Source organism: Gorilla gorilla, chromosome 14 (assembly GCF_029281585.2).
Source record: "Gorilla gorilla gorilla isolate KB3781 chromosome 14, NHGRI_mGorGor1-v2.1_pri, whole genome shotgun sequence".
Lineage (NCBI taxonomy): Eukaryota > Metazoa > Chordata > Mammalia > Primates > Hominidae > Gorilla > Gorilla gorilla.
The window spans coordinates 30,234,467-30,378,645 of NC_073238.2; the positions used below are offsets into that span (position 1 = coordinate 30,234,467).

General features: G+C 35.9%; 1 protein-coding gene, 1 non-coding gene and 2 pseudogenes across 6 annotated transcripts; 3 read left to right on the plus strand and 1 right to left on the minus strand.

The window, feature by feature from the left end:
• Positions 1–19,310: 19,310 nt before the first annotated feature.
• Positions 19,311–30,290, plus strand: LOC129527205 (general transcription factor II-I-like; annotated as a pseudogene).
• A 3,041-nt stretch (positions 30,291–33,331) lies between these two features.
• Positions 33,332–34,460, minus strand: LOC129526484 (NADH-ubiquinone oxidoreductase chain 1-like; annotated as a pseudogene).
• A 12,144-nt stretch (positions 34,461–46,604) lies between these two features.
• On the plus strand, positions 46,605–109,527 carry LOC115933107 (ankyrin repeat domain-containing protein 30B-like). 5 transcript variants are annotated; one of them, XR_008671107.2, is made up of 17 exons: positions 46,931–47,229; positions 51,156–51,270; positions 51,429–51,602; positions 53,489–53,595; positions 56,409–56,546; positions 59,149–59,213; positions 62,283–63,083; positions 68,324–68,354; positions 71,136–71,208; positions 76,969–77,059; positions 78,944–79,005; positions 81,507–81,594; positions 83,322–83,350; positions 83,449–83,521; positions 85,719–85,780; positions 92,946–93,077; positions 99,446–99,531. XR_008671107.2 is itself a non-coding variant. In XM_055360599.2 (16 exons), the coding sequence occupies exons 1-16, from the start codon at positions 47,009–47,011 to the stop codon at positions 99,545–99,547; spliced, it is 2,232 nt and encodes a 743-aa protein (XP_055216574.2). In that variant the 5' UTR covers positions 46,605–47,008; the 3' UTR covers positions 99,548–100,613. The 5 variants fall into 5 exon arrangements, 4 of the variants coding, with proteins under 4 accessions (XP_055216574.2, XP_055216576.2, XP_063553214.1 ...); XM_055360599.2 differs by lacking the exon at positions 92,946–93,077 and having other exon boundaries at positions 46,605–47,229; positions 99,446–100,613; XM_055360601.2 differs by lacking the exon at positions 99,446–99,531 and having other exon boundaries at positions 46,605–47,229; positions 92,946–93,260.
• Positions 57,782–57,888, plus strand: LOC129527295 (U6 spliceosomal RNA). Its single transcript, XR_008672268.1, has one exon. It is a non-coding gene; the product is annotated as a U6 spliceosomal RNA (small nuclear RNA).
• Positions 109,528–144,179: the final 34,652 nt, after the last annotated feature.

Below are 144,179 nucleotides of genomic sequence, written 5' to 3' on the forward strand. Positions count from 1 at the left end.
TTTCTGCTGAAGAATTAGTATTAATTATTTATTGAATATTGGTAGAATGTTTTATATAGGTTATTTTGCCCTGGACTTTTCTTTGTGAAAATATTTTAAATGAATGCTTTTGCTTTACTCGAATAACAATCCATAATATATAAATACTTATTTTATATTATACTTTTCAGTTTACTTTTATAATTTGTACATCCAAGGTGTTAATTTCTAATTTATAACATTCCATGTGTAGTAGATTTTCTAGGCTGTTAACATGAAAAAATCAGAAATAATAGAGAGTGAGTGAGACTTCAGCCCAATCAATGAATGACCCAAAGTCTGTCTATTATAGGATGAATCATTTAAATATGATGTTATCCTTAATGTTTAAATTTTTGTGTGAGGAAAATAAGGTACTGAATCTAAAGGAAATTAGTAAAACTACCATTTAACTTTGGATTTTCTCAAGAGCGCAGAACAAGTAGACCTTCTAATTTTTGTTGCTACTTAACATAAGACAGAAACATAGTTTTTAATTAGAACAAACAATATGCCATTCGAAGAATGGTATGAGATGATAATTTGATGAATAATTTTACTAGTACTTGCTTAGTGCATACGTTAGGCAAGATTCTAAGCCATTACACACACACACACACACACACACACATATATATAGACCTTATGTATAATTGTTTAAGGAACCCACAGATTCATGAGCAGTGAAAAATTGACATATTCTCAATCTTAGTAACTTTAAAACTATCATAAAAATTTACTGTTTTGATTTACAATAACTAAATGTACATAAAACTATTAACTTCATTAGAAAGTTTGACTCGGCATGGAGATAAATGTGTTGCACAGTTGAAAAGTAACCATACATACATTATTATCAAATACCAAACAAAAGCATTTAAAAAAAGATTAGGACTAAAAGATGCCATAGAATTTGTCACAGCAAAAATACAACAGAGCACACTTTTAGGCACTGTGATATGTTAATAAAAATGATCAATTAATGTGTAAACACAGGCCAGTGTGCTCATCATTACATGAAAAAATTTTAGAACTGGTAAACAAAGTTAGTAGGTTTGCAGGATACTATATCAATGTACAAAAAATCAATTGCATTTTTATACCCCAACAACAAATATCTGGGAAAAATCAAGAAGACAGTTACATACACTGTAACATCTAAAATAATAAAATATTAGGTTGGTAATGGCAAAAATCACAATTACATTTGCACCAATCTGATACTTAGAAATAAATATAATAAAGAAGGAGAAAGATTTGTACAACAAAAACTGTAAAATATTAGTGGAGGCAATTATAGAAAAGACAAATTTAAAAATACTTAGTATTCATGGATTAGAAAAATTAGTATTAAAACATTCATGCTGGCCCAGCATGGTGGCTCATGCCTGTAATCCCAGCACTTTGGGAGGCCGAGGCAGGTGGATCATGAGGTCAGGAGATCGAGACCATCCTGGCCAAAATGGTGAAACCCTGTCTCTGCTAAAAGTACAAGAATTAGCTGGGTGTGGTGGCACATGCCTGTAATACCAGCTACTCGGGAGGCTGAGGCATGAGAATCGCTTGAGCCCAGGAGGTGGAGTTTGCAGTGAGCCGAGATTGCGCCACTGCACTCCAGCCTGGTGGTAAAGTTAGACTCCATTTCAAAAAAACAAAACCAGAAAAAAAACATTCATACTACTGAAATTGGTGTATATATTTAAAGCAATTTCTATCAGAATTTCAATAGCATTTTCAACAAAAATTTAAAAAAATCCACAGTTTGTATGGAATTACAAAAGATCACAAATAAAGCAATTTTGAGCAAGAGGGACAAAGCTAGAAGCAGTATGCTGCCTAATTTCAAGCTATATAGCAAAGCTGTGGTCATCAAAACTGCAAAATATTGGCATAAACACAAACACATAAGCCAATGGAACAGAATAGAGAGCTCAGATATGTATAAAATATATCCATCTGTGTATGGTCAACAAATTTTCAACAAAGGCATATAAACACATAATGGTGAAAGAATAAACTCTTCAATAAATGGTGATGGGAAAATGAGATATCCATATGCAAAAACAAATTGCACCCAACCTTTACAACATACATAAAATTAATTTAAAATATATTAAAGACTTAAACATTGGAATTGAAACCATAAATCTTCTAGAAGACAACACTGAGCAAAATTATTTGGCATTGATCCTAGCGATAGTTTTTTTTTGTATTTGACACCAAAAGCACAGGAAAAAAAAGTAGGACTAAATCAAACTAAAAAGTTGCTACTGCATAGCAAAAGACCATCAGAGACATTAAAACGCTATCTACAGAATTGGAGAAAAATACCTGTATGCCAAATATCAGATAAAGGATTAATGTTCAAAATCTGCAAGAAACTCATAAAACTTAAGCCCCCAAAATAAAAATAACAACAAAACGTAACACATTCTTTTAAAAAGTAGCCAAAAAACTAGTTTTTTTTAAAGAAGCCATTAGAAATTCTGAGAAAAATGCAAATCAAAACCACAATGAGTTAGCATTCAAACACATATTAAGGTGATATTTATCAAAAATTCAAAAGAAAGCAAGTGTTATCAAGAATATAGAGAAAAGGGACCTTTGTACACTATCACCGGGAATGTAAATTGGTAAGCCGTTATGGAAGATGGCATGGAGGTTCATCAAATAATTAAAAATAAAACTATCATGTGATTCAGCAATCTCACATCTAAGTAAATATCCAAAGAATATAAATTCACTATCTTGAAGAGACATTTTCACTCCTATGTTGATTGAAGCATTATTAACTATAGATAAGGGGCCGGGTGCAGTGGCTCACGCCTGTAATCCCAGCACTTTGGGAGGCCAAGGTGTGTGTGGATCACGAGGTCAGGAGTTTGAGACCAGCCTGGCCAATATGGTGAAACCCCATCTCTACTCAAAATACAAAAATTAGCTGGGTGACAGCAGGCACCTGTAGTCCCAGCTACTCGGGAGGCTGAGGCAGGAGAATTCCCTGAACCTGGGAGGTGGAGGTTGCAGTGAGCCTCCAACTTGCCACTGCACTCCAGCCTGGGCAACAGAGTGAAACTCCATAGGCTGGGTAACATAGTAAGACCATGTCCCTACAAATTAGCTAGGCATGGTGGTGTATTGCTGTGGTCCTTGCTACTTTGGAGGCTGAGGTGAGAGAATAATTTATACCCAAAATTTAGAGGTTACAGTGAGCTATAATCATGCCACTGCACTCCAGCCTGTTGTTATATCTAACAACAACAAGAAAAATGAAATGTTACATATACGTATTGTATGTATGTGCGTGCGTGTGTGAGAGACACAATTCAGGCCTTGAAAAAAATCTTGACATTTGCAACCACATGGATCATCTTGAGGGCGTTATGCTAAGTGAAATAAGCCAGACACAGAAAGATGAACACTGCATTATCTCAATTGTATGTGGAATCTAAAAAAGGGCTTGAATTATAGTTACAGAGAGTAGAATGGTAGTGACCAAGGACTGTGGCTTGGGGGAATGAGATATTGGTCAAATGGTACAAACCTGTTTTATAAGATGAATAAGTACTGGAGACCTAATGTACAGCATGGAGGCTACAGTTAATGTATAGGTAAATTTTATTAATAAAGAAGACCTCAAATATTCTTATTACACCAACAGTAACTATGGGAAGTGATGAGTATATTATTTAGCTTGATTGTAGTAATTTTATTATATATATTTACATATACATAAACCACATTGTATACCTTAAATATATGCAATTTTTGTCAATTATAGCACATGTGGGAAAATGTTGTGTAACCATATAGTATCTAATTACATGTAAATTTCATTTAAAACCCTTTAAAATAAATTCTAAATTAAATGTAAAATCCAAATTGACATATTTCCAGTCAGGGAGGTTCTAACGAACAAGCATAGTATAAAAGCTAAAATTGGATATTTAGCTAAAGTACCTTTCATAAATAAGAGTAAATTAAAATATTTTCAAAAGTAAAAACATTGAGAAATTTGATTACTAAGAGGAGATTGTTAAGAGTATACTTCAAGGCAGGGTGCGGTGGCTTACGTCTGTAATCCCAGCACTTTGGGAGGCTGAGGTGGGCGGATCAAGAGGTCAGGAGTTCGAGACCAGCCTGACCAACATGGTGAAATCCCATCTCTACTAAAAATACAAAACTTTGCTGGACGTGGGGGTGCGTGCCTGTAATCCCAGCTGCTCAGGAAGCTGAGGATGAGAATTGCTTGAACCCAGGAGGTGGAGGTTGCAGTAGCTGAGATTTCACCACTGCCCTCCAGCCTCAGCTACAGAGCGAGAAAAAAAAAAAAAAAGGAAGAGTATACTTTGAGAGAAACATTTTCTGCTACCAAGATAAAATGAAAATAAAAATGTAAGAAACTTGATACAGAAATGTCAACCCATGGTAGACACTGGAATTAAAGAAATTACATGGTCCTTAGATGCATCAGTTTTGAAAGCATATAAATATAATAAAAGTATGATTCCATGCATTTTATTAAATAAGATAAAAAGAACTCCAGGGCTACTTGAACAATTTAACTATAGGAGAAGACTATTTTTTAGAAATGTTTTCCATCGCCAACTTGTTAAAGCTTTATAGCACTTTGCATATTTTGGAGAATGTCAACTATATTTTTATCAGAGCTGATTTGTTCCAGTGGAACAACAGTGGCATAGACATTGCCCACAAGGTTCTGCACACTCAGGAAAACTGGTTTACACGTCCACAGCAGGGTTGAAGAAGATGAGATGATGAGGTCCACCCAGCACATGACCAGACAGTAGCTCACTAACAGCAGGATGGTCTGAGCAGCCCTTTTCTCTGGGAAGGCTTGAGGAGAGATGCTGATGCTGTGAAGGTGCTGAGATTGCCTCTCATGCCTGGACACAAGGATCACCATGTGTGCAATTGAATGCAGTGTAATTCCTATAATCAAGACATCCCTGGATAATGTCAGAGTAAAAAATACTTTTCTCATGAAGCACTTCATGGGAGAAAGTGAACAGTATTTGCTGCCCTTAGGTAGACTGGTCTGTGTCACATTAGAAGAAGCCACAGTAAAGAATACTATGTTATAACTGAAAGACAAATTGATGGACCAAAAAAAAAAAAAAAGAAAAAAAAGATGACATGATAATGTTATTTGTGAATTTCTGTTTAGGCCTTGCCAAACAGAAGTTGTTGGGGCTGATGGTGCTGGCCTGGTGTATACTCAGGAGACAGGTGTTACAGATACATAGGCCCATCCTCACTCTGTTTATGTAGGACAAGGACTTAAATTTGAACTCATTCCCTAAGTGCAGTGATTCAAGCATATCTGGAGACCAAGCATCCACCACAGTGAGGAACATCACTACATGAATGAAGGCCGAATTACAGCTGATGAGGTCATGGGGCTTCGATTTCTGATCCTGAAGGAATATGAAGACGTTGAAGAAAAGGAAAAAGGTGTTGGCTAAAAGTCCAATGGTAGCTTGGGAAAAAAGGTTTTTTGTTTTTTGTTTTTGAGACAGAGTCTCGCTCTGTTGCCCAGGCTGGAGCTCAGTGGCATGATCTCACCTCACTGCAAGCTCTGCCTCCTGGGGTCATGCCATTCTCCTGCCTCAGCCTCCCAAGTAGCTGGGATTACAGGCACCTGCCACCATGCCTGGCTAAGTTTTTGTGTTTTTAGTAGAGACGAGGTTTCACCGTGTTAGCCAGGATGGTCTCGATCTCCTGACCTTGTAATCCGTCCGCCTCGGCCTCCCAAAGTGCTGGGATTACAGGCGTGAGCCACTGCACCTGGCTGAAAAAAGGTATTTTTAAGCATAACAGAAGCATTATGCTTAAAGTATGTTCATCTTAATAACAAAGAAATGTATTTCATGTATCTGGGAAAAAACAGATCTCGCATTATCAATATTTGTTCTTTAGTGCTCCAAATAATTACCACGATCATTTTAATTTTACCTTCTCCTTGGTTATCTCTGATTATCTCAGGTACATTCTGGATAATCTAGCCTCTTCACTCATTTCCACATCAAATAATATAAAACATCAACACAGCCACAGAGTGTACAATTTCTAAACTTTTATTGTACCATCTGGGTTCCAAACTTTTTAATGTGAAAGCTCATTTTTCTATGTAGCTTCTGCCTAATGGATTGTATGTTCTCAGAACTTGTCAACAAAATATACCTCCCAATAATCCAGCCTTCAAAATGTGCACAACACAATATCACATTTCCTAATGTGTTTCTATGGGTTCCCTACAGGTGATTTGTAGTGTTCTTCAAATATGTTCCTTAGTGGATTTTATTTTTCTGAATTGAACTAAAGCAAAAGTATTTTGGAAGTCAGAAAAATGTTACTTCTTTCAGTTACATAGGAGAAGTGCTCTGTCCTCCAGAGGACACATCTGTGACAGAGAGCATGAGATACAGAGAGGAAAACCTAGGCTGCTTATTATTTCCGCTCCCATCAGTTTGTCCTGATGCATTTATTGAGAACAGAAGGATATCTCCATTCCAGGCCCTGAGTTTTGTGTCTTGTAGTGAGTCTGTGCCTCTGTCTTGTCATCTTAAAAAATGCTTCACATTTCTTTTCCCACCCCCTTAGGTTTAACAGGAAGGCTAGAGGGAATGGGAGTTGCATATGTTTCTTCTCTCACATGAAGGGCTCAAGTGGTCTGAAATTGAAGATTTCTCTTCTTCCCCACTGAAGACTACAGCAGTCTGGTGATGGGTATTTCCGTTAACTTAGGTCATATAAACTCTGACAAAACCCCAGTAGGTTAGGCTTTGCTCAAATAGTTTTCTTACGGCAGAGCTTGGTAAGAAGAATAGAATGTTCTAGGTGGCTTTTAGAATGGGTACATTTCCTTTCCCTATGCCAGAAACACGAGATTTTTGTACCTCTAGTGTAAGAATCTGGTAGGGCTTCTGACGATAAAACTCAAAAGTGAGAAGGAGGGAGTAAGACTGGCCTCCCTGGAGATTTTAACTCTCACGCTTGTCCACTCTCAGGCTTCAGCAATTCCTCAATTACAGTGTAGGTTTCCTACCATAGCACTAATTGCTACTGAAGTTTTTTCTTACACGTTTCTCTTCTGGTAAGTGGTGATGATCTTTATTCATATACCTTTCCATACAGTTTGGGGGCAGATGTTTAGCTCATGACCTCATTTTTCCTTTTTTAATTCTTTTTTTTTGAGACAGAGTCTCACTCTGTTGCCCAGATTGGGGTGCTGTGGCATGATCACAGCTCACTGCAACCTCCGCCTCCTGGATTCAAGCAATTTTTTTTTTAATTATACTTTAAGTTTTAGGGTACATGTGCACAATGTACAGGTTAGTTACATATGTATACATGTGCCATGCTGGTGTGCTGCACCCATTAACTCATCATTTAGCATTAGGTATATCTCCTAAAGCTATCCCTCCCCCCTCCCCCACCCCACAACAGTCCCCAGAGTGTGATGTTCCCCTTCCTGTGTCCATGTGTTCAATTGTTCAGTTCCCACCTATGAGTGAGAATATGCAGTGTTTGGTTTTTTGTTGTTGCGATAGTTTACTGAGAACGATGATTTCCAATTTCATCCGTGTCCCTACAAAGGACATGAACTCATCATTTTTTATGGCTGCATAGTATTCCATGGTATATATGTGCCACATTTTCTTAATCCAGTCTATCATTGTTGGACATTTGTGCTGCTTCCAGGTCTTTGCTATTGTGAATAGTGCTGCAATAAACATATGTGTGCATGTGTCTTTATAGCAGCATGATTTATAGTCCTTTGGGTATATACCCAGTAATGGGATGGCTGGGTCAAATGTTATTTCTAGTTCTAGATCCCTGAGGAATTGCCACACTGACTTCCACAATGGTTGAACTAGTTTACAGTCCCACCAACAGTGTAAAAGTGTTCCTATCTCTGCACATCCTCTCCAGCACCTGTTGTTTCCTGACTTGTTAATGATTGCCATTCTAACTGGTGTGAGATGGTGTCTCATTGTGGTTTTGATTTGCATTTCTCTGATAGCCAGTGATGGTGAGCATTTTTTCATGTGTTTTTTGGCTGCATAAATGTCTTCTTTTGAGAAGCGGCTGTTCATGGCCTTCGCCCACTTTTTGATGGGGTTGTTTGTTTTTTTCTTGTAAATTTGTTTGAGTTCATTGTAGATTCTGGATATATTATCCCTTTGTCAGATGAGTAGGTTGCCAAAATTTTCTCCCATTCTGTAGGTTGCCTGTTCACTCTGATGGTAGTTTCTTTTGCTTTGCAGAAGCTATTTAGTTTAATTAGATCCCATTTGTCAATTATGGCTTTGGTTGCTATTGCTTTTGGTGTTTTAGACATGAAGTCCTTGCCCACGCCTAGGTTTGGGCATGGTAATGCTTGAATGGTATTGCCTAGGTTTTCTTCTAGGGTTTTTATGGTTTTAGGTCTAAGGTTTAAGTCTTTAATCCATCTTGAATTAATTTTTGTATAAGGTGTAAGGAAGGGATCCAGTTTCAGCTTTCTACATAGGGCTAGCCAGTTTTCCCAGCACCATTTATTAAATAGGGAATCCTTTCCCCATTGCTTGTTTTTCTCAGGTTTATCAAAGATCAGATAGTTGTAGATATGTGGCATTATTTCTGAGGGCTCTGTTCTGTTCCATTGATCCATGTCTCTGTTTTGGTACCAGTACCATGCTGTTTTGGTTACTGTAGCCTTGTAGTATAGTTTGAAGTCAGGTACTGTGATGCCTCCAGCTTTGTTCTTTTGGCTTAGGATTGACTTGGCAATGCGGGCTCTTGTTTGGTGCCATATGAACTTTAAAGTAGTTTTTTCCAATTCTGTGAAGAAAGTCATTGGTAGCTTGATGGGGATGGCATTGAATCTATAAATTACCTTGAGCAGTATGGCCATTTTCACGATATTGATTCTTCCTACCCATGAGCATGGAATGTTTTTCCATTTGTTTGTATCCTCTTTTATTTCATTGAGAAGGATTCAAGCAATTCTGATGCCTCAGCCTCCTTGGTAACTGGGATTGCAGGCACCCGCCACCATGCTCAGCTAATTTTTGTATTTTTAGTAGAGACAGGGTTTCACCATGTTGGCAAGGCTGTTCTCGAACTCCTGACCTCAGGTGATCAGCCCACCGCAGCCTCCCAAAGTGCTGGGATTTGTACAGGCATGAGCCACCACACCTCGCCTTTAATTTTGTTTTTAATTGACACAATACTTTTACATATAGATGGGGTACAATGTGAGCTTTAGATATGTGTTTATGTATGTAATAATCAAATTAGGGGATTTAGCATATCCAACATGTGATTTATTATTTCTTTGTGGTGAGAACATTCAAAACTCTCTTTTCTAGCCATTTGAAATATTCAATACAAAATTGTTCACCATAGTCACCGTACTGTGCACTAGAATATATTCCTCCTGTTAACTGTAACTTATTGCCCATTGACCATTTTCTCCTCATTTTGCACTCTGTTGCACACCCTAGCTTCTAGTAACCACCATTCTACTCTCTACTCCTATGAGATCAACTTTATTAGATTCTATATATTAGTGAGAATATGCAGTATTTTTTTTTATGCCTTGCTTATTTTACTTAACACGGTGTCCTCCAGGTTCATCCCTGTTGCTGCAAATAACGGAATTTTATCTTTTTATGGCTGAATACTATTTCATTGTGTGTGTGTGTGTGTGTATATATATATATATAATGATATATATATACAATGAAATATGATTGTGTATTTACATTATTGTGTAATATATACCTATATTACATTGTGTAATATATTACATTGTGTACACAAACACACACACATTTGTAAAATCCATTTATTTATTAAAGGACATCAGATGATTCCATGTCTTTGCTATTGTAAATAGTACTGTGTACTAGTACAATAGTACTAGTACTTAGTATGATTGTAAATAGTATTGTAATAGTACTGTGATGAACATAAGCATGCATGTGTCTTTACAGTTGAATGATTTCTGTTTTGGGGTATATACCAAATAATGGAATTGGTGGGTCAAATGGTAGTTTGGTTTTAAATTCTTCGAGAAGTCTCCAGAGTACTTTCTAAGTGGTTGGAAAAATTTACATTCCATCTAGCAGTGTATAAGCTTTCTCTTCACTACCCACCAGCATCTATTATTCTTTGCCTCTTTAATATGGCTACTGTGACTGATGTGAGATGGAATCCGGTGGTTTTGATTTGCATTTTTCTAATGATTAGTGACATTGAGTATTTTAATATGCTTGTTGGATGCATGTCTGTCTTCTTTTGAGAAGTGTATGTTCATGTTCTTTTTTCATTTTTAATAAGGTTTGTTTTTTGCTTGGTGAATTACAATTTTTTAAGTAGATTCTACATATTAAACCTTTGATGAAAAACATAGTTTGCAAGTTTTTTTTTTTCTCATTCTGTTGGTTGTGTGTTTACTCTGTTGATAGTTTCTCTTGCTGTGCTGAAGCTCTTTAGCTTAATCCGGTATCATTTGTCAACTTCTTGTGTTTCAGTTGCTTTTAGAGTCTTGAAGTCTTTGCCAAGGCCAATGTACAGCATGGTATTTCCTAGGTTTTCTTCCAGGGTTCTTACACTTTTAGGTTTTATATTAAGTCTTTAATCCATCTTGAGTTAATTTATGTATATGGTATAAATGAAGTGGTCCAGCTTCAATCTTCTGCATATGACTAGCCACTTATCCCAGGACTATTTATTGAATAGGGAGTCTTTTCCTTCCTTCCTTTTTTTTTTTTTTTTTTTTTTTGAGATGGATTCGAGTTATTGCCCAGGCTGGAGTGCAGTGCCATGATCTCAGCTCACTGCAACCTCCGTCTCCCAAGTTCAAGTGATTCTCCTGCCTCAGCCTCCAGAGTAGCTGACATTACAGGCACCCTCCACCATGCCCAGCTAATTTCTGTAATTTTAGTATAGATGGGGTTTTACCATATTGGCCAGGCTGGTCTCAAACTCCTGACCTCAGGTGATCCACCTGTCTTGGCCTCCGAAAGTGGTGGGATTACAGGCATGAGCCACCGTGCCTGAGGGGGAGTCCTTTCCTTATTGTATGTTATTCTTGGCTTTGTGAAAAAATCAGATGGTTTTAGATGTGTGGCTTTATTTTTATTTTTTTATTTATTTACTTATTTACTTATTATTATACTTTAAGTTTTAGGGTACATGTGCACAATGTGCAGGTTAGTTACATATGTATACATGTGCCATGCTGGTGCGCTGCACCCACCAACTCGTCATCTAGCATTAGGTATATCTTCCAAAGCTGTCCCTCCCCCCTCCCTCCACCCCACAACAGACCCCAGAGTGTGATGTTCCCCTTCCTGTGTCCATGTGTTCCCATTGTTCAATTCCCACCTATGAGTGAGAATATGCAGTGTTTGGTTTTTTGTCCTTGCGATAGTTTACTGAGAATGATGATTTCCAATTTCATCCCTGTCCCTACAAAGGACATGAACTCATCATTTTTTATGGCAGCATAGTATCCCAAGGTGTATATGTGCCACATTTTCTTAATCCAGTCTATCATTGTTGGACATGTGGGTTGGTTTCAAGTCTTTGCTATTGTGAATAGTGCCACAATAAACATATGTGTGCATGTGTCTTTATAGCAGCATGATTTATAGTCCTTTGGGTATATACGCAGTAATGGGATGGCTGGGTCAAATGCTATTTCTAGTTCTAGATCCCTGAGGAATCGCCACACTGACTTTTCCACAATGGTTGAACTAGTTTACAGTCCCACCAACAGTGTAAAAGTGTTCCTATTTCTCCATATCCTCTCCAGCACCTGTTGTTTCCTGACTTTTTAATGATCGCCATTCTAACTGGTGTGAGATGGTATCTCATTGTTGTTTTGATTTGCATTTCTCTGATAGCCAGTGATGGTGAGCATTTTTTCATGTGTTTTTTGGCTGCATAAATGTCTTCTTTTGAGAAGTGTCTGTTCATGTCCTTTGCCCACTTTCTGATGGGGTTGTTTGTGTTTTTCTTGTAAATTTGTTTCAGTTCATTGTAGATTCTGGATACTAGCCCTTTGTCGGATGAGTAGGTTGCGAACATTTTCTCCCATTTTATAGGTTGCCTGTTCACTCTGATGGTAGTTTCCTTTGCTGTGCAGAAGCTCTTTAGTTTAATTAGATCCCATTTGTCAATTTTGTCTTTTGTTGCCATTGCTTTTGGTGTTTTAGACATGAAGTCCTTGCCCATGCCTGTGTCCTGAATGGTAATTATTTCTGGGCTCTCTAGCCTGTTCCTTTGGTCTCTGTGTCTATTTTTGTACCTGTATCCATGCTCTTTTAGGTATTGTAGTCTTGTAGTGTAGTTTGAAGTTGGGTAGTATGATGAGTCTAGCTTTGTTCCTTTGCATAGAATAGCTTTGAGTATTCAGGCTCTTTGTTTCAAATAAGTTTTTTCATTTTTAAAAAATTCTGCAAAAAATGTTGTTGGTAGTTTAATAGGAATAACATTGAATTCAAAAGTAAATTTCTTTCAGTAGCAGGGCCATTTTAGCAATATTGATTCTTCCTATCCATGAGCGAGGAATGTTTTTCTGTTTGTTTTTGTCATCTCTAATTTTTTTTTAACAATGGTTCGGAATTCTCATTGTAGAGAACATTTGCCTTCCTGGTTAGCTGTGTTTCCAGGTATTTTATTCTTTTGGTGGCTATTGTGAATATAATTGTATTTTCAATTGGATGTTATTGGTGTATAGAAATGTTACTGATTTCCATACATTTATTTTGTATGCTGAAACTTTACTGAAGTTTTTTTTTTTTTTTTTTCAGATCTAGGAGCCTTTGGGCAGAGACTGTGGGCTTTTCTAAGTATAGAATTATATCATTTGTGAAATGAAATCATTTGACTTCCACTCTTCCTATTTGGATGCCTTTTATTTATTTCCACTGCCTGATTGCTTCGGCTGGGACTTCCAGTATTTTATTTAATAGGGATAGTGAGCATGGGTATCCTTGTTTTGTTCTGGTTCTCAAAAGGAATGTTTCAAGCTTTTGCCCTTTCAGTATGATCTTGACTGTGGGTTTGTTATAGATGGCTGTTATTATCTTGAGGTACGTACCTTTGATGCCTAGTTTTTGAGGGTGTTTAACCATGCATCCCAGGAATAAAGCCTACCTGATCATGTTGGATTAGCTTTTCTGATGTGATGCTGGATTCAGTTTGGTAAATATATTTATATTTATATGTAAATATTTATATTTATATTTATATGTAAATATTTATATTTACATAAATGCATAAATATATTTATATAAACATGTTTACATAAATATATATTTATATAAATATGTTTACATAAATATATATTTATATAAATAAAAATAATATATATTTATATAAATTATATATAATATATATAATATATGTTATATATAATATATAAATTATATATATAATATATAAATTATATGTATAATATATAAATTATATGTATAATATATAAATTATATGTATAATATATAAATATATATATATATATTTTGAGATGGAGTTTCACTCTTGTTGCCCAGGCTGGAGTGCAGTGGCATGATCTCGGCTCACTGTAACCTTCACCTCCCATGTTCAAGGGATTCTCCTGTCTCAGCCTCCCAAGTAGCTGGGACTACAGCCCTGTACCACCATGCCCAGCTAATTTTTTCTATTTTTAGTAGAAATGGAGTTTCACCATGTTAGCTGGACTGGTCTCAAACTCCTGACCTCAGGTGATCTGCTTGCCTCTGCCTCCCAAACTGCTGGGATTATAAGCGTGAGCCACCATGCCCAGCCCAATTTGCTTTTTTTTTTTTTTTTCCCCATATCTGCTAGGTTTTGGTTTCAGAATGATGCTGGCCTCATAGAATGAGTTAGGAAGAAGTCTTTCTTCCTGCTTTTTTTGAAATAGTTTCAGTAAAACTGGTACCAGCTCTTCTTTATATGTGTGGTAGAATTTGGCTGTGAATCCATCTGGTCCAGAGTTTTCTGGTAAGCTTTTTATTATTGATTCAGTTTCAGAAGTCAGTATTGGTCTGTTCAGGATTTTAATTTCTTCCTGATTCAGTCTTGGGAGTTTATATGTTTCCAGGTATTTATCCATTTCTTCTGTGTTTTCTAGTTTGTGTGCATAAAGGTGTTCATAACAGTCTCTAATGGTTTCATGTATTTCTGTGGCATCAGTGATAATATTTCCTTTGTCACTTTTTATCATGCTTAGGTAGATCATCTTTTTTTCTTTAGCTAGCAGTCTATCAATCTTATTTATTCTTTCAGAAATAAGTTTCACTGGATTTTTGTACAGTGTTTTTTTTTTTTTGATCTCTGTTTCATTCAGTTCAGCTTTGATATTTCTTGTCTTCTAGCTTTGGGGTTGATTTGCTGTTACATTTCTGTTTCCTCCAGATATCACCTGGCATAGTGGCTCATGCCTGTAATCCCAGCACTTTGAGAGGCCGAGGTGGGTGGATCACCTGAGGTCAGGAGTTTGAGACCAGCCTGACCAATATGGTGAAACCCCGTCTCTACTAAAAAGAAAATAATTAGCTGGGCATGGTGGCACACACTTGTAGTCTCAGCTAGGCTGAGACAGGAGAGTTGCTTGAACCCGGGAGATGGAGGTTGCAGTGAGCTGAGATTGCTCCACTGCACTCCAGCCTGTGTGACAGGGCAAGACTCTGTCTCAAAAATAAATAAATAAAATAAAAAGATACAATGTTAGGTTCTCAATTTGATGTCTTTCTAACTTTTTAATGTGGGTGTTTAGTGCTACAAACTTTCCCTTTAACACTTTTTTTAAACAGTTTCTCAGTGATATAGGTATGTTGCATCTTTGTTTCTGTTAGTTTCACATAATTTATTGATTCCAGCCTTAATTTTATTCATTACCCAAAAGTCACCAGCAGCTGCTTATTTAATTTTTTATTAAATTGTATGGTTTTGAGAGATCTTCTTGGTATTGATACCTATTTTTATTGCACTGTGGTCCAATAGATAGTGTGGTTGGTATGATTTTGATTCTTTAGAATATGTTGTGAGTTGCCTTATGGCCAAGTGTGTGGTGGTCAGTTGTAGAGTATGTGTCATGTGCAGGTGAGAAGAATGTACATTCTGGTTTTGCTGGCTTGAGTGTTCTGTAGATGACTGTTAGGTCCATTTGGTTAAGTGTCAAGTTTAGGTCCTAAATATATTCTGCCTTGGTGATCTGTCCAGTGCTTTCAGTGGGGTTTTAAAGTCTCCCAGTATTATTGTGTGGTTATCTAAGTCTCTTCATAAGTCTCTAGGAACTTGATTCATGAATCTGGGTGCTCCAATGTTGGGTGCATATAATTAACATTTAGGATAGTTAAGTCTTTTTACTGAATTGAACCCATTATCATGAAATGCCTTTCTTTGTCTTTTTTGATCATTGTTAATTTAAAGTCTGTTTTGTCTGAAAAAAGAATAGTAACTTCTGCTCTTTTTTGTTTTCTGTTTGCTTGGTAGGTCTTTCTCCATCTGTTTTCTTTGAGCCTGTGGATGTCCTTGCATGTGAGATCAGTCTCTTGAAGACAGCATACAGTTGGGTCTTGCTTCTTTATTTAACTTGTCACTCTGCGCCTTTTCAGTGGGGTATTCAGCACATTCTTTTTCAAGGTTAATATTGATATGTGCAGACTTGACCCTGACATTGTGTTGTTAGCTGTTTGTTATGTAAACTTGATTGTGTATTTACATTATAGTATAAATAGTCCATGTACTTCAGTGTGTTTTTTGTGGTGGCCAGTAATAGTCTTTCTTTTCCATGTTTAACATACCCTTAAGAATCTCTTTTAAGGCGGGTTTGGTGGTAATGAATTCCCTTAGCATTTGCTTGTCTGAAAGGATATCTTTTATCTTTTGTTTATGAAGTTTTAGTCTGGTGTGATTAGATTCTTGGTTGGAGTTTGTTTTCTTTGAGAATGCTGAATATAGGCCCCCCAATTGCTTTTGTCTTGTATGGTTTCTGCTGGAAGGTCTGCAGATAGCCTAATGGAGTTCCCTTTATAAGTGACCTGCACCTTGTCTCCAGCTGCCTTTAATATTTTTTGTTTCACACAGACCTTGGAGAATCTGATGACTACATGTCTTGGGGATGGTTATCTTGTGTACTATCTCCCAGGGGTCCCCTGAATTTTCTGAATTTGAATTTCAACCTCTCTAGGAAAGTTAAGAAAATTCTTATGGACAGTATCCTAAAAAATGTTTTCCAAGTTACTTGTTCTGTCTTCCTTTCTCTCAGAGATGCCAATGAGTTGTAGATTTGGTGTCTTCATATAATCCCATATTTCTCAAAGGTTTTGTTCATGAAAAACAATCTTTTTCAGTTATTTTTGTCTGACTGAATTAATTCAAAGAACCGGTCTTTGAGCTCTGAGATTCTTCCCTCAGCTTGGTCTCATCTGGTGTTAATATTTCTGATTGTATTACAAAATTCTTTTTGTGAGTTTTTCAGCTTTATCAGATCAGTTTTGTTCCTTCTTAAGAAGGCTATTTCATTTCTCATCTCTTGAATAGTTTTGCTGAATTTTTTAGATTCCTTGAAATGGGTTTCAACTTTCTCCTGAATCTTGAAGCTCTTCATTGGCATCCAGGTTCTGAATTCTCCGTCATTTCAGTGATTTTATGCTGGTCCTCCACTTGAGTACTAGCCATAGGTCTTGGCTTGGCACTCCCATCCCATAGCCCTGTGCACCATAGCTCTGGGGTGAACTCAGGCTTTTCATTTTCTCCCCAGCTTGGGAGCAGCAGGGTTGGGGACCTTGGCAATGGCAATGGCAGAAAGCCTTTCACTTGTCTCTTGGGGTACCACCTCAGAGACGTGCAGAGCTCTGCCAATCAGAATGATCAGTCAGAAATGGAGCAGCTGCATTGTGGGCCCAAGCTGGGACCCCTGCCTAGTGAAGAGCAGGGGATTTGGGGCCAACAGGGAAGAGAGACTGGGCTTCCCTCCATATGGTGCCTGTGGCCTGCTGGAGATGTGAGCAAAGCACTCAGGCACTTTGTTTCTTCCCCAGCCTGAGGGCAGCAAGGGCAGTATCACTGCAGCAGTAATGGCAAAAGGGATCTCAGTTGCCTCTGGGAACTCCACCCCAGAGAGACGCAGAGCCACTGCCAATGAGAATGTTTAGCCAAGGGTGAGGTGGCTGAACTGTAGGCTTAAACCTGGGCCTCCTTCTGGTGAAGATCAGGTTGCAGGAAGCTCACAGAGAAGAGAAACTGGGCTTCTCTCCATCTGGTGGCTGTGGCACGCTGGAGGTGCTGGCAAAGCAATCAGGGTCTTTATTCTTTCCCCAGGCCAAGGGCAGCAGTGGTGGTACTGCTACAGTGGCAATGGCAGACAGCCCATGAGTTACCCCTGAAAGCTCCATCTCAGAGAGATGCAGAGATGCCACTGAATGAAGCAATCCTTCAGGGTGGGGGTGCAGGATGGCTGTGCTGGCGGCCCAGGTCAGGAGACCCTACCCAGTGAGGCATAGCAGGGAGGGGGACCCACGTGGATACAGTTTGCCCACTTTCTGTAAGGCAGCTGTGGTGTGCTAAGAAGCCTATGATAGTTCTTGGGCTCTTCAGTCCCTCCCTAGCCTAGGAGAGGTAGAGGCAGGGACCATGGCAGTTGCAAAAACAGTAGGCCTGATAGTTACCTCTGGGAGGTCAGTCTGCAGAGCTGCAATTAGCCTGAGTGCTCAGGCAGAGGGTAAGTGGCTGCACTGGGACCCAGGCCAGTGGGCACTACCAGGCAAGGTGTAGTGGAGGTGAGGCCGCTACAGGAGGTAGAGTAGAGACAGGAGGTGAGTCTATCTGCTCCTCAGCACTGTAGATATGGTCTCTATCCTGGGGGCATGTGAGAGAGTCTGGCCTCTTCTGGTGGCAGAGCTATAGCAGCTGACACTGTGGTGCTCAGGGGTCCAAGGCCCTTAGGGTTCCATGTGGGCCTGACTGGAGGCTCTGCCCAGACTCCATGCAGCTCTGTCAGTTGGGGAGCCCTGAGGGGAGGGTGTCGGGGGATTTTCTGTGCCCAGGATTTCAAAAGTCGATGGCAGAAGAGTGAGTCACCAGTGGCTCTTGCTCACTATTTTCCTGCCATGGGGATCCCCCCTGGGATCCACACCAATTCTAGGTGGGTGGCTTTTCTGTCTCATTCCTCTCTGTTCTCTGTTGTTCACATTTCTTCCTTGATGAATTCCCCATTTTAAAACAACTTTACATACATTTGTGGAGTGTAAGTGCAATTTCGTTACATGCATAGATTGCATAGTGCTATCAAGGTTCATCTATAGCATTATCAGAATTTTTTTAAAAAAAACTTACAGAGATGAGGTCTTGCTATTTTGCCCTGGCTGATCTGGAATTCCTGGGCTCAAGTGATCTGCCTGCCTTGGCCTCCCAAAGTGCTGAGATTACAGGGGTAAGTCACTGAACCTGGCCAGAATTGTCTTTTCTTTATACAGCTGAATAATATTTCATGTATGTGTGTATATCACATTTTGCTTATCTATTTACCTGTTGATGGGCATTAGGGTTGGTTATACCTTTTGGCCATTGTGAATAATGTTGCTATGAACATGAGTGTACAAATACCTGTTTGAGTCCTTGCTCTTGGTTCTTTTGGGTATATACCCTGAAAGGGAGTTGTTGGATTATGTGATAATTCTGTGCTTAATATTTTAAGGGGCTGCCAAACCATTTTCCACAGGGGCTGCACCAGTTACATTACAAAAAGCAGTGCATAAAAGGTCCAGTTTTTCAATATCCTTGCTGACATTTAATATTTTCTGTTTATGTGTTGAATATTTAAAGTGTTTGAAATTCATTTGAGGGTCTTTGTTATTACCAAAATATTATAAAAAGTTTTTCAAATAGAGCAATATGCTGTAATATAAATCATCCTACTTGTTTCTTGATGCCCATGATCTATTTTCACAGTAAGAAGAGAAACTTCTCGCCACCCATCCTCAGTCCACTGCACCCACCCTTTGCTGTGTCAGGATGTGCAGGGGAGAGAGGGAGCTTGGCAGCTCTGTCCTGCATTGGTCTGTGGTAGTCCATCACTGGGTTGTAAAGCACCTCTCCTCCTCCTCCTCCTTGGGAGAAATTTCACTGATTCTGAGTGCCATCTGCATTTATTTTGGGTGTGATATTAACCCAATTTTATTGAAATAACACTAGATAGGAAGTTAGGGGATAGATTCTCTATCTGATGAGTTTTGGGCAAATCACATACTTAATTTTTCAGTCTTGTTTTTTCTCTTAGGCAAGAAAATAGTAAATTAGGCAGCCAGTGGGAGATCCTCAGAGCTCTGAATGTGGGTTTGGAACACCAGATTTCTACCGCTTATTTTGTTATTACTTGTCTTGCACAAAGATCATGGCCCAAGTAACAGTGTCCACCCTGGCTGTTGAAGATGAGGAGTCCTCAGAGAGAGGGATGGTGGTGACATTCCTCATGTCAGCTCTTGAGTCCATGGTGAGAATTTCTATTCTGACATTCCATAGTTGGGTAGGACTCGGCTGTAGATAAGGTTGATTTGTTTTTGTAGAAGATATAATTTTATGTTTCTTTAGTTTTAAGGAGTAGTTTTTTTCTTGCGTAGCAGTTATGCCTTTCAAATGACATTTTATTACCATGCTTCAGAATGTTTCATTTTTACTTTGAATCTCAAATAATTTTCTACCATTATTTTAGGCAATCTTTTGTTTTGCAAGTGTGAATTTTGAAATTATGTATAATATTTGTGGTTACTCAGAATGAGTTTGTATACTAGAGTATGGGGCTGGAGTTTTATTGTATCGATATGTAGAAGATTCCCAGAATTTCGGGTCATGAGGGCATCTTTACTATTGTGTATCTATATTTCTTCCGCTTACACATTCACCATTGCATTAACCACCTCTTTCTAAATTGTTTAGTGTTAGCTGTTTATGTTTTTTTTGTTTTTTTTTTTTTTCGGAATCTCACTCTGTCACCCAAGGTGGAGTGCAGTGGTGCGATCTTAGCTCACTGCAACCTCCGCCTCCCAGGCTCAAGTGATTGTCCTGACAGCCTTTCCAGTAGCTGGGACTGCAGATGTGCACCATCACACTCAGCTAATTTTTGTATTTTTGCTAAAGATGGGGTTTCACAATGTTGGTAAGGCTTGTCTTAAACTCCCGAGCTCAAGTGATCTGTCTGCCTTGGCCTCCCAAATTGCTGGGATTACAGGTGAGAGCCACCGCACCTGGCCAGCTCTTTACTTAAAAAAAATAAAAACCTATCATATGCATAATTACAGTGAAATATTGAGTACTGATTATGTAGTTTTGTATTTTTATATTACTATCATGGTAGTTACACAATTAATTTATATTTTTATGGGTATGTAGTTGGAAATAGTATTTATTATAAAAAGTATCAGGTGGCTGGGCACAGTGGCTCACGCCAGTAATCACAACACTTTGGGAGGCCAAGGCGGGTGGATCACGAGGTCAGGAGATTGAGACCATCCTGGCTAACACGGTGAAACCCCATCTCTACTAAAAATACAAAAAAAAATTAGCTGGGTGTGGTGGCGGATGCCTGTAGTCCCAGCTACTCGGGAGGCTGAGGCAGGAGAATGGCATGAACCTGGGAGGTGGAGCTTGCAGTGAGCCAAGATTTTGCCACTGCACTCCAGTCTGGGTGACAGAGTGAGACTCTGTCTCAAAAAAAGAAGAAAAAGTATCAGACTTAGGTATTTTCTTTTTTTTTTTTAACCTTTTTTTTTTTTTTTGAGAAAGGCTCTTACTCTGTTGTCCAGACTGGAATGCAGTGGTGTAATCATGGCTCACTGCAGTCTGGACATCCTGGGTTCAAGTGGTCTTCCTACCTCAGCCTCAGAGTAGCTGGGATTGTAGGCATGTGCTACCACATCTGGCTACTTTGTTTTGCTTTTTAGTGGAGATGAGGTCTTAATATATTGCCCAGGCTGGTCTGTAACTCTGGAGCTCAATCAATTCCACCTCTGCCTTTCAAAGTCCTGAGATTACAGGCATGAGCCACTGTTCCTGGCCTAGCTAATTTTTAAGCTTTTTTGTAGACACAGGGTTTCTTTATGTTGCCCAGGTTTGTCTTAAACTCCTGGGTTCAAGCAATTGTCCTGTCTTGGCTTCCCAAAGTGTTGGGATTACAGGTATGAGCCACCATGCACGGCCTTAGGTATTTTCTGACATATTAAATGTAAATGTTTTAAGCAGGAGTATGCATTTTCCTCCTCTTAATAAGAGGTTGAAAAGTATTTAGGTGGTGCTTAACCTCACAGAACTCTGTGTGACAAAGTTTGTGGATGCTCTTTTTTCATTTTTTTGGGACAGGATCTGACTCTTTTAGGATGGAGGGCAGTGGCATGATCATAGCTCGGTGCAGCCTTGACCTCTTGGGTTCAAGTGACTTTCCTGCCTCAGCCTCCCATAGTGCTCAGATTATAGGCTTGAGCAACTGTGCTTGGCCATGTGTTTTGTTTTCTTATTAGGGCATTAAAAAATGTTTTAAGAACTTTATAAAATTATCTCCTTAAAGAAATTTTAGAATGGTTGGTGGTTATATATTGTTATTTTATGAATGACTTGTTTCTGCCTTGTGATCATAAAACCAGGCAAAATTTGTGACTTTAATGTTAAATAAAAATTTAGAGATGAAATGCTGTTCTGTTGATAATAAATTTTTTTTTTAAATATTGATCTCTGCAAAGGATACCATAAGGCCACGTAAGACCCATTCACTTCCTTAGAGTTTCTTAACAGTTCCCTCATCTTTGGCATAGTCATTTCACTATTCTCAGCCTTTATGTCTTCCTCCCCAGCATTATTAGTAAGACCATTTCTCCTCCTATTCCTAGTTGTATATGACACAGTATAATTACAGTTGTAGAAACTGCTGAGTTTTTCACTGGCTTGTCAGAGTGCTGAGCAGGTCCAGGCTGACTTTATCTCTTCCTTGGCTGGTAGACTTGTTTTATCTAATCTATGGATAGTACATCAATCTTGCTTACTCTTTCATAAACATTGCCTTTGTTGACAGGCTTGTTTTAGAGTGTGGATACTGAAGCAAGAATGTACCCTCATTTACCACAAGGTAAGTAAATAATAGTTCCTTACAGGAGAGTAGCCACAGCACATGTCATGTAAGTGCAACGGAAGGAAATTACCGAGGCTCATCATTCTTCACATCAACTGCTGGGGCAGTTGTTGGCCCACCTCCAAGTCAGAAGTTCTCTACCATGGCTTTATTATAGCTCAAAAGATTTCTGATCACCTCACTAGCTGCTAAATTAGTTACTGAAGATAACATTTTAAAGCAATATTATGCAGAAATAATCTCCAGTTAAGAAATTAGAGGGCATTTATTGTACAAATCAAAAACAAATACTGGAAAGCTTACAGTTTTCAACAAATGATACTGAGAAAATAGGCTATTTGGTAAAAAGTAAAAATTGTGGTAAAAACAAGCTTCAACGTATAGTCTTCATCATGTGATGAGTTAAATTCTAGATGAGCAAAAATAGTTATACTGAGACAAATTTTAAAACCAAAACAAAATATATGTAATTATTATATAATTATTTAATTCCATAAGTGGCTTTTCTATGCCTAAAATAAGTGATGTACCTCTATGGGTCAGTCAGAGATACACTAACACATTTGATAAATAGACAAAAGAAATGGTAATTTGCAGAAAATTATGCTACGATACTCTTTAATTTTAACACCAATCAGTGGAGTATGTTTATGACACTAAGATACCCTTTTTCAAGGTTTCTGGAGAAGTCACATGGTAACATTTGCTAGGATATTATGAACCTTATTAGAAAGCAAATTTTAGTAGATTTTGAGTATTTGGAGTATTGACTCTTAATGGTTGTTTTTCTTGACTCTCATGTCTTTTTTGAGAAAGTCATTGAAGATGTACATAAATATTTTCTTCCCAGGTTATTACAGTAGTGTTATTTTTAGGAGGGAAAATTGGAATCACTGACCTTTGAAATGATGTTAGCACTAAATGAATTATGGTGTATCCATAAAATGGAATACTATGTACTCTATAAAGCTTTTAAATAATTTGACTCTCATAGAAATATACTTAGTGAAAGTCAGTAAGTAATCACCTAAATGTGATTCTGGCTATGTGTAGATGGGGTAATACTTCTGGAGGAGGGGATTATGTACTGAATACTGTAGTGTGGGTTTCAGTCCCTTCTTTCAATTCTGATGGCACTAATTTCCCCAGCTGCTGCGAGTGTTCAAGTCACCTTGTCCACCTTTTACCTGGGGAGGGCCACACTGGCTTCTGAGCTCTTGGTGCAGCTGCATCCCTGTTCAGCACTTTGCCTGTTCAGCCATGCCTGCCTCCCACCTCCTGGGTGCTGTTATTGACAGTGCTCCCCAGCAAGCCTGTGTGAAATCTCAGTCTCTTTCTTGGAGAATCTGACCTGTAATAGATTACAAGGGATTTCTGCATTTTTTTCTTATAAATCTTGTGGTGTCTTTTGCTTAAAATCAGGCAAAAATCTATTTAGAAAGAGCAGTAACTTTAAAAAATGGTGTTAGATTTTTTTATTTTTAAACAGAGTCTTGCACTGTTGCTCAGTCTGGAGTGCATTGGCACGATCTCGACTCACTGCAACCTCTGCCTCCCAGGTTCAAGTGATTCTCCTGCCTCAGCCTCCCAAGTAGCTAGGATTACAGGCATGAGCCACCACACCCGGCCTTTTATTTATTTATTTGTTATCATTATTATTATTATTATGTGCATTTTCAGTACAGACGGGGTTTCACTGTGTTGGCCAGCCTTTTCTCAAACTCCTGACCTCGTCATCCACCCTCCTTGGCCTCCCAAAGTGCTGGAACTACAGGCATGAGGTGCTGTGCCCAGGCTTGTGTTAGATTTTTTAATTCATCTAGCAGAAATGGTGCTTTTAAATGTCTGCCTTTAACATAATATTTGCTGTTATTATTATAGTTTAAAGAACTGGCCAAGTTTAAGGCCAAAGTGGCCTGCATCACAGAGTATAAAGCAGATCTCTTTGCCTTCAGAACTGAAGGACAGAGGACACAATTTTTTCAATACCAGAAAGGATTTTCAAGCGGATTGTGTGAAATATTGTAAGCATTGTATTGTTATCATTTTTATTTCATTGTTTTTAAACCTAAATATTTATAGATAACACTAGTCATATTTTCTTCTAAAGCAGAATGAGGTTTACACTATAAAAAAAAAATTTTTTTTTGAGATGGAGTCTCATTCTGTTGTCCAGGCAGAGTGCAGTGGTGAGGTCTCAGCTCACTGCAACCTCTGCTTCCTGAGTTCAAGCAAATCCCCTGCCTCAGCCTCCTGAGTAGCTGGGATTACAGGCACGTGGCACCACACCCAGCTAATTTTTTTTTTCTATTTTTAGTGTAGATGGGGTTTCACCATGTAGGTCAAGCTGGTACTGAACTCCTGACTTCAAATGATCCACTCACCTCGGCCTCTCAAAGTGCTCAGATTACAGGTGTGGGCCACTGTGCACGGTCTAAACTATGAATGATTTTCTGAAATGTTTATGAAGAGATTTCAAAATGCTTAAAAGGAATCACCGAAGTGGTGATATGTCAGGGTAGATACTGAAGAGTTAAGAACAATGGCAAGTGTTGATTGTACGGGGCTTTTTGCTTGGCTTCACTCTGGATTAATGAGATGCATTAGAGAGAAGGTAATGAAGGTAGATAAATTTTGAATAGATTAAAAGTTCTTACTCAGATAACGGAGTTCTAGATAAAGGTGGTGAACTGAAAACAAGAAATTCACTGTGCAAAGGAGTTTGTTTAAGTATGATGCAGAATTAAACAGTTCTCAACTCGCTGAGTGGAATCACCTTATCTGAATCTTCAGTGGGTTTTGTAATCCTTGTTTAGAGCAGTGAGCTTATTTGACATTGGAACACAGTATTAAAATTTACTATAGGGTGTTAATACTTATGGCCTTTCACAGTATGACAGTTTTCATATCTGTGTGTAACCTAACACTATTGATAGGTTTCATGTTAACTGAGTGAAACACTGAAAGGGAACTAAAAAAGGCAGGGCAATAGGCACAGAATACATACAGGCATAACTCATTTTTTTGAGCCCTGCAGATACTGCAGTTTTTACAAATTGAAGATTTGTGGGAATCTTTTGTCAAGCAAGTCTTTTGTGCCATTTTTCCAACAGCATGTGCTCTCTTTGGTTCTCTGTGTCACATTTGGTTATTCTTAGAATGTTTCAAACTTTTTCATGATTATTATATGTGCTGTGGTGACCTGCGATCAGTGAGCTTTGATGTTACTGTTGTAATTGTTTTGGACTCCATGAACGCACCTGTATAAGATGGCAAACCTCACTGGAAAATGTTGTGTGCTCTGACTGATCCGCCAATCAGGTGGTTTCCCATCGCTTCCTCTCCTGACGCCTCCCTAGTCCCTGAGACACAATATTGAAATGAGGCCAGTTAACAGCCCTCCAGTGGCCTCTAAGTGTTCATGTAAAAGAAAGAGTTGCAGTCTGCTCACTTTAAATCAAGTTAAAAATGATGAAGCTTAGTGAGGAAGACATGTTGGCAGCTGAAAGCTAAGCCAAACAGTTTGCCAGGTGGTGAATGCACAGGAAAAGTTATCAAAGGAAATGAGAAGTGCTGCTCCAGTGAACCCACAAATGATAAGAAAGCAAAACAGCCTTATTGCTGATATGGAGAAACTTTGAGTGGTCTGGATAGAAGGTCAGACTAGCCACAACATTCCTGTAAGTCAAAGCTTAATCCAGAACAAAGCCCTAACTCTCTTCAATTCTGTCGTGGCTGAGAGGAGGTGAGTAAGCTGCAAAAGAAAAGCTGAAAGCTAGCAGAGGTTGGCTCATGAGGTTTAAAGAAAGACACAGTCTGTATAATACAAAAGTGCAAAGTGAAGCAGCAAGTGCTTGATGTAGGAACTGCAAGTTCTTCAGAAGATCTCGCTGAGATAATTCATGAAGACGGCTACACTCAAAAAACAGATTTTTAATGTAGACAAAACAGCTTTATATTGGAAGATGCCATCTAGGACTTTGCTAGCTAGAGAGAATTCCGTTACTGGCTTCAAAGCTTCAAAGGAAGCCAGTGCTCATTTACCATTCCAAAAATTCTAGGGCCCTTAAGAGCTATGCTAAATCTGCTCTGCATGTGCTCTATCAGTGGAACAGTAAAGCCTGGATGACAGCATATCTCTTTATAGCATTATTCACTGATTATTTTAAGCCTACTTTTGAGACTGACTGCCCAGAAAAAAAAGTTCCTTTCAAAATATTACTGCTCATTAACACTGCACCCAGTCCCTCTGAGAGCCCTGATGGAGGTTGTACAAAGACATGAATGTCATTTTCATGCCTGCTAATGCAACATCCATTCTGCAGCCCATGGATTTAGGAGTAATTTCAAGTCTTATGATTATTATTACTTTCTTTTTTGAGAAGGTCATCTCACTGTTGTTCAGGCTTCAGTGTAATGGCACAATCACAGCTCACTGCAGCCTCAGTCTTCTCAGGCTCAGGTGATCCTCCCACTTCAGTCTGCTGAATAGCTGGGACCACAGGTGGTGCACCAGCATGCCTGGCTAATTTTTGTGGGGTTTTTTTGTAGAGATGTTTTGTTTCCATGTGGTCTAGGCTGGTTTCAAACTTGTGGGTTCAAGCAATCTGCCCACCTTGGCCTTCTTTAGAGCTTGGGATTACAGGTGTGAGCCACTGTACTCAGCCTTCAAGTTTTATTCTTTAAGAAATATATTTTGTAGGCCAGGCGTGGTATCTCATGCCTGTAATCCCAGTGATTTGGGAGGCCAAGGCAGGCAGATCACAAGGTCAGGAGATCGAGACCAGCCTGATCAACATGGTGAAACCCCATCTCTACTAAAAACACAAAAATTAGCTGGGCATGGTGGTGTGTGCCTGTAATCCCAGCTACTCAGGTGTCTGAGGCAGGAGAATCACTTGAACCAGGAAGTCAGAGGTTCCAGTGAGCCGAGATCACACCACTGCACTCCAGCCTGGCAACAGAGCAAGACTCCATCTCAAAAAAAGAAAGAATTACATTTTGTAAGGCCATAGCTGCCAGAGATAGTGATTCCTCTGATGGATCTGGGCAAAGTAAATTAAAAACCTTCTGGGAAAGATTTACTGTTCTAGGTGCCATTAAGAACATTTGTGATTCATGGGAAGAGAACAAAATTAACATTAACAAGACTGGTGGAAGAAGTTGATTCCATCTCTCATAGGTGACTTTAAGGGGTTCGGGATTTTAGAGGACGAAGGAACTGCAGATGTGGTGGAAATAGCATGTGAACTAGAATTAGAAGTGGAGCCTGCTGGCTGGGCACACAGTGGCTCATGCCTATAATCCCAGCACTTTGGGAAGCCAAGGCAGGCAGATCACAAGGTCAGGAGATCGAGAGCAGCCTGATCAACATGGTGAAACCCCATCTCTACTAAAAATACAAAATTAGCCGGGCATGGTGGTGCACGCCTGTAATCCCAGCTACTTGTGAGGCTGGGTCAGGAGAATTACTTGAACCCAGGGGGCAGAGGTTGCAGTGAGTGGAGATCCTGTCATTGCACCCCAGCCTGGGCAACAAGAGTGAAACTCTGTCTCAAAAAAAAAAAAAAAAAAAGAAGTGGAGCCTGCAGATGGGACTGAACTGCTGCAATTTCATGATCAAACATGAAGAGATAAGCAGTTGCTTCTTACAATGAGCAAAGAAAGTCGTCTCTGAAATGGAATCTACTCCTGGTGTAGATGTCGTGAATATTGTTGAAATGACAAAAAATTTAGAATATTCCATAAATTTACTTCATAAAGCAATGGCAGGCTTTTGGAGGATTGATTCCGATTTGGAAAGAAGTTCCACTGTGTGTAAAATGCTATCCAATAGCATCAAACCTCCCAGAGATCTTTTGTGAAAGAAAGATTCAACATAACTTTTAAATGCATTGGGAAACAAAGACATTTGTGTAACTTCACTTTATACTTCCATGATTGTGGTGGTCTGGAATTGAACCTACAGTATCTCCCACAGATGTCTGTATGCCATTAAGCTTTAAACTTAAATTTGCGTTGTTAGATTAGATTCAATTCATGATAAATTGAGATTACTAGTGAATTAAAAATTTTGGTAATTCACTAATTCCTATTCCCAGTAGTAGCTTTAGTTTCTTAAAAAAACTATCCTTGCCACTGTATCCCTCCCCTCACCACCGTATCCCTCCCCTCACCACCTGTGTTATAATCTTCCAAGCTTTATGGTAGTAACCTATTTTTTAAATTTTGCCAATATTATAATTTTGAGAAATGTTAAGTCCTTGATTGTGTGTTTCTTTATACTAATAATGCTGTTTTGATTGTGTGTGTATCACCTGCCCTCTGACCCAGAAACACCACAATCTCGCGGGCAGCTGTGTTTATTCTCCCCTCCCTGTGCTCCATGGTTTACATGGTTCTCCACTGATTCGAACTAAGCCTTAGGGGAGTTGTCCTCGTTGGGAGTTGTACTCCCCACCTATTGGTATTTATAGTTTGTTTACATTGCTACTAATTTGATACCGTGGAGAATGGTTTTTGTACCTAATTCTCAAGTACCTTTTATTTGTTTGCAATAGTGTTCTTCTGAAACATAATAGTTTCATGAGGAAGTTGTAGAAATTCTTCAGGAGAATTCTGAGCCCTTTTCTGGGATTTAGTGAAGTGCTATTAAATAGAACTAAATATAATGCGAGTCATTCACATGATTTAAAACTTTCTAGTTATAACATTAAAAAATACAGGGAAACAAGTGAAAATCATTTAGTGGTAATACTTTAAAATATTTCAATGTGTGATCAATATAGAAATTATTAATGGGATATTTGGAATACTTTTTGTGCTGAGTTTTCAAAAGTCAATGTGTATTGTTCATCTACAGCACATCTGAATTTGGACTGGCCACATTTCAAGTGTCACATGTGTCTAGTGGTTATTGTGCTGGACTTTGTAAGCCTAGAATTTGTTTCCTGATGATAATCTTCCCATATTTAAATTTATAGCCAATAAATTACTCTTATTTTAGGTTTGTATTTTAAAAGCTCCCTTTAAGATCTTCCCCCTGCCTTTTTTTTTAAACACAGGGTCTCTTTTTGTGACCCAGACTGGAGTGTAGTGGTAAAATTATAGCTCATAGTAATCTTAAATTCCTGGACTCAAGCAATCTTCTTGCTTCAGCCTCCAGAGTAGCTAGGACTACAGATACGCACCACCACACTTAATTTTATTCATCTTTTTTTATAGGGATAGGTTGTTTCTGTGTTGCTCAAGCTGGTCTTGAAATCCTGGGCTCAAGCAATTCTGCCTCAGCCTCCCAAGGTGGAGGGATTATAAGTGTGAGCCACTTCACTTGACCTATTTTTTGTTTGTATAACAGATCACAGATATTGGAATACAGGAAAAACTATTTTCACTAAAAGCCAAATAAATATTAAGAAAATAGATATGCACCTTAATATTTTTTACAGGTGTTGAAGAAGAAGAAAAGGTTGCAGAGATGTGTAAAATAAAGTCTACAACCCAGGTGAATCAGATGAGTGTAGATGTTGTAGAAATGGCAACACTCGGAAAAAAACAGTTGAGGACTATTTCTGCTTTTGCTGTCTTAAAAGCAACACACTTAAATTTTATAAAAGATACCTGATATAATAGAGTTTTTAAAGGGTAGACAATGTTATGTCATTGACTTAACAGTCATACAACAACATTTTCACAAGCTGAATGGATGAGGAATAACCTTACTTTCCACTTCCTTTTAGGAGGAACCCAAGAAATACGCCAGGGTAGGACCATCTTAAAGACAATAATGCAAGAAATCAGACATTTCTCTCTCCTTTTGTGTAGTTTTTAAAGTCAGATATTTAATATACTTTACATTTTGGCCCTTTGGATCGGTGTCAGGTTTAGAACTTCTTACATGTGAATCGGGTGCTGTAGTGTTAAGTAATTTTAAAACCACATATTACAAAAGATCACGTATGCCTTTATTAAGCCACAATAAGGTGGTGATGATTTTGTTCTTTAGTCTTACAATTTAATGACATTTATCTGCTTTTTGCCTCTCCCAGGGAAAGCTTTACAAAAACCCACAGAGGTACCTGTACCATATGAGAAGATGCTACAAGTTTCGATTCCTTCCTTTTTTGTTTAGACTTTATGTATACGGGCTCTTCAAATGTATGATAGGGTGGGGGGCATCCATATAGTCATTCCAGATTTGTGGAGGGTTCTTCGATTATTAGGACTTTTCGTGTTGAAGCGAAGGCTTCTCAGATTATAAAAATTATTAGTATTACTGCTGTTAGGGAAATGAATGAGCCCACGGATGATAGGATATTTCATGTGGTATATGCATCGGGGTAGTCCGAGTAACGTCGGGGTATTCCAGATAGGCCAAGAAAGTGTTGTGGGAAGAAGGTCAGATTAACGCCAATGAATATGATGGCAAAGTGGATTTTGGCATAGGTTTGATCTAGAGTGTAGCCTGAGAATAGGGGAAATCAGTGAATAAAGCCCCCTATGATGGCAAATACAGCTCCTATAGATAGGACATAATGGAAGTGAGCTACGACGTAATATGTGTTGTGCAGCACGATATCTAATGACGAGTTTGCTAGTACGATGCCGGTTAGGCCGCCTACAGTGAAGAGAAAAATGAACCCTAGGGCTCAGAGTACTGCGGCAGATCATTTGGTATTACTTCCATGGAGTGTAGCGAGTCAGCTGAATACTTTGACGCCGGTGGGGATAGCGATGATTATGGTAGCGGAGGTGAAGTAGGCTCGTGTATCTACGTCTATCCCTACTGTAAATATATGGTGGGCCCACACAATAAATCCCAGGAAACCAATTGATATCATAGCTCAGACCATACCTATATATCCGAATGGCTCTTTTTTTCCGGAGTAGTAAGTTACAATGTGGGAGATTATTCCGAAGCCTGGCAGGATAAGAATGTAAACTTCGGGGTGGCCAAAAAATCAGAATAAATGTTGGTATAGGATAGGGTCTCCCCCTCCGGCTGGGTCGAAGAAGGTGGTGTTGAGGTTACGGTCTGTTAGTAGTATGGTAATACCAGCAGCCAGGACTGGGAGAGATAGAAGAAGCAAGACTGCTGTGATTAGGACGGATCAGACGAAAAGGGGTGTTTGGTATTGGGTTATGGCAGGGGGTTTTATATTGATGATTGTTGTAATGAAGTTGATGGCTCCTAGGATAGAGGAGATGCCTGCTAGGTGTAGGGAAAAAATGGTTAAATCTACAGAAGCTCCGGGGTGGGAATAATTTCCTGCTAAGGGAGGGTAGACTGTTCAACCAGTTCCTGCGCCGGCTTCTACCATAGCGGATGCGAGCAGAAGTAGGAAAGAAGGGGGAAGGAGTCAGAAGCTTATGTTGTTTATGCGGGGGAATGCCATGTCGGCGGCACCAATTATCAAGGGAACTAGTCAGTTGCCAAAGCCTCCGATTATGATAGGCATTACTATGAAAAAAATTATTACGAACGCATGGGCTGTGACGATAACATTGTAGATGTGATCGTTACCTAGAAGGTTGCCTGGTTGGCCAAGTTCCACCCGAATAAGGAGACTTAGGGCTGTGCCTAGGATTCCAGCTCATGCGCCGAATAGTAGATATAATGTTCCAATATCTTTGTGGTTTGTAGAGAACAATCAGCGGTCGGCGAACATCAGTGGGGGGAAGAAAGGAGGTAAAATGGCTGAGTAAGGCATTGGACTGTAAATCTAAAGACAGAGGCTAGGCCTCTTTTTACCAGCTCCGAGGTGAATTTCATATTGAATTGCAAATTCGAAGAAGCAGCTTCAAACCTGCCGGGGCTTCTCCCGCCTTTTTTTCCTGCGGCGGGAGAAGTAGATTGAAGCCAGTTGATTAGGGTGTTTAGCTGTTAACTAAATGTTTGTGGGTTTGAGTCCCATTGATCTAGTAAGGGCTTAGCTTAATTAAAGTGGCTGATTTGCGTTCAGTTGATGCAGAGTAGGGTTTTGCAGTCCTTAGTTGTTGCAGAAATTAAGTATTGTAACTTAGGGCTTTGAAGGCTCTTGGTCTGTGTTTAACCTAAATTTCTATAAAATTATTAGTATGAAGAGGGAGATGGGTAGAAGTAGGGTGGTGAGTGTGATAAGTGTGGGGAGGAAGGGAGTGGGTTTAGTATATTCGAGTTGTCATTTTATCTTTACGTTGTTGGATATGGGTAGCAGTGTGACAGAGGTGGAGTAAATTAGGCGTAGGTAGAAATAGAGGTTGAGGAGAGTGATGATGGCCATGATGGTGGGGGTAATGAGGTCATTATTTTTTGTGAATTCTTCGATGATAAGTCATTTGGGTAGGAAGCCGGTTAGTGGAGGTAAACCTCCTAGGGAGAGGAGGGTGGAGGGAATTAGAGGTGTTAATCATGTCAGCTTGTTTCAAGTACGAGATAGTAGTAAGGTTGTGGTGCTGGAGTTTAAGTTAAGTAATAGGAATGTGGTAGTAGTTAAGATAATGTAGATAGTCAGATTAAGAATAGTTATATTAGGGTTATATGGTAGAACTGCTATTATTCATCCTACATGGGTAATTGAGGAGTATGCGAGGATCTTGCGTAGCTGAGTTTGGTTTAGCCCACCTCAGCTGCCTGCTAGGATGGACAGGATCGAAAGAGTGAGGAGAAGGTTTACATTTACCGACGGGGAAATTTGGTATATGATTGATATAGGGGCTAGTTTTTGTCATGTGAGGAGGAGCAGGCCGGATATTAGGGGGGTGCCTTGGGTGACTTCTGGAACTCAGAAGTGAAAGGGGGCTATTCCTAGTTTTATAGCTATGGCCACTACGATCATTAACGATGAGTATTGATTAGTGGCATTGGTTGTGGTCCATTGTCCGGAGAGTATGTTGTTGGAGAGAATGGCTATTAGGAGGATTATGGATGCAGTTGCTTGCGTGAGGAAATATTTGATGGCGGCTTCTGCGGAGCGGGGATTTATTTTTTTGGTTAGGACTGGGATAAAAGCTAGCATGTTTATTTCTAGGCCCACTCAGGCAAAGAATCAGTGGGAGCTTAGCGCTGTAATAAGAGTGCCTGCGAAGATGGTAGAGTAGATGATGGGTTGGGCCAGGGGGTTAATTAGTACGGGAAGGATGTGACCAACATTTTCGGGGTATGGGCCCGATAGCTTATTTAGCTGACCTTACTTTAGGATGGGGTGTGACAGGTGGCACGGAGAATTTTGGATTCTCAGGGATGGGTTCAATTCTCATAGTCCTAGAAATAAGGGGGTTTAAACCTCTATTATTTACTCTATCAAAGTAACTCTTTTATCAGACATATTTCTTAGGTTTGAGGGGGAATGCTGGAGATTGTGGTAGGCATGGAGACGTGTCATATGAGTAGTGCCAGGGTGAGTGGTAAGAAGTTTTTTCGTAGGAGGTGCATGAGTTGGTTGTAGCGAAATCGAGGGTATGCAGTTCGAATTCATAGAAATAGAGAGGTTAGAAGCAGGGTTTTGGTGATGAAGCATACTGTGTAGAGTTCAGGGGAGTGAGCATTGTATGTTGTTCCTAGGAAAATTATAGTGGTGAGGGTATTTATTATGATGATATTTATGTACTCGGCTATGAAGAATAGGGCGAAGGGGCCTGCAGCATATTCGATGTTAAAGCCTGAGACTAGTTCAGATTCTCCTTCAGCAAGGTCGAAGGGGGTTCGGTTGGTTTCTGCTAATGTGGAGATAAATCATATTATGGCTAAGGGTCATGTTGGCAGGAGCAATCAGAGGTGTTCTTGTGTTATGGTAAGGGTGGAGAGGTTAAAGGAGCCGTTCATTAGTAGGGTTGATAATAGGATGATGGCCAGGGTAACTTCATATGAGATTGTCTGGGCTACTGCTCGTAATGCGCCGATCAGAGCGTAGTTTGAGTTTGATGCCCACCCTGATCAGAGGATGGAGTAAACGGCTAGGCTAGAGGTGGCTAGGATGAATAGGAGGCCTAGGTTAAGGTTGACCAGGGGGTTAGGTATGGGGAGGGGGGTTCATAATAGTAGGGCAATGGTGAGAGCTAAGGTTGGGGCGGCGATGTAGAGGGTGATGGCTGACGTTGAGGGTTTTAGGGGCTCTTTGGTGAAGAGTTTTATGGCGTCAGCGAAGGGTTGCAGTAGTCCGTAGGGGCCTACAACGTTGGGGCCTTTACGTAGTTGTATATAGCCTAAAATTTTTCGTTCGGTTAGCATTAGGAATGCTATGGCAATTAGGATAGGTACAATGAGGAGTAGGAGGTTAGTCATGGGTATGTTGTTAAGAAGAGGAATTGAACCTCTGACTATAAAGTTTTAAGTTTTATGCGATTACCGGGCTCTGCCATCTTAACAAACCCTATTCTTGAGTAGATGTGGGTGCGATATTAAATTGAGATGATATCATTTACGGGGGAAGGTGCTTTGTGAAGTAGGCCTCGTTTCTCTTGTCCTTTCGTACAGGGAGAAACACGGAATAGATATGAGAGATTCTCATACTCTGATCACCCCCTTCAGATGTGCTTTTATTCAAGGGTTCCATATTTTATAAAAATGAACATATAAAAATATTTGCAAATAGCCTCTATCCTATTAGCATAGTCAAAAATATTTGAATTTTCATCAACTCCTCTATTTATCTTACACCATGTATTGAATCTAACAGGAAATTCAATTAGCACTATATGTAGCCACAATAACTGGTTCTTGCCACCACCACCATTTCTCTACTATATATTTTTCACAGTGACCTTTAGATTTTCTTGCTTCTGATTTGACAGCTCTAAGCTCTAATCCAGGAGCCATTGTCAGTTTTTCAAAAGGAGGTGAGAATGTATGACTCTTCTATTCTCTGGTTTCTCATCTCACTCAGAAAACACATGCACCATTCTTTGTGCATCAAATAGCACAATCTTTAAAAGTAAAGGTTTATATTTTGCTTTATATATATTTTATCATCAATTTCCTTGAAATATATATTTCTAGTCAGTACAAACTACAGATTACTAGAGACTCTTCAGCAGAATAAGAAATAAGCTAAATATTATGATAAATAAATAACATTCCAAAATAAGGAAAGGCTTCTGATGAATCTTGCCATTTTCAGGAAATCCACCTGGAATCCCATTCTCACAGTATTGGAACTCCCTAATTCTCCCTTTAGCTGCTCATTGTTCACCTAGTCTTTTCACTCTCTCCATCAAAAAAAAAATTTCCTCAGGAAAGGCTCTGATAGAGGAATCATAGTTAGATGAACTAAAACTTCAAATTCTACATATATATATATATACACATATATATACGTATATATGTATATACGTATATACATATATATACGTATATATGTATATACGTGTATACATATATACACATATACATATATACACATATATACATATATACACATATATATACATATATACATATATATATATATATATATAACTTTAGCAGTAAAAACAAGTAGACTTTAATACTGTTACTTTATAATTCATTTAGGAAAAGAAGGAACACCTTTGCAACTACTCCCACTAAGTTACCAAGATTTTTTTCAATACTAATCTTCACAATTCATATTCAAATACTAAGAATCCCTAATGCCTTTAAAAAATACATGTGTATTTCTAATAATTTGATATAGGCTCTCAAAAAGTCATTACATTTTGAGGGTAAAATTGAAACAACCTAAACATTAATGCCAAGTAATGAATATAATAGTTCACACATATTAAACAGTTAATCCATATGTGTAATACATTGTTATATATATACTTATACACAAAAACAAACATGTATGTGTGTGTATAAAATCTCAAATCTCCATAAGAATTATCAGAACTAGTAATTAGACACAGTTGTTCTACTTCTGTAACCCATGATCTTAAACCATTATAGAATAAACCTTAAGAGCAATCATTATTTTCAAAGACAATTTTGAAACTTGCCTTGTGCAAGTTAGTAAATAACTGTGCTCCTTGGTTTCCTCATCTGTTACATGGGTAAAACCTACACTGTTACATGAAGATTAGAGCAGTTAATAGAATATTTTAGTATTTATAGATCTAGAATATAAAAAGGAATTAATAAGTTTTAAGGAGAAAAAAATAAGGGAAAAATAGTCTCATTTTCAACCCTACTAAACATAAAATGTTTTTTACATTTAATTTATACATGCAGGGTAGGTCAGTATACTAAAAATAAAGCACATTTAATTTGAAATTTTAGAAGGGTAGATTGTTCCTATTTAGAAAATTGCAGTACATTTTAATTTGTGAGCAGGAGGTCATGGTGTTATTTAGAAACAGTGACAAGAAACTTTTTTTGGCTATTGTAAATGGAAATGGAAAAAAAGAAAGAAAAGCCAAGAGTAGTCATTTGACTCCAACAAGCAGTTTTTAAAAACTATTTCATGTGATTATCAGCTTCAATTTGAAAGGTTATATATCTGATAAACAAAACACAAAGGAAAAGCTTGATAATTAACAAAAAACTCTATAGTATTTCCTTTTTTTCATCTTTTTCCAGGTCAGATTCTTGCAAGCAATGGGAAATTAGTGTTTATTTAAGATTTAATGACAATGTTAATGCCACTGTCAATCTGGATTCTTTATCTAGAAAGGCAAATCTGATTTACATTAACCTGAACACCTTAATATCTAATTAAAATCTCAGCCTTATGGCTAAGTTCTTAGACATTTATTCTGTTTAACTCAGCAACAAAATATTATTAGTCACTTTCTTTTGAGAAAGGTGAGTCTAGTTTATCGGTACTATTAGGGCATTTTATAATCTGCAACCTAATTAGCCTTAACAAAATATTTTGTACTCAGCATGACTCAAATATTTTACCCAATAACTTACTGAAAAATAATTCTGCCATTGCATTTCCACTCTAATATACTGCAGTGATTTTGTTTGCACATATTTGTCCATGTCATATGTTTGCTTGAAAGAATGTAAAACAAAGAATGCATATAGATTATTAAAGAAATCCTCCCAAATTTGTTCACATATATTAGATCCTAAAACTAAATAGGTTAGTTTTTTTCTGAATTGAAATAGATTAACAGAACATATTAACTGAAATAACTGTTATATTATTTATAATTCTTATCAGACACATGCAATTGAGCCTATGACCGAGCATGAAGACTCTATAAAGGACATCGCTCAAGTATACAGTATGATTTTCTTTAATTTTGATCTGAAAGACTGTTAATAGAAAGACTGAAATTCTGTCAAACAAATTGATTACATTTCTACTGGATTTGGGAAATATGTAGCATCTGTGATAAAGTACTTAATCATCACTTATTGTCTTTAGTGTACAATTTATTATATCCATATTTTTATACCCCTCAAAGTATTTGCAAAATTAATAGAACTTTCTTAAGAATACAGTGACTGTCCTCAAAATCCACTAATAAATTGGTAGCCTCAAATTTATATTTCATCTACTCTTCCAAAATAATTATTGTATTGTTGGTTTTAAATCTAACATCTCACTATTTCTTTTCTATTTTATCATATGCTTTTCTGGTGCATATTTTTTTCTGCTTTATGTTGATTTTTATGATCCTGTTTTTTTCTTTATTAAGTTTTAGGTGTAACTTTTTATTTTGGTAGTTACTTCATAGTTCATAATATGCAGCTTTAACTTATCACAGTCTACCTTCAAATGATATTACATCACTCAGACTGATTTGTGAGTACAGAGAGACTGGGCAGGGACGTAGATGATGAATCAGAAGCACCTGACTCATTTAAAAGGCTCACTAATCTTAGTAAAATAAACCCATACAGAAAATTCTTTTATTTTAAGGTGAGTAAACATGCACACACATGGCCCTGCAAGGTCATTCTGTCAATCAGCCTTAATCCAACCCATGAGATATCAGTTTGCCAGTTTACGATCATTGCCATAGAAGAGTTTTTTTATTTTAGATTCTAAGTTTAAACTGAAGATTCAATGGATGTGGAACTAGTTTTATTTTTGAGCGAGAAAATAACTCAATTAAATGTACTGTGTCTCAAAATATGCAGTATACACATCACCATGAAAACGAGACAACAGTAAATAAATTATGACATCTAGAAAATTAGGTAAGACAGTGTTCAATAATGAGGCAAAATAGGATGTGAATGTCACCTATGCTATCAAATAGAGAGAAATGTGGGGTTTCATCCACTAAATGTGAGGTTGAATATATAGAACGTTATTTCAAATATGTCTTGATTTGTATCTAAATTTATATCCTATAAAATCATGCAGAATATGAGGAGTCGTTATCTAATTTTCAGTAGGAAAAATGTGAATCAGTACTAATACTAAAAACTAATAATTTACTCAATGCCAGGCAATGTTTCTAGTGTTTTATGTTTTTAGAAAACAATTATGAGATAATTGTGAAGAAAACAATTCTTCACTTTTCAAGAAAGAAAACCAAAGTAATGAGAAACTAAGTAAGTGGCCCACTCAAGGTCGTATAGTTAAGAAATGACTAAGTTGTAGACCTTGTAGACCTTAACATGGTTTGTTTGTTTGTTTGTTTTGAGATGGCATCTCACTCTGTTACCCAGGCTGGAGTGCAGTGGCAGGATCTCCGCTCACTGCAAGCTCTGCCTCCTGGGTTCACACCATTCTCCTGCCTCAGCCTCCCAGGTAGCTGGGACTACAGGTGTCCACCACCACTCTCAGCTAATTTTTTTGTGTTTTTAGTAGAGACAGGGTTTCACCATATTATCCAGGATGGTCTCGATCTCCTGACCTCGTGATCCGCCTGCCTCGGCCTCCCAAAGTGCTGGGATTACAGACGTGAGCCACCACTCCCGGCTGACCTTAGCATGTTTTTAAGTAAAATGTATTATTTTTCATGTGTAATATTTGCTCTGTCTCTCATATATACATATAAATATAATCATGAAGAGAATTATAATAGCCAACTTTCTCTATATTTCAGAGATATTGGTTTGGCATTGCTTTCGGCAGATATTTCAACATTAGCCTCTGGAGTGGAGTTGGGGACAGGTTGATTTCAGTGTTTCAAAAATATATGAGAACTGTGAACCTATGTTAGTGGATTGCCTATTGGCGACTTCTAGTTGAACACTATCAAAATTGACAACTAAAAAAATAATGAAATGAGAGAAAATGTTTATAGCGCTTGAGGATAAATTAGTTTCTTTATGTCTAGATTTTATATTAAATAAAGAGCTTTCAGGAAAAGTAAATGACAGTTAATGATTTTGATTTAATCAGTCAGATTTTTTCCATATTTGAGCAAAAATTGTAATTGACTTATCCACTGCTTTCAGTGTAGATTAGCTGAATCATCTAACTTATGTCATCTCTTATAAATATTGATTGAGATGAAAAATGAATAAATGATTTATTTATCTTATAACAGTTCTATGTTGATAACATAAAAAATACTGACAGGTTCATCTAAAATATGTTTGGATAAGCTACATCATATATGATTCATATCTTATGTATAATTTATGATATTTGATGTGGTTCATACACAAAGGAACAAATGTTTCTATATAAGAAAGTTATTTTGCTTATTATAGAATTTAAAACTAAAATGATTCTTCCACGATGGCCATTTAACAATTTAAATTTAGGAAACTTCTGGCATGTTCAATTGAGTATTTACTTTGCATAATTGTGTTCCATATCTTAATGCATTCCCTTTAGCAGTTTCTTTCAGCAAGCAACACATGTAAACTTGTTTCTCACTAAATATTTTTTATTTTAGCAAAGTTTTAGACCTAGAGATTTAAAGAAAAATTGCCAAGATGTTACAAAGATGAACTCTTGAACCGAATCTTTTATTTTTAAGCATGCAAAATGGTGTGGTTTTTTAAAACCCTGAAGACATAAATGTACCACTGAGAACCCAAAGAAAATTGGACTGTTTTGTTTTGTGATTTGATGTCTGAAAAATAAAATCCTTTAGTTTCCTTTCATTTTTCCTCAGAGAATATAGACTGTGTTGTGATGTCAAACTCATTCTGAGTTTAGATGCCCCATGGGCAAATCGTTTGGTCTAATTAAAACAAAATGAAGACAAATCTCTTACACGTAAATCTTTGATGGTGGGAAATGTAGCTTCATGTTTTAAAAGCCTTCACAGAAGACAAAGTACCTCTCAATCTTGTTACTCTACTTTTTATCGCTACCCAAAATAATTATTAAGGCATATTTGATATATTGTAATCAATTTATATTTGTGTTTTGTTTAATAATTGGGCTCCTTTGGACCATTTGCTGCAAATATCCTATATTAAAAAAAAAACTTTGTCTAAATATATCATGCAGAAAAATGTTTATACCTAAAAATATAAACTCCATTAACAAAAATTGTTCAGCAAAACTCTATTAATTCAATACATTGTATGGTTAATTTTTGTAGCCAATTTTTCCTTTTCTTCTCTCTAATGATGTGATGTTCTTCAGTGTCTTCTGAAAACTTGAGCATAGGAAGTTGGAAGTGTATAAAGCAAAACAAATAGTAAGGAGAGAATTTAGAATGCTAATTTTTGAAGGGGAAATATAAATTTTACAACTCTTAGTCTGCATTTTAAATTTATATTATTATCTGTATTTAAGTATTTAAGTTGATTTTCACCAGCGTGTTAGTGTGTTTGTGTTGTTGTAAAACAAATACCTAAGACTGGGTCATTTATAAAGAAAATAGATTTATTTGGCCCTTGGTTCTGCAGATTGTACACAATGCATAGTGTCAGCATCTGCTTGTGGTGAGGGCCTCAGGAAGATTACAATCATGGCAGAATTTGAAGGGGAGCCAGCATGTCATAGGGCACGAGAGGGAGCAAGAGAGAGAGGGAAGGTGCCACACTCTTTTAAACAACTAGATCTCCTGTAAACTCTTTACCACTCATTACCCAGGGGAGGGAACCAAACCATTCATGAGGGATTTGCCCCCATGACCTAATAACCTCCCACTAGGCCCCATATCCGACAATACAGGTCACATTTTAATATGAGACTTGGAGGGGATAAAACATCCAAACCATATCAACTGTTCACTGCTAACTACTAAATCAAAGAATTAATTTTTTACAGGCAATGTATTATTCTTCATTCAAAAGAAAAATACTTGACTGGACCTTATGAGGAGAAAATGTTAATCTCTTGCAGTTTTTAATTAAATAAAATAGTTTGAGGCTATTTGTGCAAATTAAGGCCATTGAGAAGGACTGTAGACTATAAAAAGATTCCAGACATTTTCTATAAACATATTTCATTATATATATATATATATATATGTATATATATAGTTGTTATCATGGTAGATTTATACCACTGCCATCTGGAAGTAATTCCCTTATTCAATACAGAAGGATTTCTCATCCTTCTCCTAAATATTTTCTTCTAGCTCAGAGTGCCTGTGGCCAAAACAAGAGATTTTAAAACAAAAACAAAAAATTCTGCTATCCCCATGTGGGTTATCTTTCTTTTGTAGTCTTTTTACTTGAGTTAAAATATTTCCTTTGAATTTTGACTGACAAAGATATTGAAGGACATTGAATGTGGTTTAGGGCACTGTTCCTGCGCCTGTGTTCACTAGATCAATAGTGGAGGTGACTGGAGATATTGGAAGAAAGAAAGAAACTAGGGTAGCTCATATCACCCATTCCACGTTTTTTCTCTTTAGGATGTCCCAGCCTGCAGTGAAAATGAATTCTGTTCTGCCTCTGCTGTGCGGTAAATTTAGCGATAAAGTTTCTGCTCTGTGCTCTGTACTGGAGTGTAGTGTAGGAAAATCCCTGTTGCTAAGCACCACGCCAACAACACCATGAGCTACAGAGATCACATGTTTATTTCATTATGCTTTACTTCTGTTATTTTTTTTTTTTTTGAGACGGAGGAGTCTGGCTCTGTAGCCCAGGCTGGAGTGCTGTGGCGCGATCTCGGCTCACCGCAAGCTCTGCCTTAGGGGTTCACGCCATTCTCAAGCCTCAGCCTCCCGAGTAGCTGGGACAACAGGCGCCCACCACCACGCCCAGCTAATTTTTTATATTTTTAGTAGAGACAGGGTTTCACCGTGTTAGCCAGAATGGTCTTGATCTCCTGAGCTCATGATCTGCCCACCTCAGCCTCCCAAAGTTCATTATGCTTTACTTCCATGTCTATCTATGTATATGAATTGTTCCATATTCAGAGAAAACAGGAAGGTAAGTTATTAACATTCTTCATTGCAACCAATTTTTTAGAACTAATTCTACATTGAGTAATGTCTTACATTTTAACCAAAACCTTTCGATAAATTACAGAGTTGCTGAATATATCTAGATCTAAATCTTAAACTATATCTATAGCTATTATATAGATGTATATGATTTATCAAGAGCTATTATCTGGAATATATACTGGATTCCTTTTACAATTTTCATAATGTAACCAGAAAATGACCCTTGAGATCCTTGAGAGTGATTATGTAAACATATCCTTGATTTGGTGTCTCCAGCCTAATTATCACAGTTAAAATTTTGGTATTAAAAATGGAGCAAAGATAATAAGACTTGTAAAGCAGCAGACCTTACAAAATGTTAAAAACAATTTTATTTACGTAGTGCCTCCACACAGACCTAATTATATGTATTAAACCTAATGTTTAACATTGTTAGCGAGTCAGAGAATTTAGAAAAAATCAGACATAATTTTGGATAAAATAAATATTAATACTAGTCATTAATATTAATCCCTGTTTGATAAAATGACTATATGAAAATAACTGCCCTCAAATTACTTTCATCTCACATATTTTTAATGAAAGGAAATGGTGGCTGGGGGCAGTGGCTCACACCTGTAATAACAACACTTTGGGAGGCCAAGGCCACAGATCACTTGAGATCAGGAGTTCAAGACCAACCTGGCCAACCTGGTGAAACTCCATCTTTACTAAAAATACAAAAGTTAGCTGGTTGTGGTGGTGGGTGTAATCCTAGCTACTCGGGAGGCTAAGGCAGGAGAATCACTTGAACACAGGAGGTGGAGGTTGCAGTGAGCCAAGATCATGCTACTGCACTTCAACCTTTGCAAGAGATCAAAACTCTGTCTCAATAAATAAATAAATAAATAAATAAATAAATAAATAAGGAGATGGTATGGAATCATTATTAATGTTGGGCCCCTCATGTTAGCTAATATGTTTAAACCTAGGTCAAGATAGAAACTGACCCAGATTATTAGCATGTTTCAGTGCATAATATTTTAAAATAATTCAATGCTGACACATAATACTATGCTATTCCACTTAGATATAAAAAAATGGCAAGAGAAGTCTCATGTTCTTGTCCCGGTGTGGTGACTTAGACCTGTAATCCTAGCACTTTGGGAAGCCAAGTGGGGAGGATCCCTTGAGGCCAGAAGTTTGAAACCAGACTGGGCAACATAGTGAGACCTATCTCTACAGAAAATTTAAAAACTAGATGGGCATTGTGGCAAGCACCTGTAGTCCCAGCTACTGGGGAGGCTGAGGTGGGAGAATTGCTTTTCCCAGGAGTTCCAGGCTACAGGGAGCTATGATCACATCACTGCACCCCAGCCTGCGTCATACAGTGAGACCCTGTCTCTTAAACAAAAACAAAAAATAATCCCAGAACTCTAATGTTCTTATATGATATAGGACTTTTAAAAATTAACCAGGCATGGTGGCGCATGCCTGTAGTCCCGGCTACTTGGAAGGCTGAGGCACGAGAATCACTTGAGCCTGGGAGGCGGAGGTGGCAGTGAGTCGAGATCACGCCACTATACTCCAGCCTGGATGGTAGAGTGAAACTCTGTCTCAAAATAAATAAATAAATGAATGAAAGTACACCGAAAGTTTTAACTTAACAAATTTTATTTACGCCTCACATTGGTGGAGTGATAAGAACAAATAAGTAATACTAATGAAGGTATAGGATATTTTACAATTTTAAAAAAATTAGACCCTTATATACACAAAGTAATTGAATTTTTTTTTTTTTTTTTTTTTTTGAGACGGTGTCTCGCTCTGTCACCAGGCTGGAGTGCAGTGGTGCGATCTCGGCTTGCTGCAACCTTCGCCTCCTGGGTTCAAGCAATTCTCCTGCCTCAGCCTCTCGAGTAGCTGGGACTACAGGCACGTGCCACCACGCCCAGCTAATTTTTTGTATATTTAGTAGAGACGGGGTTTCACCATGTTGGCCACGATGGTTTCCATCTCTTGACCTCGTGATCCACCCGCCTCGGCCTCCCAATGTGCTGGGATTACAGGTGTGAACCACCACACTCAGCTGCAAAGTGATTTAAATTTATCAACAATTTTAATGCAAAATTTTTGTCATTTGTGATATTTTCCAATAGCTTATCCGAATTCCTTAGAATCAGATTTCAAAATAAGATTCCCAAGTCAGATTTCTTTGAAATTACAATCCGAAAATATTTAGATTTTAGAAAGGTAATGTGGTAAATATTCTGCCTATTATGGAATAACTCTAATGGCAAATCATAGGAATAATCACATGAACTGGGATCAATAAGACTATAAATACCCGTGGTCGGGTGCGGTGGCTCACACCTGTAATCCTAGCACTTGGTGAGGTTGAGGCGGGTGGATCACAAGGTCAGGAAATCGAGACCATCCTGGCTAACAAGGTGAAACTCCGTCTCTACTAAAAATACAAAAAATTAGCTGGGCGTGGTGGCAGGCACATGTAGTCCCAGCTACTCGGGAGGCTGAGGCAGGAGAATGAATGGCGTGAACCCAGGAAGTGCAGCTTGCAGTGAGCCAAGATCAAGCCACTGCACTCCAGCCTGGGCGACAGAGCGAGACTCCGTCAATTCACTAGGGATAAAAGAAGAACAGAAATTGTGAGTTCCTTTGTGAAGATCCAAGGACCTTAAAGGACCTCTGAATAGCCAAGAATAATCATTCCTGTTTTTCATCTTCAATGGAAAAAAGAGCCCATTATACCTTTCTAGCCTATTCTGGAATAAATAACAATGAAATTTTATTTAGTGTAAACTAACAAAGAAAACAGAGTAAGTTAATGAAATGTAGTCTCTACAACTTGTTAGACTGTTTATTTTTTATTTATTTTTTATTTTTAGTTGGACTTTGTTTTTGAGACGGAATCTCGCTCTGTCACCCAGTCTGGAGGGCAAGGGCTTGATCTCGGCTCACTGCAACCTCTGCCTCTCAGGTTCTAGTGATGCTCCCTGCTTCAATCTCCCTAGTAGCTGGGATTACAGGCGCACACCACCACGCCCAGCTATTTTTAGTAAAGACAGGGTTTCGCCATGTTGGCCAGGCTGGTCTCCAACTCCTGACCTCAGGTGATCTGCCCGCTTCAACCTCCCAAAGTGCTGGGTTTACAGGCTTGAGCCACGGCACCAGGCAACATGCTAATTTTTGTATGTGTGGTAGAGACGAGGTTTCACTCCATGTTGGCCAGGCAGGTCTCCACCTCGATCTCAGGTGATCCACGGGACTCGGCCTCCCAAAATGCTGGGATTACAGGCCAGAGTCACCGCGACCGGCCTGCGTCCATGTTACTTAAAGTACAAAGTAACCTACAAAGTAACCGGCCAGGCGCGGTGGCTCACGCCTGAAATCCCAGCATTTTCAGAGGCCGAGGCAGGCGAATCACCTGAGGTCGGGAGTTGCCAAGACCAGCCTGACCAACATGGAGAAACCCCGTCTCTACTAAAAAAAAAAAAAAAAAAAAAAAAAATTAGCCAGCATGGTGGCACATACCTGTAATCCCGGCTACTCAAGAGGCTGAGGCAGGAGAATCGCTTGAACCTGGGAGGCGGAGGTTGTTGCAGTGAGCCCAGATCGCACCATTGCACTGTAGCCTGGGCGTCAAGAGCCAAACTCCGTCTCAAGAAAAAAAGATTACATCCTGGCACGGTGGTTCATGCCTGTAGTGGCAGCAACGGTGGCAACCCCAGAACCTGTCCGTGCCACCAGCAGCGGCGAACCCCAGGGTCGGACGCCGCCACTGCGCCTAAATCAGGCGGTGGGACATCAGCTGTGTGAGGGCGGGAACCTGCCGCAAAGCCTCATCCTGGCAGCTATACAGGGCCCAGAGGTCGCGAGCCTGCGCTGCCAGCGCGGGCCAAGGAAGAGCAGAGCCCAGGGTGGAAGGGCGGTGCACTCGGCGACCCTCAGCGGTCTGGGCCCAGCCCTGCAGCCTCCACCGTGGACTCAGGTGCAGCTCCCACCTGAATATGGCACGCGGCAGCGGGGGCTCCAACTCGGACCCTGTCAGTGCCAGCAGCAGGGCGGATACTTGGGCCAGAAGCTTCCAGGGTGCCTAAGTGAGGGGGTCGGTCCCCAGCTGCAGGAGGGCGGGAATCGACGCTCAGCGCCGCCCTGGAGGCTGCACGGTGCCCAGTACCAGGGTCCAGCTCCTGGATCGCGGGTCGGGGAGGGGCCAGGGGCGGCTATGTCAAGCAGGCCGTGTTGCAGGGCGCCCCACACGTTCCGCTCCAGGGAGGCCCGCCAGCCCGGCAGCGCCTCAGCGGCCGGTGCCACCTGCACGCGGTGCCCGGTGGAGCGCGGCCAGGGCGCGTGTCTCCTCAGCCTGCTGAGCTGCGCGTGAGCTGCTGCTGTAACGCTCTAACGTTAGAGCAGCTAACGGCTCTGCTCAGAATTTCTCCCGACAGAGGCCGGAGTGTTCAAGAGCTTGGCGATACAGAAATTTCTGCTGGTGTTGGGGCGGGTGCGGGAACTGAAGACGGGCGAGTGCGAGCCGGGGGCGGGTGCTGGGGAAGGGTAAGCGGGAAGCGAGGGCGAGGGGTAGGGGCTGGGGAAGGGCGAGCGGGAGGCGCGGGCTCTCTCTAGCAGGGGGCTGCAGCCATGAAGAGGCTCTTAGCTGCCGCTGGCAAGGGCGTGCGGGGCCCGGAGCCCCCGAACCCCTTCAGCGAACGGGTCTACACTGAGAAGGACTATGGGACCATCTACTTCGGGGATCTAGGGAAGATCCATACAGCTGCCTCCCGGGGCCAAGTCCGGAAGCTGGAGAAGATGACAGTAGGGAAGAAGCCCGTCAACCTGAACAAAAGAGATATGAAGAAGAGGTACCAGGCCCTGACTGAGCCGGGGCTGCAGGAGGAGGAGGCGGCTGTGGGAGGATCGCCCGTTCAGAGTGGTGGCTGGGGGTCCTGGGGACGAGGGGAGCAGGTGCAGGAGTGGCGGGCGATGGGGTGGCCGTCCTGGGCCCCGAGGTCTTGGCCTTCTTCCCGGTCAGGCCCCCCAGGCCTGGGATGGGGACGCCCTGCAGGGCGGAGGGCCCAGGCCACCTTAAAATCAACCCCAAGCTTTAGCTGCTTTCTCCTTCACTTCCACTTCCCCTCACAAAGCACTGTGTAGAAAATTTTAAAGTGATTAAACTCACAAAATTAAGTACATACAGGGTTTTACTTTTAATGTACAGGTTTTAAAAGATAATGTTAGATACACTATGAAATGGTGCATAATGAAATAATTCTCATAATATATGACCTTCTTGGCTAAAAATTCTTTGGATAAAGTCCAATGTCCATTTTGATATCAATGAATGTCCATGTAAATATGTTCTTTGCTGAGGGACCTTAGAAGGAAACTTCGAGGTGGGAAGATGGTTTATGTTCTTGAATTTAAGAAGACTCATTTTTCTCAAGATGCGACTTACCAGTTTTACATAAACCAAATAAAGCTATTAACGTTTTAACATTTTTTAAATTACACAGGCTTTTACTGTTGTGATGACATTTTAAATATTTTGTAATGGAGTAGAAAAGTCTTGCCCTTCTAGATATCAAAATGCGCTATTAATTTGCACAAAATGGGCCAGGAGCGGTGGCTCACGCCTGTAATCCCAGCACTTTGGGCGGCCGAGGAGGGTGGATCATCTGAGGTCAGGAGTTCAAGACCAGCCTGGCCAATATGGTGAAACACCGTCTCTACAAAAATACAAAAATTAGCTGGGCCTGATGTCGGGTGCCTGTAATCCCAGCTACTTGGGAGGCTGAGGTGGGAGAATTGCTTCAACCTGGTAGGTGGAGGTTGCAGTGAGCCGAGATCCCACCATTGCAATCCAGCCTAGGTGACAGAGTGAGACTCTGTCTCAAAAAAAAAAAAAAAAAAAAAAAAAAAAATCACAGATTGTTTGCGAACAGCTGAAAAGACAGGTAAATGAATACAACAAAATAGAAAATCCAGAAACACCCAAACATATGTAAGAATTTAGAACTTGATAATGATCACAAGGATCATTATCCTTGTGGAAAAGAATTAGTTTCATAATTCTTTTAGGAATATGAATTATTAGGAAAAGAATTAGTTTCATAAGTGAAATGCCTGCTTTTTGGAGAAAACTAGATTTTTATGGCACAAAATAAGTTCCTGATGGAATATAGATTAAAAATTTTTAATATACAAAAAGATAAAAATACCAGAAAAAACATAAATGCCTATTTACACAGATACATTTTTATGTTGACAAAACCTTTCTAAGAAGCTCAGAAGCAAGCATTCTGAAGAGTAATTTAGTAGAACAAAAATTAAATAGCCCTGCATATGAGAAAAAATAAAAGGCAGCATACTTGTAAAATATTTACTACTCATGTATGTGTGTGTGTGTGTATACATATTAGAATTAAAAATATTCCTTTTATAGAGAATTCACTCAAATCAACAGAAAACCCTCTAATTTAAAATTGGGCAATTTAAGTTAGAGATCTAAATTGCAGATCTAAAAAAGTACTTGGCCTCTAATTTAAAACTGGGCAAAGTCCTTTTTTAAGATCTGCAAGTAACGTATGCACACAGGAAACAATATTAGTGTTCCTGGTTAGAGAAGGCATTTAAGTTAAAAGAGGAATCAAATACTGTTTTCTATCCACAAAGTTTGTGAGGATAAAAAGCAGTGATATTTATAGTACTCCTTAAAGTGTAAGTTGCAGATGAGTTTTCAAATAAACAATTTGATGGTAAGTACCATATTTAAAAAATTGTATATGCCCATTAGTGATCCATTCTATTATACTAAAATATTTTTAGAAAATAATGCAACATACACACAATTTCTTTTCTGAGCACTGCTTAAAATATCAATGTATTAAAAAGAATCCATTTAATGGCTTTTATAAATACATTTCAGTGAGTTTACAGCATGGGATAATATGTGACCACTCAAGGTAGAAACATATACAGAAGTATGTTGACATTTGAAAATGTATTTTGGTGTACCAAGTGAGGGTAAAATTCAGTTTGATTATACATACAGACTATGGTCTTGTGTTATCTGAAATTATGTCCAAAATATGATAAAATTTGCTATTTGAGGATACTTGTTTTAATATAAAATGTTTTTCCTTTTTATTATCTTTGATTTCTGCATTGAGCATGTACAATGCTATTAGTAAAAGTTTATTATTAATGAAATAATTTTTGGGAAGAGCAGCAATATGTATTTTGCACAGATGAAAATAATTTCTCACTTTCTATATTTTATTTTTTTGTGCATTTGTATATTCTGTGAACTTTTAGCATCTTCAGAAGAGAATCTTTTTATCTCTGCTTATTGATTTACATAGACATTTTATTAAACACATCTTTATTATATATAGGCTTATTACATATATGTCAGTAACTATAGATTAATCATTTTAGTGTAGTTTTATTATTAGAAAAATAAAACGACAAATATAAGTGCTTTATTTATAGCAGTTTTTTAAGATATTGTACTTCCCAACTGTATTTATCCATTCTTTTAATCCATTTATCACATGTAAGCTGGATGCCTATTATGTAGAAGATACATTCTATTAACTCTCAAGACCTTTTCATCCTTAAAAATTTCATGTTTACCTGCTCAGCCTGAGCAAAGTGAGAGATTTAAAATTGGAGTATTAGGACTGAATCTCAATTAAGCTTTTCCTCTCATCTTTCAAACAAAAACACTTCTGAAGTGAGAAATGAGTAAAAGATAACTACCAACCAGGATTTTGGAAACTTATAACAGCTCTAAATAGTAATATTAATCATCAAAAATACCTAATTTACATGCATTCTATAAATCTAAATATGAATTTCCATACATTCTGTAAATCTAAATATGGAATAAAATGAGCCATACCTATTTATTTGAATCCAAAGTTTTCTTTGGCTTGAAGTTTTTAAAATCTTGAAGAAGTAGTTTGTTTTAACAATTTGTTGTTTTTATTTCAACTCTCCTATTGTGTAGTACTCTAAAAAGCTAAAATTTCTTTCAGTGTTAATCCTGTGACTAGGACTGCCATCATCCTGTTGTATATACCATATTCCACTTCTTGGAAGACACTGTGAATTGTGTGATGCCTCTTTATTTTATGCACCAATTAAAGATTGTTTAAATTTCTGCCAAATATAGTTGTAATAAATAATGAATTATAAATGGCATTTCAATGTCAGAGATGTTAAAATATGAGCAATTGAGCATCTTAGAATCATTAAAATACTGTGTTATCTCTAACCTTTAAAACACAGCACGAAGTAGGCATAATTGCACCATTTTACTTAAAAAGTTTTCTTTATTAAGTAGTAGTAATAATTATAATATCTAACAATTACTTAGCTGTTACATGTACTAGGAACTCTCCAAAATACTTTGCATAGATTCTCAATGAGGCATCACAGTGATGTCCTGTGAGATAACTGCTGTATTCATCTCCATTTTATTGATGAGAAAATTGAGGTGCAGAAAGTTTAAGTGACAGCTAGAAAGTGAAAGACCTTAAAGTAATATTCAAGCTCAAGTTGAACTGAATCCAAAGGCCAAGCTCTTTGTATTCAAACAGGCCACTCTTTCATTAATGTGGTGAGTAATAAGAGAACGAATGTTGTACTTTCTTCAGGAGAATATTAAATATTTGTTTTGAAGGCAGAGAAAGAGCATGGTATTTAATGTTTACAATTACCTAAATCGTTGTATGTTTTGAGACAGTGGGCTATACTTTGCCTAAAAGTCCTCTCACTCTCGTAGGACTGCTCTACACTGGGCCTGTGTCAATGGCCATGCAGAAGTAGTAACATTTCTGGTAGACAGAAAGTGCCAGCTTAATGTCCTTGATGGCGAAGGGAGGACACCTCTGATGAAGGTAAATAGTAGCCAGTTTTTTCAGCGGGAGATGGATTTGGTTTAAATACATAGAATAAAAATGAATTTAGTTGAAATACAACTAGTTTGTGAAACCTGTGGAATACTTATTTTGATTTCCTATAATTTATAATGTACTTCTTGCTTTAATACTGACAGGCTCTACAATGCCAGAGGGAGGCTTGTGCAAATATTCTCATAGATGCTGGTGCTGATCTAAATTATGTAGATGTGTATGGCAACACGGCTCTCCATTATGCCGTTTATAGTGAGAATTTGTTAATGGTGGCAACACTGCTGTCCTATGGTGCAGTCATCGAGGTGCAAAACAAGGTAGACATTAACCAATGTTATTTTCAAAATATTTGAAATCCATTTGTTTTAATGTTAACATATGTAAGGCTTTTATATTTGGAAACACAAACATTCCTTGAGTGAAAATAATTTTAAAGAACTTAATTATCTAAGATTTAACCTTAAATATTAATTTTTTAAAAGAACTATTAGAGAGTATGGCTTTTCTGTGCATTTATGATAAATATTTGAATTTGTTAAAGGTAAAACTTTTTCAAATATTCTTTCCTACCCAAGTTTTTTTTTCTTTCCAATTAGTGTAAAACTACAGGAAAGCAAAATTTGCCTGTGTAAATTGAGTCAACATGTAAAATTTAGGAGACGTGCAGAAATCTGGATTTCCTCTTAAAGGACTGAATCTGGTGTCTCTTGAGCACATATGACTGTTTGGTATGCTAAGACGACGTTCTAGCTTTACACAAAGCATGTTTCCAGTTTGCCACTGTGCCCACCTAGTTACATCACTTACTGAACTTACCTCTTTTGCCTCTGTAAATATTTCAGTTATCAATTCCTCTCTCATAGTATATTTTGGTAAAGGTTTCAAGGTATTCAAGACAGTTGATAGCTGTTTATAATATATAGTTTATATTTTACATTAATTCATTAATACTGGGGTTGACTTCTAGAATTTAGAAGACTTTTTAAACAATGATTTTTCTGTATATAAACCATAAATAATAATCTTTTATTAGAATGCCTTTAAGCCTTTTTAGATTAATCATGGTTGTATTTGAATAGGTTATGCATATTGCAGAAAATATTATATCCTTCTTCTTAGAATTGTCCCTTAAAATTCAAGTGATTTAGGGGCTTCTGTTATGCTAATCCACATAGATGAGTTAGAACTTTCATTAATAAGCCATTTTATTCATATTTTTGATATTTTTCCAAAAATTAAGTAGCAATTACAATAGCAACCAGAATAAAAATGGATTATTGCATTTAAAGAAGTAGATATGCATTAGGATCCTAGGATTATCATTATAATTGAGAATAAACTTTTATACTGAATTTCTAATAGCCGAGAAAAAATTGTATTGTCTTGTAATAGGAGAAACCTCATGGACCATTTAATAATAAGCACTCAAAGTTCATTTGAAGCCAGTCTCTTTCGATTTAGAGCCACTTCCTTAGTGACCCATTTAGAGCAGGAGTGCCTGACATTGGCATCTGGGGTCTTGGGATTATTGATAGAATAGAATCAAGAGAGTTTGTATCATCTACAGGAAACCTCCATTTTTCTTGGGAAGCTTTCAAAACTGTATCCCTGAAATTCTAATTTGTCAAATGTTAATCTCTGCCACAAAAATATATTGTCAAATAAGTATTAGGCAAAGTTCAAGTCATTTATTGAATAATGGACATTTAGTTCACAGTTTTATAATATTTCTTGAACATAGATAATGGTGAAATCTGTTGGGGTACAGTGCTTCTGGTAAGGTAATTATTCTTTGGAATATAGTTTAAGAAACACTGCTCTAGAGGTAATATTATAGATTACTCATTTAGTCAAAAACAAAGTATTTACTACTATGTCTTAGGGTTTAAGGATATAGAGATAAAAGATACAGCCCTTGCCCTCATGAAGCTCTTGGTTTAGATGGGAAACCATAAAATCATTACAATATAATGATTTTTGGAGATAACCAGAATTAATGTGGTGATGCAGAGGCTGAATATTTACAAGGGAAGGTGCAGTGCATGGGAAAGCACAGAAAAAGGAGAAAGAAGGTCCTGCTATTGATTTACTTGATTTACTTTCTACTTTATGTTTTTAAGTTAATAGGATATTATATAAGGTATTCAGTTCAGCTGAGAAATATGTAATTTCATGAATTATAAATTGTTCTGCTATTTTACAGGCTAGCCTCACACCCCTTTTACTGGCCATACAGAAAAGAAGCAAGCAAACTGTGGAATTTTTACTAACAAAAAATGCAAATGCAAACGCATTTAATGAGTCTAAATGGTATGGTAGTTCTTTTTTTTTTTTTACTAAAAAACACTTGACTAGTGTTCTAGAGTAATAATGCTCAAGTCAGAAATATTAAATTAACAACATTTAGTTAAAATTATTAGATTATAGTGAAACATATCAACACAAATTATCAGAAGAAAAGCAATTATTTGGACTGGTCAACATAAAAAACAGTATATAGTAGGACTTATCTTCTCTTATTATATTGACTGATTCTTATTTGTAATCTGATTATTTTGGTTGCATTATCTTCTATTAGCTAAAGTGGTTCTGCATCAGTTTTAAGAAGTATGAACTTTTTTAGTTTGCTTTATAATTCAATATTGAATTATTAACAGTTTTATAGTATTTTTCTAACTTCTCTTTTTTATACACTTTTTTAATTTCTTTTTTTATTATTATTATACTTTTAAGTTTTAGGGTACATGTGCACAATGTGCAGGTTTGTTACATATGTATATGTGTGCCATGTTGGTGTGCTGCACCCATTAACTCGTCATTTAGCATTAGGTATATCTCCTAATGCTATCCCTCCCCCTTCCTTCCCCACACCCCTCAACAGTCCCTGGTGTGTGATGTTCCCCTTCCCATGTCCATGTGTTCTCACTGTTCACTTCCCACCTATGAGTGAGAACATGTGGTGTTTGGTTTTTTGTCCTTGCGATAGTTTGCTGAGAATGATAGTTTCCAGCTTCATCCATGTTCCTACAAAGGACATGAACTCATCATTTTTTATGGCTGCATAGTATTCCATGGTGTATATGTGCCACATTTTCTTAATCCAGTCTATCATTGTTGGACATTTGGGTTGGTTCCAAGTCTTTGCTATTGTGAATAGTGCTGCAATAAACATACGTGTGCATGTGTCTTTATAGCAGCATGATTTAGAGTCCTTTGGGTATATACCCAGTAATGGGATGGCTGGGTCAAATGTTATTTCTAGTTCTAGATCCCTGAGGAATCACCACACCGACTTCCACAATGGTTGAACTAGTTTACATTCCCACCAACAGCGTAAAAGTGTTCCTATTTCTCCACATCCTCTCCAGCACCTGTTGTTTCCTGACTTTTTAATGATCGCCATTCTAACTGGTGTGAGATGGTATCTCATTGTGGTTTTGATTTGCATTTCTCTGATGGCCAGTGATGGTGCGCATTTTTTCATGTGTCTGTTGGCTGCATAAATGTCTTCTTTTGAGAAGTGTCTGTTCATACCCTTTGCCCACTTTTTGATGGGGTTGTTTGTTTTTTTCTTGTAAATTTTTTTGAGCTCATTGTAGATTCTGGATATTAGCCCTTTGTTAGATGAGTAGGTTGCAAAAATTTTCTCCCATTCTGTAGGTTGCCTGTTCACTCTGATGGCAGTTTCTTTTGCTGTGCAGAAGCTCTTGAGTTTAATTAGATCCCATTTGTCAATTTTGGCTTTTGTTGCCATTGCTTTTGGTGTTTTAGATGTGAAGTCCTTGCCAATGCCTATGTCCTGAATCGTATTGCCTAGGTTTTCTTCTAGGGTTTTTATGGTTTTAGGTCTAACATGTAAGTCTTTAATCCATCCTGAATTAATTTTTACACCTTATACACTTTTTAAAAAATGCAATATTTGCTGGGCATGGTAGTTGTTGCCTGTTATCCCAGCAGTTTGGGAGGCCAAGGTGGTTGGATCACTTGAGGCCAGGAGTTTGAGACCAGCCTAGCCAATATGGTAAAACCACATCTCTACTAAAAATACAAAAATTACTGCCGTGGTGGTGCATGCCTGTAGTCCCAGCTACTCAGGGGACTGAGGCACGAGAATCGCTTGAACCCAGAAGGCAGAGGTTGCAGTGAGCTGAGATCATGCTACCACACACCAGCCTGGGTAATAGAGCGAGATTCTGTGTCAAAGGAAAAAAAAAGCAATATTAAATAGAAACAGGAGTTTAAAACCATTTTGTCTTTAGGACGACTATTTGCTTTAATAAAGTTGTTTTCTTTGAAGCATATTAATTTTAGGTTATCCCTATGTGACTGACTATTAATTGCTATCACCAGATACTGTGAATTTATTATTTTTTTTGTTTTTTTCATAGTGTATTTTTATTTTTAATTTGTATGGGTAGAGGGAAGAAAGACATCTTTAATTTGATTAATATTTTAGTTAATTAAGATAAGCCATAGGTGAGTGATAAAGAGAAAAGAGATAGGCTTTTGATTCACACAAGACTGAGTTTAATTTCTAGCTTCCTCACTTGATAGGTGTGACCTTGCAAATATTACATAATACCAAGTATGACTTTCTATGTGGAAAGGAGAATAATAATATGTGCTTTAAGGACGATTGTGTTGAAGTAACATTATAAGTATCAACAGCATTTAATTCAGTGTCTCATACATTCTTATCAACATCATTAACTAAACTTACTATGACTACTACTAATATCATTATTCCTAATATTGTTTTAAGCCTTCAGATTGCTCTCTCTTGTCTGACTTCTAGCTGATTTTGAAGTACAAACTATTATATCAGACTAAGGAAGAAATAGATAATTCTTCCCTTAAGTCTTTGCCTCTTTTAGGTTAGTGAACAAATCATAATTCCTTGCCCCTCAAGGGACTTTATGTTAGCCAATTCTAGTATGCCATACCCCAGTGGGACATGAGTCTTTTTGCCCCTTCCTTTTAGATTTGGTGGTGATTTGCAAGGATAAACACTTGAGCACTCAAGATACTTATGTTTGTTAGTACATGTAAATGGTTAATTCTACACTGATAGGCACATATTAAATTGATTCTGCTCATAATAAGTTATCTCTTTGTTATTTTAGCACAGCCCTCATGCTTGCCATATGTGAAGGCTCATCAGAGATAGTCGGCATGCTTCTTCAGCAAAATGTTGACGTCTTTGCTGAAGATTTACATGGAATAACTGCAGAACGTTATGCTGCTGCTTGTGGAGTTAATTAGTAAGTGTTTACATTTAAAGGCTAGGTGAGATTTTATAGTTTGTTTCAGGTAGTTTTTGAAAGACAATGACTTAGTTCACTTCATCAGCCAGAAACTAGGCAAAAAGCCAGACTAGTTAGAAGGAGTACTGGGTCCAGGATTCTTTATTTTAGGACTTTCAACAGCTTTATCCCTAGGGATCCTAATGTTGACTGCTTGATTTGAAGTATAACCCCTAGGCTCGGGATAAACACAGTGTCACAATTTTGATTTTTCTAATTAGTTATTTGGGTCTGGAAATGTCCACTTCGGCAGAAAACCTGATAGTGTCCGCTGGGGGCTGTCTTCCATACCTTAATACTTGAATTTTTAAAAGGAATCTAAGGGGTTCCTTAAGTCCAAGGAAGACATTCATTTTGCATAAGTCAGAAGGATTGGGGGGGGCACGGCCATTCTCTTCATTTTGTTGTTTCCATTGATTCTGTTGCTGCGCCGTTGCCATTGAAACTGCTTCTGCAGTCTGGTAATGATTGATCTTTGTGACCAGGATGCCCTTACTAACACAGATCCCTCAGTTTTCATGGTGATCCATATGTAGACTTCAAAGTTATTACAGTTTTTTAAAGTTCACATACATATTCTCAGCCATTGTTTCCAAAGTACCAGCACCCTGCTCTGGCAGCTAGGACTTTTATCTTTTGCCACACACATAGTGAGCAAATTGACCATTCTCCTCCCACTCAAAACCTGATGTGAAACCCACATCTTAGCCCAGACTTGGCCTAGACCTTCATGATAAGTTATCATTTGAGTGACTTTTTCTATTTTCCCTAGCAAATATTAGTTGTGAAAGTTTAAGACTGTACGACAGGTTGAAATACTGTTACAGGAAGAAATTAGAGATCCATTTTTATTTTGTTACCAGATCTATATTCCTGGCACTTTATATCCCGTGTAGCACCATTTTATAGGTATTGGAAGGTCTCATCTTATTCTGTAAAATCCCATGTCATCTTTCCAAAGTTGTAGTGGGTTCCAACTTGTGGTTGTTCCCTCAAGTGATTCCCTTTTCCTGAAAGTAAAAATCTTCCATGTTACTTGCATCTTTACCTCAAGTTTTTAAAATCTTTTCAAATTCTGCATTACCATGAAGCCATTCAATAGACTTCACTCTATCTCAAGTAAGTTGCTTAGATTTAACAGAGCTAAGCCTCATCCATCACTGATCAGTCTTCACATATAAAAGTAGGGATTTGTGCTGGTGTCAGGGGTACATATACTAAAATTGAAACAATGTCAAGAAGGTTAGCATGGTCCCTGCACAAGGATGACACACAAATCTGTGAAGTGTTGCATATTTCTTGCAGTCCCCAAAAGGACATTTGACTAACTAGCTCCAAGGAAATGGTGTGAATCAAAGCAAAATGGGTGACACCCAGGATTGCACTTGTGATTCTCATACAAAAAATATTTATGTAAGGTGATCTATGAAATGAGATGTGGTAACACATAGGATCTTGTGTGCAATATGTTGTTAGTAGGCCTCTCAGAAATGAGAAAATACCAACTTGCATCTTGTTTGTGGAACTTACAAAAAATAAAGGTAGGGTTTTGTGTTCCACAGCAGCTGGAAATGAACATCGTGACTTAAGCATCATTCTAACAAAGATTTGTTGATTCACGTTTAAGGAGGTAGATAAATAGTAGTAGTAGTCCAAGCCAGGTGCTGAGATCTGTTAGTTTTATGCCCTTGGTGTGATTGATGAGGTCGGTAATAGAGGATAATCAGGTTATCCAATGTAATGAATTAATATATTTACAAATAAATTTCATTACAAATTATAAAATAGCTTAGATGCCTTGAATTACAAGCCACAAAGAATAGAACATCTAATAACCAAAAGTAGGAATTAATAACGGAAAACTGCAATATTTCAACATTACAACCTATGAAGAAACACTTTTTTTAAAAAAATTAAATTTATTTTTTGTAGAGACAGGGTCTCCCTGTGTTGCCCAAGCTGGTCTTGAACTTCTGGGCTCAAGCAATCCCCCTGTCTCAGCATCCTAAAGTGCTTGCATCACAGGCATGAGCCACTGCACCAGGCCAACACATTGGGTTTTATTGGGAATTTTAAAATAGTTTCAGCAATAAGATTCAGAATAAATTATTTCATTGCTTCACTATTTCTTTGAGCATTTTAAAAATGTTATCTTGTTAAATCTTTGTAATAACCTAGTGAAATAAGTCTCTAAAATCCTCATTTTTAGAAGACATTGAGCCTAAGAGAAGCAACTTGTTCAAGAGAAAATACCTGTTGGTAACTGCGCTAGGACTTTTTCTGAGTTAGGGACATTTTCCATTAAGCCAAGCTAACTCTCGTTAATTTACTGAGTTATACTGCCCTCAATTCATGAGTATTTCATCTTACTTTATTTATTATTTAATTAGAAGCTTAATAAGTTCATAGAGCTTACAAACTTAAAGTCTGGCTGAAATAAGTAACGTTCTGATGTTAGCTCTGATATTGTCTGAAATACTCTAAGAACTTAATAAATTTGGTAAACGTTTTTTATATCTTGTTAAAATAGTAATTTTATTTATTACATTTCTATACATAGCATTCATCAACAACTTTTGGAACATATACGAAAATTACCTAAAAATCCTCAAAACACCAATCCAGGTAAGACTTCGGATAGCAAACTACTCTTGATGGTGCTACCATAAGATTATGGAAGTGCTGATCACAAAAAAGCAATTCAAAAAGCAATGTGCAAATAGCATGTGTTTACATATATACATATATGTGGGTGTGTGTGTATATATATATATGTATACATAGCTTTGATTTATTTTTTTAATTTATTATTCAGAATTAGTTAAGAATTTAGGTGTATGTAGTTTATAATCTCAAAAAATATTATCTGAAAAAATATTTAATTATGATCCCTAAAATCCTATATAATATTTTGTGTATATAGGTAACACAATTCTTAAGTTTGTATATTGTATGATTCCTCAATTGTCATAACAACTTAGACTTGTTATACAATTTATAACCCTTGGTGTGATTGACGAGCTCAGTAATAGGGGATGATCAGGTCATCCACTTTAATGAATTAATATATTTATAAATAAATGTTATTACAAATTATAATTAGTTTACATGCCCTGAATTACAAGCCACAAAGAATTGAACATCTAATAATGGAGAGTAGGAATTAATAACAGAAAACTGTAACATTTGAATATTATAACCTGCGGGGGTCTATCCTGCAGACCCCAGCTGCATGACGGATGAGACACATACCCAGACACCCATATTCAGTGAAAGAGCCGCAAGGGTTCCAAGCCCATTACAGACACCAAGGAAGGTGGCTGTAAGGAGTCAGCAGCCACAACCCTGGCAAGCTGGCCCTGTGGGCATTTATTAGCAAAGTTTTAATGACAAAGGCTTTGAGTCAACATACCTGTGGGTAATTAATCTGGTCACCCCACCCCAGGAGAGCCATCCTGCCCATGGGTGATCAAAGGGGAGTCTTAAGACTGCATGAGTAAACAAGCTATTTAGATAAACTACTCTACTTTCCTTTGTACCCACTTTAGGTTATTTACTCAAGGTAAGGATTAGACTGCTTTCAGCCATAACCCTATCTTGAGACTTTTAAAAACTTTCTGGCCTTCCAAGGAGATTTGTGTCTATGTCCTATAATGTCATCTTAAAATGTTTCCCACGAGCCTGATGAACTCACACAATAAGCTATGAAGAAACATGGTTTTATTTATTTATTTATTTATTGTAGAGACAGGGTCTTCTTATGTTGCCCAGGCTGGTATTGAACTTCTGGGCTCTATTTAATTTTTACAATAAATGGTTTGCATTTAGTAAATGAGAGTTAATTACAGTTGAATCTTGAGCAATATGAGAGTTAGGGTGCTGATCCTCCATGCAGCTGAAAATCTGCTTCATATGAAAATCTGTTTCTTTTGACTCCTCCAAAACTTTGCTAATATTCCACTGTTGACCTGGAGCCTTATTGAAAGCATAAACAGTCAATTAAACACATAGTTTCTATTTTATATGTACTATATACGGTATTCTTACAATAAAGTGAGCTGGAGGAAAGAAACTGTTATAAGGAGGAAAAAATATATTCACTATTTATTAAGTGGAAGTCAATTATTATACATAAAGGTCTTCATTCTTACTGCCTTCATGTTGAGTAGTCTGATAAGGAGAAGGCAGAGGAGAGATTTGTCTTGCCATCTTGCAGTGGGAAAGGAAAAGAAAAATCTATTAGTGGGCTCCTAGAGTGAAAACCCTTATTCAAGGATCAACTGTGTGACAAAGTGACTTGTGTCACTAAAAAAGTAACTATCTTTAGAATTTGGAATTTAATAATACTTTTCTGGCACCATAAACAAATGTCAGCAAGAATTACAAAACTTAGCCAGGGTGCATCAGTACCAATAGGAGATTATCTTTCAAAGATACCTACTGAGTGCAGAAGTCGGAAAAGCAATTCTTTGTTGAGAAGCGCAGGTTATGTTACATAGTCTTGTACCAACAAGGTCTCACTATTATCAACTTCATTCCGTCTAAGTTGAAACCAAATAAGATATATTTACTTCATTAGAGCAAGGTATGTTGTTCTATCTACTGGATAATTAGTGTGTTAATAGTAATTTTGTTACAGCAAGATACTCTAATAGCCAAAATATTATCATTATAAATATTCAAATAGCTTAACTCTAAACACAAAAAATTATAAAAAAATTACAAAAACTTTTCACAATAATGAAAATGCTACTGTGATACCTAAATGTGACACAATGCATTGTACAATATGAACTGTATGAGCACATCTTTATTATATATTTATCAAAGGACCTCTATAAGTTAGGTTTGGCAAGTTGCAGGAGACAAAGATGGAATACACATAGTTTGGGTCTTTAAGGTGCTCATAATACAGAAGAGCTGTGCCTATTGAATTTCTGCATTTTTCCAACAGAATTTCCTTAAAAATGTTTTTTATTCATTTATCTGCTTGTCCACTTAACAAATAACTGTCAGGTATCTTTAAGGTACTAAGTATCTTCCTTGTTGTTATCATTGTCATTTTTTATTTGCTTCTTTATTAAGATACTAAGCATTTTTCTTATTATTATTATCTTTTTTATTATTTATTACTTTATTTAGTGTTTACTCTGTGCCAGAACCCCTTTTGGAGCTTATAATTATTACTTACTATGTCATGCCATTACCATATTCAGCATGTGTCAGAAATTTTATATCCAAGGTGAAGAATTAAAGCTTTAAAATGTTTGGTAGTGTCCAGGCACAGTGGCTCACTCCTGTAATCCTAGCACTTTGGGAGGCCAAGGCAGATGGATTGCTTGAGCTCAGGAGTTTGAGACTAGCCTGACTAACATGGTGAAACTCGTCTCTACTAAATATAAAAAATTAGCCAGGTGATTTGGCCTGTGCCTGTAATCCCAGCTACTTGGGAGGCTGAGGTAGGAGAGTCGCTTGAGGTAGGAGAATCGCTTGAATTGCATTGAGCTGAGATCATGCCACTGCACTCTAGCCTGGGTAACAGAGCAAGACTCCATCAAAAAAAAGAGAAGAGAGAAAAGAAAAGTTTGGTAATATTTAAGGAAAGCGTACAGAATAAGTAGAAGTTTGCCAGGTGAAGTCAGGAGGATGATATTTAAGCAGAAAGAAAATTTAACCAGATTGTGTGTTTGGCAGAAGGAACATCTACAGGAACACCTGATGAGGCTGCACCCTTGGCGGGAAGAACACCTGACACGGCTGAAAGCTTGGTGGTGAAAACACCTGATGAGGCTGCACCCTTGGTGGAAAGAACATCTGACACGGCTGAAAGCTTGGTGGAAAAAACACCTGACGAGGCTGCACCCTTGGCGGAAAGAACACCCGACACGCCTGAAAGCTTGGTGGAAAAAACACCTGACGAGGCTGCACGCTTGGCAGAAAGAACACCTGACACGGATGAAAGCTTGGTGGAAAAAACACCTGACGAGGCTGCACCCTTGGCGGAAAGAACACCTGACACGGCTGAAAGCTTGGTGGAAAAAACACCTGACGAGGCTGCACCCTTGGTGGAAAGAACACCTGACACGGCTGAAAGCTTGGTGGAAAAAACACCTGACGAGGCTGCACCCTTGGTGGAAAGAACACCTGACATGGCTGAAAGCTTGGTGGAAAAAACACCTGATGAGGCTGCACACTTGGTGGAGGGAACATCTGCCAAAATTCAATGTCTGGGGAAAGCAACATCTGGAAAGTTTGAACAGTCAACAGAAGAAACACCTAAGAAAATTTTGAGGCCTACAAAAGAAACATCTGAGAAATTTTCATGGCCAGCAAAAGAAAGACCTAGGAAGATCACATGGGAGGAAAAAGAAACATCTGTAAAGACTGAATGCGTGGCAGGAGTAATACCTAATAAAACTGAAGTTTTGGAAAAAGGAACATCTAATATGATTGCATGTCCTACAAAAGAAACATCTACAAAAGCAAGTACAAATGGTAAGATGCTTGAATGAACTTTGCAGGGTTTATTGGCACTTTGGGTTCCCTAGTGAAAAAAGTGTGATATGGGAGTTGTTGGGAATGACTTGAATATCTAAATAAGGCAAGCTTAGGCAACACTTTTTAACAGTGTAGAAATAAATGGATCTTATTCTGTAGGCCCTGGAAAAATTCTCACAATACTTCTGGTTGTAAATACTAGATGAACTAACTAACAGTGGCTAAAATCATAGAAACCAAAGTTGTTTTGGTAGTACAGGGATATCATAGGATCCCTTTTGTATTTTTTATTTTATTTTATTTATTTAGTTTTTGAGATGGAGTCTCGCACTGTTGCCTGGGCTGGAGTGCAATGGTGCGAGCGATCTCAGCTCACTGCAACCTCCGTCTCCTGGGTTCATGCAATTCTCCTGCCTCAGCCTCCCAAGTAGCTGGGATTACAGGCACCCACCACCACACCTGGCTGATTTTTTGTATTTTTAGTAGAGACAGGGTTCCACTATATTGGCCAAACTCCAACTCCTGACCTCGTGATAGCCCCGCCTTGGCCTCCAAAAGTGCTGGGAATTCAGGTGTGAGCTACTGTGCCCAGTCAGGATCCCACTTTTGGTTGGCTAATTAGCAACAGCTCCAATCATCATGCTCTCTCAAGACAATATTTAAAGGCTGGAAGGGCTGCTTTGTTCACATGTTTCTTTTAAATAGAGAGAAAACTTGGAAGGTTGCAATAATCTTCCTGTAACATTTTGTTGGCTGGATTATACCACATGCTCATTTCTAAGCCAGTCACTAGGAAAGCAAATGTAATTACTGTGATTAGCTTAGAAGAATGATTTCTATTTTTGAGATGGAATGGGGGTAATGGAATAATGAATATCTAAATAAACTTGTGTTTCTGCAGCAAAAAAAGAATAAATAATTACTAGGCATAGGAAGCCAGCAATGTTTTCTGCAGGGATTCATTGGAAAAGTTTGAGCAGGGGAGTCACAAGATTGGATCTGAGCATCAGGGCATTCTGGTCGTGGTATAAGGCAGAGATTGGCAAACTTTTCCTGTAAAGTGCCAGATAGAAAATATGTTAGACCGCTGGGTGTGGTGGCTCACGCCTATAATCCCAGCAGTTTGGGAGGCTGAGGCATGTGGATCGTGAGGTCAGGAGTTCGTTCGAGAACAGCTTGGCCAATATGGTGAAGCCCCATCTCTACTAAAAATATGCAAAAGAGCCAGGCTTGGTGGCACGTGCCTGTAATCCCAGCTACTTGGGAGGCTGAGGGAGGAGAATTGCTTGAACCCAGGAGGCAGAGGCTACAGTGAGCTGAGATCGCACCATTGCACTCCAGCCTGGGTGACAGAGCAACACTCCATCTGAAAAAAGAAAAAGAAAAAGAAAAAGAAATATGTTAGGCCATGTGTCTCTATAACAGCTATTGAACTCTGCATTGTAGAGTGAAAGCAGCCATAGATAATGTGTGAGCAAATAGGCATGATTGCACTCCAAGAAAACTATGTATAAAAAACCATTTGGTAAGCTGAATTTGGCCTGTGATACACAGTTTGCTGGCCCTTCACATAGAACATAGATGGAGGGTAATTACATAAAAAGATTTAAAGACAAAGTAAGCTTTTGTAGTAGTTCATGCTATAGTCTTTTTTTTTGTCACCAATCTGTAGCCTAGTATCAATCTATTATGAAAATTTGACCCTTCCAGGGTAAAAGGAATCAAGTTCAGAAGCTCAATTTACAGATTTAAACCTGTATGTCTTTCTTTGCCATTATTTTATTTTGATTTGTTTTACTGAATTTTTTTAACTTAAAAAATAACAATAGTAATTGGTAGGGTTTCTTTTTCACTGTGAAAGCCATCAGTTAAGGGGCCATGTCTAAGTAGGAAATATAAATATAAAATAATAAGTTTGTATTTCCAGTGTCACTGGAAAGATAAAGCAAGGGCAGAAAAGAGGTACAGTTAATATGGTTTAGTTATTATTGAGTTTAAAAAGTTAGGGGACAGAGAAAATCTCAGGTCTTAAGTTTACAGACTGTGCATGAGCATTTACAATGCTCATGGGGAAGGAGTAGAAAATTGTCAGGTCAGGGCTGGGCATGGTGCCTGTAATCCTAGCACTTTGGGAGGCCAAGGTGGGCAGATCATGAGGTCAGGAGATGGAGACCATCCTGGCTAATACGGGTGAAACCCCGTCTCTACTAAAAATACAAAAAATTAGCTGGGCGTGGTGGCAGGCGCCTGTAGTTCCAGCTACTCAGGAGGCTGAGGCAGGAGAATGGCGTGAACCCAGGAGGTGGAGCTTGCAGTGAGCGGAGATCTCACCACTGCACTCCAGCCTGGGTGACAGAGCGAGACTCCATCTCAAAAAAAAAAAAAAAAAAAAGAAAAGAAAAGAAAATTGTCAGGTCAGCAGAGAAGTGCAAATAGTCATGGGACAGACCAACCATTTTCTTTACATATTGAGTTCAATGAAACATTCATGTGGGATATTTTCTGTAGGTAATTGGTTTATACGTATTTCTAGCTGGAGATAGAACTCTGGTTGGAGATGTAGGCTTAGAATAATTTTATTATAATTATTAGGCAAAGCCATAGATCTCAATGAGCTTATCCATGATGCAGAAGATGTAGAATAAGAAGAAAGCCATTGACAAAACCCTGGGAGTATCAACATTTCACAGAGTCAGAAGACTTGGTAAAGGAGATTGAGCAGTGGCTAATGAAAAGTAGGAGAGGAGTTACTTTTAAATGTGAGAATTTCAAGCAGTAAGATTACTGAAAAGTCAATTAGATTTAACTTACAAGTTCTTCAGTGGTAATCCGTTCAAAAGAATTATTTTAGGGTTGTTAAGTATACTGTTGATATGGTTGATATTTCTGGTGTCGAAGAAAAAAATCTCCCAAGATCCTACCTAACTTTTTGTAACTGAAGCAGCCAACATACCCAGGGTCTGGAAAATTGTCTAGACTGGTAAGTACACATGCCAATATTTTTCCAGAATTGTCAAAACCTAAGGGTAAAGTGTGAGGAAAAGTGTTGTCTTTTTTATCTGCTTCTTGTGGAGAGTGGAGATCTGTGTTGTGTCTCTCTCTCACACAAACATAAACAAACACACACAAATAAGTACAGTAATTCACCCTTATCCATGGGGGGTATTTTCTAAGACACCCGGTGAATGTCTGAAACTGTGGATAGTATGACACCCTATATATACATGTTTTTTCTATGTATGCATATTTATGATAGTTTAATTTATAAATTTGGCACAGTAAGAAATTAAGAATAACTCATGATAAAATAAAACAATAACAATACATTGTAATCAAAGTTAGGTGAATACGGTCTCTCAAAATGTCTTGTATTGTACTCACCCTTCTTTTTCTTGTGATGACTGTGAGATGATATAATGCCTATGTGATGAGATGAAGTCAGGTGAATGAGGTAGGAGTTGTCATGTGGTGTTAGGCTACTAATTATTTCTGGCTATCTGACTACATATCAGAAGGTGGATCATCTGCTTCATGTGATGGTGGATCATTGAGCCATGATAATGTTGATGGTTGGGACTCAGAAACAGACCATTTTGATGACTAATGGGCAGATAGCATATGCAAAGGAATGATTCATGACCTGGGTGAGATGGAAAATGATGTCTTAATATTTCATCATACTCCTTAGAATGACACATTATTTAGAACTTATGACTTGCATATTTCTAGAATTCCCCATTTAATATTTTTGGACTATGGTTGACCATGAATAACTGAAATCACAGAAATCAAAACCATGGATATTATATTGTGAAATCTATGTTTGGTCTTCAACACTGTTTTCTGGTGTACAATTCATAGAATGTTTAGAATCTCCAAAGTGATGTCTTTGTATGCTAATAATTGAGTGATGGCTGGCAGTCCCTAGGTAGCTTCAGGATAGGAGCTGGTCACAAGAAAGAAGAAGACATGATGTGTTGGGACTTTCAGCCCCACCCCTCAACCTCCTAGGAGGAGAAGATTAGGTCAATTACCAAGAGCCAGAGATTTTTCTTATTCATGCCTATGTAATAAAGCTTTCTTTAGAACCCAGAAGGACTGGGATCAGAGACCTTCCAGATAGCTGAACACATGGAAGTGTTTGGAGGCTGATGTGCCCTGGGAGGGCATGGAAGCTCCATGCCCCTTTCCTATAACTTGCTCTATGCATCTCTTCATGTGTCTCCTTTGTGATACCCTTCATAATAAACTGGTAAATGTGTTTCCCTTAGTACTTGGGGCACTCTAGTACGTTAATCAAACCCAAAGAGGGAGTCATGAGAATCCCAACTTGAAACCAGCTGGTTAGATGATTCAGAGACCCACATTTGCAGCTGATGTGGGAGGGCAGTCTTGTGAGACTGAGCCCTCAGCCTGTGGGATCTAACACTATTTCTAGATAGATAGTGTTGGAATTAAATAGAGGACAACTTGCTGGTTTCTGCTACAGAATTGATTGCTTATTTTTTGGTGGACAAAATCTTCCACACATTTGGTCACAGAAGTCTTCTGTTTTGATGATTGTGGCATGAGAGCAGAGGGAAATCATGTTGTGTGTGTTTCTTTCTACACATAGAGCAGATAAAGAGAGACTATTGTGTACTCTGCTCTAACTGCTCTTAGTTCATTTTTCTAGAAATTATACTTTCTAAGGTTGACACTGTCCACTTACACTAATTCTGATAATAATACAATTTTCTGTCCATCTTACAGGATTCTGTTTGGATTATGACTATTGTATACTGTAGCTCACTTGTAGAGATCAGATTGTGATAAATTCTATTTTTCTGTGCATTTGAGAACTGTAAAGGGGGGAAAAGTGTTCTTAATGTATTAATTTCCTACCAAGAGTATACTTAATAATAATTTTACTATAGTCTCAATGTATGGTCCCAAAGGAAACCTTTATATCAAATCATCTGAGTCCTCATAACAAAGTGTTGGAATATTATGCTTTTTTAAACAAGATCTGGATCATGCACGAAAATATGCATGATTCTTTTAAGTTAAGTTGAAGTCTCGCAATGTCTCCTAGGCTGCTTTCAGACTCCTGGGCTCCTCAGGTGATCCTCCTGCCTCACCTTCCCAAGTAGTTGGGATTACAGGCATTTGCCATCATGCCCTCTTATGTTGTTAATACTCTGTATTTTCTATTTATATTTGTTAATTTAATGTATTTTACTTTTTTTCTTTAACAGTGGATGTGAGTTCTGTAGAGCCTATATTCAGGTAAGACTTTGCGGTTTTTTAAAACGAATAGGTTAACTCAGAAAATATAGAGAAAAGAAATCACTATCTGCTGAGTATTCTACTCTGGGCTAGACAGCATATTATGTGCTTAATATTTATCATCTCACATAGTCATCACACAGCTTTGCAAAGCATCTGTGCTACTGTCACCTACTTTGTATTAAACAGGCAAATGTGGTTCAGAGAGGTTGATTAATTGGCCTATGATTCATAGCTAAAAAGTAGCTGACCCTTGAGTTTGCCATCTGCCTACTTTGGTCCCCAATCCCTTCTCTTCTCCCTCGGCATAGATTGATGGAGACCTCTGCATCACTGAGATCAAGGTACAGGTCCAGATTGGATCAATTCACAAAGTTACATTTTGTTATAGGTTAACTCTTTTTCGAGTTTTCTCTTAGAACACTCATTCATCAAATACTTTGTTCTAACATGTTTAACTGTTAAAGCGGTAACCAGTACCTTGTTATTATCATCAAAGTGTTTAGAGCAGATCTTACTTAGCTGTGGCCACAAGACATAGGCTTTTGTTTCATAAGGAAGACCAGGTAAATCTATAGATGGATTATTTTACTCTTAGTGGAGAATAGATATAGATATGTTATGTTAATCATATTTAGAGGCTGTATCTTATAGAATTCTCTATTGACTGACTTCCAAGTTTAGTTTTTCTTCAAAGCAGTACCCTGCCTAGTTGCAGGCATTTTTCATTTTTTTTCTAGAGTCTTTTTTTCTTCTTCCATGACTTTTCTATAATCTTTTCCTGATTACTTTCTTCTCTGCTTTGCTTGGTGTTCTTTTCTTCTATTGTTTTATTCCTTTCTGCCAGCACCATTTTTCTATAGCTAAAATAAAAGGCACATGGAATTTTAGGATTTTAAGGACTCTTGGAGGCTAATCAAAATACTTTCATATTTCAACATGTATTTAATATCCTGGAAAAATGGTTGTTCACATGGAGAGTCTGAAACTCAAAGTGACTTATTTAAATATAGGAGGTAGCAGAAGTAATATTTAAACTGATTTCAAAGCCCATTACTCTTGTTTTTATATCATCATGTAGGTGAGTGTTTGAATAATAGGAAGAGGGAATGGGTCTAATTAAACAAATGGAAAAGGATAAGAATGGAATTAGCTGGAGAACCCAGTGGAAGTAGATAAGAATGGAATTATCAGGGAAAGGCCAAGTTTGAAAAGAAACAATCCCAGGATTGGTAGGAGTAAGGGTTTTACCAAAGAGATCAGAATGTTGGATTTTATGACAAGTTGGATTAAAGATAAATTAGAGGAACAAAAACACAGAAGACATTGGGAGTTATCTAGAAGAGCGTACTAAAATAGGGTTCAAAGAAGTCCTGAATAGGTCACTGCTTTTTTGCTTGTTTAATTGGAGGAATGGGCAAACTTCAAGCTTTCTATTGAAAGATAAAAAAAAAAAGAGCCACTGGGAAAGGTCTCTACAATCCGATAGAAATGTCCTATTCTGTTCTTTCACCCCAAATCTCACAAGAGTGGCTTAGAGCCCCTTGAATGCTAGGGGATTAAAGGTTGCTGAGTCACATAGATCTGTGGCCCAAGGCAGATGTCCCCTCCCCTTTGTCTCTTTTCCCAAGCCTCTGATGTCCTACCCATGTACATATAAAGCAGGGGTAAGATTGACTGGCAAGTAAGTCGTGGTTCAGTTGGGTTTTTGGTAACATGCTTATGCTGGAGGTGAATGACTGACTGAGACTCCATTTCGTTGTTTTTCAGGAACAGGTGAATACAGAACTTCTTGGTTGGTCATTGAGTTTATCTTTTCAGTAGTCTGTGCTTTGATGAGCTGAATATTTAAAGGTTGGAGACTGCCATGAAGCCCTGCAGATGAAAGATCTGGAAGTGAGAGAGACACTTTCACTATATATAGTGGCTCCCACTTCCAGATCTTTCTCTCTGTATATATAGTACTTAGAGAAATCCAACTATCAGGTCTCAGTTTTTCTAGCAGTCTCTCTCCTTGGGTATAAGTACCTATGAAGATTTTTAAGGCTTTGCTAGTTTATGTAGACCTGAACAAGGAAGGACAAGTATAAAATAGTTAGATTTTATTATTTTTAATGTTTCAATTTTTGTGAGAAAAAATATTCCAAATAACAAATATACATTTGCAACTTGAAATTTGTAGGTTCAGCTTTTCAACATTTCAAATATTTCAGGGCACTGTTTTGTAGTGTTTCAGGGTGAAGGGAAGCAACAGGGCCTTCTTAAGTGGCTTTTATGTTGAAAAACAAAGAATGTCATTTTCCAGTGACACAGATTAGTCTTTGAATCAGAGATAGACAATGGATAAGGGACAAGGTAACTGTATCTTTCTTCCTTATTTTAGGTTATCAAGTTTGTTCCAGTTTAGATATCAAAAGTTATGTCAGCCATTAAGTACATTTCCAGTTCATCATTGAGGACAGTTTGTGAGGATGAATTATACTCAGGGTATGCCAATTATATTGGCAGTCACTATTTCTTATGTAACTAAGAGTCAGTCTTTATTGTATGTTTTAGGTTGGGGAGGTAGAGTCAAAAATAGGTAACTAAAATCATTTTTAAAAACAGAGGACATATTTTAATTCTACCAAGAAACATGATATAATATACAGAGGACTGGTCTTTCCCCAAATTTTGTTTTTTGTTTTCATTTTATAGAGTGAGCACCAAGATATGAACTAGCAGATTTTCTTTTTAAATATATGAACTTGCTCATTTATGTTGTATCATTTTTCTTTAAAGTCTTTTTGGCACACGGACTATTGAAAATTCACAGTGTACAAAAGTTGAGGAAGACTTTAATCTTGCTACCAAGGTAAAATGTTCTTTTGTGAAGTTGATTTTCTCAGTTGCAATATATTTCTGTACAGTATTTCTTAGCAGTGGTGTATGTATCATTATTTCACGTTGGTAATATAAAGTTGGTCAGATAAAAACATTTTATAGAAATATGAGTAGTTGATTTAAACAGTTATTTTTTTTTCTTTAGTAAATAACAAATGATTGGTAAATACTTTGAGGGTGTGAGGGCCGAAAAATGGAATGGGCTGGAGAATACATAGTGACAGGAACATTATACTAGAAAAATTCTCTATATTCCACAATAGAGAATATATAAAATCTGGTAAAGATTTATTTGGATAAGTAAACTTACTGTGACTTTTAAAATTATTCTTTTGTAACTTAAAACAAAATTCATGCTTAAATTTGTCTTGATGGACCCAGTTTCTTATTATAGTAATCAAGGAATCTCTCTGATACTGTTCAGTTCTGAAACTGTGCCACATAGCATATAGGGTTTTTGTTTTGGCATGTATTATTTTGATATCACGTAGTTTTCAGGAGAGAGCTTTTTCTCAGTTTCTCTTCTTGGTTCTTTAATTACACCAAAATAATATTAGAAATTGTGAAAATTTATTTGGGCATGGTGGTGCATGCCTGTAGTTCCAGCTACCAGGGAGGCTGATGCAGGAGGATTGCTTGAGCCCAAGAGTTTGAGACCAGTGTGGGCGCATAGCGAGAACTTATCTCTAATTTTAAAAATAATTGTAGAAATTTAGAAATGTAAATTCTGTTTCTCAGAATCTGTATTATTAAGGCATGCCAGTGTGTTTTCTAAGTTTTTCATTAAAAGTATGCTTTAAATTCTTCATCTAAATGAAGAATGCAGATTTTACCCCAAGTAAACAACCAGTTCTGGAAGCAGAGACTCTGAATAAGCATATAGTAAGATTTTAATTTCAGAATTTTTAAATTGCAGTTTTTAAATATGTTGTTCAAAGATCTTTGATCATATTTGAAAATCTTAAATTATGGAAGATTTTGTATTTAGTTATTTAAATAATCATTTTGGAGCTCTTGCATCACTATGAGATACTGCAGGTTAGAAAACATACGTGTGTGCATCCTAGTGTACCCAGAATACAGTCTTGCCTATAAAAAGGATTTTAAGAGGTTTTCAGTGTGAATAAATAAGCTGACAAATGAATTTTTATATAATGGAATATTACAAGTGAGATAATATGCATGATATATCTTATAGTTAAATCTAATGCATTTCAAAAATATGGCTTAAATTTATATTTTCTTTTAATATTTAGAATGCATAAATTCATGTGAAAATATGTCTCAAATAAGAAGACAATCAGAGATATGTAGTAAATAGGAAAGAAGATTACACTATATTTTCTAGTATCCTCCAAGTGGAGTTTAGATTAAAATAATTTTAATCTCAACTCATGTTCTTTTTTTTTGTTTGTTTGTTTTTTGAGACAGAGTCTCTCTGTCATGCAGGCTGGAGTGCAGTGGTGTGATCTCGGCTCACTGCATCCTCTGCCTTCTGGGTTCAAGCAATTCTCCTGCCTCAGCCTCCTGTGTAGCTGGGATTACAGGCGCATGCCACAATGCACAGTTAATTTTTGTAATTTTAGTAGAGACAGGGTTTCACCATGTTGGCCAGGATGATCTCTATCTCTTGACCTCATGATCCGCCCGCCTTGGCCTCCCAAAGTGCTGGGATTACAGCTTGAGCCACCGCGCCCATCCAAAACTCATGTTCTATTAAACATATCTTTTCAAGGAATACATTACTCTAAAATTCTGATTACCAGTACTTTCTTCAGGTGAAAAGTTTATGGAACATTCCATTTTAAATTTTTTCTCTCTCTGTAGTAAGAATGTTCCCGCTTTTAGGTATTGGCTGAAGACCATGTTTAACTAATTGAATGTCTTATTATATAATAATAAAATTAAAATCTTTATTACCCAGGTATTAACAAATAACTAATTGTAGTGTAAATACTGATCAGCATTATAGGAATATATTATGAACAAAAGTCTGTACTTTATGTGTTTCATCATATGTCTTATAGTTGTTTTTTTTCATTTTATTTCATGACTGAAGCTCATACTTGATTGACTGGTCACGTCTCTTGTTTGTTTCTCCCTCCTCTTTCACCTTTTTTAAAATGATTTGCCCCAGACTTTTTTTCTCACAGAATACATTTCTTCAGTGTCTGCTTTTTAGAGCATTGCTGTCTCAATTGTCAGCATATTTATTTACAGGTTTCTATTTAGTGGCTATGTATGATTTTCATTAATCAATCATTGCCCTCTCCATGATTTATTCTTTTTTTCTCTGTTTCTTGGAAGAAGCAGAATTTATACAATTATTTATACTTAGCTTTTTGCCATTCAGAATAGAAACAACCTATACTATTTCAATGCAAACCCAGTTAAATAAGGTACTATTAAAAACTAAACTTTCATATTTTTCCACACAAGAGGTAATTAATACAACTGTAAATTAGGAAGAGATATTGCAAAATATAACATGTAATTTAACTTTTTAAATTTTAATTATTTCTACAATACTATAAACTATGTAAGAGTAAATTTTTGTTCTAGGTTATTTTAGCTAAAAAAAAAAAAAAAATCTAAGGGCCAGGTGTGGTGGCTCATGCCTGTAATCCCAGCACTTTGGGAGGCCAAGGCCGGCAGATCACGAGGTCAGGAGATCGAGACCATCCTGGCTAACAAGGTGAAACCCCGTCTCTACTAAAAACACAAAAAAGTAGCCGGGCATGGTGGCGGGCGCCTGTAGTCCCAGCTACTCGGGAGGCTGAGGCAGGAGAATGGCGTGAACCTGGGAGGTGGAGCTTGCAGTGAGCCCAGATCATGCCACTGCACTCCAGCCTGGGTGACAGAGCGAGACTCCGTCTCAAAAAACAAACAAGCAAACCAAGAAATTATTTTCTGACATTTATCAGAACATACTTTATAATCATGTATCAAGTAGATAACAGCTGCATAGTGCAATTCTGCTAATTTGCAGGATTAATTTTGAAGCCAGTGTAGAATAGTGCAAAAGAAAATAAGGCTTAGAAGGCACTAGGAATCTATTTAGTTCTGAAGTTGTTTGTCTAAAAACTAAATAATTTCTCTGCATTGATTTATGGGCAATTATATGATTCTGTGTATAACTAGATGTACAAAAGCTCTAATTGGATTCAGGGAGAAAGAGTTTAAACTGTACTCTTAGTCTTGCTCAACTTGGAACTTGAAAAGATAATGCCTGGGACTTCAAAATATCAGTATTGGTATATTTTGATTATCCAGTATAGATCTGAAGGAACATTTCAGGAGTTGGATAAACATGAGAAATAGGACACCTGTAAAACTATAATAACAACAATTTGGTTGAGTAGTATTTTAATAAGTAGACATTCTTTTCACAAATAGAACTCTTTGAGTTTCTTTGTGGCAGCCATGTTTTCAACCACATAGGTATCAAATAATAATGATGTATTCCAAGGTCACAACTGTGGATGTGGAAGAGATAGCAAAGGCCTCACCAGTTAGGTAGAAGCAGCAGCTGCATAGTGGTAACAGCAATGAGTGGATGTCAAAAGATAAGTCTGTATTTGGTTCTGACACTTACTAGCTATGGGAACTTGGAAAAAATCAATTAACTTAACCAAATGCAACTAACTTGGTTTATAAAAATAGCGCTTATATCTACCTCTTAGTTGCATGTGATGAAATAATGTTGTAACAAATGTGAAAACATTTTTTAAACTGGAAAGTCTGTATACAAATGTAAGACAAAATGATCAAAGTGGCATTTATGTGAAAGCAGTATTGTTAGCACAAGAATGGGGAGTAAGAACAGGCATGTGGATTTCTAATTTTGGGTAAGGGGATGGTAACTTTCAGCAGGCTACTACTGCAGATTTTCCATAGAAATATAGCAGTTTGGAAAGTGAGACTTTCCTGATGAGATTTTCAATATTTTGACCTGGAGTAATTCCTTTCTGAGTACCAACTGTGTGCTAGGCAGTGAGTCTGAATATCCAAGATGAGGGATTATGCTGTAGTAGTAGGAAGAGAATAACAAATAAAAAACACTTATAAGCCACTATAACTTTTTCTTTAAAACAAAACAGAGAATGTTCAGTTAGAGAAAATTGAAGAACTTTATAATTAGCATGCATATGGGAGTGGCAGTGGAATTCTATGGTCAGAGTAGATCTTTCTGCAACTGCCATTTAATCTCCCGTCTCAAAGATGAGGACTAAGCCATATGAAAGTCTAGGAGGAAGACATTCTGAACAGAGAACAGTGGACCATATTTGTTCATCATTTTGTTCTTAACAACTTAGAATGACTAGCATGCAGAAAGTGGGGTAACCACCAATGTCATCGTCATCCTCATTTTTCTAAGGTGAAGAAAAGTCTGCAAATATGTGTCTGGCATATGTTAGATGTTTCACGAACACGTTTTTATTTTTCTCTTTTTATGAAGGCTTGCTCTACTTTTCTGAAGTTGTGTATTAAGAATGAATTGCATACTTTATCTAATGATTGTTTGCTTTCATTTAAAAATAACATAAATATAAGTTTTCCTTATGAATCTTTCCTTTTATTCAAGCAGTTCTTAATCAGCAAAAACTTGTAAAAATCATTCTTATTATTTTAAGCCCTTGTTTTCCTAACTGAATCAGCTTCTACAGAGTTCTACTCCTACTCCGCATGACATACTCTGAAAATTCTCTTCATGCCATGAATAGTTTTTAACAAAAATTCTACAATTATGCATATGTCAACTGTTTAATCATATTGTGTTCTGGTTGAAATGCCCTATTATTTTTGGTGAGGACTACAGAGTAAGGCAGATACTTTGAAGTTAATTCCTTTTGAAATATGTACAAGAGTGAATTTTTTCTGAATATGATTTATTTTCCATGCTCAGTAACCCAGTCAATAGCCACATGAAGATAAAAGGTAAGTGTGATCTACAAAACGTGAGGTTTTCTCTTGAAATGTTTTGGTTTTCAATATGTGAACAGCTTTAAATCTAATTGCCTTTAAAGTTCAAAAAAAGTTTTAATTATTTTTTTTTTCTTTTTTGAGACAGAGTCTTGCTCCATCACCATGCTGGAGTGCAGTGGAGTGATCTCAGCTGACTACAACCTCCACCTCCCAGGTTCCATTGATTCTCCTGCCTCAGCCTCCTGAGTAGCTGGGATTACAGGCACCCACCACCACGCCCGGCTAATTTTTGTATTTTTAGTAGAGACGGGGTTTCACCAAGTTGGCCAGGGTAGTCTCGATCTCTTGACCTCGTGATCCCCCCACCTTGGCCTCCCAAAGTGCTGGAATTACTGGCATGAACCACCACACCTGGCCCCATAAAAAAGATTTTAAATAAAAAAATTGATGCTTGTCATTTTTATTATTTTTAAATTGAAATTATTTATTGACGTGGCTCAAGCCATAATCCCAGTGCTTTGGGAGGCTGAGGCGGGCGGATCACTTGAGGTCAGGAGTTCGAGACCAGCCTGGCCAACATGGTGAAACCCCATCTCTCCTAAAAATACAAAAAATTAGCCAGGTGTGGTGGCTCCTGCCTGTAGTCCCAGCTACTCAGGAGGCTGAAGGAGGAGAATCGCTTGAACCTGGGAGACAGAGGTGGCAGTAGGCCGAGATCACACCACTGAGCCACCCTGTGAGACTTCATCTCAAAAAAACAAAAAAAGGAAAAAGACAAATTATTTATTGGTATTACCTTTAACAGATTATCTCTAAGAGTGCTGCACAGAATTATATGTGTTTACCTGATGCTGCATATCAAAAAGATATCAAAACAATAAATCACAAAATAGAAGGTAAGAACCATTTTTTATTTAAAACATCTTTTGACCAAATGTTTGTCTAAATTCATGAGGACTGATATACTCTGACAGCCAGAGAAAATTATTTTTTAAATGCATAACACGGAAGAACAAAGGCAGTGAAAGTTATGTGTCTTCTCAGGTGTTGACAACAGATTATATTGAGAGTGCCAAAAAAGAGCTGAATTATTAGTTTAAATTCAATATACTGTAAGACCTGAGGAAAGGAGTGAAAGAGGGAATGAAGGCTGAGGAAGACAGAGAGTACAGAGAGTACATGAGGCAACAAGAAATGAGTTTAGGTAATAGAGGATGGTAAAATAAAATAATTCTTTAGGGGAAGATAAGGCATGATTAGAAAGTTTTGAAGAATATAAGGTGACCTTTTGTTACCAAAATTTGCCAGAGAATTACAGCAAACATGTTTTCACTCTTGTCTTTCTCACCGGTGGGAAGGCATTAGGGATGGAAGCACCTGACCATGCAGAGTTGTGTTTTATCTGCAATGGGTTAATATAAGCATATTTGCACAGCTGTGCGTGTATATAATTTGTCATATACACTCGGTATTGACCAGAAGTTTTCAAACTTTAGAAAATCAGCTGAATACCTTGTCAACAATGCATGCTGTGATTCAGCAGACTTGGGATTCTGGAATTTTTAATAAGTTCTCAAGTGATGCTGATGCTGGTGGTCCTTGGACCTCACTCTTAAGTAGCAAGGGAATAGCCTTTCCTTTGGAAAAATCTGGAAGAAGGGCCATTGGATAGAAGGTCAAGACATAACAGGGTCAAGGGAAAGCATTATATTGCTTTTATTTCTGAGTATGTTTCTGACCAGAGGGGAAAAAAGAGGTAAAAAAATGGTAATTACAGATGTCAGATACTACCCCTAAACAAAGAGAAAGAAAGTGTTGGGAAAATTGATTTTAAGAGATGATGAATGGGAAGAATCAAGACTACAGACGTAGACATTATTTTGGCTAAGGAAGAGGGATTGTGAGGCAGGACACAGGGTAAGAGAGAAGATAGCCAGGCAACTTTCGAGTTTCTGAATAGGATATTTGAGTGAATTCACTTCAGATGCATTTAGAATATTTCTGTTAAATGAATATATTGATTTTGTGCCTCATGGCTCTCAGTACTCCTTGGACCTTTAATTCCATGAAATGTGGGAAATTTAGGTTACTTACAGCAATCATTTTTCCTAGAAATGTCTAATGTTTCTCCAAGGAGGCCCAAGTTGATTCTGAAGCTATTGTTGCATTGAGGAAAGACTATCTCATTGTAATTAAAGCAGCTTTTAATTTATATGCAGTACAAGTTCTTTAAGCTTATTTATTTAAAACACATTCACACCAAATATACTGTCATGGCATATTGAAATTTCAAAGGGTTGAACATATATTTCCTAATATCAAAAAGTTAATTTCTTGAAGAATCTTACTTATTGATAATGTTTTTTGAAGAACTGTTTAATAAAGATTGCTTAGTCAATCAAACTAAGTAATACTAAAAAATAAAAACAGAGAGAATTGAGAGATGATAAGTAATTAAAGTTATCTGAGTGAATAGCAAATTTCAGACATAGTGTGTTTCATGGGAGAAGAGGATATTATTTCTTTTGTGAGGAAATAATTAATACAAATTAGTCAATTTTTATTGCTTTTTGCATTCTAATGAATATAAAGTTAATTTTTAGATTTTTAAGATTGTAGTTCTAACCAATTGACTATAGAAGTGGTGGTTGTTATTCAATAGAATATACAGGCTCCAGAAGAAAGTCCACAGATTCATGAATGAAAATAGATTTGTATATGTTTTTAAAATTTATAATAAGGAATGCTCTCATGAATGTATCTGTGATTAACATTTTTAGATCAGATGTTCCCATCAGAATCCAAACGAGAGGAAGATGAAGAATATTCTTGGGATTCTGGGGTATTGTGTATTATTGCTGTTATTATTCTCTAAAAATATTAATATTGAGTGATGTGAAAATGCAAAATCAGAGGCTTTGACTTGGTTTTCTTACCACTGCATATGCTCAGAAGAAATTCTGATATTTCTAAAAACATACTTGGCTGGGTACTGTAACTCATGCCTGTAATGCCAGCACTTTGGGAGGCCTGAGGTGGGAGGGTCACCTGAGTTCAGGAGTTCGAGACCAGCCTGGCTAATATGGTGAAACCCTGTCTGTACTAAAAATACAAAATTAGTTGGATGTGGTGGTGCACACCTGTAATCCCAGCTACTCGGGAAGCTGAGGCAGGAGAATCACTTGAACCTGGGAGGAGGAGGTTGCAGTGAGTTGAGATTGCACCATTGCACTCCAGGCTGGGTGACAGAGTGAGACTCTGTCTCCAAAAAAAAAAAAATACTTAAAAAAAATCTATGTGGTAAGTAGATTACTGCTTGATGGTGAAATTCTACTAATTTTCAGAATGAGTTTTAGACACTAGTGTAGTATAGTATAAAAAATAAGGCTTAGAATTCACCAGTAATTCACAAGTTCTGAGGTGAAATTTGGCCAAAAACTAAAGAATTACTCTGAGTCCACCTGTGGGCAAATATGTGATTCAGTGGTATATCTAGATGTACAAAAGTTCTAATTGGATTAATAGAAAAACAGTTTAAGCTGCAGTTTTGTACAACTTGAAACATGAAAAGATAATGCTTTGGACTTGAACTTATTGACATACGTGTATTGTCCTGTATAGGTCTGAAGGAACATTTCAGGAGAAAAAAATGCATAAAGAATAGGAAACCCGTGGGACAATTTGTTTGAGTAGTGTTTTAAAAAGTAGAAATTATTTTTATAAATAGAACTCTTTGGGTCCCTTTGTGGTAGCCATGCTTATAGCAACATAAGTATCAAATAATAATGATGTGTAGTCCAAGGTCACAACTGTGGAAAGACACAGGAAGTGTCTGACCTTTTAGATCCAAGCCCCTGCTGCACAGTGGTAACAGAAATGAGATGTCAATAGACAAGTAGATTTTATCTAATTTGTCCATAGACCAAAAAAAGACTTTTTCTAATATTTGTCTGCTTTCATTTAAACATAACATAAGTTGTCCTTACTACTTTTTCATTTTATTCAAGTACTTTTTCTATCAGCAGACATTTTATCAAAAACATTTTGATTATTTTAAGCCCTTGTTTACCTAAATATAGCCGCTTCTACAATGTTCTGAGTATTCTTTTTTTTTTTTTTTTTTTTTTTTGAGACAGAGTTTCGCTCAGTCGCCCAGGCTGGATTGCAGTGGCTGGATCTCCGCTCACTGCAAGTTCTGCCTCCTGGGTTCACGCCATTCTCCTGCCTCAGCCTCCGGAGTAGCTGGGACTACAGGCGCCCGCCACCACGCCCAGCTAATTTTTTTGCATTTTTTTAGTAGAGACGGGATTTCACCGTGTTAGCCAGGAGACTTATTCTTAACATTCTCTTCATTCCATGCATCATTTTTAACACTAAATAATTCTATAATCATGAATATTTTCCATGTTTAATGCAGTATGTATTTGCAGCAGCACTCCTCTCCAGGAGGCACCAGCTGCAGGGAGTCTGTCCCTTGCAGACCCCTGACCCAGGGAAAGATGAATAAAGTACATTGACACACAGATATTCTGCTCTGCCAGTCCAGGTGAGGGTGTCCGAGTGGCTTACAGACTCCCTGCTGAGTTCTGTGAACAGTTGCCACTATGGCCCTGATCAGCTAGTCAGACTCGCATTTATTCAGTAAGATAATAATTAACAAAAGCTTGAGTCAACACCATTAGAGGTTAATTGACATTGTGGACTTCCCAAGTAAAAAGCACTTAAGCACCTGTGGTACATCAAAGGTTAGTGTTAAGATTATATGAGTAAACTAGCTAGCTAGGTAAACTACTCTGCCTTCCTTTATGACTATTTTAATTTGTTTAACGAAAGGTAAAGATCAGGTTGCCTTCAACCATATCCATTACCAAAGTTATGCAAACTTCTCGGCCTTCATAGAAGTTTTGTGTCTATCTCTATAACTATCTCTAATATTTTTCCCACCAGCCTGATTGAACCCCAACATGCGTTATTGCAGGTAGCAAGTGTATTGTATTTTGTTTGATGTGCTTTCTTGATTTTTTGGTGCAGAAGATAAAGTAAGATATTTTTAAGTGAGTTACTTTTTGAAATATGCAGATGAGTGAAAATTTGTGTCAATATTATTTATTTTTCATGCTCAGTAACCGAGTCAATAGCTGCATGAAGATAACAGATAAGTTTTGACCTAGATAGCATGTGTGAGGGTTTCCATCAAAATGTCGTGATTTTCAATATGTGCCTATCCTCAAATCAAATTGCCTTTGAAGTCAGAAATTGAGTTTAAAAAATATTTTAATTAGGAATTTTGATGCTTCTTATGATTTTAAAATGGAAATTATCTATTGATACTACTTTTAACAGAGTCTCTTTGAGAGTTCTGCAAAGACTCAAGTGTGTATACCTGAGTCTATATATCAGAAAGTAATGGAGATAAATAGAGAAGTAGAAGGTAAGAACAACTTTTTATTTGAAAAGTCTTTTAACCATATGTTTGTCTAAATGCATGATGACTGAAATACTCTAATAGCCAAATAAAATTACCCACTAAATACATAACATCGAAAAGAGAGGAGTAAAATGATAAGTTATGTATCTTTTCAGGTGTTGGCAACAGGAATATATAGAGAGTGCAAGAAAAAAACCGAATTATTTGTTTGAATCCAAGATACTCTAAGACATGAGGAAAGTCAGGAAATAAGTAAGGGAAAAGGAGTAAAAAGGGAATGAAGACTAAGGAAGGCAGAGAGAGTACAGGGAGTTCATGAAGGAACAAGAAGCAGGTTTATATAATGGAGGTGGCAAAATAAAATATTTTTTAGAAAAGATAGACCATGCTTAGAAAGATGGCAAGAATATAAAATGATCTTCTGGTCCCAAAACTTGTCAGAAAATCATTGCTAAAGTTTTCTCACTTTTCCTGTCTTTCTCACTACTGGGAAGGCATTAGGAATGGAATTATCTGAGCATGTAGAATTGTGTTTTATTTGCAATAGGTGAGTATTAACAAAAATGCATAGGTGTGCATCTATATAATTTGTCGTATACAGTCAGTATATATATATACCAATACTTATGAAACATTTAAAAATCAGCTGAATACCTTGGTAATACACAGTATCATTCAGCACAATTGAGTTTCTAAATTTTAATAAGTTCTCAGGCGATGCTGATGTCAGTGGCCCTTGGAGCTCACTTTGAATAGCAAGAGGAGTGCTCATTAGGTTTCTATGTTACAATCAGGCAGGACAAATATATATTTTGCTGATGTTAGCTATTCAAGTGAGATATATTTGAAACTAAGAACATTGGCTTTATATTTTAAGAAAGTGAGTTGTTTTGGTAAAATTGCCATTCCAAAAAAATTTATTATAGACTAATGATACACCAAATCAGACAAATTGTAGGAACTAAAAAAATACTGAATTTATACTTGAATAATAAGATTGCTTTTTAAAATAAATATTGTGGTGACTTACCAATATAAAAAGTTATTTATGTTTAATACATCTATTGCAGTTAATTTTTATATAAATATGTCAATATTGAAAGCTTATAAATTATTTCCATGATGAGTTTTATACATCTTCTTGCATAAGTGGATCAAGAAGCATTCAGATGGATAAACTGGAGGATACAGAAATATAAGCATATGATTACACCATATGGTTATGGAAAACAGTGAATATTTATATTTAGTATTATGACCTAAGTATATATCCAAGCTGATCAATTCATAACACTTCACTGATGAGATGTCAATTCTACATTCAGCTGAACTCTCATCATAACTATGTACCTTTCCAAAGATAGGCCATATTAAAGAACATGATGAATAGAATAATATAAATGATTTTAATGTGTTTCATTAAGTATATGGTGTAGCATTCCGTGTTCAGGTTTGACATTTATTTTCTCATATCAACCCTTTTTACACATGAAACACAATCTCACTTTTGAGGTCTTAACTACATGATCTATGAAACCTATATTTGTATTTTCTTCAGTGTATTCCTGTCATGTGTGTGTCCTAAACAAACCAAAAGAAAACTTCCCAAATCTAAACTATTCATTCTCAAAGTCAACCAAGAGGACTCAGTTAGATACTATCACTGCATTCACTCGGTTGGCTTTGTCATATTTACTTATGATTGATGATAAATCTCTTTTGCATTTTAGAGCTTCCTGAGAAGCCATCTGCCTTCAAGGTATTTAGTTTTATGGTTTAATTTTGAATGACTTATTAACTATGTATTTTGTGAAGTACACATTCTTTATTGATCATTTTTCTTCCAAACCCATTTAGCCTGCCATTGAAATGCAAAAGACTGTTCCAAATAAAGCCTTTGAATTGAAGAATGAACAAACATTGAGAGCAGGTAAATGTTTCAATTTAACCAATATTGGACATTTTGATAGTCTTTCTATCCCCAATGATTTATTTCTTTCAACTTTGATGAAAAGATTTGATCTAGATAATGCCAATACTGGTATTTGTGTTTGAAAACCTGATATTACAAGAACAGTAATTTTCAATATATTTTTTTTAAAAATATAGCCTTAATCTCAGGTGTTTCTACTTTTGTATCCCGAAACTGTAATGTTTTCTATTTTGAACTTCTGTATTTCTTAAAGATTCAAGAAGGTAAATTTTGAAACTCTAACTCTTTTTAGTTCTTTGAAGCTTGATTCAGATTCCACAGTTTACTTCGGGGATCATGTCTTTTACTGATATAACACTTGTGTTTTAATATTAATTACCTCATTTCCGGTGTTGTCACTTTGGGAATCTTAAGAAAATCAGTAACTCGGATCAGTGAACTCTGTGTGTTTGTGTTTGTGTGTGTGTGTGTGTGTGTCTGTGTGTTCCTGTGTGTGTCTGTTTATGTGTGTGGTACCTTTACCTTGTAAAGATGAGGAAAGTAGTCATTTATTTGTGAATATTTGATAAACACATTTTTCCTAAAACTGTAATTCTGAAGCGTTTGGCTTTAGAGTCTTTTTACACTAACCTACTTTTTAAAACTATTCTTATGCATGTTTAAATATTTTACAACGTGTGCATGGTCATATTTAATATGTACAATTTTTTTCAACTTCTAATGCATACATGGTTGTACAGTGTAATGTTCAGCAACATTCTTATTTGATCAGCATTATAATTTTTGGAGTCATCCATAAAGGACACAATTAACTGTGTTTTTAAATATTAGGTTGTTTATAAAATTCCATTGTATGACAGTAGCATAGTTAATTGCGCAGTTTTTATGCTGATAAGTAATAAATAAAAATGAAAACATGCAGATTTCCAAGTCTTTAAAAAGTTAGTTTTATCTGCTAATTTTTTAGTTATTAGAAATTAAAAATGAAATATTTAAAATATTTCCTTGTGCAATCATATATTCCACTAAGAATTTGAACTGTGACCCACAAACTATTAGAGCTATGGTGTTGCAACACGTAAGATCTCTGAAACGATCCAGGGTATGCTTCTGAAAATGAGTGAAAATGGTGACTTACCAAAGTATGATTTGAGTTTCTTGGACCCTCTGCATGAAATGTGAACATCAGGGATGCTGAGATCCCAGGTTAAATTTACTTTTGAAAACCAGGTAGAGAGTTGATAGATGTCGAATGATAAATGTACTGTTAATGATGAAACGGTCTTTTAAGTTTTAGTTGTGCATGTTTGCTTTTTTCTTTAACCTGATTCAAATAGTTGTAATTTGTACTTTTTGCTGATAAAGAAAACTGGAAGTTATTTTTGGTATAAATTCATTTTCTGTCTTATGTGCCTGAGAACTCCTCAAGTCTTGTGTGGGCCTCGATTTTATCCTATACAACATGTGGGAATGTTAGATTACTTAAGGCAATTATTTTTTCCTACACATTTCTGATGTTTCTCCAAGGTGTCACAAGCTGACTCTGAAGATATTGTTGCATTAGGGAAGCAGTGTGTTGTTGTAATTAAAGCAGTTCTTAATTTATATGCAATAAAAGTTTTTTAAGCTTATCATCCTAAAACATATACACACCCAAAACACACCCAATGCACTGTCATAGCATATTGAAATGTAAAAGGGTTGGACATATAGTTGACTAATATCAAAAAGTTAATATTCCTAAAAAATTTTATTCATTGATAGATCATCTTTTTTGAAGAACTGTGTAATAGAGATTGCTGAGTCAATCAAACTAAGTAACACTAGAAACTAAAAATTTACAAAGAAATGAGAGATGATAGGTAATTAAAGTTTTCTGAATGAACAGCAAATATAGGACATACTGTGTTTCACAGAAGAAGAGGATGTGATTGCTTTGTGAAGAAATAACTCATACAAGTTAGTCAAATTTCTATTTTTCTTCATTCTAATGAAATAATGTTAATTTTCAGACTTTTTAGATTTCAATTCTGACGGATTGACTATAGAAGTAGTCACTGGAATCGACAAAAATAATATACGGGCTACAGAGGAAAAACTACAGATTCGTGAATGAAAGTAGACTTGTGTATGTTTTTAAAATTTATAGTAGAGAAATGTTCTCATGAATACATCTGTGATTAACCTTTTATAGCTCAGATGTTCCCATCAGAATCCAAACAAAAGGACGATGAAGAAAATTCTTGGGATTCTGAGGTACTATGTGTTATTGATTTTTTTAAATATTAGTATTGCATGATATGAAAACATAAAATCAGATGCTTAGACTTTATTTTGTCACCTCTGCATATGTCACCCCCAAATTATTTTTTGATATTTTCCAGAATACGCTTAATAGAGAATATATGTGCTAAGTAGATTACTGCTTCATGGTGAAATTCTGTGAATTTGTAGGATTAATTTAAGAAGCCGGTGTGGTATAGTATAAAAAATAAGGCTTAGAATTCACTAGAAATTCACATGGGATCTGAAGTACGTTTGTCTAAAAGCAAAAGAATTACACTGAGTCCAGCTATGGGCAAATACATGATTCTGTCTTATATCTAGATGTACAAAAGTTCTAACTGGATTCATGGAGAGACACTTTAAACTGCAGTATTGCAAAAGTTGGGACCTGAAAAGTTAATGCCTGGGACTTGAACGTATTGACATATCTTTATTGTTCAGTGTAGATCTGAGGGGACATTTCAGGAGAAAGAAAAGCATGAGGAATAGGAAACCTTGTGGGAATATAATAACAAGATTATTGGTTGAGCAGTCTATTGAAAAATATAAATTATATTTTCACAAATAGAACTCCTTGAGTCACTTTATGGCAGTCAAGCTGCAGCAGCATGAGTGGGAAATAATAGTGATGTGTTTTAAGGTCACAACTGTGGAAAGACATAGAAAGTATCTGACCTCTTAGAAACAAGCAGCTGCTGCCTGATGGTAACAGCAAAGGGTTGAAGTCGATAGACAGGTAGATTTTATCTGATTTTTTATTAGACAAAAACACTTTAATACCTGTTTGCTTTCATTTAGACATGACATAATTTTTTTCTTACTGCATTTACATTCTATTCAAGCACTTTTTCTATCATCATAACTTTTGTCAAAAACATGTTGCTTATTTTAAGCCCCTGTTTACCGAAATAAAGCATCTTTTTCAGCATTCTGTGCATACACTATATGACAGACTCTAAAAGTTCAAGACAGACATCATTTTTAACACTAAACAGTTCTATGACCATGAATATTTTAAATGTTTAATGCTGTATGTGTCATGGCAAGTAGAAAATGTATTGTATTTTGTTTGAAATGTCATATTTATTTTTGATGAGGACTACAATATAAGTTAGATATTTTTAAGAGAGATACTTTTTGAAATATGCACGTGTGAATTTTTTCATGAACATGATTTGTTCTTCCTGCTCAGTAACCAAGTTAATGGCCACATGAATGTAAAGATAAGCTTGATGTAGAGAGAGTTATGTGAGGTTTTCTTTTATTATTATTATACTTTAAGTTTTAGGGTACATGTGCACAATGTGCAGGTTAGTTACATATGTATACGTGTGCCACGCTGGTGTGCTCCACCCATTAACTCGTCATTTAGCATTAGTTATATCTCCTAATGCTATCCCTCCCCCCTCCCCTCACCCCACAACAGTCCCCAGAGTGTGATGTTCCCCTTCCTGTGTCCATGTGTTCTCATTGTTCAATTCCCACCTCTGAGTGAGAATATGCAGTGTTTGGTTTTTTGTTGTTGCAATAGTTTACTGAGAATGATGATTTCCAATTTCATCCATGTCCCTACAAAGGACATGAACTCATCATTTTTTATGGCTGCATAGTAATCCATGGTGTATATGTGCCACATTTTCTTAATCCAGTCTATCATTGTTGGACATTTGGGTTGGTTCCAAGTCTTTGCTATTGTGAATAGTGCTGCAGTAAACATACGTGTGCATGTGTCTTTATAGCAGCATGATTTATAGTCCTTTGCGTATATACCCAGTAATGGGATGACTGGGTCAAATGTATTTCTAGTTCTAGATCCCTGAGGAATCGCCACACTGACTTCCACAATGGTTGAACTAATTTACAGTCCCACCAACAGTGTAAAAGTGTTCCTATTTCTCCACATCCTCTCCAGCACCTGTTGTTTCCTGACTTTTTAATGATTGCCATTCTAACTGGTGTGAGATGGTATCTCATTGTGGTTTGATTTGCATTTCTCTGATGGCCAATGATAGTGAGCATTTTTTCATGTGTTTTTTGGCTGCATAAATGTCTTCTTTTGAGAAGCGTCTGTTCATGTCCTTTGCCCACTTTTTGATGGGGTTGTTTTTTTCTTGTAAATTTGTTTGAGTTCATTGTAGATTCTGGATATTAGCCCTTTGTCAGAAGAGTAGGTTGCAAAAATGTTCTCCCATTTTGTAGGTTGCCTGTTCACCCTGATGGTAGTTTCTTTTGCTGTTCAGAAGCTCTTTAGTTTAATTAGATCCCATTTGTCAATTTTGTCTTTTGTTGCCATTGCTTTTGGTGTTTTAGATATGAAGTCCTTGCCCATGCCTATGTCCTGAATGGTAATGCCTAGGTTTTCTTCTAGGGTTTTTATGGTTTTAAGTCTAACGTTTAAGTCTTTAATCCATCTTGAATTACTTTTTGTATAAGGTGTAAGGAAGGGATCCAGTTTCAGCTTTCTCCATATGGCTAGCCACTTTTCCCAGCACCATTTATTAAATAGGGAATCCTTTCCCCATTCCTTGTTTTTCTCAGGTTTGTCAAAGATCAGATAGTTCTAGATATGCGCCATTATTTCTGAGGGCTGTGTTCTGTTCCATTGATCTATATCTCTGTTTTGGTAACAGTACCATGCTGTTTTGGTCACTGAAGCCTTGTAGTATAGTTTGAAGTCAGGTACTGTGATGCCTACAGCTTTGTTCTTTTGGCTTAGGATTGACTTGGAGATGCAGGCTTTTTTTTGGTTACATAAGAACTTTAAAGTAGTTTTTTCCAATTCTGCGAAGAAAGTCATTGGTAGCTTAATGGGGATGGCACTGAATCTATAAATTACTTGGGCAGTATGGCCATTTTCATGATATTCATTCTTCCTACCCATGAGCATGGAATGTTCTTCCATTTGCTTGTATCCTCTTTTATTTCATTGAGCAGTGGTTTGTAGTTCTCCTTGAAGAGGTCCTTCATGTCCCTTGTAACTTGGATTCCTAGGTATTTCATTCTCTTTGAAGCAATTGTGAATGGGAGTTCACTCAGGATTTGGCTCTCTGTTTGTCTGTTATTGGTGTGTAAGAATGCTTGTGATTTTTTACATTGATTTTGTATCCTGAGATTTTGCTGAAGCTGCTTATCAGCTTAAGGAGATGTTGGGCTGAGACAATGGGGTTTTCTAGATATACAATCATGTCATCTGCAAATAGGGACAATTTGATTTCGTCTTTTCCTAATTGAACACCCTTTATTTCCTTCTCCTGCCTAAATGCCCCGGCCAGAACTTCCAACACTATGTTGAATAGGAGTGGTGAGAGAGGGCATCCCTGTCTTATGCCAGTTTTCAAAGGGAATGCTTCCAATTTTTGCCCATTCAGTATGATATTGGCTGTGGGTTTGTCATAGATAGCTCTTATTATTTTGAGATACGTCCCATCAACACCTAATTTATTGGGAGTTTTTAGCATGAAGGGTTGTTGAATTTTGTCAAAGGCCTTCATATCTTGTATTGACATATATACTCAGTTAACTAATTCACATTGACAGATTATTCTCCACTTTTTTGATCTAACTGAAAATTTCACCTTTCCCTCATTTTTTCATATCTAAGCAATATTTAGTCATAACAAATTTATTGTTTTAGTATTTTTCTGGTTATAAAAATAGTGCATTTATAAATGCAAAATATTAACAAGAAAATATAAATTTTGTATTTGCAATAATCTCATTACTAAAAAGATTTTTCTTTTTTTATATACCTTTTGTCCACTTGTAGAATCACTTTTCCATGCATATTCATTTGTATGTTTTGCTTATTTTCAAAACAATATTTGTTTATATTGTTGGTGGTGGTATTGATGATGAATTTTCTTGTGTGTTCTACAATCTTCCCCATAATATTTAGATATTGATCAAAAATATTTGCAGTATATCACCTGTGTATTAATTTTGTCTGTAGTCTCTTTGAGTAAAAATTATTTCCCTTAATTTCAAAAAATAGATTGAGAGTTTTCTAATATGTTTGGCTTTTTTGGATTTATTTTTAAAATATCCTTTTTCAAATTTATAATTTACTAGTATATTGTTATATTTCTCATATTTGGGAATTTAATCCACTGTAATGCATCATTGTATTTGGCATCAAGTAGGAATGCAACCTACATTTCTCTGTTGTTCTATGTTTTCTAAATTACCTACTAACAATGAATAATTTCTCAATGGGTTTCTGACTCCAAATTTGTTCCTGAGTTCTAGATTTAGTTTTATTGACTTATTTGTTCCCACAAAATTAAATGAGCTTTTATTCCTAACTACAACTTTGGAACATGCTTTAAATTTGTGAGGATAAGACCTTTCTTTACTTTTTTTGGTCAAAGTTATATTATTGTTATTTGAATTTCTACAATTATATTCTAATATAACCCTTATAATTAATCTAAAACCTCATAGTAGAAATTTTAATTAGAATTGTACTATATTCATTATGAATATTGTGCTATGTATCTTATAATATTATATCCTTCCATTCATTAACATAGTAAATATCTTCACTTATTTTTCTGTTTGGAAGTTAATATTTCCCGTAAAATTACTGGGGTTTGCTGTTAGATCAATTTTTACATGCTTGAAGGTGATTGTTTTTATTGTGAATGAATTTTTTTATTATGTGTATTACTGTGATGGAAAAAACCCTACTATTTTTACATTGGTCATATATGTGTATGTGTATGTGCATGTGTGTTTGTGTGTATCCTGCAAAGATGTTGAGCCTTTTTATTTTAAAAATGTTGATTATTTTGTGTTTCTATGTGTAATCACATAGCATTTGCAAAAAAAAAATTGGTTTATGTCTCCTATTTCAAAACTTGTCCTTCTTGTTTCTGTTTACTTTTAGTACATTGGTTATACACTCTAATACTGTACTGAATAACAGCAATAATAACAGCCATTTATGTCTTGCTACTTAGTAATAAATAAAGTGAATCTAACTTTTTTCCCTGGAATATCTTTTTAAAATGTGTTCAATAGATGCCTTTTATAAGTGAGCAAGGTCTTTACTATCCCTGTTTGGGTGAATTTTGTCCTAGAAAAAATACTCAGAAAAAGAAAATTATATGTCAACTCACTGTTGAACCTGTGCATGACAGGGACAAAGCCTGCATGCCAGTGTATAATATCAGTCTTATATTTATTCTTTGCAGATAATATGGTTTTTATAGCAGATTTTAAGCTTTCCTCTTTAATTGTATTTTGCGGTTTTACTCCAACAGGTCAAATTTGGATATATATGTTTCTTTATCTTTTGTGTGAATCTGAGTATTTGTGGCTTCCATAGATTCTACAAAATATCTATATAAGGATTGATTACCTTCATTGCTTATATTATCTCTTTCTATAAGTAAAGCGTATATTAAGTTTTTTCACTCTATTCCTCCTGAATATTTATCATCTTTCATGCATTGCATTTATTTCTCTTTTATATTTTATGTGTAATTTTCTCATACTTATTTATTCTTTGTAAACTTTCATTGTCTAATCAAAGAAAGAATATTTGTCTAATCATTTAAATCATTCTATTGAAGTATGGTTAAAACCACTATTACTCTTCATTAATAAAAGCTACATGTTTTCTTCCATCAGTGCCTTGTCCCTTTAATAATCTATAATTTATTTGTCTAGTCTTTTAAAACTTCATACATAGTTATAATTATTAAATATTTTAATGTTTGAGTTTATAAATCTATATACTGTTCTATAGCTTGTTGTATTTTAATTTTCTTTTTTGTATGTGGACTTATATTCTGTAGCTTTTTTATGGAAATTATTTGAGGCTTCCTTCCCTCTGCTCCCACCATGTATCACACATCCTATTTCTCCTGTGACAATTTCTTAGACTTTTCCTGTTTATGATGACCTTGACAGGGTTGAGGATTATTGGACAGATACTTTGTCAAATGCCCCATAATTGCATTTGTCTATACTTTTATCCTAATTGTATTGGGTTTATGAGTTTCATAAAGGATGACCATAAAGGTGAAGTGCCATTTTCATCACATCATATCAGGATACACACTAACAACATGACTTATCACTGTTAATATAAACTTATTACTTGGTAGAGGTAATGTTTGTCATGTTTCCCGTTGTAAACTTACTGTTTTTCTCCCGTTTTATAATTCTGTACTCTCTTGAAGGGATTCACTATTCACAGCTCAGACTGAAGAAGGGGTAAACTTCCCTCTCAATGAGGGAGTATCTACATAAATTATTAGTAGTTCTTTTGAAAACAAGACTTCTTTCTTCTCCCCAGTTATTTATTTATCCATTCAAGCATTTATTTATATAAGCATGTGTATTAGTCAGGATTCTCTAGAGGGACAGATCTAATAGGATATATGTATATATGAAAGGGAGTTTATTAAGGCGAATTGACTCACATGATCACAAGAAGTCTCACAATAGGCCATCTGCAAGTTGAGGAGCAAGGAAGTCAGTAGTGGATCTATCCGAGTCCCAAATCCTCAAAAGTAGGGACGCTGACAATGTAGTCTTCAGCCTGAAGCTGAAGGTCCAGGGGCCCCTAGTAAACCACCTAGCATAAGTTCAAGAGTCCAAAAGCCAAAGAACTTGGAGTCTGATCTTGGAGGGTGGCAGGAAGCATCCAGCACAGGAGAAAGATGAAGGTTGGAAGATTCAGCAAGTCTGCTCATTCCACCTTCTTCTGCTTACCTTCTTCTAGCTGCTCCAGCAGCGGAAAAGATGGTGCCCACCAAGATTAAGGGTGGGTCTGCCTCGCCCACTCCACTGATTAAAATGTTAATCTTCTTTGACAACACCCTCATGGACATGCCCAGGAACAATACCTTGAATCCTTCAATCCAATAGAGTTGACACTCAGTATTAACTATCACAGCATGACTCATAGAATTTACATTATATTTTGGGTTAAAATACAATACTACTATATTTAACTTGTTGCTCAAATGATTTTAGCTTTATCTGTTGGTAGTTTTTTCATCTGGTTTCTTTGTCCCCTCGACATAATACTTTTGTTGTGTTGCATGTGTGTTTTGAGAATTTTCTTACTTTCTGCCAGTATCATATACTGCAAGCTAATTTTGTATATTTTCTGTTTCACTACTAGATTTGGCCAATTCTCCTGATTTTTCTTATGAAAAACATTATTAAAAAGTAAGATAAGGCCACTGGCTGTGCCTGTTACTACTAGGATGTCATTGCTTCCAGTCCTGTGACCAAAGAGAATAAAAATATATATGTATGTACTAACACTTGTATAAGCATATAATCACAACTATTTCTACTTGTTTCTAAGTGTTTATATAAGATGCTATGTGAGTTCATCTGATGTCCCTAAACCCTAATCCATTGCCACACAGATCTTTCTATTCTCTTCCACTTGACTATCTGTAAACTCCCATTGCAACACTGAAAAACCTTGTTCACACCATCCACCATTCTTTAAGCATTCATTTCCAATATACATGTATTGTATCAAAATTGTTAATCGTTACCCTGTGTGACACAAATTTACACAGGGTAACGTTGTAAAGTTTTTATGTAAAGTTTTTATTTGCCATTAGTTTTACAGACCACTCATTTCCAAAGTTACTTAGGTCAGCACCTATTTGTCCTACCACCTTTAGTTACATACAGTTAGAATGATTTGTTACATTTTTCATTGCATCCTGTGTCCTCCCAATTTCTTAAATAATTTTTAATGAATACATTGATTCATACTTTTTGCTGTAAAATTCCATTTATTTTGACAAATGCATAAGTTCATGTATCCACTATTAGAGTAAATTGCAAATAGGTTCATCTCTAAAAACTCATGGATTTTTATTTATATTTAATGCTTTATTACCAATTACTTTAATTTTCCTTTTGTACAAGAATCTTGGTTCACTTTTGTGGAGACTTGTATCTTGTAACCAATTTCTAAACACAGTCTAGACCCTGTTGCTTTTTTCATGATATTATGTCCAGAATAATTGACTGCTGTCTTCATTCTTTATTCAGGATTAGATCACCTCTTCACCACATTAAAATTCATTCATTCCTTTATTAATCATTCAGCGAATAGCTATTCAGTATGAGATACTTAAAAGATGCTTTTAAAAGTATTAAGCATATGACACTGATATCTATATCTACATCCACATGTGTATCTATTTAGCTATATATCAAGTGAGCTTACATTTTTATTGACAAAGACAAAAAATACATGAAGATAGTACAAAATGTTATATAGTGATAAAATCTATAAGAAAACAATAGAACAGAGTGAGGTGATAGAAAGTGATAAAGGCAGCTGCTATATTAAATGCTGTGATGAGGGAAGCCTTGAGTAAGTCATATTTGAAAGAATAATTTATTATAACGCCAACTAACATCATTCTTAGGCAGAAGAATCAGCAGGAACATATGTTCTGAGTCAAAACCATGTTGAGTATATTTAAGAACTCACAAGAAGGATACCTGCTGAAGCACAAGGAAGAAGATAGAGTGTAAAACAAGATGGGATTAGTTAAGGCCTTTTACATATTTAGAGATTTTTGTATCTTAAACTTTTCATTTTGTTCATGTATTATTTTCAAGATTTTGTTGGGTTGTCTGTCTGTTCTCTTGTAGCCTGCCGAACTTCTTAAAACAATTAACATGAATTATCTCCCAAGCAATTTGTAGAGCTCCATTTTGGGGGATCAGTGACAAGACAGTCACTTCATGTTCCTTTGGTGGCATCATGTTTTCTTGAGTTTTCATGTTCTTTGAAGACTTGCCTTGCTGTCTTCACACTTGAAAACCCAGTCTCCTCCTCCAGTCATTACTGACTGGCTTTGGGAGACAAACAATTCACCAGTCTGCCCAGCTAAGAATTCTGGGGCAGAGCTGAATATCATCCGTTGGTGCACTTAGTAAAATTCTTTTACTCAAATAAAAACAAAATAAATTGAATTCAATGAATTATATGCTATAATGTCAGTAAGTTTTTAAAATTAATTTATTCTTGAAAAACAAAACATAGATTTAGTAAATGAGAAAAACTATATTACTATTGTGTAGCTTTTCCAAGTACTAAAAAATTGACCAGAATAAGTAAGTATCTGGTAACATGCCCAATGCTTCATGAATTTCTTCTTAGGCTGTACATCAGGTGGATTCAGAAGGTGTGGGTAAAATGTTTATTCTGGGATTCCAAACCACTGTGGCACTTAATAATTAATTGGTGTTGACAAAATGAGTGTCAGGAAAACAGAAAACAAAACAAATATCTTTTGTTCAAATCCCAGTCCCATTAAATCTTTCAGACAGATCTTCCTTTGTGGAAAATTTATAAATCCCATGTTCCCTTTTAAAACAGTAGGTGCCCCTTATATGAGCCATAACTCTCACATAATTGGGTGTTCTAGGACTCTTTCCAAAATTTCTACAATAGGTATAATTTTTCAAGAACACATCTGCTATAAGTGAAAAAAAAATCTGCAACAATTAACTAAGAAAACTAAATCATGTGATTTACACTGTTAAAAATTATTTGAATACAGAATCTTTGACATGTAATATGTGTTAGGCAAGGGGATGGTGGTAGTGTGTCATTTTGCATTTTTATTTATTTTTTAAAATAATGGAAATTATATCATTTCTACCAGGTTTTTTTCTCATTTTTATTCCAATGTAGCATAGGTAGCTCTGGATGTAAATTCTGAACATATAAAGTCACTGTTTCTGATGTGGTTTAAAATAACCACTCTTTGAAATATTAGCTATAAATAAACCTATAACGTCAACTGCAGTTTCTATGAAAAATAGCACGTACCTCATAATTACCGCATAATTTGCTGCTTACTATTAGTCTTCCATTGTCATTATGTTGTTATAGCCATTGTTTGTGGGCTTGCATTTCCCCCAATTGTGTGTTCAAGAAAGATAAAAACAAAAAACCAACTACCAAGTCATTGACTAGAAATTAAGTAATGAATTCATCAAATTTCAAGTATTTAAAAGAAATTAACTATTAATTACATACTCATTTACTCAAAGGTGTTTATTAAACTGCTGCTATAAAACAACCACAAGAATAAATGAGAAAACAGTACAAATAGTACAAACATTGCACTGACAGGAGTGTGATGTAGCCAAATGTTTCATGAAATAAGATGAACTACAATAGATGTAATGGAGGTGAGCGTCTTTAGATAAGTACCATCTAGTTTTAAGACTTCCTTAAAGAAGCGGCATTTCTCCTATTGGCCAAGGGAGCCCCAGAGTAACCTTGAAAACTGAGTTCTCCCGCATGACCTAGGATGGGAGGTCAGACATGCCTCATTTATAGTCCCTCCCTCACTAACTTCCATTAGACTTTCTTCCCTAGGCGAGACACAGAAAACAGCCCTTTCCAAAACTCCACCACTGATCCCAATCAACCTCTTGATGCTGCCCTACTTTTTTTGCCCGATAAGAGAAGACAGAGTGGTTATGGCCAGTCTACAGCGAATGTGTCCAAGAAGGGTTTTTGTGTCCTCTGCTTCACGTTTTGACATCTAAGGTCCTAAAACTCCAACATTGGATCACGCTAACGCTGCCATTATTTGTGCATGGGACCAACAAAGGGGCATGATGCTCAATTGCATATGTGCATGCTTCTCCTCTCATAAGTATTTGTGATTTCTTATATAACCTATTAGAGGTGTATATTTGGCCACCCTGCTCACCACAAATTTATGTTCCCTTTGGCTTTCCCTCCAAGTGTCTGTTTCTGGCTTCCAACCAGAGACTATGCTTCCCAGCCTGTCAGAATGGGCATCCTGCAGTCTATAACCCTTTATTAGAAACAAAACTCTCCTTTCCAAATTTAAAATGAAAAGAAAAGAAAAAAATGGCATTTGATTTGCGAACCTAAGAAAGGACAAGAAATACGGAGAATAATGGGAAGAAAAACATGGACAATAATAGGGAGAGATAGGAATATTCCAAGTACATGCTAATCCTGGGACAGAAAGGAAACTGGAATTGAAAGTCAGTGTTCAAAGCACCTTAGAGAGGAGGCACGAATGCATAATGAGTGAGAAAATGGGAAGGATCCACATTATGTAGAAGAATACGGACCATGTAAAGTGCATTGCTCTTTATGTAATGATAAAAGAGAATACAATACAGGGTTTTACAATAGGGGATTATATAGTCAGTTTTGCTTCTTAGCAATCTTTTTTGCTACACTGGTTAGGATGGTTTACAGAGGGGTCAAAGTTAATGCAAAAAGATAAATTGGTAGACTACAATAGACGCCCCTAAAGGGGTAAAATAGGACACTAGATATATTTAGAAATAAAACTAAGCAGCTTGATTAATGGTTAGATATAGCAGATAAGGGAGAAGGAAATATCAAATTTGACTCTTAGGAAAATGGATATAGTCATTGCATAGATTGTAGTATGAAAAACAATCCAAGAATTGGTAAAAGAAATGGAGTTACAAAGTAGGCAAAAGGAGTCGGAGGCTCTAATTGAGGCATGATATTACACTGATAGACACTTAACCTAAACAGCAAATAGTTGACCTTTGAACAACATGGATATGAACTGTGCACGTCTGCTTACAAGCAGATTTTCTGCCATCCCTAAGACAGTAGGACGAATTCCTCCTCTTCCTTCTCCTCCACATAATTTTCTTAATAACATTTTATTTTCTCTAGCTTACTTTATTGTAACAATACAGTATATGATGTATGTAACATACAAAATATGTTTTAATTGTTTTTGCAATTAACAAGGCTTTTAGTCAACAGCAGGTTATTAGTAGTTCAGTTTTGGGGGAGTCAAAAGTTATACACAGATTTCTGACTATACAGAGAGTCGGCACCCCTAAATCTCCCGTATTGTTCAAAGTTTACATGTACTCACCTAATTGGAAAGGTTCAATTTTCAGCGAATTTAAAATATAGCCTACCCAAATGTAAATATGAATTGTTAAGGCAACATCGTTAAAGAATGTTCATTGCCTAATTGTCTCTGAGGTCCAGAGCCTGTAAAACAATTGTTATTTGATATACACTGGACAACATAGTAAAAGATTCTATTATATGGAACTATATAAAAAAGACCTGAATGATTAAGAGAAGTCAGAAATAAATAATATTAGTAACAAAGAGAAAGTTAACATTTCAGATACAGTGAAATAAAAAAATAGGAAATATAATAGAAAAATACCATGAAACATTTTATACATTTTTTTTTTTCTTTTTGAGACAGTCTCACTAGGCTCACTGCAACCTCTGCTGCAACCCGGGTGCAAGAGATTCTCCTGCCTCAGCCTTCTGAGTAGCTGGGACTACAGCCGTGTGCCACCATGCTGATTAGTTTTTGTATTTTTAGTAGACAAAGGGTTCTACCGTGTTGGACAGGCTGGTCTCAAACTCCTGGTCTCGTGTGATCTACCCGCTTCAGCCTCCCAAAATGCTGGGATTGCAGGCATGACCCACCGTGCCTGGCCACATATTTAATCTTAGAAATAAAATCCAATAAATTATAAATGACTAAAATTGTCCAGTCAAAATAAAAATCCAAAATGCCCTAATACACTTCCAATAAATTCAGAGTTAAATCACTATTTTCCCCAATAAAAGAAACCCATACCTTCCTAATTTATTAACAATACAAATAAAACATATAAGGAAAATAAAATTTCAATATTGTATACATTTTTCCATAGATTAAAAAAAGAGAATTCCACAAAGTCTAATATTACATTGAAACCCAAAAAAAAGAAAATCTAAGAATAGAAAAATTATAGATCAATCTTCCTTATAAACATAGATTTAAAAAATCCCCGTTTATGTGGGAGAAAACGTAATCCTACAGTCTCTGGATCTCTCTTTCTCACGTACACACCTACACGCGCATAAACACTACGCCTATCACGTATCCATGAGAAAGAAAAAATGTCATCCATAGAAGCTGGCTTCCTCCGTAGAAGACTTAATGCTGTCCAGTGGTAAGCTAATTGGCTGGAAACTATCAGAGAAAATATACCCTGGTTCAGACAAAACCGTTAACATGGAAGTCAATTGCAGTTATTTATGGTTTTTTCAAGAAACCTTATAATTTTAGCTCTTTCTGAACCTACTGTGTTTATCTGTGGATAAGAAGTATTGCACTTCTTTTGGAATCTCCTGCTTAGTTAAGCCAGGGCCGCTCCATTTCTCTTTCATAATTCCTGAGGTCCAATTCACTGTCATAAGATCCATGTTTTCTGTAAATGTTTAAGTTTCTTCTTGATCCAGTACTATGGCTTATAGTCATAACTATGTTGCAACTTTTATGCACCTGCATATTAGTGGTATAAGGCAAAAAGAAAATACAAGGAGAATCACCAATGTCATATAAAATAGTTGGAAAATACTCTGCATTTGGTGTCCATATGTACCAGACCTAGTCAAGACAATAATCCTATGCACAATAATACAGTGGGACTTTTCTTCTTGATTGATATTTCTACTTTTGTTGATATGTCTAAACTGAAACTACTACATATGTATACTTTGCTTTAGCTGGCCAATACACATTCAAGAGCAATTTAATTATCCAAGTGTTTTTTGTTTGTTTGTTTGTTTGTTTTTTGAAATAGAGTCTCACTCTGTCGCCCAGGCTGGAGTGCAAAGGCGTGATCTTGGCTTACTGCAACCTCCAACTCCCGGGTTCAAGCGATTCTCGTGCCTCAGCCTCCTGAGTGTCTGGGATTACAGGCACCTGCCAACATGCCCAGCTAATTTTTGTATTTTTATTAGAGTTGGGGTTTCAGCATGTTGGCTAGGCTGGTTTCAAACTCCCGACGTGAGGTGATCTGTCCACCTCAGCCTTCCAAAGTGCTGGGATTACAGGCTTGAGCCACCACGCCAGGCCTATCCAAATGTATTTTAATCAATAAATTTATGCTATTGTATATTTATCTAAAACTTGGGATCATTTATGATTTGCATCATAGTTGTGGAGAAATTGCAGATCGATACATTTGTCCAGGATATAAAATAATTTTTGTTATTTTATTTTATTGTAGATTCAGTGGGGACATGAGCAGGTAGATTGCATGAATATAATGTGTAATAATGAGGTTGGGTTTCTAGTGAACCCATCACTCAAGTAGTGAACATTGTACCCAATAGGTAATTTTCAGCCCTCACCCACCTGTCATCTTCTCCCATTGTAAAATCCCTGGTATCTATTATTTCTATCTTCATCTTCATGTATACCCATTGTTTTGCTCCCACTTATAAGTGAGATTATATAGTATTTGATTTTCTGTTTCTAAATTATTTCACTTAGGATAATGACCTCTAGCTCCATCCACATTGCTGCAAAGGACATGATTTTTTTCATGACTGCATAGTATTTCATGACATATATATACCACATTTTCCTTATCCAGCCAACCATTGATGAACACAAAGATTGATTCCATAACTTTGCTGTTGTGAATACTGCTGCAATAAACATGTGAATGCAGATGTCTCTTTATGAAATGATTTATTTACTTTTGGGTAGATACTCAGTAATGAGATTACTGGGTGGAAGTGTAATTTTATTTTTAGTTCATTGAGAAATCGCCACACTGTTTTCCATAGGGGTCGAACTAATTTACATTCTTACCAACAGTGTATAAGTGTACTCTTTTCTCTGCATCCTTGTCAATATCTGTTGTATTTTTACTTTTAAGAACAGCCACCCTGACTGGTGTGAGATGGCATGTCATTGCAGCTTTAATTTGCATTTCTCTTCTGATTAGTGATACTGAGCATTTTTTCATATGTTTGTTGGCTACATGTGTTCATATCATTTGCCTACTTTTCAGTGGGGTTGTTTTTGTCTTGTGGATTTGTTTGAGATCCTTATTAATTTTGGATATTTGTTCTTTGTTAGATGCATAGTTTGCAAATATTTTCTTCCATTTTGTAGGTTTTCTGTTTAGTTTGTTGTTTTTACTTTGCTGTGCAAAGGTTTTCGATGTAATTAAGTCCCATTTGTCTATTTTTGGTTTTGTTGCATTTACTTGTGAGGTCTTTGTCACAGATTATTTGCCTTAGCAAATGTCCACAAGAGTATTTTCTCAGTTTCTTTCTAGGATTTTTATAGTTTCAGGTGTTACATTTAATTATTTCATCCATCTTCACTTAATTTTTGTGTACGGTGAGAGATAGGGGTTCACTTTTGTTCTTGTTCATATGTCTAGCCAGTTTTCCCAGCGTCATTTATTGAGTAAGGTACCCTTACCCAGTGCATATTTTTGTTGACCTTGTAAAAGATCAGTTGTTTGTAGGTATTTTCTTTTATTTCTGGGTTCTCTCTTTGTTCTATTGATGTATAGGTCTATTTTTGTACCAATATCATGCTGTTTTGGTCATCATAAGCTTCTAATATATTCTGAAGTCAGGTAATTTGATCCCTCTAGCTTTGTTTTCTTTAAGATTGCTTTGGCTATTCTGGCTCTTTTTCAGCTTTCTATGAATTTTAGAATTGTTTTCTCTAATTCTGTGAAAAATGCCACTGGTAATTTGATAGGAATACTATTGAATATGTAGATTGGGCATCACTCATTTTAATAATGTTGATTCTTCATATCCATGAGCATGGGATGTTTTTCCATATTTTATGTCATCTACAAAGAAATCATTCCATAAGACAAGAACTCTAGTGTCTTCAATCACATCTGGGACCTTACTACATCAGACTCCTCATGAAATTTAAGCAAGTAAAGACCTTTTTGTTAAACACATGCATACATATCTCAGAGATATTGCAGAGTCGGTTACAGAAAACCACAATAAAGCAGATCACACAAATAGTTTGGTTTCCTAGCATGTATTACAGTTGTGTTTACACTCTATTGTACTCTATTAAGTATACACTAGCATTATGTCTAAAAAAAGTATATTCTTTCATTGAAAAATACTTTATTGCAAGCTTCTGTACACCAAAGGAAATACAACCGTAAAGAGAAAATCTGTTAGATGGGAGGAAATATTTGCAAACTATTCTCCAACAAGTGACTAATATCCAGAATATACAAGGAACTCAACTCAATAGTAATAAAACAACTAATGCCATTAAAAAGTAGGCAAAAACATGAGTAGATATTTCACAAAATAAGATATACAAATGGCCAACAGATATATAAAAAAATTTTCAGCATCACTAAGCATTAGAAAATTCAGATCGGAACAATGAGATATTATATTATGCAAGTTAGAATCACTATTATTAAAAAAGACCAAAATAAGAGATGCTAGCACAGATCCCTGAGGAGACACAGAGAGATGGGGCGATGGCTGGTTGGTGGAGTAGTCAGAACACATGTAACATTTATCAGTTAACATTTATCACGAACTTATGTGCATGGTACATGGCTCCACAAAGTAATTACAATTATGACATCAAAGATCACTTTATAACATATCTGTCTTTTCTTATAATGGGCAATATAAATCCATGAGTGCACACCCAGTGGTTTAAAAATAGTATTGCCTAAAAAGACTAGTTTAGCCATTTCCAAACAGATGAAAAGTTTTCTCTTAGTGATGTCTTTTCTAGTATACCAAATCTTGGTTATGCAGTCTTAATTAATGTGTCCAAGTATATTTCTTTTGAAAATAAAGCTTTCTTCTGTTGAATACACGGCTGTTTATTATATTATTATCATTTTTAATATATACAAAATTTGACAAAATGAAAATGTAATGGGTAGAGTCTACCAGCAAACTATGCCAACAAGTCTATGGTTATTCTACTTTATATAGTAGAAAATCGTGAAGATTTGTGGTACAGATGCCATTATTATTAAGACTTTGAACCAAGGGAAGGAAATCTCTTATGAAAGTTTTGGAAAGATTTGATTTTAAAATACCATTATTTCATTCTCATTCTCCAGATTTTGAGGATAATAGGGGCAAGAATGTTTCTTACTAAACAGAAGAACTTGCACAGTTATTACACATTTCATGTATAAGAGGAGTTTGTCTAACACAACACAGACTTGAAGGCATTTTCAAATTGAGAAAAACAAAATCAGTATATCTTTTTTCCAAGAGAAAACACAATAGCTTTTGATAAAGAAAATGCCAAATAACCAGAAAATTTAGAATCTATCACTAAAACATATAAAAGGCTTATAATTGAAACAACTCATTACAATCTTCAAATCGTCCTTCATTTGGGTGTTTCAGGTAGTCTGCAACTTTATTTTTTTTTATCAGAGTTAACATACTTAGAAATAACATAAGATTTCAACAGCCATTCAGTCTCTCTGGTAACATTTCTCTGCCAATATATTTGTAAACTTGAAAAGAATCCCCCCTGCCATTGAGGGGGTTACTTGAGCATGAGTGGACCAGAGATTTTCTTAGATGGTATCAAGCATGTGTGTTTGCAATGACAAAATTTATTGCTATACATAAGAAACATTTGAAATGTAAATACGTTTTCACTATGTGGATTCCGATTGTTGTATTTGCAAAATTCCTTTTGGATTTGTAATGTCTAATTGTGTATATACCATTATTATATACATAGAGATGAAATCACTCATTGGTAGTCAACTGAAGGACAATTTTAAGTTCTAAAATATTACATTTATATGTGTTCTCATGTTAATAATTAAAATTTTCTGAAGTACTGGAATACCTCTGATAAGGTATTATTTTATTATACTGTTATTTAAATTATTTTATTCTGTGATGTGTTAATGTTTAAGAAAGCTATAAACATTGTTTTGTTCATAGCAAACCAAAAAAGAAGTTCAGCAAAGTTCATCCTGTATCAAAGTCTTTATACAAATCCACAAAAAATATTCCTTGATGGTTTGTAATGTATGTCATCAACAAATAATATACAAATTGTTTAAAAAACAATGATTAATTTATGACAGGGCAGGCTTTTAGTTTGTATAGATATTACACTGAAAACTCAGCTTTATCAGAAAATTTAAAGTTACTGGATTTAGATTGGAGTGGCATTTACAGTTATGGGTGAAGAAGGAGATAAACACATTTAATGAGAGGTACTGAGTATTTTTCTATAGATACAGCTTTTTCAACTGAAGAAACTATAAAATTAAAAATGAGACTGAAAACCTCCTGAGTCTTTTATTAATTTAGTTGTCCACACTATTACATGCACCAAAGAGGAATAATCTCTAGCTATCAGATTAAGTAAAATTAGGCAATAAAATTGTTCTGAATTCCCTGTTCTTGAGTAAACACATTTAGGATATCACCTTATTTATACGAAAAAAGTAAAAAAAGATGTTAGCATAATTAAGAATATTCAAAAACCGGTGTTGCTGTGGTAGCTAGCTAAGAAAGAAAATGGACCAAAAAACACACAAATGGCTTAATGGTCCTGTATAAACTTGCCAAGTGACACACTTAAAGAGCCACTTGGATTCCAAGATTTATTTTCATGTACTTGTGTGTATTGTCATCACTATCAAAATAAGAAAATATACAGGAAAGTGCTTTGTCAACAGTTTAAAAAGTATGTGTATGAAGGAAATATTAATAAAAGAATAGGCCTATTTGGAATTAAAGATAAAGGAAGTGGCTACTTTCATCTATTTCAATGAGTTAATATAGTAGTTGACCCAATTAATATGTGGAGAATAGCAAACAGTTATTTTAGGATATTCTCCAGAATAAGGGAAGGAGAGAAACTTGATACAAATGGCCATCTGAGGACTATCAAAATTGCCAAATAAATCTGTAAAAGATTTATTATCCTAAAAAATCAAATATCAAAAGTAGTTCCAGAGAAAACTTATTCCTACATAGAAAATATGAATATAAAATCCAAAACCACTAAAAGTTGTCTAAAGATTAACACACACACACACACACACACACACACACTCAGCTAGCTTACAGTGACAACATTTTTATCAGTACAGCAGCATTTAATAATATGCACTTGTTAGTATACTCCATAGTATTAATTTTAGCTTTAAGAGTATTATAGTTATATGGGATTTAATATTTATAATTGTATTATTAAGTTAAATTTAATATTAGATACATTAGCTTTTCTAAAAATGAGAAACATTTATTAAAACATTTTAAACATAAAAAAGCACAAAAATACAGTCAGACCAATAATATGCTTAGTGATTGTTTTGTTAACATTTATAAACTTTCCGTTATTAATTTAATATACAGTTATTTAAACATAAGCAACTAAAATCACAGACACATTTATGTTGTACTTTTTATATTTAATAATTATGGATGACAATACTTAATAGATTTGTAGCTTCCACTGTGAAATATATTAACCTTATCAGGCATATTAAATAAGGAAATGCACTAACTACTTTGAATTTACTACTTAAGAAAACCTATCTCTGTGTGTGTGTGTGTATATATATGTATATATTCTGTATATAATCATTATTTAAAACTTTTCAAATTTTGTTTAAAAGTGCAGAGGATTTTAAAACATTTTTTTCTGTTTGGTTAACTGACTTGAATTTTTTTGCTTCTTACTTTGTGACTTAGCAATCAAGGCCAATTAATGTATAGCTCTGTGTGTGCGTGTGTGTGTGTGTGTGTGTGCATAAACGCATGGTCACAATATAAGTATATGTAAATATATTTTTCATTTCTGTTAGTGCTTCAGCAATGGCTTGAACATTTTTTAAAGCACTATCTTTTTTTTAAAGTTAATCTTTTCTATTCTTGAAAATACTATAATTTTATGTATGTATGTGTGTGTGTGTCTCTGTGTTTATATGCATATTTATAACCGGGCTTTATTTGCCATTCAAAATATAAATTATTTTAAGCTTAAGATATAATTTCTGAAGATGAACCAATGTATTCTTATGATTTTGTTTAGAAAATATTTCACAGTTACAAAGCAGAAGAAATTTCTAAAACTCTAATCTAAATAGGGAACTATGTCTGATTTTGCAGCTATTACATTATATACTGTTTTCTTTAATCCTCATCTAATTGTATTGTGATTGTAGCCACTGGCTGAAGCTTAACCTCTGCTAACACAGTGTTTGTGTTGCAAAATTTTCCCTCTCTTATTGAATGTACTTCTGAGAAACTTTCCTGTTTTATTTTTTTCTGAGAGAAGGAGGAAGGGGAGAAAAAAAAACATGTACCTAAAACTCTTCTGCTTTTTTGTGATGTCAAGTGTTTCCAGCTTGCAATGAGTCTACAATGAGATACCACTTCACATCCACTAGAATGGCTATAATCAAATGGACAGATAATAACATGAGCTGGCAAGGATGTGAAGAAACTGGAATCTTCATATGCTACTGGGGACATGTAAAGTGGTACAGACACTTGGAAAACAGTCTGGCATTTCCACAAATGTTTAAACCCAGTTACTATATGATCCAGTAATTCCACTCCAAGGTTTATACCCCAAAGAAATGAAAACACATGACAGTAAAAAAACTTGTACATTAATGTTCATAATAGTCTCATTTATAATAGACAAGATGTGGAAACAACCAAAACATATATTAACTGATGAATGAATAAATAAAATGTGTTATATTGATATAATATAATATTTGGCAATAAGAATAAATGCTACAAAATGGATAAACCTTGAAAACATTACGCTACATAACAGAATACAGTCACCGAGGGCCATATATTTTATAATTCCATTTATATGTAATATGCAGAATAGACAAATCTGTAAAAACAGAAAGTGCTTTAGTGGTTGCCTACAACTAGAAGGATAGGGGAATTGGGGATAAAAGCTAAGGGGTGTGGAGTTTCTTCTGGGAGTAATTAAAATGTTCTAAAAGTGATTGTGGTGATGGATGCGCAAATTTCTAAGTAAACTAAAAGTTGTTGACTTGAAAAGTCTAACTAGGTGAATTGCATGGTATATTGGTTATACTTCAATAAAGCTGTTTAAAAAATGTCAAAGCAGAAATAATCCTTTTTATTCCACTGCTGTTCTTATTCCAACAGAGACTTAGTCTCATTTACACACTTGTTACCCAAATAATTAAGCTTCCCTCTTTTATGTTTACAAAACTCAATTTCTTACATTTTTTAATAATTTTTTCTAATTTAAATTAGATATTTTTACAGTATGGATATGTTATAAGGATAAGATATCCTTGTAATATGGATACACTTTTATGATTGAATAATTTCCAAAAGCATTATATCAATTGTCAGAATAATATCTCAGGAAATTATATTAAAAAATTCCCAAACTCAGAACTGACAAAGGCTAAAAGCCCAACTTAACCATTGTCTTGTAACCCAGTAACTTAATAATAAATAACTCAATTCTAGGAACAGAATAGATAACTCAATTCTCAGAAGAGGAAAGATGAACAAAATTGATAAAACTATAAAGAAAACTAGATTCTGAATTGATTGGCTCATTACGGAAAATTTGTTCCCTCTCCTAGTCCTCCTGACAGAGAGCGGATGGTCAGATGATTAAAATCAGCTTACTATCTTCATTGCCATCAACTGGGCAATAAATGACAGATTTTATCTATCTGTCTATCTATCTATCTATCTATCTATCTATCTATCTATCTATCTATCTATCCCTATCTATCTGTCATCTATCTAACCATCAATCTACATATATATAAAGCATACATGGACAAAACCAGATTTGGCCATGAAAGCAAAATCACTTTATTGTCACAAAAAGAGGCTCAAGAGTAGGGCTTAAGTGTGGATAAAGTGTCTACTCAAGCTGCCTGTTTCTGTGACTTTAATGGAGAGACTCACGCAGACAGATCGGTGAAACTTTCAGAAATAACTGACAGAGAATAACACACATATGGCAGTTAGATAGAAATGCAGGTCAGATTTACTTAAATGTTAATCAGATTAATCATTTGTGACTGTCACCTTTCAAAAGCAAAAGGCAAGTCAAGGCTTATATAAGAAAAAAAAAAATAGACTGTGTGCCAGTGAGTTTTTGTTTAATGGGCATCATGGATATTTATGGTTTTCTAACAAAATTGGTGATTTGAGCTATGAGAGTACTTGATAGACGAACTGCTAATGCCGTCTATTGGCATCTCCAATTAGGTAAACCAGGACTTTACCATTTCCCTAGATATTATACGGGATTGCTGGGAAGGGAAGAGCGAGGTCCCTTTAAATGATATCGAAGAGGGAAGGGAAGCACCCTGTAGAGGAGGGAGTGATCCCTGGCTAGGGCTCCACCCCCATGGACCTAGGTGAGGACAGGCACTTCTGCCTTCCTTCCCAAGGGTTGCATTTTTCAAGACTACCCTGGCCAGCCACGCTCCTATCCTGGGCCTATAGAAACCCGAGACCCTAGCAAGGCAGAGACAGAAGCTGCTGGCCCGCCAGAGGAACACATAGATGGAAGAAGACAATCAGCTGGACATGGAGAAGACATTGGGAGCACATTAGGGGAAGAGCACATAGACAGACGCCAGCATGCTGGTAGTCCATCAGCTGATGGGGTGAGGTGGAGTTTGGCCGGGGCATTGGGCAGGGTGTTTGGGGGAGGCGGGGGTGTACTCTCATTCTCCCATGTGATCTGAGTCTTCTGATACATTGAGATAAGAACCGCGAGACACAGAAAGCTCTCTGTCCTTCTGACAAGGTAGAGGGTCTAATTGAGCTGGTTAACACAAGCTGTCTATAGACCGTAAAATTAAAAGAGCACCCTGTGACACATGCCCACTGGGGTTTCGGCTGTAAACATTCACCCCTAGACACTGCTGTGGTGTCAGAGCCCCCCCAGCCTGCCTGTCTGTATGCTCCTCTAGAGGTATGAGCAAAAGGGCAAGGAAGAAGGGAGCCACACGCTTATCACACGCCCTATGAGGGGAAAGCAAGTACTCAATAGCTACATGTATACACATATAACTTCTTTATCTCCCTTCCAAACCACCAAAATATATGTGATTCCAATTTTGTTATTCTCATAGATATTGAAATAAATTGCTGAAATTCATATAGATAGCAATTTTTGGAGTAAAAATTAAGGAAGTTTGCTTACTAAGACTTACTATTTGTACTAAATCGTATTTATGCTTATCTCTCAATTTCATATCAGTTGCCTCCTCTTCAGTGCTGCCACATGATCTCATCAAAATAAGCTGTATCAAAAATTTAAAATAAATTAAGAATTAAATCTTATACATATTTCAGCTAAACATTATAACATTATGAACTTCATAAATCTTGCTTAAGAAAGGATAGTATACCTATGACTATCTTTTCTCACAAATTTAGCCATGAAAGATAGGATTTGATTTTAACAAACCTTTCTGGAAAGCATGAAGTCATTATATTGTTCTCTATCTATTTAGAAATATAAGAGAATAGCATAATTTTTCTTTTGCTAAAATCGGGGTCTCTATTGCAGTGAGGCACACTTGCAAAACATAAGCAGCACCATTTCCACTAATCCAGCGTTATTCACAATTCTTGAGATATATGATGATCACTGAGGTTTTATGACTTTATATACTTATTAAGGTTACTTATGGCTAAGTTTTTTCTTTAAAACATCAGTTCAGCGAGTCTTTTTTGTTTGTTTTTTGTTTTTTTTGAGACAGGTTCTCATTCCATCACCTAGGCTGGAGTGCAGTGGCCCCATCTCGGCTCATTGCATCCTCTGCCTCCCAGGTTCAAGTGATTCCTATTCCTTTCAAGTGATTCTCTTGAGGAACTAGAATTACAGGTGTGTAGTCACCACGTCTGGTTAATTTGTGTGTGTGTGTGTTTTGTTTTGTTTTTAGTAGAGATGAGGTTGCACCATGTTGGCCAGGCACCAGCCTCAAACTCCTGGACTCAAGTAATCCACTGGCGTTCGTCTTCCCTGAGTACTGGGATTGCAGGTGTGAGCTACTGCGCCCGACCTCAGCAAGCATTTTTGAACTGTCATGTATCGAGCTTAGCATTTACTATGCAATATAATATATATTATATAATATATTATATACAATTATATTTTATATAGAATTATAATATATAATATATATAGTGCAGTGAATATATCTATATCTATCTATATATATCTATATATATCTATATATCTGTATCTATATCTATATATATATATAACTGAGAGTAGCCAAAGACTGGCCAGATGAGTCTTCTTGAGTTGGTATTGCAGATGAAGATTTTGTATGATTTTAAAATATCATTATTATTTAGTTTCTAGGACTGTCTTGGCTGATACTGACTTAGCAATAGAAATAATAATAGTGCCAAACAAGGCAGTCTAAATACATTTAGTTTAATAATATTACCTAAGTGTGCTTTTTTGTCATTTTAATTGAGATGAAATTACAAATATCAATACATTTTTAATTACTATATATTTGTTTTTAGTTCTAGAATTCAAAAATTATGAAAAGCTTATTCACTTCTGATTCAATATTGGTAATTTATTATTATCATCATTTTTTAGAGATAGGATCTTGCTCTGTTGCTCAGGCTGGAGTATAATGGTACAATCATTGTTCACTGCAGCCTCGAATTCCTAGACTCAGGCAATGCTCCAATCTTAGTCTCCCAAAGTGCTGGAATTACAGGTATGAGTAACTGCATCAAGCCAATATTAGTATTTTAAAACATTTTTACAGTGTAATAGTGAGATTGTATCAAAATTATAGAAAGAAAAGAAATCATATTTTCATAATCAGATTAGAACCTAAATGTGTCAAAAATAGCTATTGTTGTTAACTATTTTTACTGTTTATTCTTTATTTCAAAATGAAATCAATAATTAAAAAGGTAATTAACTAAAGTGCAAGACGATTTTACTAAATTTAAGACATTTTGTATCTGCTGAACGACTTTACTAATGAATGAAGCCAGAAGGTCTGCTTGCAACAAAGGTGTCAGTTCTGCCAATTACAATCTGTCAAAGTTAATTCATTTGATGTCTGAGACACATCCTTGTAATACCATTAATGCATATTTAAATCTGCACACTCTGGAAATGACACATTTACAATGAAATGACTTCCATAGTATGGATATATTTAAAGAATGATTTTTGTAATGCGTTGTGAAGATCAAAAAATCTTTAAGCTGATGATGCTATTTACATTAAATTTGAAAACACTATCTTTTGCTATTTCAAAATAACATACACCAGGTTCTCAAATAGTAATATTTTATTCAAGGTCATTTTGTTATAAGGTTGATGAGAAACAGAAAATTGATTCGCAGCTGGGAACACTGTGGAGCTTGAATGCTCTCCCCATGACTGTGTGGGTGTTCTCCAGGTATTTTGGTTCCTCCCACACACCAAAGATGTGCAGATTATGTGTGACAGACATATCTAAACGGTCCCAGTCTGAGTGAGTGTGGAGTGTGTGTGTGAGTGCACCCTGGGGCGGCATGGCCTCCTGTCTAGGGTGGGTTCTGGTCTTGCCTCTGAAATTCAAGAATATGGTCCAGACACCTGAGAATCTGAACTATAATAAGTGGGTTGAAAAATGAATGGACAGCCATAAAAAAGGATGAGTTCATGTCCTTTCCAGGGACATGGATGAAGCTGGAAACCATCATTCTGAGCAAACTAACACAGAAACAGAAAACCAAACACCACATGTTCTCACTCAGCATAAGTGGGAATTGAACAATGAGAACACATGGACACAGGGAGGGGAACATCGCATACTGGGGCCTGCCGAGGGGTAGGCGGCTAGGGGAGGGATAGAGTTAGGAGAAATAGCTAATGTAGATGGTGGGTTGATGGGTGCAGCAAACCACCGTGGCACGTGTATACCTATGTAACAAACCTGCACGTTCTGCACATGCACCCCAGAACTTAAAGTATAATAAAAAAAGAAAAATGAATGGATATCACTGATTATAAAATAAAAATTTATAAGGTACACAATAGTCATCCAAATGCATAACGATAAATCATGTGGTATGAAAGTGCTCAGTGAGCCTGCCATATTTGTTATTGTTTGTTTTTGAAATGAACTGTGTGCTCCTTAAAACTTTTACTTTGCAAACATGTGTTTCTTGATTTAACCTACCACCACTATGACTGCTATCACTTGCTGATTCGTCAGAAATGGAATAAATAGTTGTTTTTATTACTCTACCTTAAATGTATTTGTAGCTCTCATTTTTTTCGTATTTAAAATTAGAAGTATTTTGAGTCTTTATTTAAAAGTTTGGTGATGCTTTTGTGACCAGAAATATGATGTACACACTTAAGTCTTATTGATATCAATTAACCCATGGTAAAATTGGTTGTGTTACACCTAAGTTTGCTTTAAGTTTCAGTTTCCATGAGTCAATTAATGGCATTCAATGAGAATGTATGGTATTTTCATCATATAATCAATCACAGGTTGACCTATATATTGAGCTATTATTTTAATGAGTATAATATTCACTCTTTCCTCTTTATTTGCTCTCAAATATAGTAACAATCACCAAGCAAAAAAAGATAACAACTTTTCTGAAAATAGTGTTCCTTCTTCAAACTGCTTAGTATAAAGTGGAACATGGGGTTATTTGATGGTTCTGATTTTTTATCGAAGGTATCCCCATGAAACTTTTAAAATTTTTGTAAGCTAAGGACTAAAGGAATAATGTATCATTTTAAAGAACAGAAAAACACAAACATAACTTACATTAATAAAAAGTGGTTCATAAAACTACTTTTGTTGAAATAGAGATCTAAAATACATACATTTTTAATACAATTTTATTTTTCTTCTTTTTTTAGGAGAAGATATTGCACAATTCTACTCCCCTGATCAATTTTCACCACTCCTCAATCCCATTACATATATTATGAGGGATGTTTTAATGTAAAGGTCTAGTATAATGTCAACATTTGAAAGTTTATAATTATGTATGAATACACTCCTGGAAAAATCACTGAGAAAACCCATAAAACATAAACTACTTGACATTTTAAATAATTTTCCAAGCCAATCACTTTACATTTTCCAAATCAGGGAATGCATAAGGATTAAAAATCCTGATTTTTTTTTCTGGAACGATTAGAAGACACATACTAAAATAAATAAGTAAAAGCACAAATTCAGGAGTATAGAGCTAATTTTTTTAGGCTTTTTATGCATTGTTGATTTTCTTGTGTGTGTGTTTCACAGTGAATTTTTCAAGATGAAAGATTTTTACTGAATATAAAAAAAATTTTCCCAAGTTACAAGGATTTTCCAAATGAACTTTAAACCAGGATTTTGTGCTAGTATGAGGACAACCTCAAGAGTAGTTATCTGTGATCCATCAATAAGTAATAGTGTAAATGTAAACACCATGAACTCTGGAGACAGCCTGAGAGGGTTTTACTGTTGCTCTACTACTGTTAACTGTGCAAATATCAACAAGTTAGGTGACATTTCTACATCTTAATTTTCTCATCTGCAAAATGGGGATTAAATATAAGTACCTACCTCATTGCTTATTGTGAGAATTAAATGAGTGTTCATGTGTAAAATGCTTAACAAGGAACTTGATGTTTACTAGTATTGTTTATAAAGAATATTAAAAATGAATTGTGAAGTAGAAAAACAAGTGGAATTTAAATTTTTAAGTTTTGGAAATATTAAAATTATATTAATTGTATATTTTCATTAACCATCTGAACATGAACTTTTTTCCTACACAATATATATGCTTCAAAATATTTTATATTCAATAGATTTAATTATAGAATGATCTTTAATGTAATGCTACTAGAAAATACTACAAAAATACAATCATTTTGAGTTTGATTTCTCTTATTTTACTGAGGTATAATTAACAAATAAAAATTGTGTATATTCATGGAATACCACACAATGTTTTTATATACATACACATTTTAAAATGATGACCATGATCAAGCTAATTAACATTTACATCATTTGTGTGTATAGAGAGAAAACATGTAAGGAAAAAGCAATTTATTAAATTGAAAAATATTTCATGAAATAGTTTGAAACATAAATTAATGCAAATACTATTATGACAAAAAAAATAAAATGACTTCTTTTTACTCTTGTAATCTTAGTCAATGGCTGAAACAAAACAATAAATTATACAGGAATACTATCACCTTCAATATTTATCATTTCTTTATGTTGAGAGCATTTGGAATCTTCTAGTTATTTTGGAAAAAGAATAAATAATTATCAACTATAGCTACCTACTATGCTATTAAACACTAGAACGTACTCCATGTTTGTACCCATTTAACAATCCCTTTTTATACTCATCTTTCTGCTATCCTTCCCCACTTCTGGTAACCACCATTCTATTCACTAGCCTCAAGAGATTTTTTTTTTAATTCCCATGTGTGAGTGACCACAAGTATTACGTATTTATCTGTGCCTGGCTTATTTCGCTTAAAATAATGTCCTCCAGTTCAATTTCTTTTGTTGGAAATGACAGAATTTTATTCTTTTTATGGCTACATAGTATTTTATTGTGTAGGTATACCACATTTTGCTATTCTTTCATTCATTCAAAAACACTTAGGTTGATTCCATAGCTTGGCTATTATTAGTAGTGCTGAAATAAATATGGGGGTGCAGATATTCTTTTGATATACTGATTTCCATTTCTTTGCGTAAATACCCAGTAGTGGAATTACTGGACTGTTAGTAGTTCTATATTTAGTTTTCTGAAAAACCGTCAAACTGTTTTCTTAATGGATTTAATAATTAATATTTCCACCAACAGGGTATGAATGCCCTTTTGTCTGTGTCCTCCTCAGCATTTGTAATTTTGTTTTGTCTTTTTGATAATAGTAATTCTAACTGGGGTGCAGTAATTGTGGCTTTGATTTACATTTCCCTGATAATTAACAATGTTTAGCATTTTAAAATATACCTGTTGGTCACTTGTAAATCTTCTTTTTAGTGATGGCTCTTCAGGTTTGTAGCCATTTTTAGTGGGATTATGTGTGGGTTTTTTGTTTGTTTGTGTGCTGTTGATATGTTTGAGGTCCTTTTATATTCTGGATACTAGTCTCTTGTTGGATGAAGAGTTTGCAAGTATTTTCTCCAATTCTACAGGTTGTCTCATCATTCTGTTGTTTTCCTTGCTGTTCAGAAGCTATTTAGTTTAATATAGTTTCATTTATTTATTTTAGTTGTTATTGCCGGAATCTTTGAAGTAAGTCTTAGCTATAAAATCTTTGCCCAGACCAATATCCTGAAGTATTTCCACTGTTTTTTTAAATTAATTTTATAATTTCATGTCTTGCATTTAAGTCTTTATCACATTTTCAGGTGATTTTTTCTGAGATAGTTTTTTATATGTTGAAAGACAGTATCTAGTATCTAGTATCATTCTTTTGCAAAGAAGTCATTTTCCCAGCACCATTTATTGAGGAGACTGATCTTCCCTAATGTATGTTCTTGGACACCTTTATCAAAAATCAGTTGACTGTAAATGTATAGACTTATTCCTGGGTTATCTATTGTCTTCCATTGACCTATTTGTCTATTTTTATTGCAAATCCTGCTGTTTTGGTTACTATAGCTTTGTAATGTATTTTAAAAAGAGGCAGTGTGACCTATCCAGCTTTGAATATTTTGTTAAAGATTTATTTGGCTTTCTGGGGTCTTCTGCAATTCCCTATGACTTTTAGGATAGTTTTTTATTCCTCAATTTCTGTAAAGAAGCTCACTGATACTTTGAGAGGGACTGCATTTAACCTATAGATTGCTTTGTCAATATAATCATTTTAACATTATTGTTTATGATCCATGAGTATTTTTATTTGTGTTCTCTTCAATTTAATTAATCAGTGCAAGGTAGTTTTTGTTGTAGAGGTCTGTCACTCCCTTGATTAAATTTATTCTTAGATTTTTTGGTAGCTATTATAAATAAGATTATTTTTTCTCAACTAGTTTTTCATTGATGTATACAAATGCTGTTAATTTTTGTACGTTGATTTTGTAAGCTGCAACTTTAGAGAATTTGTTTATCATTTTAAAGAATTTTTGGTAGATTCTTTAGGTTTTTCTAGGTATAAGATCATGTCATCTGCAAAGAGAGACAATTTGACTTCCTGTATTCCAACTGAATGCCTTTTATTTCTTTCTCTTGCCTGATTGCTCTGGATAGGACTTCCTGTACAGGATGCTTGGGTACCCACGGTGCCAGCAGTGGTGGTGGTAAACAAACTCTTGGACCACTATGTAACATATACAGACATCAGGGGTACATGCAATATTGTAGGTCGGCTGGTACCCAGGTCTCCAGGAGGTTTGCATAGCTGCCATTGGCAAGATGGATGGGCTCATCATTATGCCTCTGGCAGCAAGCACATAGACAGGTGGTGGTGGGCAGGATGGGCCTATCCTTAGGCCCCCAGACAGTATTTGCAGGCAGCAGCATTGAGTGAGCAGGGCAGATAGATCCCCAGGCACTTGAATAATTTGTGTAGTTGTGGCACAAGTAGTAGGAGAAGCAGGCCTATCTTCAGAACCACAGACAATGTGCACGGGCACTGGTGGTGGTGGGCAGGGTGAGTTAATCTCCAGGCTCCCAGACAATGCATACAAGTGCTGCTGGCAATGGAAGTAGCTTCCTGGTTGGATGTGGGAGGATGTCAGCCTGGCTGGCTCTAGGAATATGGAGATGTAGAACTATTGGTCCCAGGGCAGGACGTAGTCTGGTGGGAGCTGAGCTCTCAAAATAGCACCAGGCTGCAGCTTCTTGGGCCTCAAGAAGTGTGTGGGATCCAACACAATTTCCCTCTGTGGAACAGTGCCATTGTGTGGACTCCAGGGAATTTCCTCTGCTAGTCTCAGGGCCTGTGAGGGTCAAAGAGCTCTCCCATGACTAGAATTGCAGGAGTCCATGATGGGAATGTGGACCACTAGAGATCTCTTGTTTACCTTTTATCCATAAAGCGTAGTCTCTCTTGGCTCCTGACTGATCCCAGCCAGGCATGCTGTCTCACTTCCTTCTCCTTTTATATCCCAGAGGTTCCCAGTCACTTCTCTGCTGAATTCTAGTGTTTTCTCTTAGAAGGTCTATTTGATAGGTGGTTACCTACTCACTGTTTTGATCCTTCTTTGGGAAAAGGTGAGCACTGGGTCCTTATATTTATCCATCTTTCTCCAATTTTAAATCAGTGATCTTTGGTACTGCTATGGTAGTTGTTTTAGGGTGGCATGAATTTAGCCCATATAATATGACAAACTTAATAAATAAATACTATGTGTGTTCTGACTGGCCCACCTACCAGCCATCCCCCACCACTCCCCCTCCCTATGGGACTCCCTATTTTCTGAGACATGAAAATGTTAAAATTAATAGTTAACAGTCAATAGTAGTTATTATTAACTACTATTATTAACAGTTAATAGTAGGGTTCTACCATGGCCTCTGAGTGTTCAAGTGATAAAGAGAGTTCCACATCTTTCTCTTTAAATCAAAAGCTGGAAATAATTAAGCTTAGTAAGGGTGGCATTTGGAAAAGCTGAGATAGGCCGAAAACTAGGCCTCTTGAGCCCAACAGTTAACACAGTTGTGAATAAAAATAAAAACTTTTTGAAGGAAAGTAAAAGTACTATTCAAGTGAACACACAAATGGTAAGAGAATGAAACAGCCTTGTTGCTGAGGTGGAGAAAGTTTTAGTGATTTGGTTAGAAGATCAAACCAGCCACAACATTCCCTGAAGCCAAAGCCTAATTCAGAGCAAGGCACTCACTCTCTTAAATTCTGTGAAGGCTGTGAGAGGTAAGGATGATACACACAAAAAGTTTGAAGCTAGCTGAGGTTAAACCATGAAGTTTGAAGAAAGAAGCCCTCTCTACAACATGAAAGTACAAGATGAAGCAGCACGTGCTGATGGAGAAGCTGTAGCAAGTTATCCAGAAGATTGAGATAAGATAATGGTTGAAGGTAGCTACACTAACGAACAGATTTTCAAGGAAAATGAAATAACCTTATATTGGAAGGAGATATCTAAGACTTTCATAGCTAGAGAGGAGAAGTCAATGTCTGGCTTCAGTGTTGTCTTGTTAGGGGCTAAATCACCTATTGACTTTAAGTCTCAGCCATGCTCATTTACCATTCCAAAAATCCCAGGACTCTTAAGAATTGTACTAAATCTACTCTACCTTTGCTCTATAAATGAAACAACAAGGCCTAGATAACATCACATCAGCTTATAGCATGGTTTACTGAATATTTATTTTAAGCCCATTTTTGACACCTAGTGCTCAGAAAAAAAGATTTCTTTCATGATATTACTGTCAATATTATTACTTATTGACACTGTATCTAGTCACCCAAGAGCTCTGATGCAGATGTACAAAGATATTAATGTTTTCATTTCTGTGAACACAATATCTATTCTGTACTCCATGGATCAAGGAGTAATTTTAAATTTCATGTCTTGTATTTTAAGAAATACATTTTGTAAGGCTTTAGCTGCTATAGATAATGACTTTTCTGATGGGTCTGAGCAAACTAAACTAGAAACTTTCTGGAAAGAATTTGCCATTTTAGAGGCTATTATAAACATTTGTGATCCGTGGGAAGAGTTCAAAATATCAACAGTAACAGAAGTTCAGAAGAAGTACATCCTAATCTTCTTGGAAAATTTTGAGGAGTACAAGACCTCAGTGAAAGAAATAACTGCAGATGAGGTGGAAATAGCAAGATAACTAGAATTAGAAGTGAAGCCTGAAGATGCGACAGAATTGCTGTGATTTCACGATAAAACTGAATGGATGAGAAGTTGCTTCTGGATGAGCAAATAAAGTGATTGTTGAGATGAAATCTACTCCTGGTAATAACGCTGTGAACATCATTGAAATGATAACAAATGGTTTAGGGTATTACATAAGTTTAGTTGATAAAGCAGTGGCACCATTTGAGAGGACTAATTCTGGGTAGAATGCTATCAAATAGTGTTGCATGCTACAGATAAATCTTTCATGAAAGGAAGACTCAATCAATACATCACACTTCATTGTTTTCCTTTTTAAAAGATTGCACAGCCCAACCTTCAGCAACTACCATCTTATCAGTCAGCAACCATTGACATAATCAGCAACCATTGACATAATCAGCAAAAAGATTATGACTCATTGAAGGTGCAGATGATTGTTAGCTTTTTATAACAATTAAGAATTTTTAAATGTTGGTATGTACACATTTTTAAACATAATGCCTTTGCACACTTAATAGGCTGCAGTATGAAACAAAAAAAAACTGTGTGACTTGCTTTATTGTGATATTTGTTTTATTGCTGTGGTCTGGATTTGTACTGTAATATCTCTGAGGTATGCTTGTATTAAGTTTAAATTTATTTCATCCATTTACCTTTATGTTGAAAAATATTAATTTTCTCCTAGAGCAGGGTGTGTGTGTGTGTGTGCAGCAAGAAAACCAAATTTCTTTAAGAATACCATATCCTTTTACAACTCATCCCTCTAAACTTATTTTTCAAATTTTCTGGAATTTTCCATTAAGTATTTTTTTATTTGTAAGCTGTTATATTATTTCATAACTTAGTCAATAGCACCTCCTTACTAAAACTCTCCCTGACTTATCAAGAAAAATTAGCTGATTATCTGTGATCCCTTCACAATTAAACTATAATTACTATGTTATATGTCAACATTTATTGAAGCTATCCTCTTTAGCTATTCCTTCTTTTCTTGAGCCCCATTTCAACGTTGTTATGTACAAGTTCCTTTACCTTGGGATCACCTGATATTTGAGTTTTATCTCCGGGACTTGGAATAGTTTCTCATAAATATAAGACACTGAAAAAATGTAGGGTAAATTAATGTATAGGGAAATCTGAATAATTGCTCTTACAGAGAAAAAGCTCACTGACAATAGGTAAAATACTAGTGAAGGAAACTATTACCATAAAAATATCTTCAAAACTTTGTTCATCTATTTTCTCATTATTTTTATTTCTTTTTAAGTCAGGCAAAAGCTAACTACCAAAAAGGGTGGGGGGAGATGTTAATCAATTAACCTTTATTTTGTATGCCATCTTATTTATCATTATATCAGAAATTAGTGAATTACATTAATTATAATTACCCAGAGAGAAAATAATTCTGTCTTTTAACCACTCTGTTGATTATGAATTCAGTATCCTGAAGAATAATATTCACATATGGTGTATTTGGAAAATACAGAAATATGCTAAACTATTAATATTACTTCACATCACAGAAATTTTTTTTGGCTCACTTCATCAATAGCATTATCAGTAGAAAGAGCAGCTCCTGAAAACTCTTTTCTGTTTCATGTGTCTCAATTAACTCTGAATGTGTGAAGAATATATTTTCAAACAATATCAATGATTTTCAAATTTTTTATAGAACATATAATATGCTTATTCATCCTACACATTTAGGCAGTCACAGGCACTTGCAGAAACAGATGTTCATGATAGTATATCAGCATACAGCCATCAGTGTTATACTTGTCTCATATATGGAGCCTTAGTTTTTAAACTAGTACTTAAATCAGCATCACAGAGTTCCTCAGTGATTTATATAGTCCTTCATTTTAGTAAACTAGAAACTGGTCCTTAAAAGCAGCCAGCCATATAACAGACCTAGATGTGCAGAAAAACTACCAATGGATTTTGCCAAAGAACCAGATGCTGTCTTTGGAAGAAATTTTCCCAGCTTGGCATCAGAAGTTTGCAATGTCATCCAAATGATTTCTCTACACTTTGGAAGACGATATTTTCAAATAACTTAAGCACATAAAAACCAATTTGAATAGCACTAAAGCTAAAGCCTAATTAGTCTTTAGGGATTAGATTAAGGTATACAACATGCCCCTTCATCACTGTGTTATATTTTTAAATTTGGATTTGAAAAATAACAACTGTTTATATTTGTCTAAATGAAATTTTATGGTAGAGATGTGTGTTGGGAAGACCCAACTATGTGCTTATAACAATGTTCAATCATAACAACCTTCAAGGTTTATAAAATTATTTTACAAGTCTGTTCCACTCATGGGATAAATAACAACAAATTTGGAGAGGTCGTTGTACTGGGGAATTGCTCTGGACAAGCCCGTGTTTGTGTGTGTCTTCTTTTTGTGTTTCACGTTCTTATGATTATTATTTGGAAACCTAATACAATTAATAAAACTCAGTTTACTACTTAGATGTAAGAAACTAAAACATACATAAGTTCACAGAACAAAAGAAAATCTGGGCCTGAACAGAAACATTAAGTGAGCTTTTTCTCTTGCATACAAAATCCAATAGCAGTTAAATATTTTAGAGCAAATTGTTTCTCCTGAATTGGACCATTAATATAAACCTTTGATTTTTCATCTTGCACAGTGTTGAGAAATTTTGATAAAAATGTTTATATAACTCTCAAAAAACCTGCATAAAATTTTGAAAGTACTCATTTTTAAAGAAATATTTATTCACATTTTATTAAAATACTAAATTGAGCACATTCTGGCAAAAACATGGAAGAACATTTTCTATATTTATGTATCTGTGCAAACATATTTAAAAATGTTTTTTGCTAAATGAGAATTATTTGGGTTTTTCAGGGTATATGAAAATATCTCTGTAACATGATCAGATCAAATTGATTTAGTCAATGTTTGGAGTTTGTTGCAAATTTCTGGAATATATGTCCTGCATCTCCAAAAGTAATATGTATGAACTTCTAATAATAATGAAAATAAATTCCTTTAAAATGTAATTGCCTGACATTCAATTAAGAAATTATAAATCAGTTAATTTCCCAATACTGAAATAAATTTGGCTTGTGGTAATTTACTTTTGAGGCACTGTGAAAAAGAATCATCCAAAGATACAGAGAATGATTTGAGATTATCTTAGGGATGCGTGCTTTGTACTTTTCTTTACTTCTACATGAAAAATATAGATAATTTTTCCTTAGTGTGCTTTTCATAAAATGAGGACAAATTCTTGTGGACGTTGGTCATTCAGAGGAACAAAAATGACAAATTCCAAAAGATAGGACTTTTAAAATAGTTTATCAATGTCTGATTTTGTGGGCAGGTCACCAGAGCCTGCTAAACAGATATTAGCATGGTTAGCAGTGGAGTCAACAGATCTAATAGACCCATCCAAGCATCAAATGAAGAAAGCAGCCAAGAGCTTTGCACAGACACAGATGTTAATGCTAAAAAATTTATTTCAGACCTTGGCATCGGTGTTCTTTATCTGTCAAACATGTCCTTTGTGTGGCTCAGCTGCTGGTTCTGTAGAGGAACATAAAGAGCAGAGGAGTGTGGGAAAAGAATATTAGTTACATTAATTCTTTTCTATAAAACACTACCAGAGTTTAGTAAATTTTTTTGTATCTTGTAAAATAATGAGGGACATAGGTATTTCATATTTATATTATGTATGAATTAAGGGCTTTTGTACTGAAATTCGGTGCTTTAGATAAAATATATGAATAAACCATTTCAAAAGTACATATTGCTAGCTTTATTGAAATATATTTAGAAACATTATTTTGTTTACAGCTAACTCACCAAGAAGTTAGGGGGAACCAAAAAAAGTATAATATTCATTATTTTAAAAATTAAAATATAGTGTTTAGGAAATTGATATAGTAATTTTTTCACTAAAAGTGGTTGTAATTTTGGAGTATATAAGTATACTTATATTGCAAAATAACCTTTACATAGTAATTCAGGTAACATCTACATAATATATATTTTTGACAAATATAGTGATTTCTTACTGAATACTTAATTATTTTTCAAGTCCTACAATTTCTACTAACATCACATTTCTTGGATTCAGGGCTCCCTCTTCATTGCTAGGGCTACCACCACAGCCCTCTCCTTAGCTAAATAGCAGCAAATAAACAGCGAATAAGCAAACCTTTAGTAGTAATTATTTCTTAAGTTAAAATTGCATAGGAACAACTCATTCTTAGTTACAATAATTTATAATTATGTAAACATAAAGCAGTTACAAATTGCTGATGGAAACTAAAAGAAAGGAAGTTTGCTTTCCCCTTTCAAAAATGAGTATCTGCAAAGGACTAAGTTATGGTTGATGTATAAGGTGAGATTTTCAGCAGTTACTAGGTAGAGGTATTAACTGTCAGATAATTAGTGTTCTATTCACTCTACTTCTTCACTTTGTCTACATTGTTCCCTTGAATTACCATAATAGAAAAAACAACTAAATAAAGTAACCAGAGTAAACATGAGAGGAGAGGAACAATGGAGGAGTAAAATAATTCAATCATATTCAACACCTACTACATGGCAGACCACATGTTAAATCTATGTTACATATCCTACTTACCAAATCCACAAAACAGCCTAGAGAGTAAAGTGTGTAAGACTCTTTCCCAGTAAAGGCCTGGGGACTTTCAGGCCTTTGGTGATCTGCAAAGGCTACCCACCTCCTAAGCGGCAGGACTCAAAGCTTTGGTGTCTATCTCCAAATTTCATGCTCCATCATGGTCGTAATCAGTGGTAAGCGGGAAATGTTTAACCAATATCTCTTTGGGGAGCAAAAGGGAGAACCATGATTTCTAGTCATCCTAATTATCATGGCAATATATGTTCCTGCAGTTGATTTTAAGCTACCAAAGAGTCATCAGTGGATATGATATTCAGAGAGGTGTACAATTTGGCTTCTGACAGCCAGAGAAAGCAGGATCTAGAATCCCAGTGCAACTTATGGTAACATTCTATTTTGAAGTTTATCAACTAAATAAATACACATCTGCTGTGAACTTTATTAAATGAAAATGTTACCACGTTATAAATACTTGTATTAGTCCATCATCACTGAATTTTTTATTTCCTAAATTAAAGGACATACATTACTTTAAAAATATTTGCAGTTACGCAGTGTTTTATGTAAGTCTGGTGGCAACATTTAATCTAAGTCATGATACCTCACTGTAGTAACTCTAACTGGCACTTATCTTTGAACCGGGACTGAAATTTTGGGCAAAAATTTAACTGGTAAGTTTAGTTCATATTCTTTAACAATCTACTTTGGAACTGCTGTAGCATGAATGTATATGTCTCCCTAAAATTCATATATTGAAACCTAAGGCCCAGTGTAACAGTATTAAGGATAAGGCCTTTAGGGGATGATTAAGTCATAAGGGCTCTCTCATGAATGGGCTTAGAACTGTTATAAAAAGGCTTAAGGGAACTAGGGAGGTTCTTTTGACCCTTGCACTTCTTTCGCCATGTGAAGATACAGCGTTTGTCCACTCTAAAGGACATAGCAACCAGGCACCATCTGAAAACCAGAGAGGAGCCCTCACCAAACTTCAAACACCTTTTGGATTTCCCAGCCTCCAGAACTGTAATAAATAAATTTCTATTGTTTATAAATTTTCCAGTCTGTGGTATTTTGTTATAGCAGCACAAATGTACTGGGTCAGGGACTTACTAAACTGTCTGCATCATCCTTTTCACACGTTTGAAAGTCCACACAAATGTGTTTATGGATGATAATTTAAATAAAGAACAGAATGAACCCTCTATGGATGGTTATGAAATCAAGCCCCTGTATGTTTTATGAGTTTTACATCATACAATTAAAAGTTACTACGAATTCAGGCAGAAATAATTACATACTTGAAAATAATTCATTTAACTGGTAAAAGAGGAGTTTAAATAGTATGATTAACATGATTCAGAAACAACAGTAAAAGAGAGAGATAATAAATGAAAGAACGGAGATTTCAATCAGAGAAGTATAATGTGCAAAAAAAAGATTGAAAAGAAAATCTTAGTTCTAAACACAAATGATTTTGATAAGCCAATAAATGGGTTGAACAACAGGATAGACATAATAAAAACAGGAATAGTAACTTAAAGTACAGTTCAGGCTGGACTTTCCTGAAGGTAAGGGCTGGAGTTTGTTCTAGAACAACACAAAAAGGTCTGTGAGGATTTTTTGGAGTTCATGTCCCAACTCACAGTCTGCTCTGAGAATCTGAACAGTAGCCTTGAGCCTCAGATCTTCCCTCTGACATAGCCCTACCCAAATGAGAAGGAAACAGAAAAACAATTCTGGTAACATGACAAAACAAGGTTCTTTAACACCCCCCAAAATCACACTAGCTCACCATCAATGGATCCAATCCAAGAAGAATAGCCTGAAATAGAATTCAGAAAGTTGATTATTAAACTAATCAAGGAGGCACCAGAGAAAGGTAAAGTCCAACTTAGGGAAATTAAAAAAAAAAAAATACAAGATGTGAGGGGAGAAACCTTCACTGAAATAAATAGCATAAATAAAAACAATCACAACTTCAGGAAATAAAGGACACACTTAGAGAAATATAAAATGCAATGGAAAATCTCAGCAATAGAATCAAACAAGTGGAAACAAGAAATTCAGAGCTTGAAGACAAGGATTTTGAAATAACCCAATCCAACAAAGACAAAAAAAAAAGAGAATAAACAAAATAAAGCCTCAAAGAAGAGTGGGATTATGTTAAATGACCAAACCTAAGAATAATTGGCATTCCTGAAGAAGAGAGAAATCTAAAAGTTTAGAAAATATATTCGGGGGAGTAATTGAGAAAAACTTCCCCACCCTTGCTAGAGACCTAGACATCCAAAAAAAGAAGCTCAAAGAACACCCAAGAAATTTATCACAAAAAGATCATTGCCTAGTCACATTGTCAGCAGGTTACCTAAATTCAAGATAAAGGAAAGAATGTTAAGAGATGTCAGGCAAAATCACCAGGTAAACTATAACAGAAAACCTATCAGATTAACAGCAGATTTTCAGCAGAAATCCTATAAGCTCAAAGGAATTGGGACCCTATCTTCAGCCTCCTTAAACAAAACAATTATCAACCAAATTTATATCCAGTGAAAATTAAGCTTCATAAATAAAGGAAAGATACAGTTTTTTTTTCACATGAACAAATGTTGAGAGAATTCACCACTACCAAGCAGCACTACAATAACTGCTAAAAGGAGCTCTAAATCTTGAAAAAAATCCTGGAAATACATCAAAATAGAACCTCTTTAAGCATAAATCTCACAGGACCTATAATACAAAAATACAATTAAAAAAAAACAAGGTATTCAGGCAACAAATAGCATGATGAATGGAATAATATCTCACAATCTCATTACTAACATTGAATGTAAATGGCCTAAATGCTCCACTTAAGAGATACACAGAGTTGCATAATGGAAAAGAATTCACCAATCAAGTACCTGTTGCCTTCAAGAGAGTCAACTAACACATATAAACTCACATAAACTTAAGGTAAAAGGGTGGAAAAAGACATTCCATGCAAATAGACACCAGAAGTGAGCAGGAGTAGCTATTCTTATATCACAAAAAACAAACTTTAAAGCAACAGCAGTTAAAAAAAAAAAGACAAAAAGGGGCATTATATAATGATAAAAGGCCTTGTCTAATGTGAAAAATACCACAGTCCTATATATAAATGCACCTAACACTGAAATTCCCAAATTTATAACACAATTACTACAAGACCTAAGAAATGAGTTAGACAGCAACACAATGATAGTGGGGGACTTCAATACTCCACTGACAGCACTAGACAGGTCATCAAGATAGAAAATCAACAAAGACACAATGGATTTAAAATATACCCTAGAACTAATGGACTTGATATTTACAGAACATTCTACCCAACAACTGCAGAATATACATTCTATTCATCAGCTAATGGAAATTTCTCCAATATAGACCATATGATAAGACACAAAACAAGCCTCAATAAATTTAAGAAAATTCAAATTATATCAAGTACTCTCTTAGATAACAGTGGAATAAAATTGAAATCAACTCTAAAAGGAAACTTCAAAACCATGCAAATACATGGGAATTAAATAACCTGCTCCTGAATGATTTTGGGGTCAATAATGAAATCAAGGTGGAAATTAAAAAAAAACAAAACAACTTTGAACTGAGTGATAACAGTGACACAAACTATCAAAACTCCTGGGATACAGCCAAGGCAGTGTTAGGAGGAAAGTTCAGAGCCTTAAATGCCTACATCAAAATGTCATTAGTTCCCTAAGGTCACACCTCAGGGAACTAGAGAAACAAGAATAAACCAAAATTGGAAAAAAAAAATTGGAAAAGATAAATGAAACAAAAAGCTGATTCTTTGAAAAGTTAAATAAAATTGATAAACCATTAAGAAAATTAACCAAGAAAAGAAGCTTGAAGATCCAAATAAGTGCAATTAAACATGAAATGGGAAACTTTACAATCAACACCACAGAAATACAAAAGATTATTCAAGACTACTCTGAACACCTTTATGTACATAAACTAGAAAACCTAGAGAAGATGAATAAATTCCTGGAAATATACAAACCTCCTAGCTTAAATGAGGAAGAATTAGAAACCCTGAAAAAGACCAATAACAAGCAGTGAGATTGAAATGGTAATAAGGAAATTACCAACAAAAAAAGAGTCCAGGACCAGATGGATTTACAGCTGAATTCTATCAGACATTCAAAGAAGAATTGGTAACAATTCTATTGACATTATTGCACAATATAGAGAAAGAGGGAAACCTCCCTAAATCATTCTATGAAGTCAGTATCACCCTAATATCAAAACCAGGAAAGGACATAACAAAAAAAAAACTACAGATTAATATCCCTGATGAACAAAGATGCAATAATCCTTAACAAAATTCTAGCTAACTGACTCCAAAAGCATATCAAAAAGATAATCCACCATGATCAAGTGGGTTTCATACCAGGGATACAGGGATGGTTTAACATACACAAGTCAATAAATGTGATACACCATATAAAAAGAATTAAAAACAATCATCACATGATCATCTCAATAGATGCAGAGAAAACATTTGACAAGATTCAGCATCACTTTATAATTAAAACCTTTGGCAAAACTGACATACAAAGAACAAACCTCAATGTAATAGAAGTCATCTGTGACAAACCCACCGCCAACCATATGGGCAAAAGGTGAAAGCATTCCCTCTGAGAACTGGAACAAGAAAAAGATTCCCACTCTCACCACTTCTATTGAACATAGTACTGAAAGTCCTAGTCAGAGCAATTAGACAAAAGAAAGAAATAAAGGGCATACAAATTCAGAAAAAGGAAATTAAACTGTCTCTGGTCACTGATGATACGATCGTAGACCTCGAAAACCCTCAAGACTCATCCAAAAAGGTTATAGAACTAATAAATAAATTCAGCAAAGATTTAGGATACAAAATTAATGTATACAAATCAGTAGCTCTGTTATACACCAACAGCAACCAAGCTGAGAATTAAATCAAGAACTCAACCCTTTTAAAAATAGCAGGAAAAAATAACCATACAATACTTAGGAATATAGCTATCCAATGAGATGAAAGACTTTACAAGTAAAACTACAAAACACTGCTGAAAGAAATCACAGATGACAGAAATGGAAACACATCCCATGTTCATGGATTGATAGAATCAATATTGTGAAAATGACCCTACTGCCAAAAGCAATCTACCAATTCAATGTAATTGTCATCAAATACCACCATTATTCTTCAGAGATCTAGAAAAAACAATCCTAAAATTCATATGGAACCAAAAAAGAGCCTGCATAGCCAAAGCAAGACTAAGCAAAAAGAGCAAATCTTGAGGCATCAGATTACTTCACTTCAAACTATACTATAAGACTACAGTCACCAAAAGAGCATTATATTGGCATAAAAATAGACACATAGACCAATGGAACAGAATAGTGAACACAGAAATAAGCCCAAATACTTACAGCCAACTGATCTTTGACAAAGCAAACAAAAACATAAAGTGGGGAAAGGACAACCTATTCAACAAATGTTGCTGAGATAATTGGCAAGCCACATGTAGGAGAATGAAACTGGATCTTCATCTCTCACTTTATATGAAAATCAACTCATGATGGATCAAAGACTTAAATCTAAGACTTGAGCCTATAAAAATTCTATAACATAACATCTGAAAAACCCTTATAAACATTGGCTTAGGGAAAGACTTCATGACCAAAAACAGAGGCAAATGTAACAAAAACAAAGATAAATAGGTGGGACTCAATTAAACTAAAGAGCTTCTGCATAGAAAAAGGGAACAGCAAGCAGAGTAAACAGACAACCCAGAGATTGGAAGAAAATCTTCACAATCTATACATCTGACAAAGGACTAATATCCAGAATCTACAGGGAATTCAAACAAATTAGCAAGAAAAAAATCCATCAAAAAGTGAGCTAAGAACATGAATAGACAATTCTCAGAAGAAAATACACAAATGAGCGATAAACATACCAAAAAATTTTCAAAATCACAAATGATCAGGGAAATGCAAATCAAAACCACAATGCAACATCACCGTACTCCTGAAAGAACGGCCAAAATTAAAAAAAAAAATAGATGTTGGCATGGATGATGTGAAAATCAAACACTTCTACACTGCTGGTGGGAATGTAAACTAGTACAACCACTATGGAAAACAGTGTAGTGATTCCTTAAAGAACTAAAAGTGGATGTACCATTTGATCCAGCAATCCCACTACGGAGTATCTACCCAGAAGAAAAGAAGTCATTATACAAAAAAGATTCTTGCACACGCATGTTTATAGCAGCACAATTCACAATTCCAAAAATATAAAACCAGCCCAAATGCCCATCAATCAATGAGTGAATAAAGAAACTGTGATACATATATCACATATGATGATATCTGTGATACATATATCATCATATATATACATATATATGTATATATGTATATATATGTATATATATGTATATATATGTATATATATGTATGTATGTGTGTGTGTATATATATATATATATATATATATATATATATATGATGGAATACTACTCAGACACGGAAAAGAATGAATTAATGGCATTCACAGCAACCTGGATGGAACTGGAGACTATTATTCTAAGTGAAGTAACTCAGGAATCAAAAACCAAACGTCGTATGTTTTCACTCATAAGTGGGAGCTAAACTATGAGGATGTGAAGGCATAAGAGTGATACAATTAACTTTGGAGCCTCAGGGGAAAGAGTGGGAGTAGGGTGATGGATAAAAGGCTACAAATTGGTTTCAGTGTATACTGCTCAGGTGATGGGTGTACCAAAATCTCACTAATCACCACTAAATAACTTACTCATGTAACCAAATACCACCTGTTATCCAAAAACCTAAGAAAATAAAAAGTTCAAAAGCAAGCAAACAAAAATAGATATATAACTTTTAAATCCACAATTCATTCAGCCATTCTGTTTTTGATTAAAAATGTTTTTTGGTTATTGCTGTGGTTTTGCCCATTCAAATTGTTATAAGAAACCAGTCTTGTACATAGAATCATACAAAGTCTTATTTTTGTGCATATGATTATATAAACATATCTTGTCAAAAAATACAGTTCAGTAGAAAATATCTAGACTGGACAAAAGAAAATAAAATTAAAAAGAGAGAAGAGAGTATGAGTGGCATTAGGATCCAAGCACAAAAGTCTAAGATAGACATATTTGAATCCTGAAGGGAGAAGTGAGAAATGAAGCAGAAGTGGTGTTTAAAGCCATAATTGCTGAGAATTTTTTTATGAGAAAAGATCCACAGATTTAGCCCATTTATGTCAGAGGTTGCAAATTTTTTGTCTGAAAAATCGGACCTTGGTGATGACCTTGAGCAGTAGGATAAAAATAACTCCCACAAGCTTAGCGTTCCAATAATGAAACACTAGGCATAAATGGGTTAAGGAGAACTATAACCTTACACAAAATGAGTTTAGGGACATAAAAGAAAGAGAGAGAGAGAACAAGAAAGGAAGGAAGAAAAGCATGCATATTTCTATTAAACTGCTGCATACAAACAAAGCAAACAATCTAAAAGCAATCAGAAAAAAAATCTAAAAGACAAAAACATTACCTTCAAGGGAACAATAAGATGGACAACTGACATTTCAACAGAGGCAACAAAAGTGAGAAGATAAAAGAATTAAAGATTTGAAAGAAAAAATCTTTTCACACAGAATTTTCTACTCAGTGAAATAGTTATAAAAATTAGGAAATAATAATATTTGCAAAACTAAACAAAACTTAGAGAATTCATCTTCTGTGATAGAAAGATTAGAGAGGACTTTTCAGGCAAATGCAAAGAGAACCCAGGAGGAAACACAGAAAGAAAGGTGGACTAAAAAGCAATGGAAATAGCAACCAAGATTCTACAGAGCTTTGTTTGTCCACTATCATGATATGGATCTCACCTTATTGTATTTGACTAATTGTCTATCTGGCTCATAGGACTGTAACCTGTATTAACTCAGGGACAGTCCATGTTTTGTGTTGTCCCTAGTTATTTATGTAAACATTTGATGATCTCTGTGATTTTAATGTTAATGTTCTTTGTCACAGCTTTTCTTATTGAATGCCGTAATATGGCAACCACAGTTAAAACTTACCAAATACTCATGTTTCTATTTTCCATCTCTTTTTAGTTGAGACCTAGATCATGTAACTAGTGATGGTCGATGAAATATGAGCATAGTATCAAGTTACAAATTCTATTCTGTGGCAGTCAATTGCTTGCTTTCTCCTTCTATTTCTCTTCCCCGGATGAAAATCTGAAGGCCATATTCATTCCAGATGGCATAGATTTATGATGTAAGAGCTATATGCCCACATCAGAATTAGTTTGGGTGAGAAATAAAACCATAATATGTTAAACCGCCAAGACTTGAAGTTTGTTAGTAAGACAGCAAACCTAACATACTTACAGACATGCGTGTATAATATCTCTCTCTGTGTCTCTGAAATGTCACTTCAAAGGCATAAATAATGGCATATGAAATACATTCTGAATATAAGGTAATGTTTTCCTTAAACTAGCAAAGTATATTATTCTCATATTCTGTATATTTTGAGTAATTGCCATGGAAACTGAAGAGTTACTAAATATCATCGTAAGATTTTGATATATAGGTCTGTTTTTAAGTTTTACTGCATGTCAAGACATTTTCAATTACAGTTTTGTTGTTTTACAATAAATAGAAACACATCTTATTTCACGATGTTGAAAGCTTGTATACCACAATAGAACAAAGACAATTTATCTACTGTGGGATTACTAGGTGGTGACATTTTAGTCATACAAAATAAAGTACAAATGGGTGCTATGTACAAATTCGACATGATGGATTAAGAGATATGGCTATACAGTAACGGTATTGATTGTACATAATGATGTGGAAGCAAAGTTAATTATTATTAATTATATTTCTGTCTATATATACATATCTAACTCTAGATATGTTAGTTTTATAATCAATCAAATCAAAATCTTATGAACTTAACACTAGGCATAATTACACCTTCTCAGAAGGGATAGAGACACTATTCAAAACCTGGAAATGGTCAGCGCTTATTGAGAGCTGCCAATATTGACTGCTGCAACAGCAAATAGGCCGACAACACTTCATCATTCAATAAAAGTGAAGTAAGTCAATGGTGATAAAATAGTGTCATCACATTTTGTCACAAAACAGGCATAACCTGTAAGGGCATCACTGTGACAGGGTTCAAAAAATATTTCTTTAGAATTATGTAAATTTTTAATAACAAGCTAAATAATATATTGTATGCTGAAAAGGCTAAAAATGAATTTTAAAAAGTAGTCTCTATAATCAAAGACAATAAAATATCAAGAATACAAGATACAGAAAAATATTAATAGCATTTATTCATCTTCAAAATAATGTGTGATTGTAAGAACATTAAGAATTACTGATGTGCATAAAGTAAAAGGAATTCTGTCCTCTAAATGACACTCCATCCCAGTGTTTCAGCAATAGAGCCTGTTTATAGATACAACTTTACAGATCTTTTGCAAAGCTTTTGAGGCATAAACAAGCACACAGTTAACTAGACAACACTACATTGAATGTGCTATATTATTATCTCCAAAATACGTCATGAACATTTTTATTCCATTTTAGAAAATATAAAACTATTTTATATTTGATAAATATTGCATATTACTCCATAGCCTGGGATCATTATAATTTAAGGATTCCCAGGTAATGGACATTTTAAAATTACATAATTTATTCCTCTTGCAAATAATGCAGTGATTTATATAATTTTAGTCATTTCCTTGCCTGCTTGTGTATTTCTGAAGCGTGGTTTTTGAAATTATAGTAGTATGATTTTTTTTTGACAAATACTGAAAAACACTTTCCACAAAGTTTCAATTATGTATAGGTCCTGTCTAAGATCTTACAGCAGTCCTTTACCTATCTATAGGAACCATAAATCAATACCACATTATAAGATCTTACAGCAGTCCTTTACCTAGCTATAGGACTCATAAATCAATACCACATTATATTACTTACTTCAGCTATCTGCACTGTTTTGGTATCTTGCAGAGAAGCCCTTGTTATTGTTTTAAGGTGTTAAAATATTTTGTCTATCAAACTTTATAATAAGCTTGTCAACATTCATAAAACTTTTTCAATCAGTACGCTAGTTTCAAAAGTACTTTCTTGCAAAATTGAAATTTTTCTTTTGCTTAATTTTCTACTATTGTCAGCTTTGGGTTAAAGGCTACCCTGCTGTACCATGGCACTCACTCTCACTCCATTTGTTTTACATCTACAGAAAATAAATCCTACCGTCTTTGTAATGGTAACTTTCTAAATTTTCAGATGTATCACTGGACTTCAAAAACTTTTGCAAGCCTTGCACAATTTTGGTAATGTAATGATAAGCTGATAATGGAGAAATGTAAACAAATTTGCTCTTAAAATTATGTGCTCTTTCAGGAATTTCCATACATTTTAAGCACTTGCTAAACTTTAAATACTTCTAATAAATTACTGAAAAATATGTATTAGAAATAGAAAGTACTGCTTTGCAGAATTCAGAAGGTATTACCTTCAGAATTCCCAGGACTTTCTTGGCACTCTAGGAAAGGCAAAAGTTGTAACTTTTATATCAAAGCCTGAATATTCATGTGACTTCTCTTGAGCACTTGTGTTATATTAAATGATGAACTACTATTTTAGAAAGTCTAGTGATATTACCTTTAATATTCTTTAGAAATGAACATAAATATATGTACTTATTCGTGGACAATATATATTTACAGCTTGTAACGGAAAATGAAGATTTTTCCCATGAAGCATTAAATCAAAAAGTCATAATTTAAAGTTCTCCCTTCTCATTATATCAAAGACCTGAGAGACAGCACAGACATGTGGAATTTCCTAACCCATAGTGTAACATATGCAGAGCTAAACACAATCATTTATTAGCAATGTCTCATTCTGATGTGTATAATTAGTTAGATAATAGCATTGAAGGATTTATTTGACAGTTATGATTATTTTAAATGTTATCTTAGAATGTTGGTGTATTACAAGATATTGGATTTACATTGAATTGCAGATATTTTTACATCCTTTGATAAAATTATACTTTGCTCTCTAAGTAATATGTTAAAAAACAGTTTTACTTTTTGTTGCATTAGTATCCTATTGTTGATATAACAAATTACCCCAAATTTAGTGGATTAAAAAACACAAAGTCCATTATTATCTTATAGTTCTAGAGATCCAAAGTTTAAAATAGTCTCACTGGATCAAAATTAAGCTATAGACAGGGCTGTATTCCTTACTTGATGCTGTAAGGGAGAATTTGTTCCCCTGTTTTTCAAGCTTCTAGAAGCTGCCTGAATTCCTCAGCTCATGGCTGGCTGCCAACAGACCATTCATTATGGCCTCTGCTTTCCTAACCACATCTCCTAAAAGACTGTGACCCTCCTGCTTCCTATATGTTGTAAGTGCTCTTGCTAACACATTGGCCCTCCCTGATAACACAGGATAATATATTCATTTCATAATCAGTAACTTACATTCACAAGGTCTCTTTTGCCATAAAAAATAAAATAAGATCAAATTAAAAAAAATCTGAAAGCTTATTGTCATACAAAAAGTATATATAGAGATCCTAGAGACCTCAAAGTGAAAAGCGGTAAGAAGCACGTCTTTACTAGATGTCTTACAATGAGGAAGTCATTTAACCTTTACAATGATTGGATATTACAATGGGTGTTTCCAGATGGAAGATAATTGCTTGCAAGTGATTATCTTATACCAGTTTTGGAAGATGACTTAAGTGTTGCTTATGATTGTTAGAAGGGTTTACACAAAATAAACTCAAATTTTCACTTACGTTCAAAAATCAAGCTAGTTTACTTTTCACTTATATGGCTGTATTCATCTGTCTCACATTGCTGTAAAGAAATACCTGAGACAGGGAAATTTATAAAGAAACGAGGTTTAATAGGCTTATCATTCTGCAGGCTGTACAGGAATCATGATCTTGGCATCTGCTTGGCTTCTGGAGAGGCCTCAGGAAACTTACAATCATGACAGAAGGCAAAGGAGGAGCCTGCACTTCATAGAGCCAGAGTAGGCGGAAGAGAGAGGGGGGAGTTGCTACGTATGTTTTTATCAATATATCACATGCTCTCTACAAATATGTACAACTAGTATGTATCCATAGTAATTACAAATAAAAATAATTTTAAAAGAAGAATGTGGGCCTTGATGGCATTGTTGAGCAGAAGAACTCGTCCAGAAACTATTTACTATCAGAATTCTCTTTACATGAGAAAAATGCTCCTTGCCCTTTAAGTCTCTGATAATTGAGTGTATGTATATGTGCTTTTTAAATTTGAAATCAAACATTTTCTTACCTGATGAACATGATAAGAAACTATCTCTCTAAGATGGTGGGATTTGAACTGACAAGGTGAATAAGTGACAGAATAATATATGCAAATATCTGAGCAAGAACTGTCCAGGCAGAGGGCGCATACGAACACCCACAGCAGAAGAAAACTTAGGGTCTTTAGTGCTTTTAGGTCAAAGAGAAGTCCTTTGGGAGTAAAGAGGAGTAACTGGGAAGTCATGTGGCAATGATGAGCTACCCAAGAGCCATATCGTAGCCATAGCAGATGGATTGAAAGGCTATCAGCACAAGGGAAATTTATCAGATGTTTATTTTTACAATTAAAGTGTGTCTTTTCTGATGAAAGCATTCTGAGGAATTTAGAAGTAGTAACAGGGTACCAGTTTAGCAGGCTTTTCCAGTAATCTCCAAAAATGATAATTATGCCTGGACCTGCGTAATTGTTGAGGTATTTAAAAGTGATTGAGTCCAGAATATATTCTCCAAGTAATAAGAGTTATGACTTAAAGAGGGGGCTGAATCAAGAATAAAATTTTGGTTCAAGCATCTAAATAAGTGATGACAGAAAAATGGAAAATTGCATTCGAAGGACAAGGATAAAATAAAGAAATGTGAAGTTTACAAAAACATAGAGAAGTTTGATGTATCTATTTCATACTCAAGTGAATATAATAGGTAGGCAGTTGGCTGAGTCTGGAATTCAGGAAGAAATCTATTTAAACTCTTGGTCCTTAGCTGTATCTCACAATGGTGTTAGAAACCACCATTTAGATGTCAGGAAGAGACATAGAGAGAGAAAAAATTAAGGAGAAAGAAAAAGCAACGAAGTCTCCAGGAAAAAAAAAAAAGTATTCTATTTAAAAACAAAGCAAACAAATGCAAAAAAATCCCCTATTTATATAAAATTTATTTAACAATATGTAGAAACAGAATACAATAATGAAGTTCTCCAATTATTGGCTACATATAGGAGCATATTTTGCTATTTAATTGTTTAAGCTGAAGGCAGTCCATGAATTTAGTGACTGTAAGCTGTTTAATGTCAGACTTCAACAACACTATAGTTACAGAAATATAAATCAAATATTTACTTCCTCAAATTTAAACAAGTCAAGCATTAACAAGGAAGGATACAGTGGCTAAAAGTCAAATATACTTGGAAGTTAGAGAGTGGCAAAAAAAATTGGTAAGTTATTGAAAAGAAGCCTGTGGATAGCTGATGTGTGTGTAGGAAAACCTCACAATAGCTGAACCATAAAACAACGGGTTTTTTTTTTATAACTCAGAGTATATTACCTTCTTTAAAGAAGCAATCTAATTTATTAAGTTTTTCCTGAGCACAGTCGCTCATGCCTGTAATCCCACCACTTTGAGAGGCCAAGGGGGTGTATTGCTTGAGACCAGGAGTTTGAGATCAGCCTGCGCATTATGGTGAACCCTAGTCTTTACAAAAAATACCAAAAACAAAAATAGTAGCTGGCTGTGGCAGCACACATCTGTATTCCTAGCTACTCACGAGGCTGAGATGGGAGGATTTGCTGAGCCTGGGAGGTGGAGGTTGCAGTGAGCTGAAATTGTGTCAGTGCACTCCAGCCTGGGTGGCAGAGTAAGACCCTGTCTCAAAATAAAATAAAAATAAATAAATAAATAAATATATCTACTGCATTTTAAAATAACAACAAGAATAATTCAAAGAATTAACAAAAACATTTAGTCTTTAAAAGGAAAAAGACAATTTTTTGCTTAAATCCCCTTATTCCTAGTCTATTCTTCAAATAATTATTCTTAAGACAAGCACTCTCAGTCAAGGTTCTGGGTTACAAGAAACACATCTGACTCTCCATGTATTAAGTAATAATAATAATCACAAAATGCATATGATATTATAATAGTAATCATAATTATATATGAGAAGGCTATTTAAGGGTTGATGAAATCATCAGGAAGCTGGAAATCTATAAAATATGCTGAGGAGAAAAATAAATTCCGGAGATTTATAATCACTTGCTGTTACAAAATTCACTGTCATTCAAAACTCAAAGTTTCTGGAAAGAGTTTCCAAATGTCTGAGATGCAGACATTTGTCTATTTCCCGGCCTGGGGCAGAGCAGTGGGAAGGATAATCATCCCCTTGTGTTTCTGAGGTGGAGGCAATGCTCTCCTCCCATAAACGTTATCTCATTCAAGTGGAATAAGAGGTGGCAAAGGAAGGGTCTTAGGATTTGATTGATGGGCAGCCAAAAAATGACAAATATCTTCTACAATCATGTGAGCAGAAGAGAAAGTACTACACACTTTCAGTCAGGGAAGGCTAGGTGATTATGCAGTATCAGTAGCAACAAAGCCTGTGTCTTTAAACAACAAAATTTTACTTTTGGTTCATTGCTTCTACCATGGTTTTCCTTTAAGGATCTTGGCTTATGGAGTGCTCAGCATCAGCAACACTGCCAATCTCCCTGGAAGAGAGCATATTTACTATCAGGATTGATAATAGCAACAATATGTAATATTTTATTTTTGTAAATATTTGAACACAATAAATCTTGTGAATGCTTTTCCTTCCACTAAATGCCTTCAAAGAATAGGTCTAAGACCTAGCAATTTACCGTTGCAAAGGAAATAAAGATTGTTGTATCAGTTTTACGTTTCTAGTGTGATATTTTTATATAGGAAAGGCTCTAAGTTATATAATGTTGAAATTCATCTGGAAAGACAGAAGTTGCTTATGATTTTAAAAGATGATTATGGTGGTCATGTTTCTCATAGTGTTACCCATATATCACCTACCTCACAATTATCTTTTAACATTTAAATATGCATATTCATAAGCCCAATCCGAAAAATAGAATCTCCTCCGGGAAGCTGCATTTTAAACCAACTGCCTAGATAATTCTTAAACTGAATTAAATGGAGAAATCATTTTAGAAGGTTTATGTAATTAAAAAATGGTCATATGAGTTATGAAGTATTTATACATGCCAAACTAAAGATGAACCAATAAATGATATTTGTTTTCAATGTCAGTATGTTTCTATGAAGAACAGATATCTGTGGGGGTAGGGAGGTGATATCCAGGTGGGCTGCCTGGATATTGGATCTCTGTATTCTGGCAAGAAGAGTCATAGTGTAATTGTTAAGAGTCCATGTCAGTAGTCAAGTCTCTGTTTAAAACTTGTTGCTGTAAATGGAATAATAATTCAGCCAGGTCTTGATGTAGAGGTTTGTTTTGTGAAGGTTGAAGACGTGCCTAGAAAAAAACACAAATCACAGTAGTAACATCCTAGATCCCTGATTTTCCAAAAAAGTGATTTGAGAATTTCAATTTTTTTTTTTTTGAGATGAATTTTCTCTCTTGTTGCCTAGGCTAGAGTGCAACAGCTTGACCTTGGCTTACTGCAACCTCTGCCTTCCGGGTTCAAGCGATTCCCCTGCCTCAGCCTCTCAAGTAGCTGGGATAAGAGGCGTCCACCACCATGCCTGGCTAATTTTTTGTATTTTTAGTAGAGATGGGGTTTCACCATGTTGGCTAGGTTGGTCTCGAACCCCAGGCCTTAAATGATCCATCCTCCTTGGCCTCCCAAAGTGCTAAGATTTCAACTGTGCACCACCACACCTGGCTGGATTTCAATATTTAAAGCAGAAAGCGCATGTAGGAGGGTAAGGAAGAAAGGAAAAAGAGGGAGAGGGAGGGTAGGAAATGAAGCAAGTGATTACATTCTTGTAAGGCTTTGATGAGGGCTCAATGAATCTACATTTTTACCTGAGAGAAAAGGGGTTAGAAGAACTGTCAATTGTACATTCCTCTTGCAAGGAGTAGATTTACATTGTACATAAGATATAGTAAACATATGAAAAGATAGAGTAGAGGAAGAAGTAAATTATGCATTTGTCATTCCTTTCAGGTGGGCAGAAGGATGAGTTTTATTCTTGTTTTTGTCCCATGCCTGTGAAGATAAGCTGTTAATTTAAATTGTATGGTGAGAATCAACAAATTTCTGTTTTAAGACTATTTTATGGGAGATATATATTCTGAAAGATTTTGGAGTCCACCAGAAATTTCCTTGTGAGTAATTTGTAAGGGAAGCCATCTGGGGAGATATGTGGCCTTCTATCATCACAGATATCTGATTGGGAACAAAAGGAAGGCAGTTTTTGTACGACTCAATTCCCAAGCTTAACTTTCCCTTTGCCATTATAAGTTTGGGGTCCTGAGGTTCTGTTTTGTTTCAGTTTCTACAGCTATTAACTTATCGTCTTGGAAAATGTATGTAAACCATTGGGACCTTGGGTTCTGCATCTGCAATATGCAGATAATATTAATATTTTAACTTCTGTAGTTAGAAAACTGTCTGTAAAATCTCATGCTTTGTTAATGTTATTGCCTATTACCATTATTAATATTTCATCAAATGTAGTTGCATCATACTTAAATGTAACCTTTGCCATATGACAAAGATTTCCAAATTGCTCCAGTGCTGACAGTGCTATCATTTAAGTCAAAACAAACCTGGTAGGACATGTGTGTTTGAGTTAATATTTTCTTTCTATTCTTTCTGCTGTTATTTTATTATTTTATCATTTTAATACGCACCTCCAGCAGATTAAGCTTTTAGCTTTCATCTACTTTATTTCTCACACAAACTGGAGATTATTCTCTGCTGAAATTATATATTTTATAATCACACAATTATGTAATATATTCCCTGACACATATAACTTTAAAAGGATTAATTCACATTATGTCACCAATGATATGATGTTGCTGATGAGATTTGGTACAATTATTTAAAAAAATGAACTGCATGTCAAATTAGACGATTAAAATCTCATAACTATGTTTTGGCAACTCTTTCTTTTTATTGCCTTCATTTAAAAGGAGCAGGAATAACTTCCAACTTTTAGACAAGTTTTAAGCTAATCTTTTAATAAATACTGATTTCATAGAAGATACTTTAGAAGACACATCATTGAGAATATAAAGTTATAGTTTCAACCTTTTCATTTTCAGTTATCAGTGCTGTCAAACAAGAACTATTATAAATTCTATCATATTTAATAATTTTGACATAATTAACAATTTGATAAATCTACTTCAAAGGCTGCCCCCACATCTATATTGCAGCTGACATGTTGCTGTACTGCATAGTGAAACATGATGGACCTTTGCACTTCCAAAGCTACTTTATCATATATGTTGACAATTATGTGCAACAAAGTAGTATAGCAAACAATGACACAGAGTTCACAAATGCTTTTCACTCCAAACAAGACAGATTTTATGGCCACCGGCCCCTTAGAAGCCAAAGAAAACCATTTGAAGTGTCAAATATATGTATTGTGCAATAAAGAAATATTCCTTTGCAATCACTTCATGTGAAAGAAATCCCTAGGAAGGCAGCAATTTAAAAGGCAACCCATGTTGTGGAGGTGTGAGGCTGCTTCAGTTGACATATATATGATATTTTAGAGGATTTAATTGCAACTCTGGAGCATGAGTGTATAGACCACAATCTACAAGTACTTCCATATTGCATGGCCAGAACTTCTCCTAGATCAAGCCATACTAAAGCTATATTTTTCCATAAGCAACATTCCCTGCAGGTTATCCCAGCAGTATTTTTTTGTTTCTGAAATTTTATTTTTTTTTTAAATTATCTATTTTAGAACTGAATTAAAATGATTTACTCTTGATCACTTGCTGTTTCCCCAGGGGTGAATTGGTAACCCTTCTATTATACAGAAATGAATTTGCACCTCAGTGAGGATTCACACCTGGTTAGGTAGTCAGGCCAGGTTAAATGGATTTTGCCCCAGGGAAGAGAAAAGAGTTATCACCCTGTTAAAGCAGTTTCCACTGTTTGAATGTGAATCTGAGTCAGGGAACTAATAAGGGGCAACTGCGAGTGTGTGAGAAGTAACCTACTTAGATGCTTTTGCGGTATAGACTTATGCTAGTATTTAAAAGGAGCATCTCTATCTTAGAATGTATTTAATATAACACAATTTTGGCCATTATATTTCTCAGTTGAAACCATATTTATAGACAAGACTTTTTCTTTTCCTCTCCCAGCAATATTAACCTAATTGTCAACAACGACATTTCTAATGGGTAAGAACTTATATTTAAAGTTAATATATAAATATAAATTCCCCAAAGAACATTACCTACTTTTCCCACGTCAAATAAAAACAAATCTAGACTTAGGTAAAGAAAACCTTTATAGAAAAGGTTTATTTTTAAAAGGAGAGGTAGCTATTGTGATACAATTATGCATCACTTAAGGCAGGGATACATTCTGAGAAACACATCATTACGTGACTTTGCCACACAAACATCATAGAGCGTACTTACACAAGCCCAGATAGTATACCTTATGACATTCCTAGGCTATATGATATAGTTTATGGCTCCTAGGCTACAAACTTGTACCGAATGTCGTAGACAATTGTAATGAGAGGAGGTAGAAAGAAACTAGCTAGGCAGATAGTTAGGGCAGAGTCCTTGGCAGAACTTCCCTTCTAACAAAAAGCAGCCCAAGAAATCACTTCTAACAAAAAGTAGCCTGGAAGATCGGGCTGTAAACATAGATAAGGAAGCATCTCTGACACAAAGCAGGAGCTTCCTGGGTAATCAGCAAGCTTCACACACATAAGGTAGGTCCCGGTAAGCACATACCTTTCTTTTCTGGGGACATATTTAGATAAGGAAGCTGGAAGCTTGCACGGGGTAGGAGGATGCCTGCAGCTGCACCAATGGAAGGTGCTACCTTGGGCCAGGCACGTCGACCGTCTCCCACACCTTTTTTAGCACGTGCACAGTAGGAAAGAGATAAGCAACATGGAGTAGCTTAGGCTAAGGACAAGCCTGCATAATAAAAGGTTGGGATTGTGGTTGCTAGAGATCTGTGCTTTATGAAAATGACACATCTGGTTCGAACTGGTTTTTCGTGCCATATGTAGATAAAGTACCCCCTCCCCACTAGCTCCTTTACTAAAACCCTTGCATTTTACTGTGGAACAGCAACCCTTTTTGGGACCTCTTTCTGAATCAGAGAGCTACTCTCTTTTGCCTATTAAACTTCTGCTCTAACCTCACCCTTGGTATGTCTGTGTCTTTGATTCCCTTGGCCATGGCCAAGAACTTCGGGTGCCACCCCAGGCAATGAGGCCATTTCAGTAACACAGTAGTAAGTATGTGTGTATCTAAACATATCTAAACACAGAAAAAGGTACAGTAAAAAAATATTACAATCTTATAGGACCACTGTTGTATATGTGGTCTGTTCTTATCCAAAATGTCATAAATAATTGATATACATAAATGAAAATCAATTAGTATGTTTTTAAATGAAAGAAAGTATTTACCTCTCTTTTAAAACAGACAAAAGTAAGGTCATCAAAAAGAAATGTTTATTTTTTCACTAAAGATTATCAGATACTGATTTTTTATATCTTCCCCAACATAGTATTTTATAATTCACAAATGAAAATAAGAAATAATTATATCCAAATAAGTTCCCTCTTTTAAAAATTTCATGTTGTTTACTTATGTTAAAATGAAGAATGGCTACAGGGAATGCTCATTAAAAAAAATACAATAGCCCGGGCACGGTGGCTCATGCCTGTAGTCCCAGCACTTTGGGAGGCCGAGACTGGCAGATCACTTGAAATCAGGAGTGTGAGACCAGCCTGCCCAATACTGTGAAACTGTCTCTACTAAAAATACAAAAATTAGCTGGGCATGGTAGCGCATGCCTGTAATTCCAGCTTCTCGGTAGGCTGAGGCAGGGGAAACGCTTGAACCCGGGAGGTAGAGGTTGCAGTGAGCCGAGATCGCACCATTGCTCTCCAGCCTGGGCAACAAGAGCAAAAATCCGTCTCAAACAAAACAAAACAGAACAAAAACAAAAACAAACAATAAATTAACTTTTAAAAATTCAGTGCTAAATCTCATTTTTCATTCTACTATTGACAATTCTATTGACTATTACTTTTTAATGTCCATATGCTCAAAGTCCATTTTTAAAGGATGTTTGCAAAACCTAGATGCAGCATTCTTTGACAAAGAATGATTCAGAAAGATCAGTTTCAAATCTTTCAAATGTCACAAACGTCATAATTATTTTAGTACTATAATATGATAGTTTATTTCCACAATATTAAACTGTTTTCCTTTATCTGTGTTTCTAGTAAATTGCTCTCCTACTTTGACCTAGGTATTTTTTATTCATATATAAATTATATTTTGCTTTTGAAGGCTATCAGTTCTTGTTATGTTGAAATTGCATACTTTTAACACAAAATTTATCTTTTCAATATGAAATTTCCCTGTAGAATACAGATTCTAATTAACCTTACTTTCCAATCATATAAAAATTGAGAAAATATGCTCATCTTTAAAAAATATAATAAATAGAACATGTCCTTATTATTGACAAGAAATCACAAATAAAAGTTCCTTATATGTAAGACTGTATTGTGTGACTCATATTAATATTGAGAATGTGACATTTACTAAATTGATGAAAATGTCATGTGGAATTGTCTCATAAACAAATTAAAATTCTGTTATGTTTTCTCCACTATGACTTTATGGTTATGTCAAGTTAGTTTAACATAATATGTAAGTTTTTGTGCTAATATTTAGAGGA

Coding starts and splice junctions, on each gene's coding strand:
- LOC115933107 (XM_063697144.1), top strand. CDS start 47,009: ATGAAGAGGCTCTTAGCTGCCGCTGGCAAGGGCGTGCGGGGCCCGGAG. Junction 83,522..85,718: donor TGAACAAACATTGAGAGCAG/GTAAATGTTTCA, acceptor AACCTTTTATAG/CTCAGATGTTCCCATCAGAA. Junction 85,781..109,402: donor AAAATTCTTGGGATTCTGAG/GTACTATGTGTT, acceptor TTTTTGAGACAG/GTTCTCATTCCATCACCTAG.